Source organism: Taurulus bubalis (assembly GCF_910589615.1).
Source record: "Taurulus bubalis genome assembly, chromosome: 19".
Lineage (NCBI taxonomy): Eukaryota > Metazoa > Chordata > Actinopteri > Perciformes > Cottidae > Taurulus > Taurulus bubalis.
The window spans coordinates 19,523,848-19,668,026 of NC_136607.1; the positions used below are offsets into that span (position 1 = coordinate 19,523,848).

Sequence of the window (144,179 nt, forward strand, 5' to 3'; positions counted from 1 at the left end):
AACAGAACTGTAACGAGGCAGACGAGACACAACACAACGCTACCTGATAGGGAAACATGGATCGAAGTGGCAAAGGGAACACCTGACTCACCGGAGAGAGGGAGACGACAACAGCAGAGCTCAGGCTGCGATCCATCCGAGAAATGCGGTTAGCTAAGAACATAATCGTACTCGGTAGCTTGGAGACGGTAATAAAGACAGTAAAATACAAATAAAAAAAGAGGCTATGCGCTGGTCATAAAGCGTTTGAAACACCCACCATATTTCCAAGCTCATCATCATTACAATCACTTTTGTGATCATCATCAGCACCACCACTTATGGAATTTCATCTCCCGGAATTACGTCTAATTGCCCTCATTAGTAAATGTCGCCCCTCCGGGTGTGCGACCAGACTCCCGGTGTGTTCGCTGCACCCTCGATGCTCAGGAGTGTGCGTGTGATGAGGCGGCTTTGCCCCACACGGGGTTAACCGAAAAAAAGGGACGAGGGCCAAGCGAAGAGCCCCGCAAAGAATGCGATGTATCAGTAACCTCCATCACGTCCCTAACCTCGGGCTAAGTTGGGGAATTAACAGCGGCCAGGGAGACGTGCAACATTGCATTTGACTTGGCACTTCAGAGGTGTGAGTCCTTTGCCCCCCTTGAGAAAGACCCATCAGTATGCATTAATACCACCAGAGACTTCTCCCTCAGTCGGCACAGCCTGTTTGAGTCACACATTGATTTTTGTTACTGAATTCTTTTGATGAGAGTAGAGGGACTGCCACTTTGATTACGTTTACAGTTATTCAGGTGTGTATTTTTGTTGTGCACGTTGTGTGTGTGTAACTCTGTGCATACATTGTAACTTCTTCTAGATTTAAACAGATTCCTATGCTTGCTCCCTAAAACCTCTCCGGCTTTGTGTTAGCATAACCAGAGTTCTTACTCCGATACTTTCCCACACTTTCTTCCTTTTTGTTTCTCTCGTCTTTTCATTTCTCTCTGTTTCTTGCTTATTATTTTTTGGATTTTTTTTTTGCAACTCTGTCGTTTTGCAAATTATAGGCTTGGCATTTTGGGAAGGGCAGTTCAGTCTGTTGGTTCTTCACAGTTCTGTGCATTTGTACTTCTGCCAATCCATGTGTGAAAAATCCTCCCAAAAACACACACAGCCAAGGGGAAAAAAGTTGTCAGACAGCAACATTAAACCAAGAGCAGAGCTTGAGCAAAGCAGCACACACACACACACACACACACACACACACACACACACACACACACACACACACACACACACACACACACACACACACACACATATACATGCTAGTTTGGATATTGTACACGTCAAACAGAAAAGCCGATGAAAGGCTGTGTTGTCTGGCTAATTGTAGAGATAAACAGCTCTTCCTGAGAGACTTCTTCTTTTTCTCTGGATGTCTTTGGCCGATCAGGTTTCAGTGACATTCAAACATGGAGCCAGAACTGAACACACACACACGCACACACACACACACACACACACACACACACACACACACACACACACACACACATTATTATACAAAGACATGACCACCAGCTGGTCTGACCGAGGTTTACAATGGTTTGCCCCGCCGTGTATCTGGCAGTCCTCCTTTATACCTTCTCATTTGATATTAAAGTCATGGCTCATTCATCGTGTTTTATTACAATATTTGCCAAAAAGCCGAGAAGGAAATAGACTAAATTCAATACCCCTGCAGTTTGTCAGCAAATGTGCAATGTTTGCACATTACTCCTTTTCTATTAAATAGGAGCCGCGACCTTAGGGCGTTAAGACATTTGGTGTTAACTGCCTTTTTGTTCCAGAAGTACAAGTCAATGCGTCTATTTGTACTTTATGATGGATGCCGTGTCACCTCACTCTGATTCACAACAAATACAATCCGTGCAATATTGAAATCACTTACAGCTGTGATATATGCAAACATGTCAAGCGAGACCAAACAATATGTGGAAAGAAAAGTGTGTATATGTAAATACACATATAACATGTAGACTAAATAAATACTATGTTCAGGGTTAAAATAATGAATTTATCAATATTCTGTATTTCTATTTCTATCCGTGTGATATAATGCACTTCCCCATTCCAATGTATGTTCTTATATGCATATGTAGAATGTGTGTATATTATGTTTCATGGACTGTTTAACTTGGCTGCAATAAAGAGTAAGTTGACAGTTGACAGGGTTGTTCACTTATGTTGCCACTTATGTTGCCACTTATGTTGCCACTTATGTTGCCTTATGTTGCCACTCTCACATTCTTGATGACATAAATTGCTCAGTACAACAGGGTCCTGTGTGCTGGCTGTGTATCAAAGCTGCAGTTATTTATGGAATCTTCATTCCAAAAAAATGATATAAAAATCACAGAATGTGAAAACGTTTCTACTTTTCATGTCATAACATTTTTAAATGTGTATTCCTAGATGGGGTGTCTGGATGTCAGACCTGCTGATGACGCACACTCTGCAGCACTGACCCGATTCTGCATCCTCCCCTCTGGTGGATGCAGGTCCATCGGTCCCTGCTCCCATGATTAGACCTCTAATCATCTGCCCGTCAAGCCACCTCAACTGAGCAAAAACATGGCCGCTCTTGTGGACCAGTTTATTGACAGTAATGCCTGTGTGTGGGTCTTTGTGTGCGCTGCATGTCAGCGGGAACAGAAAACTGTCAAGAATTGATTTCTGAATAGGATTGTTGATTAACTTGTCTGTGCCTGGAGTTCAGACATCAGAGCATGTATGTGTGTACCCAGTTGAGTTATTTAAGCGCTATAATAAACCTTTATAATAGTAAATAGACTGATATAGCGACTCCTGTTTGGAAATCCTACTTCTGAGACACACACCTCGAAAAACGTCACTCAGCCCGGTGCATTTTCTTCCATTATTATATCTCATTATTTTCAGCAAATTGCTGTCTGAGCTGAGCCTTGCTTAGATGCAGCTATATGTTTCCACTCAGGTGTTTTTAAATTAGATTCCTATGCAATACATGATAAACTGTGGATACATAATAAATATGTGTATTATTCTTTTTCATCTTTTCTTTATTTCCTTCTACTAGAGTGAGGTCTCCCAAAACAAGCAGCTCGAGGCTATACTTCCAGAGGCTGCCACTCAGATGAGCGGTGCTGGGTGACGTCACAGCCACGCCATTAAGACTTTGAGATAATCACCAAACCTCAGCAGGTCTCCGGGTATCATAACGCACACACACACACACACACACTGCTGTGAGACGATCTTCACAAAGCAACCTGTGACGTTGCGTTAACCCGTTAGACAGTGTGCAGTCTGCGCGCCGCGCAATCTGCTGCTGTTTGGGTTGCAGCGCGTGGAGCAGGAGGGTCCGCGGCGCGGTTGGAAGTGAAGCAGCAGTCTCTGGCAGCGCTGCACAGGGAAGGATCTGCCTTGGAGCGCGGCGCGCGCACCGGAGGGACGCACTGAGTGACAGGCGGAGGCACGGAGCGCACTTGGAGAGCAGCGTGGCGCAAAGAGAGGAGCTCTATCCGTGTTTGGAGACTTCTGCTCAGTCATAAGTGGGACACAGTCCGGACTAACCAACCTGGCGGCTCCAAGTGTCCAGGAAACGGGAGCGGATGCGCAGAAAGGTCACGCTGCACTTTGTCCAGGAAGATTTTGTCGCTTCCTTTTTGTGGAGTAAAAAGACTGCGACTTGCGTTCGGGATCATTTTGGGGTTTTTGTGTTTTTTGTGTGTGTGTGTGTTCAATCCAACATCATTGCGATGCGTGTGTAAGTCAAGTTGCAAACCCCGGAGCCTGCCGACGCTCCTCTGCGCTCCTTTTAACTGGAATAACGGAAAGATATCCGGGAGACTCTCGAGGGGAGGATTCTGGTGCGTAATTTGTGTTTGCGGTGGCTGAGCCCGCAGAAGTAGTTGTGCCTCCCTTCTTTTTCTTCTTTTTTAACGTGAAATAGCCCGTTCTCCCCCCATCCATATGGAGTAGGCTGAATCACAGGTAAAGACTTCACAAGAGCGGGTTTATATTCTCGGATGCGCAGATTCTCCGTGGTATGGTACATGACCAATGGGGAATCATGAACAGCTCTTCTGAACTCGAAGATGGGACTCGGCATAAAAACCAGGTATGTCCACTCCGTGTGTGTGTGTGTGTGTGTGTGTGTGTGTGTGTGTGTGTGTGTGTGTGTGTGTGTGTGTGTGAGGAGGAGTGGTGGTGCGTCTGCTTTTGGCGCAGTGTTACAGCGCCGAGTTATTGAGACAGTCAGCTGCACATGACTCTCCGCCGGGCTCGGGCGCTTCTCGCTCCTTGTCATCATGTCTGAACCCACCCGCGGATCACGCAGTACCCCGTGGCTGCGTGTGTGTTTCGCGTGACTCGACGCTCCGGAGTGTGTTACCTGACACACACTGTGGGGATGTGAGTGGAACTGAACGATGAGGGGGAATCACGGCAGGAGATCTGCGAGTGTGGAGAGGATATAGATGTGTGCGCATCTCAGCCTGCGTCTTTCTTCCACTGAATATTCTTTTAATTGTCATTCCGGGCTGAAATGTCTGCGCATCCAAATGTGGCACGCAGACAGACGTCCGCTCGGATGAATTGAGACAGGAGCGGACGTGCGCGAGCTCACTTTGGGGAATTGTCAATGTTCCACAAGGTCAGTGGAGGGCTATTGACGGGCCGGGCAGGAGGGAGAGGGGATCCCCTGGAGCCCGGAATCGGATTTCGGTGGCATCGAGAAAGCCTGGCGCCTCTGGAAAGCTTTGAGTCACCTTTCCTCTCCTCCTGCCTCCTCGGGAGGAGAGGATTAGTTATTGTGTGGCGTCACAGGGAAGAAGGGAAAACTTCCTCTGGTGGCATTGCAACATGTTCGACACAGAAGAGAAGTAGTAGTGTTGTCATGTTTGGTGTATAAGTACCTTGCACAAGAAAACACAAAACTGGGCAACTTAGTTTCCTGCCATAAAAAAGGGCAGTAAATATGAATCGCCTAATATCTTATACTTGTACATATTTAAAAAAGAGTAGTTTGCTTCCTCGGTACTTTCTGCTCAATACTCACCCAAACAACCACATCATTTTTCTCGCAGCTTCCTGTCACGTGCTCAGTGGAGTTCGTAGAGCAGTCGGAGTTATTTACATGCGGCAGCGCTCTGAACTGGGCCTGTGATGGAGCTCTAGTCCCATCAGCATCCTCCAATACGAGGCTGTAGAGTTAACGCCTCATATATTACAGTTTACTGAGCTCCACCTTTGCATTCTGAGGTGGAGCTGATCTGTGACTAAGTGGCTGTGACCGCCGCCGCGCCGCCTATAAGCTGCTTTGCCTCCTTTAAATGAGCTCAAAGGTCACGCGAGCAGCGAACACGCCCGGCCCGACCGCGTGTCCTGGAATGCCCACGCATCTGCCTCGCATCAGTGCGCTTGGCAGAGGGGGAAACGGGAAATACCCGATGTGATTTTGATTCTCATTAATTGCCGTGTTGTTGAAGCAAATCAAAAACAAATCCGATTGACTGAGCGGAGCGCGAACAAGCTGAAACGGTGACCGGAGAGGGGATGCAAGAAGCAAGAAGCAAAAAGCAAAAGGCAAAAAGCGTGTCCCGCGACCCGGGCACTCTGGGAACGTTGGATGAGATGAGAGGTTGTGGGAGACGGGGACGGCTAATGCGGCTATCTGTCCCTCTCCTCCCTCCATCTATGGCGCTCCATCTTCGCCACTTGTTATTTCCCACACAGACACACATAAATACTCACCGTGTGTCAGCCTCTCTCTCTGTAATCTAAAGCAGGAACACCAAACCTTCATCTCTTAGCCTTGGTGCTATCGACAAAGCCGTTTCAGAGCCAGCGGGGAGGGAACAGCGTAATGGAGATCTCTTGTGGTCTCTGTTGTGTTGATATCACAGAACATGGCTGAGGATTAGTGCGGTAACGCTGCATATTGTATTTGTTGCTGTAGGTTTGCTGTCTCATGTGACCTTTTAACAACAGATGGAGGCCAGTTAGAGTAAAATGGAGATTAGAGCGCTACTTATCATGAGCCTTGAAGTCTAATTCACTGGATAACAAGCAACAGTGACCAAGGCTACGCGGTCAGATACACAACATTAACCTGTGTATGAGACTTGAGAGAAACAAAATGGCTACCATGATTTACAGCATAATACGTGGATGCACCAGCGACACTTCCATATCACTTTTTATTGTAATACAATGCAGAGAAAGCTGAGATAAATCAAGGCTTCTGCTTTGCAATATGGCCGAATGACTGTGAGGAACATGCCGCTTTTTCCATTTTTCAAGATTGCTCTGAAAAAGAAATGCAATTCCACAACAACAAGGGATGCAATATCGCTCTGTAAAAACAACAATATTGATTTTTTTTTCTTTTTTCGGGAGAGAACGCAAGCTAGATTATTTTTTATAGGGCTGTTTACATCTGTTTCCGTGACATCATTCTTAAATCACACATTAGATAAGTTTGAGCAACTTGTCTTTGATCTCAATTAAAGATCTTAAGGGACACACACACACACACACACACACCCTATACAGTCTTTCTTTTACCACATGGCCCATGCATGCACACACAAAGTATAGCTGACGTCTATGAGGCCCGATGGGGTTGCCTAGTCGGCTTGTAGGCAATCAATAGCACTGTGAGAGCTCCAAACCTCCCAAAGCACTGACAGCACTGTTTGTATATGAGTAGAATACCATAAAGTACAGCTGTGCCTTTCAGGCTCACACACACACACACACACAGACACACACACACACACACACACACACACACACAAACACACACATTGCACTAAAGAGGTATATATTTTACAGACGATATGCTGGATTTTTTATAGCCCGAGCTCCATTTCTGTGCCATGAACAAACACAATCGGATCCAAACCACCACATCAATAAGTTAGCAAATCACTGAACGGTTAGGATGTTTATGAATCTCCAACGCATCCAAACACTGAGCTGTGAAAAAGAGGTGGAAGGTTTGCCGTGACAGCTCACCCACTGCAGGCCCACATCCATCAGAAACACACTCGGCAGAGACCCAGCTCAGATATTATATCAGGCTGGCATGACAGCCATGGCACAGACACACACACACACACACACACACACACACACACACACACACACACACACACACACACACACACACACAAACATGTCTGCCAGGATTTATCACTAACTCGCTTTAATACTCCTTGCTCCCATACGCGGTAACTGTGGCACATCAGGCAGAACCGAGAGGACCGTCCATCTTTCTATATCTTGTAAAATATGCCTGAACAGTATATGGAGACTATCTAATTGCACAATAAGCATAATCACAATTCTACAATTCTACATTAACAGATTTTAAACCAGTCAGAGAAGTAAACCTGCATCATTTCTAGAAGAAAAAATACCAAATCAAGCTGTAATTACGTAATATTACATGTGGTAAATTGTGTGGCATTATGGTTTTATGGATTGCTCAATAGTATTAAAATCTACTGTAACCATGATGTTCAAAGTGGCTTTTTATGTGCATAGTTTGCCACTCATGACTGAAGACATGCAACATATTGCAGCAGTGAACTTTGCAAGTTAATGTTGGCAACTGGTCTGAATCCTGGAGCTCCTCATTTATAGATGTTTATGTTTTTAACCTAAAAAAATGAATGTTAATTAAGTATAACTCAGTAAGTTTGCATGTTGTCAGTACAGCCAATCAAATCAACAGCTGTCTGCTCAAACTGAAGTGTCTGAACAATGGGAGCTCTTTGCAACTGGAAAATTACAACCTTTCAAATTGCAGTTCTTATTAATTACACCGCGCTGTATTTATTTCAAGTATCGGCAGATACGTGTGAAGCGTAGACGTCACATGTTCTTATACAGCAAGGTATGAGATGACCTGGCGGTCTCATGGAACAGTTGGTAAAGAGGTGAAGACTGTGTATGTGTGTGTGTGTGTGTGTGTGTGTGTGAGACGATGGGCTGGCTGCTTTTAAGGGTATCCTTGTTGAATCTAATGAACCTGCTGAGCTGGCTGCAGGGATAGGAGGCGGTGTGGACTGGAGCAGAGCAAAGCAGAGAGACTTCCCTGGTTCAGTGGGCCTGTGATTTCCCTGTGGGGGGGGATGTGTGTGTGTGTGTGTGTGTGTGGGTGGGTGGGGGTGGGTGGGGGTCCTCCTATGGCAGCAGTGCAACTCTAACAACCTCCGCTTCTGCTCGGGGTGGCCTCGAGGAAACACCAAGCCAGCCAAAGTTCAAGCCCCCGAAGTAGCTCGTCCATTTGTCAGATCGCTTACCGCAGCACACAGCTGGCAGACGCATTTAAACGTACGAATCCTGCACTCAGACAAGTTCAGCATGTGCAAAATTGTCTGTACTGTGTGTCTCTCACTGTCACTTTTACACACACGCGTCTTCGTCTTCGTACAAGAAGTCTTGGAGTGTGTTTTTCAACACGTGTGATGTGACGGCTTGACAGCAGCGCCAGGATTCGGGTGCATACGTTGCTTCATTTGCACATCCAGCTGTACGTACAGTAGGCTGCTGTTGAAGGAAGTTCACTTTCTCAGAGGGAGAGATTGATCAAATTAGGTCATGTCAGTCTGTGTGCGTTGTGAATACAGAAAAGACAGTTTGATGCGTGTGTGTGAGTCTGTGCATCAATCCATTGTTCTTCTTAAAGAAGAGTATGAGGGGGGGAAGACAGGGAGAGTTATTCAGTTCATCAAGAGAAAAAAACTATCCAGTTTGGTACCGCTCTTTATACAAACACCGCCTTTCTATTGGCATGTATGACGAATGGCAAAGCCTCAGTGTTGCAGTGTGTTGTTCATGCCTGTTGTCCTCACACACACACACACACACACACGCACACGCACACGGGTCCTTTTCTAATCGCCTCTCTTTTTTCCACACTGCAACATTATCTTCCATTTTCTTTTAGCGTTGGACACATCTATATCGTAGAGTTGAATCCCATTGCTGGTTTGTGGTATCAAAGCCTAAGTGGTTTGCAGGAGTGGAGCCCTATTGTTAGAATGGAGGTATGAATGTGTGAGAGGCGCGTGTGTGTGTGTGTTGGTGGATCAAAGCGGTAACGAGCCATTACGTAAGTGAAGAGTGCTTCTTTTTTTTTGCATAGGGAGGGATTTAGTGCCTTAATGGAGCGGCGTGTTCACTGGTTTAGTTCCTGCTGCAGACAGATGGAGCCTTTTTGGGTCTAACATGCGTGTGCAGTGGCCCTGCATGTGAAACCAGGGGCTTTGCTGGTGTGAAGGTTACAAAATGACGGAAGCCGTCCCACGAGCTTTGGGCCTTCGCTCTGCCTCCGTCCGCCTTTTGTTATCTGACCCTCGATGTCCTTTTTTCCTCATTTTCTCCCCTTTCGATATCTCTTGCTGACGCGGAGGGACGGGACGTTTACAATATCAGATTCCTTGTGCTGCAAGGTGGCCAGGAGGCCTTGGGAGAGAGAGAGAGATAGAGAGAGAGAGAGAGAAAAGAAAGGCGAGGCAAGAACGAGAATGAAAACAGGACTCGATGAAAGCAGAAGAATAAAAATAAGTCGAGAGAGGAGCAGAGAAACACAAGAGTATAGAGATGAAAGGACGCGGCAGGCTTAGTAACTATGAATCACACAGTCGGTCCCGGATCAGTGTGGAGCAGGCAGCAGGCGAGCTGGGGGCACATGTACCTTTTCCAAGATGACGCAGATGCATTCCAGCTGCTCAAACATACCCACATACCTACAACAAAGGATTGTTCTCAGATATACCACACGCTGCTGTTTGGAGGGAAGAGAGTCTTTTTCCAGGCTCATCACGGAAGCCCCAAAGCATCACCGAGGGCTCGCCCGCATCCGGCACAGCAGCTGCCATAGACTGTGATTGTACCTAATTCATTGGTGACTTTTTGGGTAATTGCGTTGATTTAATGCACTGCACACAAAGCTTTGCGTGTGGGTCGATTGTGCGCGCGTATTGTACACGGTCACTGTTGGATTCTTTTTCTTTGTGCCTTTTGAAGGGGAAGCGAAGAAAGCAATGCTGAGTAGGAAAACATTATGGACGGCACCGCGGGGCAAGGTTATACTCTACCTCCCAGAGAATGTATTGACAGATGTGTCAGCAGGCCGACCCCGATGGGCAGGGTTTCACAGCCGAGGAGCTAAAAGTGTGAGAGAGAGTGAGGCGGAGAGGGAGATGAGGCAGGCGGAGGCATTAGATTTCCATCTGCAGGATTTGGCCCCTTGTGCATGTTTGTGTGTGTGTGTGTGTGTGTGTGTGCCAAGAAGGGTCATTAAAGTCGGACTGGAAAGAAAAAACACTTCAAAGGAAAGATAAATGTGTATACTCACCCCATTATTTTACTTCGGAAGACCGTAATATCGCCATTCTGAAATTTATCATTCACTCACCCGCTGAATCATCATTAAAAATGCATTGGAAATGTGAGAGAAGTGCAGGTGGATGGAGATGAGAGAGGTGCAGTGTGTGTGTGTGTGTGTGTGTGTGTGTGTGTGTGTGCACGCGTTACAGACTTCAGTCATGGTGATGGACAACCGGCCGTGCAGCTCCCACCGACAGACTCGGCTCTATCTCCACATTTGCAGAGACAAGCGTCCAATTTTCCTCCCGCCGATCTCAATCCGAGAGCTAAACAGCTGCGCACATGTGGCGCTGCAGTCTTGATCAAATAGAGATTGGAGATTAGAGGTTTGCTTTTTAAAGCGGTCACACTTTCCCCACAACATTAAGGCCCCTTTTTGTCCTTCTGTTGAATCGGGCTCGTCGTTAATCAGCAGACGACACGCACACCGGAGCGCAGTTCCCTTCATGCGACGGGTAACGGGACAGTAAATAATAAGGGAATTAATTTAGACAAAATTCCAGTGAATAATTTATGATGAATGGAGAAGTTTAATCAAGCAATCAATCTGCTCCGGCCACCGCATCTGGAGCAGAAGAGTTTTACCCGGAGAGGATGAGGATGCAGTTTTAACATAAACAGGGTTCTTACGCTCATGGAAAAACTGGACAAGTTTTAAAATGATTATTTCCAGGCCTGGAAAAATTCTTGAAAAAATTAAAATCCCCAAAGTGTTGTTAAAGTCATGTAAATGTTTTATATTCATGTGTTCATGACGTTCATTTACGCTGAGTTTGAAATAATGAATATGCTTTTAAAAGAAAGACTCAGAATATAAGCAGGCATACATACAGGCATCTATATAAATGTTTATTCTTTTAATCAAAATATTGTCTCATTCATTTGAGTCATTTAAGGTTTACTGTATGCTTTGTATTCTCATTGTTAGTTTAAATACTACATTTACTCACTTTTTACTGTTTACACGGCGATGCTATAGTGCGATGCTATAGGCGATGCTATAGGCGATGCTATAGTGTGATGCTATTGGCAATGCTATATGCAATGTTATAGGTGATGCTATAGGTGATGCTATAGTGTGATGCTATAGGCGATGCAATAGGCGATGCTATAGGCTGATGCTATAGTGTGATGCTACAGGAGATGCTATAGTGTGATGCTATAGGCGATGCTATAGTGTGATGCTATAGGCGATGCTATAGGTGATGCTATAGGTGATGCTATAGTGTGATGCTATAGGTGATGCTATAGTGTGATGCTATAGGAGATGCTATAGGTGATGCTATAGGTGGGGCTATAGTGTGATGCTATAGGTGATGCTATAGTGTGATGCTATAGGCGATGCTATAGTGTGATGCTATAGGCGGTGCTATAGGCGGTGCTATAGGCGATGCTATAGGCGATGCTATAGGCGGTGCTATAGGCGATGCTATAGGCGATGCTATAGGCGATGTTATAGGTGATGCTATAGGTGATGCTATAGTGTGATGCTATAGGTGATGCTATATTGTGATGCTATAGGCGATGCTATAGGCGATGCTATAGGCGGTGCTATAGGCGATGCTATATTGTGATGCTATAGGCGATGCTATAGGTGATGCTATAGGCGATGTTATAGGCGATGTTATAGGCGATGCTATAGGTGATGCTATAGTGTGATGCTATAGGTGATGCTATATTGTGATGCTATAGGCGATGCTATAGGCGATGCTATAGGCGGTGCTATAGGCGATGTTATAGGTGATGCTATAGGTGATGCTATATTGTGATGCTATAGGCGATGCTATAGGCAATGCTATAGATGATGCTATATTGTGATGCTATAGGCGATGCTATAGGTGATGCTATAGGTGATGCTATAGGTGATGCTATAGTGTGACACCTGCTTCCCCGCGAGCATCCAGAGGATCTTTTCATCTCGGGTGAGATGTCGCCCTTGTATACTTACCCTCTCGTATACTTACCCTCTCGTATACTTACCCTCTCGTACTTGGTAGCCTCTCCAAAAAAATCACATCATTGGTTCTCCTCTGAGCCAAATGGAGTAATTTCCGCGAGCAAACTGACTTCAGATAATTTACCTGCTAACGACTTGCTTAAGTTAACGTTGAAACATAATGGCATCATTACGGGCCGGGCGCCATCAAGTGTCGCGAGCATTAATTGACTGGAAGGATGAAGGCTGAGAAATCCTTGTTGCTCCTATTAAGTCGTTTCCTTGATCTGTGGATGCAGGAAGAAAGAAAGAGAGATTGCCTCATTACCCGACGCCAGAAAGACCTCAACAACCGCATCATTATCACAGGTGTAGTTTTATCTTCAGGGGCAGGTGCTTTGTTTTAACAAGCCACATATAAAATGTGTTGATGAGGTCTTAACGCAAAAATTAAACATTAACCAATCACAGCCAAGTAATAATCAGCGAGGTCAGGCTTCACATGGAGATGTGTGTAAAATATTAACGCATATTTGCCGTCCCGTTGTCGCAGGCGAGGTTATATTTATTAACTTTTGTACTATAATTTCACTTGAAACTGTAATGCTAAAGTTGAGCTGAGACAATTCAGCTCAACCTTTAATTGTGAAGTATTTAATTAACACATGAATACTATAACAAGATCCAGTTTGTCCACTTAAATGTTTTATTTAAAATGTGTGATAAACGGAGTGAGAGGGGTTAGGAGCTAAATGAGGAAGCGAGGACAGTTTTAGGAGAGACAATTGAATGATGCCTCACAAAATATACAGAACAAGACAGACAGGGAGGCACAAAGAGACGCAGAGATGTATTTATTGCAGCTATCCTATTAAACAGTTATGACAAACTCATGGCTAAAATATTAACTGACTTACCCACCAACATCCATTATTTATTCATCATCAAAAATTTAATCTGGCAGACTGTGTGCCATTATTCAGATGGGCTGCGGGAAAGTGGCACATTTGAATAAACGAGGAATTGTAGGACTCACTCCCATGGCTTGTTTTTGTCCCAAAACCCTCTCTTTCAATTATTCAAACGCTAAATCAATCAAATAAAATTCAGGAGATGGTTTTATACTCAACACACACAACCCCTTTTTTCGCTCATACACTTATTATATCGTTGGGAAAACGATTTAAAAAAAGAATCAGACTCATCAAACTGCTGGAAGTGGCTCCGTCGCACACCATCTGCCTTTTGTTTTTCATGAGCAGGGGATGAAAACATTGTGTTTCAGCTCTGCATCTCATTTCAGGGCTGCAGCCGACAAGCTCATATTTACAACATTTAGTTTGCCTTGTTTCCTCCGGTGAAATTCTGCACCTCTCGGCAGTACCTACGTCTGAATGGGATTGGATATGGAAATGTGGAGTACTGCAGACCAGTGGTTTCTGCTGACGTCGTGGAACTCGGCGGCAGCCTGGAGAACGGGACGCGTTCCTCTGAGAAAGGAACAGACGGCACCGTGCCACCAGACACATGAAACCTGACACACATGCACGGCCGTGCTCTTCATTTAATGGAGTGCACTACGGAGAAAAGCAACCACAGTGAAATGGCACACTATATATATATATATATATATATATATATATATATATATATATATATATATATATATATATATATATATATATATATATATATATAGTGTGTCTTGTGTCATCTGGGGGAGTTTAACTAAGTAGATATATCGTATATTGTATGCATGTATTATATATTGCACCTCTTCACTGCAGAGGATGCTCGTTCTTTCTCCAATCTCCATAATGCATACTGTATATATGTGATGACACTTGTGCATTACTATTCAATCTACTACCCCAGACAGTGTCAACAGTTATCAGGCTTTTGATGAGAAGGTTTACCGTAAAAGTCGGGTTACAAGCCGCTCCTACCTCCGGTCAGTGTCCCGCTGTAGCAAGCTAGGAGCAGTGCTAGCTAGCACTGCTACTAGCTCCCCGCTCCTGCTGCTAGCTCCCCGCTGCTGCGGCTAGTGGCCGCTGCCGCTACTAGCTCCCCGCTCCTGCTGCTAGCGCTGCTGCTAGCTGCCCGCTGCTGCTAGCTGCCCGCTGCTGCTAGCTGCCCGCTGCTGCTAGCTGCCCGCTGCTGCTGCTACTGCCCGCCCTTCTGCCCAAGTCGGGTGTCAAGCCGGGGCTGGTCCCGCTACCTTTGGTGGTTGTCGGGGAGCTAGCGGAAGTTAGCGGGGGAACTAGCATGAGCGCCAGCTGGCTACAGCGGGGCGCAAACGCGGACACTGACCGAAGGTAGTAGCGACGTGTAACCCGACTTTTACGGTAGTTGAGAACATGTCGGCCGGGTGCTCATAACACTCCATAGCATGCCAACACATTTCCCAAACACTGCAGTGTTCAGCCATTTGGTAAAGTCAGTTGGATCTGTGCAATATGTGGCATCCAATACATTACAACTGGTCCAAAACAGAGAATGAGATAAATTGGCCAATGATGGTGTCTCGTCGTCGACTATTCCAAAAACATCCTGTCCAATTTCCTCGCTATCCATCATAAGGGGTTAAAATAAAGGCGACAATATCAAGTGCAATGTCTGTATATTTGATCAAAAGGAATAAATAGCCAGACCGCTTCCAGTATTTCCTGTTCACTTGTATACTAACATTGAGTTATGAGAATAGATTTGAAGAAAGTCTAGAAATGTACGCATGTCATTAAAACTTATGAAACCAAGTCTACCTACAGGGTACAAATAAAGTTGCCGAATATGTCATCATGTATGAAGTTTCACCTCAATCACGGGAGGACTATTAAATCATAGCATGTCATTTCAAGAGGAGCTCCCATTCAGTATTCACTCATGCTGCTGCGACCAGAGTCATTATTTTTTTTCCTCCATCTGTGCCTCCTTGTGTTTTTGGAATATTTTTCAGTTGATGAGATATTATGTAAAATCCTGTGGATGCACACTGAGAGCAACAGTTAGAATGCAGCATAAAACGTGATTTTCCTTCTACATGATGAACTACCTCGCTTTCATCTTCACTCACCGTCAGACATATCAAATGGAAATCCTCCGGCCACGGCGTCAGATGATCAGATACGTGTACTCGCAGGCTAAGTTGGTCTGGTATTGTAAAAAAAACAGTGGAGCCTGTGAGCACAGCACAGCCTCAGCCATTTGTCTGCCACCTTTTAGTCAAATCTCCCTCACAGATGCGATGACTAATAGATGGGGTCTGCAAGAGATGGGGCCGGACTACAGAGTGTGAGAACTCGTTTTGGAAAATGTGATGTCCGGAGTCGAGCTCGGAGAAACCTTGGAGTGAAAAGTTAAAAATAAAACTGAGCTTTTTTTCTCCAACATTAAATTTGTGACCAGACTATCGCCAACAAATCTTAAAAACTGTTGTTTTGGTTCATGCAGTGTGTGCATGTTAAACCTCTCTCTCTCTCTGAGCCTCTCTCACATGGGCGATGCAGTCTGGCAGGCTCTTCTTCTGTGATGTGCAAACATGAGAAATCAATCAGACTCACAGTATTTCTACAGGCCCTCAGCTCATATTGATTTATCGCAAATGTGTTGGTGATGAAGAGAGAAGCTCTTTAGCACTGTGGGGCAGGCTGGTCAAGGGGAGTGGATGCAAGGGGAGAAGGATGAGGGGTGGGAGGATGACAGGGGAAGGGGGAGGAGCAGGGAAAGAGGAGGGATCACGGTCTGCTGACCTTTGTTTTGATAGGCTGACACTGTTCACCTCAGGGTCATGTCAGCGTCTGTCACCGGCCGGCAGCGGGCAGAGAAAACGATGATAATGTGTTTTTTTTATTGTTATTTTTGTAGATGGCTGTGATGTGTTTGCTGTGTGCTGTGTTTTTCCAGTATGTGGAGCGTGACAGCTGCTGTCAGCCCTGTAGCGAGAGGGGTCAGGAGTCACGGAGACGGCGGCGGCTTGGATTCCCATTCGACGCCATCAGTAAACTCACCTGACAAACAGAGACACAACTCTCTCTGTGTATTTTGCATTGCAACTTTTTCATCTTGCTTTGAGACACAGGTTTAATGCAACAGAGTTTATCATAGGACGCTTTGATGCGTGTTCATCACAGTCATACATGAAGAGGGCTGGACGGGCACGCTATTCCTTCTGAGGCGGTTCGAGGCGCATTAGAAACCATCGACTCGAGCACGGCGGTCTGCTCTGCGACTCGATTCTGTACAGAAGAGCGAGGTGAAGTCCTCAGAAACCTTTACTCTTTCTGGGTACAGATCTCAAAGAGGACTTCATGCTGTTGCTTATCTCAGTGCTGGAGAGACAAGTACATTCCTCGCAGGCTCCTTTTTGAATAAAGTCTCTAGATGACAAAGAATTCATGCAAAAATGCGAAGAAAAAAGAAATGCTGAACAAATGTTCTCCAGAATCTCGGAGGCTCTTGATCATCCAGAAAACAAAGACGGAGAGAGAGAAGAAAAGATCACAAATGTTTTCCAAAAACAACTGCAGACTTACAACCTCAATAAATACGAAAGAGACACACAAAGTACTCAATGAAGTCAAGTTGTATAACTTAAATAGGACATAGACATTCACACCACTAGACTACTAGACCTCTAGACCACTAGAGGGATACCACAGAGAGAAGAAAGAAAAAAGAGAATCTCACAGCTTTGGTTGTTTCGAGACGGTAATCCTCAATATGCAAAACTCTCTCTGGACTGTTGACGTCAGGCTTTGGCCTTGACTGGTTACAGTTAGGATCGGTTGTCGGGCAGATGGCAGATCTAGGGTTACCAATCTAGACATGAACAGACGGCAATAAATATATTTGGACAATAGCTCAACTTTCTGACTGATTAACACACACCTGATGTTGAAAGGTTAATCTAGTAATGTGTGTTATTGTGTACTTATTGTGTACTTTGCACCAAATCCCGGAAGGCTTGAGTGATACGAGACGTGAAGTCTGAAGTTTGGCATTTCGGCCGTCGCCATCGTCTGAATCAGAATCGCTTTATTTGTCCGAGTGTGCATGCACATGCAAGGAGCTAGATTTTTTTTTGACATCTCTTAAAATGTACGTAGAAATAAATATAAATAACAGCGGGGGACAAGGACAATAGAGCTGGACAGATGGAAGTAAAGAATAGACGGGTTGTGGAAGATTAATTTTTTACTTTACTGAAAATGTTGTGTGTTGTCGTGCAGTATCGAGGAAGCCCATACATTCATGTTTATACTACTGGGCTTCTATTTCCGATCAGAGGAGTCGCCCCCTGCTGGCCATAACAAAGAATGCAAGGTAAAGGTACTTCTGCATTGGCTTCACTCTCCAGATTAAAGGAGGTTGCAACCTGGTTACTCTACACTTTTTCTCACATTATTCTTTTTCATAATTCACTTAAAACTTTTGCCGTTGTCTTTTGGGCCGTGATTCATGGGTATCACCGTTGAAATGTGGCATCTTTTAAAAAACGTCTGCTGTTTTCTGAACTAATTTATTACCATATTAGAGTGTTCATTTGTACCGAATACATTTTGTAATGGCTTTTTGACTGTTGTTATTTATTTTGAGTCACTTTCAATCTTAACATTTTTTTGAACTCAAAACAAATCATCTCGCCGTTGCCACTCAATTATGACTCAGAGCCATTTGGTATTTCACGCTCACGCCGCTCAGAGGGGATATCTGGAGGGATGTCTCGACAGTACATTTAGTTTGCTATATTATATATCTCAAGAGTGAAAGGCTTGCTTATCCATTTTGTAGAAGATGACTGTCGGAGTAAATAAGAGCTCAATAGTAGCTCTGTGTATTTATATCATAGGCATACACTAAGAGACACTGAAGGCGGCTGATGGAGACGAGGATTGAAGAGGATTACCCGAGATAGGGCCACGCTACACAGTGAGAAGCAAATCTTATTTATATTAGGCTTTCATAAAACACACAAACAGTCAAACATGCGGCTTTCCGTGACCATATGCGGCTCAGCGGAGTGGCTCATTGAAGCGGTTGAAGAGGAGATTAAAGTGATAATGTACATCTCTAATCCCCAGCACTTTTAAGAGGGTCAAAGAGGGAGGGAAAAAACCACAGAGCTGGACATGAAGAGAGTGCGTCGCTTGGCCATCAGGGTCAGCCATCGCCACGGCAAAAGATTATTCAGAATAATTGTCTGCCATATGCGCCTTGTCACAATTAGAAGTTGGCTGTGAGCCGGTGTCACGGGGGTCAAACGCTGATCCATGACCCAGAGTATCGGGGGACGGACGTATACGCGGTTGATTAGAAGACAGATCTGCTCGTCGCATGTGTCACATGACACTAGGGGTGGGAATCACCAGAGGTCCCACGATTCGATACTATCACGATACTGCGATATATTGAGTTTTGCGATATGTTGAGTATTGCAATTTATTCCCTTTTTTCCAACTGCAAATTGTCCCGGATCCGGGACCTCTGCTGACCTCACCAGAAAATAACACAGCACCATCGAGTGGACTGAAAAAGCGATTGATTTTGGACCAAAAAGTTCAGAATTTATATAATAAAAGATCGATACTTGGCTTCCGTGTATCGATACAATATCGCCACGCAAAGTATCGCGATGCTACGCTGAATACATTTTTTCCCGCACCCCTACATGACACCGTGCGTCACATGACACCGTCGGTCATGCACTCCGCTTTCGAGCAGACGTCCTCAATAGATCTGATGCCGCCGGCTACATCGCTTTGTTGCAGTGACTTCCTCAATAGCCGCTTTCTTCTCCAACAGATCTTACAAAATGGGAAATCTGGAAACGACTAAAAATGGATTCATGATTTCAATCAGAATGCTTAAGCTTCTTGAATCGACGTTTTCGGGCTGAGTGGCGAGGAAAGGAAACGTGTGAAGGGGCTGAAGAAAAAAGGCTCGGCGGAGAAAAAAATACAAGATAAAAAATTGAAAAACCTTTGTGGTTTGTTCTCACGACCGAGCCTTCCATTAGGAGTCCGGGCGTTTCAACTCATCGCTGCAGCTCTCCCGCAGGAGTTATAGAGAGGATGTTTCATTTCCCATAAAGCCGTGTTCACACTAGTACCCTGGGAAAAGCAGCAACAAGGTGCAAAGTGGTTTGTCCATTATAGTGGATAATCTATTCTGTCACCTTTGCCCATGTGAGAAAAGTCATTTTGAGCGAGATACCTTTCTTCACTATTTACCATCTCGGAAAGAAAAGAAAGAAAATGCCAAAACCATCTTTCAAAATCACCGTTGATTGATTTGAATTGATTGAATAATGTCAAGTAATCATCTACGGGTTTCTCATTTTGCACTCATTCTCATAGTTTTGTAAGCTATTATATTAGTACTAAACAGCTCTCCAGGAAGCAGGGTTCTGGTGTATGTTTCTGGGGCTTTTATTGTGAAGGGAAAAACGGACAGAGAAGAGGATAGGAAACGTTCTAGTGATTCAAGATAAAACATTCAAGATTCTAGATATTTTTATTGTCATATGGACAGATAACAGTTACTCTGTACAATGAAAAGCTTATTTTGATAGGTCCTCCGTACACACAGAATTACAATAAAATTAAATCTGCCACGAGAAACCTCCTCTAGTCACTCGTGGCTGTCTCCATTCCGATTGAGCGTCTTTGTGTGTTTTGAGGATTCCAGCGGAAGTGCGAAACGTGACAGTTTTAAAAGACTCGCCATACCTCAGGCTTATCGCCGCAAGCTGTCAGATTGTGTGATCTTTTTGATCACATGTGTCACATCACGCCAGGCGGGAACCACCGAGAAGAGAGGCACCGCCGACACGTTTAGGGGAGAGCCGGGATGTGTTCAGACAAGCTGCGTTTAAACACCAATTATGCCCCATGCACTACTTACATCTATGTTCTATTAGATTGTCACCCATCACTATTAGGAGACACTCGGAGGCCTCTAGGCATTCTGGGAAAAATAATTACATTCTTTCGGCGTCATAATTATTGCCTGGAAAGCGTCTCTTTCGAACACTAACAAAGCCGCCTCTTACTCTTTCGCTTCCTCATCTCGTGTCTGTTGTCTCTCCAGACACTAATGAAGCGGTTTAATCTCCTAACTCCACAGAGGACTGCATTAATTAAGTTCTCGCGCGTATTTCCATTTGAAAATGTTCCACATTTCCCGGGTCACACGGTTGCTTCGTGGCTCGTGTAAGAGCAGTTGGTGTCCGGATTTGCATGCGTTTTTTTTAGGGGGGGGGGGAGGGGAAACGTGTCGATTCTGAACATTTGCATCATCCCACATGCAACTGTGTGAGTCCGCCGGCATCAAATCCGTCAACATCTTTAATCTATTATCGTGTAATCTCTCTGAGCTCCCGCTAAGACTCGCTTTGCTCAGCTGCTGTTGTTTTAAAAGCAGAAAAAAAAGAGAGGACACCCCCGTAAACTGTGAACCGGCATATTGTGGCGAGTCGGAATGGAAACCTGCGAGTTTGAGTTATTATATATTTCCAGTTGGGTAAACATAGTGAGTTTTGTCTCTTACTTCCACAATGCGACTGATGTTTAGCACCGGCTAACCACACTCAACCGGTCTATTTATATATTATATTTCCAATTATATTTCCAATTTCCACAGAAAACCTTTACTCATACTGAGACTGGAACTATCCAATCTTTTGAACAAGCTACACAATTCCATGAGCGTATCCCTGTTGGTGATACCGGCTCTTGGAGAGGCAGTGCTCAAACCCCCGCTCTCCGCATCAAGAGGCCTCTCCACAACGCAATCATTCCCCCATTCTACGGGACGCTCTGCACTCACTGAACATCCGGTTATTTTGTACAGAAATGTAGAACGCTCCCATTATTATAAGGCCCTGTTGAGAACATTGTATTTACGAGTAGTGGCACTACGGGTTGTTGCACTGCACTCTCAGCATGCTGTAGCTTTGTAACTGCCAGCTAGACTCCAACCAGATGCAATGCTTTCACATTCACTTTTAAGGATAGGAAGTTAAGAGGAAATAATGCCTTCCCACTGACCTTCATGAACGAGACCATGTGAGAGCCTTCCTGAGCGAGTACAAATCTGTGTTTTCATTTCTTTATTTTTCTAATCCCTGCTCCATCTTCCTCAGACAGGAGAGCTATTGCACGGATGTGTTTGTCTGTTTGTGATCCCATAACATGGGTGCATGATATGAAAGTTGATTTCATATAGAAACCCATGACCTACGAAGACCAACATCCACTGCAGCACGACCTCCCCTCGGGGGGAGGACCAACACGTAGCACTTACCACCCGATGGCACTCAACCAACATATCTTTTAGTCACGCAGTGCCACACACACGGATACACACACACACACACCAAGAAAAATACCTGCAGTTTTTTAAATAAATAAAGTACTTACAGACACACAACCCCTGTGAGTAAAGGAGAAAACTCCACGTTTCACTCGCACCATTAGCATCAAATTCTGATCTGTCCGGTTTGAGGGTCTCTCCTACCTACAAAAAAACACACACACCAAGAGATAGATCTACACAAAGACACACACACACACAGTGTAAGGCCGGCCTTTTGTGCTACTTGATCCACAGCCATAAGTCATTCTGCAAAGTAGCTGTACCATGAAGTGTAGGAGCCAGTATCCATAACACGCATGTGTTATTTATGAGCGCCTGTACGGTTGGCACATAGCGATGTATGCTAATGTGTACATTAAGGAGAGGAGCTCTTGATACCTGTCTGTTGGAAGAAGTGTCTTCCTTCTTCCTCCTTATCACCACTTCTATTAAAACAGCACGGCTGTGGGGCGGAGATCCATCTTGTCTTTTAATGGCATGTCTGTGTGTGTAAGTGTGTGTGTGTGTGTGTGTGTGTGTGTGTGTGTGCGACGCAAAAAGGTGTGCGTATGTGTTTTCGTGTGGATTTTTGTGCATGCGTGATTGTGCCGGTGCACTTAACTGTGCTTGCAACTGCAATCAAGACATGTAAGTGGCCAGCGTTTTCAAAAAGAGAAATTGAAGTGTGGACTGGAAAGGAGGTAGAAAGTGATGCAAGCCTGTGAAGTTGAAATGTGAGGCATCCTTGATGGGCATCATTTTGATTATTCCCGACAAAGGTAGAGCGAATAGCGGCATAATTACCTCCCCGCTATGTTCTGTAAGAATGAGTGAGTTCCTTTGAATGAAGATTCCTCTGTGTTGGTGTGTTGGAGCAGTATTATCATGGCCAGTCTGTGGCTAAGACCCTTGCAGTGCAATAAGAATATTCTTTACTGCCACAGAAATGCTGCTTTTGCATTCATTAAGATTACATGCAAAGTCAATGCACAGACGCGATAGGTTGTGAAAAAGCACAACAACAACAAAATCAGCAACGGCAGAAGTAGCGCTGTTAGCGGCCGTCATTCAGACGCTGTTGTGGGACTACGGATAATATTATGAACCCAGACACCATGGAGTTTGATGTTCCGACGTATGTGGAGTTTACACAACAAGTATAAAGCAGAACTAGTGGTTATTTCCATGGTGGATGGCGGAAACGGCAACTGTTTTTACGGAGATAAGCCACGGAGACCGCAGTTCCTGGAGGAGTCGGTAAAATTCACCGAGCTGTGTGCGGCTACGGGTGGTGTTATGAACCCAAATGTTCCGACATTTTTGGGACTTCCACAACAAGTATAAAGCAGAACTAGTGGTTATTTATTCCATAGTCAAGTCGATAGCAGAAATGATAGCTCTTTTTCATGGAGAGAAGCAATGGAGATAAGCCACGCCCCCTTTGATGCTGCACGAAAATTCGCGCTGCGTTTGGTGTGAACACAGCGTTAGCCTGAATCAAGGCACGAGATGTTAACTTTATTAGCACGGCCTGATCTAACATTCAATGTCTCAATGAGCCATACAAGCCCACTGAAACAGCAGTTCAAGCCTATACGCTCTCTATGAAGAACATCTACAGGACAGGAAATTAAAAGAGAGATCCTCTGTCTGCAGATGACTGTGGATGGCAGGGCCAAAAGTTGCAACAATTACTAAAAATGTGTAGATGTTGGACTAGTTGAGCTTCTACATGTTTGGAGACCTGTCCAAGCATGTATTTAGGTTCTTAGTAAACGAATAAGCGGATTAAGGAGCGTAAGCAAGAGCAGTTTCGGATCCTCCTGTTCGTGATAGAAGAGAAGTAACAATTTTCAGCCATTAACGCCCATACGAAATCCAAAGCCCTCATTCAATCTCGCCGTTTCACTTCACGCTCACGAAGCAGCCGTCCTGACCTCTCGGTGATTGTGTGCTTTATAATAGCGGCTGCAGTGATATGTTTTTGCATTCCAGTGTGTGCGTGCGCCTCAGGGACAGTGGGTGACAGACTCACTCCCTGTGTTGGGGGCCGATTGCAGTGCCAGCGCCAAGGACACGCAGCGGAGGGTAGAGCGGGTGATTTGTCTCTTAGGATTGAAGTCATCTTGCCCCGGTCTCCGCAGGCCTCTCCTCCCTCTCCTCAGCCTGCATGCTGTCTTATTTCCAAGGTGAAGAGCATTTCTCTCTGTGTTTTGCATGCATCCGTTTAGGCTGATGCAGTTGATTGGGTTTTCACGATGTAAACAGTACATGATCCATGGGCTTTTACATTTTGCTATTTCACCCCAATGGAGCTTCATAGAAATACAGAGGAACTTCCTGTTTAGAGTGCTGCAGGAACGAGCTATAAAACCCCAAAATGTGGTACTTCTTCTTAAAGTCAATGTTGTTTAAAAAAACAAACAATATGTCATTAAAATATCCCTCTCGTGAATTTGGAAGTTTCCACGTATCTTCCACGAGCCAGTTGTGTAGTTAGCTTTATACTTTAGCCAATTGTGTAGTTAGCTTTTTACTTTAGCCAATTGTGTAGATAGCTTTTTACTTTATCCAATTGTGTAGTTAGCTTTTTACTTTAGTCAATTGTGTAGTTAGCTTTTTACTTTAGCCAATTGTGTAGTTAGCTTTTTAACCTTTGCCAGTTGTGTAGTTAGCTTTTTGACCTTAGCCAATTGTGTAGTTAGCTTTTTACTTTAGCCAATTATGAAGTTAGCTTTTTACTTTAGCCAATTGTGTAGTTAGCTTTTTACTTTATCCAATTGTGTAGTTAGCTTTTTACTTTAGCCAATTGTGTAGTTAGCTTTTTACTTTAGCCAATTGTGTAGTTAGCTTTTTACTTTAGCTAATTATGAAGTTAGCTTTTAACTTTAGCCAATTGTGTAGTTAGCTTTTTACTTTAGCCAGTTGTGTAGTTAGCTTTTCGACCTTAGCCAATTGTGTAGTTAGCTTTTTACTTTAGCTAATTGTGTAGTTAGCTTTTTACTTTAGCTAATTGTGTAGTTAGCTTTTTGACCGTAGCCAATTGTGTAGTTAGCTTTTCGACCTTAGCCAATTGTGTAGTTAGCTTTTCGACCTTAGCCAATTGTGTAGTTAGCTTTTTACTTTAGCTAATTGTGTAGTTAGCTTTTTGACCGTAGCCAATTGTGTAGTTAGCTTTTTACTTTAGCCAATTATGAAGTTAGCTTTTTACTTTAGCCAATTGTGTAGTTAGCTTTTTACTTTAGCCAATTGTGTAGTTAGCTTTTTACTTTAGCTAATTATGAAGTTAGCTTTTTACTTTAGCCAATTGTGTAGTTAGCTTTTTACTTTAGCTAATTGTGTAGTTAGCTTTTTACTTTAGCCAATTGTGTAGTTAGCTTTTTGACCTTAGCCAATTGTGTAGTTAGCTTTTTGACCTTAGCCAATTGTGTAGTTAGCTTAGTATCATACACCTGTGTTCTGCAGTAATCCCAAATCAAATGGAAAAAAAACATTTTTTTTTTTTTTTGTTAACCAGTGCAATGCTAAGTTCCGAGCTTAGCTTTAAAAGATAATGTCATCCCTGTGGCAAACTCTCTCTCTCTCTCTCTCTCTCTCTCTCTCTCTCTATATATATATATATATATATATATATATATATATATCTTTTGGGATTTTAGAATGATTTAACAACGCCAACAGTGCTGCAGAGCGCACAGGGTTTGGCGTCATGCTTCCGCGACAACATTGTGGGTCGTGACGGTGTTGATAGCGTTAGCCGCTGTATGGACGCAGTGCAGATTAGCTAGCCATTCGGGACTGCAAGCACTAATGTATAAACCGGTCTGGCAACGCAAACGAAGCACAGAGAAACTCAGATTACAGCACTCACAGAGGGGGAATTCATTTTCTTTGCTCTGCTCGGGTAGACATCTCTCCACTATGTCGTTACATAGCAAATAGTTGCTTGCTGCTGTATTAACGCTCTGAATTTTGAATGTTTTCAGCTCACTTAAGAAATGTCTCTCCAATGTAGGTTTCTTAATAGACTCTCTGTTCCCACTGTGGCTGGTTCAGTTTGTGCGTTTCCTTTTGGCCAGTCTTGATAACGTGTTCTTGAAGGAATATTTTCTTTACACCTCAGAAATAGCTTATCTCCGAGCAGATGCAGCCAATAAGCAAAGACGAAGAAATCCACCGAATGTAGAAACAAAACAGCCTCCTAGTTATTCACTCTGTCAGATGAAAAAGAAGTATGCGTATACTTTTGACGGAGGACATGAAAAATAAACCAATGATTTATCTTCCATTATAACGTCTGATGTATCATATTGCCTCATATACAGTACTTAGTATTGCGACCAAATCACAGCAGTGTCCCTCCTGGCACCATATAACACTATTATTTATGTTCCAGTGGCAAAGTAATCCAGAAAAAAGTGTGCAGCCCTGTCATCAGCCATCAGTTGTGCAGGAGCCCTTTGAAGTCTGTGAGAGCCGGCAGGCCGGCCATCACATCCACAGTGTCCTCTAAAATATCCACACCCAAATCTCTGTAGTCTGCAGAATAGAATATAGGCTCTGGCAAGGTAAACACCTCGCTCATCATATCCGGCCGTCCATGCGACAATCTTCTGTTTGCCACCCGATTCCATTTTGTTTTATGAAAGCGGAGGTAAAGAAAATATTTGATCTGAACCGTGTGGTCCTGAATGTCTGACTAGATCAGTTTAATAAAGAAGAAGAAGAAAAAACGTCTGCTTTTACTTTTTTTTTTAATGGTACAGATTAGGAACATATTGTTCTCATGGGTAGATTAAAGAAATGTTAATTGTGAGCAGCGCTAAAAACAATCTCATCCACCACTCAACCTCCACACCTGACTGTAACCGCTCCATTGCAACACAGTTTGAAATTAAGAATATAATACTTGTGGAAAAAAAGATCAAAACTGCTATTTCAGTGCTTGAGACGGTGAGGTCGCCCCACCAATTGTACGTCAGAAATCGGAAAGAAAAAAAGATCAGATTTGCAGCAAAGGATTAATTTTTTTTCTTCTCACAGGTTTTGGAAATGTGCTGAGATGAAAAGATTAGATCGGATGCCATGAAAGTCTCCAAGATCTGTTATCCTCCTTCCTCTTTCGGAAGTGTGTGTGAGAGTGTGAGTGAGTGTGTGTGAGAGTGTGAGTGTAAGACAAGGAATAAATCACTCCAACGTGCTCTGGGTTTTCCTCATAACTTTAGTGACGTTCCAACACCGGTCAAGATCACGCTCTCCTCAACGCCCTCCTTCTTCTCTCGCCCCTCAACCCGCACATTTAAACACATGGATTGTGTGTTTTGCAAAAGGTTATCGAGACCCAACCGAAGGTCACACCAAAAGAGCATAGAGTACCATATTTTTTGTTTCAACCAATTTGTCTGATTGATGGAAAGTGATCTGGGAGGACTGAATTACACTATGAAGCTCATGCTGGTCTTGTTGAATGTGCCTTGTGGTCATGAAAACACTTCCCGCTGGGTTGCAACTCCAAATCAACCTCTCCTCATCATTTTGCCACAACAATATCAGCAATGTTAGCGTGGTTCAAGGGAACATGCAAATGAAGATGCATGTATTAGTCACTTGCTTTGACATAACCACCATCGTAAAGTAGAGCGTGTTTAAAAAGTGGTGGTAACATTATTACTTTGGCAAAAACGTGCACAATTTGAGTCGTAGTGTCAGAGTGTTCACATATTGGCAATATAAGTGCAGAGTGGGAAGCACATCAGATCTCCAGAAATACAGAGTTATTTTTTTCATGTATAAATTGTTTAGCAGAAACTTTTTTAATGAAGTACACAAAATCCGATAATTATTAAATAAGAAGCACATCAGGGGCTAAGTGCTTATCAATAAGTAGCTCTTGAATAACGGATAATTTTTGATAATGATAATGAGATTATGCCAATGATGCAGTATTTAATGAGTTTCTGGATGTATTAACTATCAGTTGCTTAATAGCACATAACCGATAACTAATTATGACTTCCTGATTACATGCATTTCATATTAGTTACTTTCCTTGTGCGCCCTCAAGTGAAAAAGCAAAGCATCTGACTCAGCTTTCCAGTGGCCACTGACTTTTTTTATTGGGACTGTGTCATTAGTTTAGGATTTATTAGGTCATTATATGGTAGTTCATTAGTTCCTGAATAATGTACCATAGAGAGAATCCTCAAGAAAAAATGATTTTTCAATGAACGTCTACATTAACTCCGCCTGTAAAAAAGCCACAAATTATGGAACAACGCTAACATATATATATATATATATATATATATATATATATATATATATATATATATATATATATATATATATATATATATATTTTTTAGTTTTCTTAACTTTTTCTTTCTTCTTTATATTGAATTAATTATCTGATTTAATTGACAAGAATTTAGGATAGGAATATATAAGCATTATGCTTTTACCTATACCTTCTCAGTCTTTCTTTTTTTGTATATTAGATTATGGTTTTACTTATTGTATTGTCATCATTGACTGAATAAAACATACTACTACTACTACTACTACTACTACTACTACTACTACTACTACTACCACTACTACTACTACTACTACTACTACTACCACTACTACTACTACTACTACTACTACTACTACTACTACTACTACCACTATTACTACTACTACTACTACCACTATTACTACTACTACTACTACTACTACTACTACTACTACTACTACTACTACTACTACTACCACTACTACTACTACTACTACTACTACTACTACTACTACTACTACTACTACTACTACTACTACTACTTCTTCTTTATAGTCCTCGATTGGAGTCATTCAAGAACTCAGACTCATTGTGATGGTTGGAGGTTTTTTCCCATCTCTGTGTTGAGTAATCTCAGGTTGTTGACGCTTTGTTGTGTTTAAAGATGGCTTCTTACTTTAATGGCAGGCAAAGAATATTCATGCTCTTCATTCAGCCATTCATTCATGTATAGCGGCTTTGAGAAGGCATATAGCTGCTGACAATACATACTCAGCAAGATAATCTCCTATATGTTCCGCTGCTGAACTGTGCACACCTGTGCTTGTTATGGTCCACACACACACACACACACACACACACACACACACACACACACACACACACACACACACGCGTCATTCTGTCAGTCTCAGTCCCTTCATTTAGCAGTCTGCAAGTCCCGTTAAATGATTAGTAAGCCCACAAGTGAATATATGCAAATCCTCTTCCACTCCACGGGCTTAGTGAGCAGCAAGGTTTAAACACACCTTGCTAAAGTCCCTGTCACACACACACACACACACACACACACACAACAACACGTTAAGGTATTCAGCGAGGTGAGCCGCTATATTCCGAGAGCGACTTCGAAACAATCCAAACATTTCTCCGGTATAGTTGCCGGGATCCTCACACACTGTGGTGGGAACACGTAGGCGCCTCATTCTCAAAGAGCGCACGTCCACGTTCAGTCACACCCGGGGTAAGTCTGAGCCGCCTGTCTTCTGAGGCCTGGTCCATCAGATAGGATTCTACCGTGCACGGTCCAACCAATAATATATAAAGAAAAGCCCAAATATTCTATTAAGTGCAAATCCTGTCTGCTGGTGGAGTTTGTGGAGTCAGATTAGGACTCAACAAACACACCGGGACCACTGCCAACAAGAAGCCCCGCAGATATTACCGTGTCACTGTGTGTGCGTGTTTTTTTTGGGGTTGTTTTTTTTGTGCACGGGCTGCACAGAACCCCAATGTGAGCATTAGCAGGCAGCGGGTGGGACACGGTAAAGCTCTGGTACGTGCTGCTCAGTGCAACGGGAAGCCTGTGAGGGATCCGGCGGCTGCAGCTGCAACACACAGCCTGCTGTTCCGTGTGGACGTGCTCATACGTGCTCATACGTGCACGCATGTTTGTCCCCGTCTCCTGCAGCGAAGTACCCCTCCGCGTCCATATCATGACAATGTATTGGTGCACATGCACACCTGTGGACTTGTGCAAAAGCTTATTATGCACATTCTTATTTTCCTTTTGGGGGTTTTTTAAACACACAAATCCATTCAAATGGTCTTCGCTCTGAAGCCGACTTGTTAGCGTTCACTGTGGGGTCTGTGTTTACTTAGTAATGGTAGCTCTGTAGCTCCTCTGTGCACCGCGAGCTCCGACAGCTGCGATGTTTTAGACAGAACAGACAGATTTTTATCGCTTACCCTAAGGCTGCTCATTAGAATTCAGCACACCTTTTCCCAAATATCCCTCCATCACTTTCTCTATCGCAGCCTCTGCCTCCCACCCTCCTTCTCTTGCTGTCGTATACATTGGAAGGGAATGCTTCGAGCGAAGGGGTGAACTATTGGTCAGCCATCATAACAATGCCTGTGTGAGCGGCATACACACACAGCAATGTTTTATAGCCGCTCTTCAACTCACACAGAGAATATCACGCTGCGAAAACTGGAACTGAAAATGTTGATGGAAAATATATATTCACCGGCGAGTAATTTAAAAGTTCATTTTTGTGTATTCGTCACGATCCCAGTGGGTAAAATGGCGGCTCGATACCCAAAGCCAATGCTGAGCATACAAAGCCAGATATTTTCCTCAAGTGATGCAGAAATAGACACACATGGCGGTAAAAGGAGAATAAATATTGAACTTATTGGTTTGAACCAAACGAATATTTAGTGTTCTCCAAACTGGGCTTGTTCTGATCGTGTTTTGCCCCCTAGTGGTTGAAAATGGATTAAAGCGGCTTAAAAATAATTGCGTTACACTCCTGTTAATGTTATTAAAACACACACAGTGTCATAACAAGTGTGAAGAGCACATTTAGTCTCAGTCACGTATACATTCTCACACGCAGGCTTAGAACCCCATGCTCAGATAGATAACACATTCTCATACATTAATTGCTAATGTTTCCTGCATTTTTTTAAGGAGGCACTTTTGTGTGCATGCGTTCCCACGATCGTGTGTGTGTGTGTGTGTGTGTGTGTGTGTGTTGACGTCGTGGTCCCAGGCTAATTAAGCAGTTCCACAGTGGGAGCAGCGGGGTCATGGAACAGAAAGCCCACTTTCATAATTACTCTGTTATTATCTGCAGCAACTAGAAGTCCTCCCAGACTGACACGAGCAGGAGAAGCACACATGAAGCACGTTATGCTCAGACCTTGTATACAAACACCCACAATGCAACTGCATACGTGACCGCCTGCTTCTATGCACACGCTGTGCCCACTCACATTTGATGAAATTGTCCTTTTTTTTATTGCTTTTCTCTTGTATTTGGAGTAGGAGGAAACTGTGTACTGAGGATCCTGCATCTCCGGGAAAGACGCATTGAGCCTGTCATCATCTATTGAATTCAGGGATACCTCTGAGATGTACAGATGCCTGTTCAGATCCGTCTATGTCAGCGTGCAGTTATGTGTGTAGGTGGTTGTAGTTTATCAGCGCCAGCGCCATTTATCTCCAAACAATAATTTCATATTGTATTTGAGGGCCGAGAGAATGTGCTCAGCCCACTTATTAGATGTCTTCTGTTATTCAAATACAGATCCAAAACCTGCTGTCTCCCTGTGCGTATTTGTGCATGCATGTGTGTGTGTGTGTGTGTGTGTGTGTGTGTGTGTGTGTGTGTGTTTGTGCGCATGTGCTTGCATGCCTGATTGCACATGACTTGAACAAACGCCAACACTGGTGGCCCTGTGTGTTTGTCCCATGCAGACATTCTGTGAGTGTGTGCCCAGCTCCTCCCAGCTCAAACATCGCTGGTCAGACTCAGAAACTGCCAGGGAGACTCCTGCCAAGGTAAGGCCCTGTCGTCACTGAGCACTGTGCACGCACACACACACACACACACACACACACACACACACACACACACACAAACACACACACACACACACACACACACACACACACATGTGCTCATGTGTCCTGGGTTACATCAGAAGGACATAATTAGTCGCTAAATTAGAGGCTTTTGTGTAATGAATGGGTCATCCTGATTTTTTTTCCCATCAATTATATTGTGTTGTCGTTTTTTATTCAGACCAACTTATTCGCTGTTCCTAATCAGAGAGAAGGTTTAGAACTAACAATTATTTTAATTGTCAATTAATCTGATGATCATGTTCTAAATTAATGGCATGGTCTCTAACATGACAGAAAATAGAGAGAAGATATTCATATTCCAAGGTGACATCTTCACATTGCTGACAGTCAAAAACCCAAATATATTCAACGTAATATCAAAGTAGACGAAGAAACCTGGAACTTCAGAACAGTATAGTCGATTAGTTTCTGTCTATCATCTAATAAATTAATGGACTAATTGTTTCAGCAATTGTTTTGCTTTTCCTGGAACAGCTGATACCTCAGGTCCCTGTTAGCATTGAACCGGATACAAGATTCAAACTAATAATAAGCAGTGTCCTTTGTCCAACATCAGTGTATTGTTTCATGTATATCGTCTCAGTCCTCCTGTATATATATATATATATATATATATATATATATATATATATATATATATATATATATATATATATATAGCGGATGGGATTAGTCATTGATGATGATTTTCCTCCCAAACTACTTCCTCCCTGCTCTGGTGATGGCAGTGCGAAGGATTGCAGCGACACAACCCTTAACTCCAAAGTACCAAAACACACGAGTTCTAGACGGATTAGACGCTGCAGATTCCTTTTAACTCAGCGGAGTCGTTGTGGGAAGATTTCATGGCAGAAGGTTTGGAGGTAGCTGCAGTTATGCATTGGATACCGATGGGAAAATCTTATTCAAGCTGCAGGGGAAGGAAATAAAAGTGGGAGCTTTAGTTTTTTTCATCAGGCATGCATACAATATAATTCTGCATTTAAATATATGTGTGCCTTTCTGTGTGTTCTAGTTGGGTTGCATCAATTTGAAATTGAGAAAGTGAGTGTGTGAGAGAGAGAGACAGAGAGAGAGACTCCAGTTTGTTTCCCTCTCATCTAATGAGCAGACAAAGCCTCTCCTCCACCAACGCTCCTGTGTGGGTGGACAACATCGTTTTCATATAGAATCATTCTCTGTCCTTCTCTGCCTCTCCTTTTTCAATCCACCCATCAGAAGAATTCCCCTGTTGTCCCAAAAATCCCACGCCGTGGCACGAGTAGAGACGCGAGAGGATCTGAAAGTCAGCCAGTAATTACAGAGCGGCTCCTGCTGCGAGGTTGAAAGACTCTCAACAAAAAAATACAACAGAGTTTAGAGGCTGCGAGTGTCATTAGCTAGTCTTGTTTTTTTTATTCCGTTGGGACATTAAACAGATTTGTATTGACCATCAAAAGGCAGACGCAAAACCTCCCCTCGCCATTGTCATGCTGACTCGTTCCCTCTGACCTCAAAATAAGTAGAATTATATAAAGCGTGCCCCTGTGTCAAGTCCATGCACGCATCCTGTGAACTGTGTTTTAGCTGTGTGCTTTTCCCCTGCCGAGGTGCTTGATTTTTACTTTATTTTCTGGCTGTAAATTCGTACCTTAAACTACCAGAAGCTGCTTTATACAACGTTAACGTCTGAGGACCATTATGTGCCGGTTACAGTCTATCTGAGGAGGTTTTTTTTGACATGCCCGGCTGCTCCAGGGATTTTTCTTGCGTGCGCATCGGGGTCACCACATATCTTCTCTGTGTTAAGTCAACAATCAGTATGCTGGCAATGAATATTTAGCTCAGTGCCAATGATGGTTTCCACTGATGTCTCGGCCCGCTGGCGGTTGAGCTCAGTGAAACTGTTCTAATGTTGCACTGCAGCCATTCTGCAGCGAGAGGCCATTATGGACATTATGCACACCACACACACACACACACACACACACACACACACACACACACACACACACACACACAGCCGAGGCCTCGTCATAATCACTCAGCTGCACCTGCACTCAAACACACAAGCTTAAAGAAAACCACTGTTTGACTTGCAAAGAGAGATTTCATCACGCCGTCACGGTTTGCATCTTAAGTTAGAGCAAGGAGACCAAAAAGAAAATGTGAAAATGTTACGTGCGGCAATACTTCCCTGGAGCTGTTTGCTGTGATGATGTATTTGGGTGGAAAAAAGGGAAACTTCTGACAAAGTAATCCTTTTATTTTTCATGTGCAATATCTACATGTTCTTGCCTGTCTGTTACAAGTATTTGGCAGAAATGTGGCAGTGTGTGCGTGTGTGTGTGTGTGTGTGTGTGTGTGTGTGTGTGTGTGTGTGTGTGTGTGTGTGTGTGTGTGCATGTGTGTGCGTGTATGTGTGTGTGTGTGTGTGTACGCGGTTTCCAACCCATTCGGACAAGCAGAGCCCCGGGCCGGTTTGCAGTGACAGTGCTGATAGGTCAGCGGCGTTCAGGAAGCAGCGGTAACAGAAGTTGGCCCCTGCAGAAAAAACAATAATGCATTTATTTATGCAACGTACTTAGTGGATTCTACCAAATAGAAAGGGTATTATATGTTAAAAATGATCAATAAATGTGCTGAAAGGAGTCATTTTCCAATTACCTTCTGAAAAATGATTGTTTCTTGAGGTATTCTTAGAACAGCTGGTCTTTCTTGCAATGCAAATAATCTACCAAATACATATACTGTGTTGCTTGTTGTTTATTTTGTGGGTTAGGTTTTTTAAATCAGAGCTAAAAAAATGTTTCTTTTTTCTTCTTCTCTTCTGTGAATCATAGAGAGACACATGAGATTTTTGCAGCAGGGACTCACCAGGCCGAGCAACATGTGCTCCCTGGCTGCGGGCCCCATATGTGTCCGCCCATGTGAGTTGTGAACGCAGCCAGGGGGTTGCAAATGGGACCCACGTGAGAACCAACACCCTCAGGCTCCACATGGAGGCCCTTTGTGTGCATGTGCTTCGGCTCAGGATTAAAGTACGGAGGGCTGCAATTGAGGCCGCGCATATCACCATTTTTATTTGTGCGCCATCACTATGCGGGCTAATATTTTGGGAGCTCACCTGCGTATGCCGTATATTTCACAAGGATAAGTTGCAGGGGCGAAGTTACAACTTTTTTCTTTATCGTGGGTAAACACGGTGGATCGGAGTATTTCCTGGACAACACGATTGATTTTCTTCACATTAAGGAAACCATAAACCTCCCTCGTAAAACAGACCATTAGCAGTCTATTAATGTGCTTCTCTGTGCTTGTGCAGCCAATTTACATATTAATGAGCTCGCACTCACTCACACTTCCACATACAAACACACACACACACACACACACACACAACTGCCCAAATAAACAGATACAGTCTCACAGAGAACAGCCTTCAGAAAATAAAATCAGTAAGAGATGACTTGCTGATTCATTTGGAGGAAGATCTGGGGGAGCCGGGCATTTTTAATCACGCATTGGTGCTCTTTCCTACCTTTTGCTAGTTCTCTGGACCTGAGTGGGAAAATGGATCATAAAAAAGCCATCATACAGGCCTTTATAGTCCAGTTAATGGAGACCACGTTACCCGTAGAGGTCTGCCTTTGTCCTCTAAGAGGATTCTACTTTCTGCTCATTCATTTAAATCATATTGGCTGTCAGAGTCTTTTGTTTTACTTCCTCTTCCTGGCTGCTGTTGTTTCAGGGTTTTATTATTTTCCTTCCTGTCTCTGAAATGTAGATGTGGAACATCTGTGCGTTGACCAGAGGTTTCCTCCGCCGCACCACTTGCTATACTTTAATGACATATAGGGAGTTTTACAGAGTTTTGATTCCCAAGACGACTGGCAGTTGTTATGTTGCCACATAAATCATTCACAACTACATTCTCGCAAATTGGAATATGTTCACATTGCTGAGTACTGAGCATCTGGCATTCAAGCTATCCCCAGTGATGGATGAACGCCATTTCTTTTCTCACTTTTTTTTCCCTTCTAACTTTTTATTTTCGAGCAACTGTGATTCTGACAGCACCTTTTTCTCTTCCTTCCTCCCTCCTTTTCCCTTCTTCTTCCTTCTCTCTCTCCTTCCTGCTTCCAGAGGATGAGCTGCAGCTATCTGCTCTGCACTATCCTGCTCTTCGTGGCCGTGCTGTTGGCCGTCACCGTAACCGGCACCATCCTTTTTATGAATCACTACCAGGCCCCGCCCATGTCCGACGGCCTCCCCCACATCTCCACCAATCAGGACGAAGCCAACGCCCTGGTCACCGTCGAGAGAGGCGACGGCTCTCGCATCAACATCTTCATCGACCCCAACTGCCCCGACTACAACAGTAACTTTTTGCGCCTGGAGGGCGTGCAGACGTCCCTGCTCCACTCGCTCACCGACCACGACTCCGACCTGAAGTCGGTGAAAGGCCAGGACCGGGCTCTGCTCGTCAGCCTGGCGGAGGAGGTGGCCAAGCTGTCGGCCCATGCGGGGCAACTGAAAATGGACTATGAGTCTTTACGCAGGGGGCAGGGCAGCCTGGGGCAAGACCTCAACACCCTGCAGACGGAGCAGGGCCGCCTCATACAGGTGAGACACGCCCACACTAACGTATGAACGTATGAATGCTAAGGATGCAGAGAACATGCATACAATAGATAATGTCTGTCTCTGATGCATTTAATAGAAACATTACCCAGACGAAGTACCCAAAGCAAACATATAGGGCTGTAATGGTGATCATTGAATACATTAAAGGGGGTATTTAAGTGTAACAGGATTTGTTACCTCCCCGAGTCTCCTCCAGCCCAAATGACACACGCAGACCTTGATGCTGTTTTGCAATGTCTTTATTGGGACCTGCGTTTCCTCGCCCCTATAGCTCCTCTGTCCATCCTATGGCTTATATAACCAACACGCACAACACGCACAATCTGCTCCAGCTGAGGCCAATCAGGTCTCATCCCGACACCTGTTCCCTGAGTCGCTTTTCCCCTCCCCCCTCTCCAGCTGAGCTAACCACACCCCTGCCACCACATTTTATTATTTTATGGATTTGCAGGAGCCATAGCATCCTTCTCATTATGTCATATAAAGTAGTGTATTGTAATGCTGTGATCACAGATATACAAGGGTTTGACATCCCATGCCCTGTGAGTTATCTGGAGTGGAGGAATCCATGTTTGTTCCATGGCACGCGGTCATGTGGTCGAGTGGTGCTCATCATGTTTCTAGTGGTTTAGATGCTGAACTCTTGCAGCCAACTTTTTTTTTCATAACTAGATTTGTGAAGAATTACTGCATCATATTTATTAGTTTCTTTTTGGTGTTGTTGTTGTAATGATTGAACATAAAAATGATTGGTTGAGCAGTAAAAACAGATGAACTGAATCCGGTACACTCAAGTAATAACTGTAAGTACAGAGGCGTTCAAGGACTGGATTATTAAAAACCCTATCAATGTATTGATTGTGAAACCACCTTAGAATGCGTGGCGGCTCATTGGACTTGAAGTCGGTCTCATTTAGCGCCTTCCTTTTTCCTCACTGCAAAATCCAAACCCCATCATTCACTAAGCCGGTGCCAACTTTCTCTTTGCATTTCACCAACCCAACAGCGACTAGATTGAAGTGCTCACGTTCCGCTGAGTAGAACTCAGTCTAGTGTTTGAAGATGAGGTCACAGGGGAAGAAATGTCCATCAAGATTCAAGAAACGGATCAACTCGCGCATTAATTCAATAAGATAACATAATGCGTCCCTTTAGTGTGAGACAGCCTCCACATTGGATGAAAACATGATTAGACCCCCTTTAGTTTCGCACTGTCTACATTGATTTATTGACGATGCATTTCCTGAATGCATGTCCGTGGAACATCTTCACACCATATGCTCTTTTAATTTTGGCCCATCAGGCTCATTCTCTTTATTCTGAAGTAAATAGATGTCACAGCTGCCAGCCATACAGCTCAGACAACAAAACGCTTTCTGCCAGTCCTTTCTCTTTAGCTCATGGTTCAGCATTGTTTTAAAATCACTCAAAAAAAACCTCAGCGAATTGGTTTGCACGGCCTCGCAGGGCTTAGCCCTAGAACACTAACGTCTTTAACCCTAGAACACTAATGCCTTTAACCCTAGAACACTAACATCTTTAACCCTAGAACACTAACCTTTAACCCTAGAACACTATCATCTTTAACCCTAGAACACTAGCGTCTTTAACCATAGAACACTAACATATTTAACCCTAGAACACTATCATCTTTAACCCTAGAACACTAACGTCTTTAACCATAGAACACTAGCATATTTAACCCTAGAACACTAACGTCTTTAACCCTAGAACACTAACGTCTTTAACCATAGAACACTAGCATATTTAACCCTAGAACACTAACGTCTTTAACCATAGAACACTAACATATTTAACCCTAGAACACTAACGTCTTTAACCATAGAACACTAACATCTTTAACCCTAGTACACTAACCTTTAACCCTAGAACACTAACGTCTTTAACCCTAGAACACTAACATCTTTAACCCTAGAACACTAATGTCTTTAACTATAGGACACTAACATATTTAACCCTAGAACACTAACGTCTTTAACCATAGAACACTAGCATATTTAACCCTAGAACACTAACGTCTTTAACCCTAGAACACTATCCTTTAACCCTAGAACACTAACGTCTTTAACCATAGAACACTAACATATTTAACCCTAGAACACTAATGTCTTTAACTATAGGACACTAACATATTTAACCCTAGAACACTAACGTCTTTAACCATAGAACACTAGCATATTTAACCCTAGAACACTAACGTCTTTAACCATAGAACACTAGCATATTTAACCCTAGAACACTAACGTCTTTAACCATAGAACACTAGCATATTTAACCCTAGAACACTAACGTCTTTAACCATAGAACACTAACATATTTAACCCTAGAACACTAATGTCTTTAACTATAGGACACTAACATATTTAGCCCTAGAACACTAACGTAAGCGTGTCTTATTGAAGGTAGGCGTGTCTTATCAAAGGTAGGCGTGTCTTATCGGAGGGAGTTGTGTCTTATTGAAGGTAGGTGTGTCTTATTGAAGGTGGGTGTGTCTTACTGAAGGTAGGTGTGTCATATTGAAGGTAGGTGTGTCTTATTGAAGGTGGGTGTGTCTTACTGAAGGCGGGCGTGTCTTATTGAAGGTAGGCGTGTCTTATTGAAGGTAGGTGTGTCTTATTGAAGGTAGTTGTGTCTTTTTGAAGGTGGGCGTATCTTATTGAAGGTGGGTGTGTCTTATTGAAGGTGGGCGTGTCTTACTGAAGGTAGGTGTGTCTTATTGAAGGTAGGCCGATCTGATTGAAGGTGGGCGTGTCTTATTAAAGGTGGGTGTGTCTTATTGAAGGTGGGTGTGTCTTATTGAAGGTAGGTGTGTCTTATTGAAGGTAGGTGTGTCTTATTGAAGGTAGGTGTGTCTTATTGAAGGTGGGCTTGTCTCTCTGCTCCGATCCTTTTTTTTCAACAGCCACGTATTCGGGTGATTTTCACCCGACGTTAGTGATAGAGGGTGAAAACATTTCCGATGGGTTTTAACATTGAAGGAGACTTTTCCTTCACAGGACAAGACTCACAGGAACATGTGGACCAAAGAACAAGTGCATAGCTCATTATTTGTATTTTTATAATGAGGTTTCCCTAATTTTTCACCCGATTTTGAATCTTTAGGGTCTCCCCATGATACCTGTTTTTCATCTTATGAGATGTTCTATAGGGTAAAATGAGAGAAGAGTACTTCAATTTGCCTTGTATTGTTGTATTATAATATATTTAGATGAGAAGTATATTTTCTCAGGTACAATATATCGGGTGAAATATACCCGACGTTAGTGATGGTGTTACTATTTGTAACAATAGAGTTCTAGGGTTTAGAAACCACAGGTGCTGATTGGCTGTCCTCTGGAGGCAGAAAGTGGTGTAGGTGGCATCACAGTGGGCACCGGGGCTAAGTGGAGGTGGTCACTCCAGGTGATTGATTTCCTCTTTGGAGGCGAGGCATGTGGTGCGCACATCCACTGTTTTTTTGGGGCCTGACACCACGGTGCGACTGCGTGATCTACGAGCCACATGTGGCCCGGATTTCTGATTTATACGACGACACAGAGCCGACTGTGCCGGTGTTAGTAACGGCTCCATGTGTCGCCACAGCCCCCCGAAGAACCGTTCTCACCCCGCCGTACGGCGACAAACCCCTTTCACGCGCCCCCCAGGAGCTGAGCAGGAGGACCCGATTGCGGCCGTTTTTTTAGGAGTGATGTGTTTTGATTTTTCACAAACCGACGTATTCATCTTTCACCGCGAGCGCTTTGCAGCCTCAAATAAAAAGGGAAGGCGTTTGCATTGGCATAAACAACATTGATGGGCCCGGTGACTGCAGGGGAAGGTAGCAATACATTTAACTGATAGTTAGGCTGCGTGCTGCTAGTGTTTGCTCTCAGTCAAAACTCATAACACTGGGAGTGTTTCTCCTCCTCCTCCTTCAGTTACCTCCTGCATATTCCAGGCCCGGGAATTGAGCCCTGGGGGGCTCTTCATGGCTTAATGTCCTCACTACATCGCCCATGATTCCTAGATACAACCTGAACTGACGTAGGACCGAACCCAGATGAAAAAGGGCATAATTTTTTGCCCGAATCAGCATTATTTAGTACCTTCATTAGTGCTGTCTCTGTGCTATTATTTTGTCATGAGCCTGATTGAATATTGTCAGTAAATCTATTTACATTTAGAAAGTAATTAGCGGAATTACCACACACACACACACACACACACACACACACACACACACACACACACACACACACACACACACACACACACACACACACACTGTCATCCTGACACTTCTCTGTAATTACCACCTGTGGATGACTAATGAAGCAGAAGCAGACATTAGCCTCCTTCCACCACTTAACAAAGCTACTCCCTGACATGCGTCTTGCCTCACTAACAGTTGCATGTCAAATTCTTAAAATAGAATGACGTACAAACTTTTAGCAGTGGTAATTAAACTAAATATGTGCTAAAGCTGGTGTACATAACCTGAAGGGTAAGATCCCCACAGCAGAAGTCCAGCAGACATCACGTGTATAGTTCACATATTCATCTGACTTGACATTCAGGTTTTGCACAATGTCTGACTGATAAAAAAAAACAGCAGACTGCAAGGGCCGCGAGGAAGAGCACGACTTACTGATTTCCTTGAACCACAGGTCACAGTTTAAACTGGATGTTGTGCCAGTGGAATGTGAATTTGTTTGACTTGTGACACCCACAACCTCTGCTGCGCATCTAGAGGCCGACCTGCGCTGCCGTGGATAAGAAAACCATGTTGCCTCAAGGTGTTCACTCTGGTGGACACGCGGTCCTTTGAGGACTTGGAAAAGGAAGAAGAAGAAGAAGAAGAAGAAGAAGAAGAAGAAGAAGAAGAAGAAGAAGAAGAAGAAGAAGAAGAAGAAGAGTGTGTTGCAGCCAGGGAGGTGATAGAAATAACTTCAAACCTCCAATAAGAGTAAACTAAATCCAATTAAGCAAATGGTAGCTTCAAAGTAAAACCTCCAATTATGGAAATTACAGAAAATATATATTGAAGCCATTTGTTTGCAACATATATCCTTTAGAGAGTTATTGTGATTCAGTGCAATATGAATTACTGGAATGAGGTTTTTATGAAATATAATGATATTATGGAAAAGCAAAATAAAGATGTGTAATATCAAGTTGTACAAATATACAAATATGTCAAAACTGTGACAGCAAATTGTGAGACATGAATGTAATACAGTTTTGAGGTGTCGCTCAAGAGAAGCGCTCCGTACGGCCAATAGGAGCGCAGAAACATTAAAGGGTCACATCTGCACTTTATTAATAAATAATGATTTAATTGAACAGCTGGACTCTTTGCGCCACTCAACCCCGACATCAGACTACACACGGACAGTATCAGACGCCTGATCAAAGACCAGAGGACTCCGTATGATACGCATCAGATTTTCTATGAAAACATTCCCTTTATGTGGCGGAGGTTCTGTCAATCATCGGGGGAATGTTTTATTCATTGTTCCTCTGCTTCAGAAGCCTCGTATGTGTCTGGGATTCATGTTTAGTCAGAAGGATACAGTAAGTGAGGCAGAGGTTGCGGCGCCTTCATACAGCAGATCAAGTACATACTCATGTTCAATTAGCATAAGCAAGGGAGGAACCTCACGCATGTGGATGGAGGGCATACATTAAAACGCTGTCCTGTCAATCCAGAATGGTATGTGTACAAAAAAAAGCTCCAGCTGTATCTTATTGGTATCAGAGAAACAACCCACATGGAACACAATCAGCCACTCAGATGCTCTTGAGCTCAAAGTGTCGTCGGATGAACAAAGCTTCCAGTCGATGCTAAAGATGGACAGTTCTCTAAAACGCAGGATGTGGGAACATCTGAGCGGAGACACAATAAGGGGTTAACGATCCGAACACCGTGGATATCTGATGTTCTTAATATGTACAGAATTCATGTTTTGCTTTTTAGCTCTGCATTTGGCAGAATTCATTTTGGAGATGCAGGGCTGCAAGTTATGAATTTAAACAATTAATCTGCTGGATTTATCAATGAATTGTGAAATTGTGAGAAACAAAAAGAAGAATATATATATATATATATATATGTATATATATATATATATATAAAAAAATATGTATACATACAAATATATATATATATATATATATATATATATATCAAAATATATATAAAAAATGTATATACTTAAAAATATATATATATACAAATATATATATATATATAAAATATATATATAAAAATATATATATATACTTTAAAAAAAGTGCATAAAAATATATATATAAAAAATACATATATATATATATATATATATATATATAAATATATATACATACAAAAAATATATATAAAAAAAGTACATATATATATAAACATAAACAAGTTATTAGGTATTAATTACATTGCATGATTGGCGAGGTCCTCTTCATCCTCGACCTCAACCAGTTGCTGAGACTAAGAAGTGAACGGCTCAAATGTGCTCGAGCCTTTTAAATAATGTTCAACTTGCAAAAGCTCCACCAGTCAAGAAGAGAGCGGGCGACTCCTCGATGGCTCCGCCCACTCCTTGATGGCTCCGCCCACTTCCCCTCCAAGCTCCAGTCGACTGCACAGCCACTGCCTGGGAGGTGAAGGTGTCGTTAGGCTGAATTACTTTATTTAACCCGCCAGTTCCAGCCGTGCTCCTCCTCTCTGTTCTGAAGCGTCTGCGCCATGTGCAGCAGCTGATTAAGGAGCAGCAGGGAAACCCTTTTGTCATGTGTTTTAAAATGATCCAATCACGTTTAATTCACTTAGGGTTACACTCATCACACAGACTTTAAACCAAACCAGATTTGAATTAAGAGTAACAACCAAAGAGCTGGATTCTGATTGCAGGTGCAGGTGCACCACATGTTCTTGTGCGAGTCGTGTTGACATTTTTAAAAACATTTTAATTTAGCCCCTTTTCCCGAGCCACAGATGTGAAAACAAGAAATAAACTCTAGCGTGTGAACCCGTTCTTACGGAAGCTGCTGCGGTGTGACTGATGGTGTGAGCCAATGGAAAGGCTGCTAATGAGAGCTAATTACAGCGTGATGCTAATTGATGCGTCAGCCCAGGCTTGACTTATCGGCCCTACACAGTCCCCTGCTTTTGTTTCTGCCTCTCAACAAACACAGCAACAAAACACACAATGCACTGCGTTCTATAATTACATCACAACGCTAATAGAACTCATTGATCAAATAATGTTCACCTTTAAACAACAACTTTACTTTACACCGCCACACACATGCAGAAACAAAAACACATAACCCAGGTTTTCTTTCCATGCATCCCGCCTATAGCTGCTGGGCACAGTGGGTCATTTCTGTATAGTACGCATGCATGCGGTTTCCTAAATGTGCTGTTGTTGTTTATGAGTGTGTGTGTGGGTTAAAGCCCCAGTGCCCATGTAATATGATTGCTGTGCAGCTCTCTGGGCCTCAGAGGTACGTTGCATAGTTATTGAGGCCAGAGAAAGGCCACCGGGGTTTCTGTCTAATGCAGTTTTAACACCTGAATATAGCTGCACAGACACACCTTAGATAGGACACTCTGAACCCCTTTATAAATGACTTTCAACAATGCATGTCTCCAAGTGTGTGTGTGGGTGATAAAGTGGAGGAAACAGTGAAGAAAGGTAGTGAGAGAGACGCTGGAACATTCCGCACAGCAGTAAAAAGTAAAGTGTGTGTGTGTGTGTGTGTACAGCCTGCCCAACACCTGGCTGTGCATCGTTGTTGGCCAACTAGGGCAATATATTGAGAACGACCTTTCGGCAACGAGCAGCACATAAAGGGCTGCAGGTACGAGTGTGACCACGGTAGATCAGAGAGGTTGTCCTGCTCTCTGCGAGGCCGAGCACATGCATTCATCACCGGGCTTCCCACAGGGCGCTTTGTATTGCACAGCAGTCACCGGGGTGCAATGTGAGATACGGCACCATGTGGAGACTCTGCTACACTTTGCACTTTGGTGTTCCTTAAGATCCGATAAGGACTATGCTGTACTTACAAATGAAATATACTACACATTACTGCCATTTCCTCAAGAATACAAACACTTTTTACATAGATTGTCATCTCATGGCATGAGTTGCCACTGTATTTGACATATTTTCTTATACTATTACTATTTATAGCAAGGTTTTGTTGTATTCTTTACCTTGAGTTTATTGTAATTCTGGGTGTAAGGAGGACCCAGCAAAAGGAGCTTTTCATTGTACGGAGTAGCTGTCTGTTATCTGTGCATATGTCAATAAAGATATCTTGAATCTTGAAGTTGAAACGACTGTTAAAACTGTCCCTGCTGGTGTGTTTACTGGTGCACCGACATCTGAGCGCTGCATCCCCGAGCTATTATTATCAAATCCAGAAAACATATATTACGCAGTCCGATCAAGGGGAGCTTTTTCTAAATTCCCTCCCGCAGTTGCATTACTCTGCCAATGTGATGTAACTCTGACAAAATCAGAGGCAAAAAAAACAAATTGTTTTGGGATTGCTTATCTTAAAAGTTATAATCCGTAAGCTTTCCGTTCTGGTCGATTTGGCGACACCTGTGCTTCCTGGCGATAACGCTGAGAAGTTCTCCACAATGCTAGTCCTAGACGTTCCAAATGACTCGGGGCAAGAAACGCACCTCGTGCAACGATGTGAGAAACACAACTGAGGAAGACGAGCAACTCATGTGTCTCCTTCTTCGTTCAGCCATGATGAAAATGATTCCTCTTAAATTTGTTACGTCAAGGATGCTCATGCATTGTTTTCTGTGAATCTAACACTATTCAAATCCAGTGTGGGAGCGATGGAATATGGTTTTAATGGCAATAGTATTGCAAATTGGGTTTGATATGATATGAATCTTAAGGATTATAACTCTGAGAAAGTTTTACTCGTCTTTTTATTTATTTATAATGTAGTACCGTAAAAGCCGGGTTACAAGCCGCTCCTACCTCCGGTCAGTGTCCCCGCTAGCGCTAGCTAGGAGCAACGTTGCTGCTAGCTAGCGCTGCTGCTACTGCCCGCAGTCCCCTCTGCCCAAGTCGGGTGTCGAGCCTGGTCCCGCTACCTTCGGTGGTTTTCGGGGAGCTAGCGGACGTTAGCGGAGAGCTAGCGGAAGTTAGCAGGGAAGTAACGGAGCGCTAGCAGGAGCCCTAGCTGGCTACAGCGGGGAGCTAACGGGGACACTGACCGAAGGTAGTAGCGGCTCGTAACCCGACTTTTAAGGTAGAATAAATGGAATTCACTAACTGCCTGGAAGGTTGTAAATAGTCAGAAGCAATATGAGGTTTATGCAGCTTGTAGCGCCATCTATAGTCATATATTTAATACATCTAATGTGTATATATGTGTGTGTGTGTGTGTGTTTTGCAGCTGCTGTCAGACAGCCAGATCAACATGGTGAAGGTAGTGAACTCTGTGAGTGATGCTCTTAACGCCATGCAGAAGGAGAACGTGGGCCTGAAGGCGCGCGTCAAGGCCGACCTGCAGAGGGCGCCGGTCAGAGGGTCCCGCTTCAAGGGCTGCGCCAACGGTAAGAGAAAGGAGGCCTCTGTGTATGTTATTCACACATCACCGGCCACATATATGTTTGACCTTCTTCCACTTTATTCCGCTCTGTGTCGTGATCCCAGCCTCTGTCAGCCCGAGTATTCCAGCGTGGTCTGTCGTCCATCTTACCACATATTCATTCAACTCAACATCTCCCGGTGATATCAGTATGTTCCCCTGGGCTGCATCTCATCCACATTATCCAGTGGCCTTGGTAGAGATGTGGATTTTTTGTTTTGTTTTTTGCTGTACTTGAGAAATGACTTGCACGTCCACTGGGCTGAGAGGCTGAGAGGCAGAGAAAAGCCCGAGGCAGCATCCCATTGGAAGGCTTTTAACCAGGCACAGTATACACCCAATGGCCTTCCCCTGTTGGATTTTCCTTTTGGGTGAGAGCTGCGTGGGGGAGATATCTCATGAATCTGCAAACATGAGGATAAAGGACTTTTTATTTTGCGCTAAGGAGCTGAAGTGCTTCACATGACTCATCGGGTGATTTATTAATAAAATACAAACAGTTTTGGCCTGTGACATCATCATACTCTTTCGGCGCTGAATGGGCTCACCGGTCTGCTATCTATCAGCAATTAATAGTTCATCTTAAAGCACTTTTTTGGAGTTCTAAATGTCAGTGGACCTTCTGGTTATGTGGGACAAAATATTTTCAAAACAAACTTTAGATGTATTTTCATCAGGATAACAGCCTTCTTGTTTAATGCTCTCATAAATAATTACAATGTCCTGATTATAGGTGATTTGTGTTTGTTTTATTAAAATACATCTGTTGGGGATTCAAATTTTCATGTGATCAAACTTAATGTTTAAACTTAATGTGTACAGTAATGCATCATTTTATCATAAGTCTACCTAATAGCTGATCAAGACCAAACAAATTTAACATTTCAGTCATTGAGCATTGAAAATGCATTGAAAAATCTCTTTTAAGCAATATAAACTTCTCAAAAATCATACTGGACAATCAGAAAAAGCCGAAAAACAGGCCTGTTATTGATATTTCATTGACCAGTGTGAATGAACTAGTCTATGGTGCTGAACTTATGTTATGCCTTCCAGATGTGTCTTGATTTAACCAGGTTATCTGAAGTAAACGACTTAAAACCCACCAGAATCCAGGGTGGCAATACGATGTTAGCAGAATGTTATCTCACAACATTATTGAGTCACCGCATTAGCTGCTTGAGAAGCGCAAGAACAACTCACAACATGATGCAACAGGAATGTGAAGTATCATCACTGCTCCAAAAAGAAACCTCAAAAGCGAGAACAGACTTAATGAGGTAGCGTGTATTGCAAGGCTGACATTTTGCATTGCATTTGATTAAACATGTTTTACAGTATGTCAAATAGGGAAATGTCTGGTGCAGCGTTCATGACCAGGGATGATTATGTATCAGCTGTCCGACACGTCGACGTCAGCATCCGGGACAAGGTTGTAATGACGGTTACGTCAGCCGTGTTGTTGCTGCCGGAGTGTGTGTCTCATAGGCGGTTCCTGTTGTCATCGTTTCAGACCGACCAGAGCAGTGCAGTTCACTCAGCGCCTCGTTATTATTAATATTCTACCCATATGAGGACTTGCTCCATTTGCAGCAAAGTAATAAGGGAAAGAAGTGTGTACTAAAACCAATGCATATTTTAAAAGCCTTTTTTTCAGTTTTAATCTTTGAAGTTTTTAAACAAAATGAAAATGTCCATAAATGATCTATCTTTATTTGGGTTTACTGAAATATGCAGACCTTTTCACACAAAGCAGACTCAGCAGAGGCACACTGGACTTAATGCTGAAGGCTTGGATTTGCTATTCTTTGTGACATTAACACAAGAGATATCGGGAGGATAAATGTCATATTTTCTAAAGAATTACATGTATTTCTGTATGTTGTCCACAAGGGAAGACAGCAAACAGAAAGACATCTCACAGCAGAAATACCTAACCTGACATTAATCTGTCCTGGGCTCTATAAAGGCAGGAGAGGAGGAAATAGCATCCTAATATTAAGCAAAAACAGCTATTATTAGTCGCTTGATTTGCAGATTGTTCCTTCAATATTGAGCCTGGAGTTAATCTTGTGCCCTTGTAAACTATATTGACTCTGCTTTGACGATACCAACACGGTTTAAGGGACTCTTTCTCTGTTTTTGTGTTTGTAATTGATCCCCGCCACATGTGTCATGTACTGTAAAAGTCCGCACAGTGCTTAACATTGAGCTATTTCAAACATAGATATCCTAAAGCTGCGTGAATGTCAGGAGCAAAGCTGTGCAGCGTCCACAGTAATCCACCAAGCTGCACCAAAGATCAGCACCACGGACAGCGCCTCACGTCTTCTCTGCTCAAGGCTCTCAGTGCAGGATTGAAAAGCACTTTTACATACAATACATCAAATACTTGTACATAATTGTAGATTAAGTTTCTGTTGCACATGTTTTGAGTCCACCACATCGCTCTTGAAATGCAGGTTTCCACTACACAGCAGCCAGCGGCAAGTGGAGCACAGCCTTGACCTTTCATCAAGAACATCCACACTGAACAGCTAAAACAATCACAGAAACAGCAGTGCTGTTTAAAATGTATAAACATAAAAAACATAAAACATTATTATATTGTATTTATCATGCAATGCATCCTTGTTCGTACTGTCGTGACATTGAGTGGGTTAGCTCTCTCTATAGCTGTAGCTGTAAGAAATTACAGCTCTTACGTTTTTTTGTTGTGTTATGATGTGAGTTCTGACTGGTGTGTACATGTACCAGGCACTGACCATCTGATATATAACATGGTCGTACTGAGGTGCAATAGGTGAAACAATAAAACAGATGCACATACACTCAACAGCACATTTTGAATACGTTATGGCTGCTTCTTTGCGGCTGTGTGCACACGTGTTTAAGTTCGGGCCACATCCACACATTTCTTTGGCTGCCTGTCTGCCCCACTGTGCCTGTGGATATTTGAAGTATTCATCTCTGTGCTGTTTGCATTGGATTCCCATAAGAGCATATTAGATTTTCAAAGTTACACGAATCCAAACCTGACAGCAGTGGAGCCCGTCTCCGCTCTGACGGTAGCAGGGTTTCGGAGTTTTTACGAAACCACTGCAAGAGTCCTACTTTTTACCCGACTTTACCGCTGATTTACAAGCGAGAGCCCAGTTGTGTTATTGTTCCTGTTGCTGCCACATTCATTATTCAGCTTTACAAGTAGTGGGCATTGCAAAATGAAAGAGAGAAAGACAAAAGCATGTATAAAAAGGTTAGATGTGGGCCATTGTGCATGGTTGGAAACAACCCACAGTGGCTGCCACAGATGAGCCGTGTTAGCAGGAGATGCCGGTGCGGGGTGCATTTAAATGAGTTCAGTTCCTGCTGTGCGGTGCCTGTGATGTCAGAGCGACTTACTTTGAAGGGTTTATGCAACTCGGGAGTTTGTGACCAAGCAGATGAGATTCACGACAGATACTCTCCTCGTCTGACAACCCATTTGGCAGAATATTTAATTTGTTTTGCCGTTGTACGGTTTGGAAAACCAGGCGATAGGTCGAGTGTCAACGTTTCTCAACCCAAAATAGTCATAAATATGTTTCGTATCAGCCTTGCATCACGTTTGCCGGAAAACACAATGCATTTGTGAAATGGCTGGTTGGGTTTAGGCAAAAAAACTTCTTGTTTAAGGTAAAAAAAAAAAGATAATTATGAAATGGTTTATTTGATAAGGGGACAGTGCACATTAATAAAAACATTTCTCTTAAATTAAGTTTAGTTAAAGCCAAGAAATTTTTTTCATCTGTAGTCCAGAGAGGCAGATGTTAAAAAAACAACAACCTAAAAACAGAAATAAGATTAAATATACAAGGATTAACCCCAGCGCCCCCAAAAATGGGGGCAGCATTCTTCATCAGGAGGTCTTCCTCACTCTCCAAGTCCTCGTACTCCCATGAACCGATACCAGAGCCACTGATGTGACGTAGCAAAACAAAACTGCACAGGCTGGCCTTACAAGAGCGTATAAGTCCAATTGACATGTTTATAACACAATCCAACCATAAATATGACTCGAGAGGACACAAAAGTGACTCAATAGAGATCCCCAAGTTATGGAAATATCAATTGTCAAGTACTAACAAGATTGTTTATATTCTATATGTTTCTAACAGTCAACACATCCTCCAGTATGATCCTGCTAAGAAGTCTTGTCCGTGCATCTGAAGCCTGGTTTACTGTGGCTCATTACTCCGTGCCGTAGACCTCCATTGTTGTCCAAATAAAACACAGCAGTGAGCCGCGCCTTTCCACTGACATTTTGCTTTATTGCCAACAGGAGCACTCTCTTGAGTCGATCCCACATCCGGCTGCCATCACTGCTCAACAGTGTACCAAATCCACAGCTGAAAATAGATCGAAAAAAAAACTCTCCTGTTGTGAGTCTTGTTTGCTACAAAACTACTGTGTTGGGCTGTCAGAAAGTATTGCGAGACAGACACATCGTTGGCTTTGGTCTTTTCTTTGGATTTGTTAACAGTAAGAACATATACACAGTATACAGTTAACAGAGTGTATATATATATATCTATATATATATATATATAGATATATATATATATATATATACAGGAAGCAACGGGCGAGTGGACACACAGGATGTGACACATCCAGTTTGATAGCTAAGTATATAAAAGTATGCAATGTGAAACTCATCGGCACACAGTGGAAGACCCAACATGTTCATTTGTGTTAAATTGTGTCGGCGCACAAAGTCGTGGAGTTAAAGTGAACCTGGAGTATCCGTGCGATCATGGGGGTGTTTCTCAGGAAAGAAAAAGAAAATCTCCGCCGTAACGGATCATTAAAACTGAGAAACTTTGAAAGCTCTTGTTACAGCCGGCCACATTCTTAAATAATGATGACAGCCTCTCTTTTTTGTTTTCATGTTCCACGGAACCCAGGCAGCTTCGGTTTCCTGTAATGAAGAGAAGAACTGGGGAATTGTTACCATTTATGTGTGATGATGATGATGAAAGCCGCAGCGCAGCAGTCGAGGCGTAACACGGAGGATCGGAGACCAAACATTCTCCATCGTGTAGTGACGGTTAATAAAATGAGAAGAATCTTGTCTGGCTTTTTCCAAGAAGTCTCTCCGGCTGTTTTAAACTTGGGGGTTTGACCCTGCGAAGGCTGGCGTGCATAATCTATGACCCTGTGCCTCCTGGGGAATAGATTATGTCTCCCTTGTGTGGAAATGGTTTCTCAGTTGCAGTTCTTCTCTGCACTAACTTCTCCTCTTTCTGCCGGTCTCTCACATGCTCTGTTCACTCTCCCCGTCTCTTGGTATGTGCGGCATCGCTCAAATCCATAGGTCTCACTGAGCCGCGCTTCATCCTCCTCCTCACAACTCGTTACCTCAAATCTCCGCCTCCGTGCAATACATCTGCGGCTCCTTTCTGTCCTCATTTCGAGCGACTCGCGTTCTGTCTTTTTCCACGTTTTCCTTTTTTAAATCTTCATCGCACTTAGAATCTATCACCCTCATCTCGCCAAATAGCTTTTTTCTCTCCCTCCTCATTGCTCGTTGTATCCTCTTCAACAGCAGGTGGAGCTTGCCATCCTAAGCCAACGCTTTGAGCTTCCATTTTGAAAAGGAAGAACTCCATACTCATGTAGACAGAGGACAAAGTGTGACAAGTCTGATCTCATGTGTTCCTCATTTCCTCTTTTACTACTGATTACACTTTCCCCGCTCCAAGCAATCATTCCCTTTGCCCAGCCGTATTGGATCTAATTTATTTCATGTCCCCGCTACTTTTCACCTCTCCCTAGGCTCGCGTCCCCGTGACTGCGGTGATCTGTACTCCAGTGGTCAGAGAGAGGACGGCATCTACTCAGTGTTCCCCGTTCACCACCCTGCAGGCTTCCAGGTCTACTGCGACATGACCACAGACGGAGGAGGCTGGACGGTGAGTCAGAGGGAAACGCACACATGCTACAGTTAACACACACACACACACACACACAGGCTCAAAAGCTGTATATCGTCACCTTCCTAAAATAATTGCCTAAGTCATTTTTTCAGGTTTTTCAGAAATCACAAAAAACGAATCCCGATGTAATAAGGGTGCACAAGCTGTAATACCGGTCAAATTATGTTTTGATTACTAATATTATGTTCGAGTGAGATTTTCATTGACAAAAATGCTAACTGAATTGCTAGCTTACATGCTAGCTTCAAAATGCCATATTAAAAAGCTTGTAAAAATGGCCGAAGTCACATTGTCTTTTGACTTTGGCAAAATAAAATGGCCGAAGTCACACTCTTGACATAAGCAAGACAATATTTTTTTGTCAAAAATGGCCATTATTTTAGGAAGGTGACGATATGTATCTCCCTTAATCAGAAACATTCACTCAGTCTCTACATTCTCATCAACGCCTGTTTGTACAAATCTGCTATTCTCCACTTTATAACCGCGACATAGAAAAGATTCACTGAGCGTGAATCTTTCAAACTGCACAAGATAACATATGCAGTGTTTGTTTGGTTTGTTTATTTCTTTGCGGCCTGCTGTGATGATACTTGTACTGCGTTAGGAATCTCATCCATCAATCCCAGAAGGTCTCATCAAAGTTTCTTCTCAGAACAGCGAGGAGATCTGAAGCACACGTTTCACGTGGACCCCGTTTGAAAGCAGCGCATTTATGTTCATGTTTTACTTCTGTTGTTGTTTTTTAGAAAACAGGAGAGAAATTAGTCACATCTAAGTGAGAATGTCACGAGGAACAGTGAAGGCAGGAGGAGCGAAGGAAACGAGACAAACCAAAGAGCGTCCGATGAATCATCGCGTGTTCAGCAGGACGAGTAAATGATGTCAGTATAAGAGCTTTTAGTGTGACGGTCCCGTCACAAAGTAAATCGTGAAAAGTGTCTACTTTATAATAAGTACACACTTTTTAGCATTAGTAAAGCATGAATAAACAATGAATTCATCATTTGTTAAGCATTATTCCAACATGAATACTCATTAGTAACTATTGATTAATAACTAATACTTAACTAACCAGTAGTAACTACTGAATTCATTTTTTGTAATGCTTTGTAAGGCATAAATAGTCCACACTTTATATTAAGCCACAGAACATGCTTAACTAATACTTAACTAACGAGTAGTAACTACTGAATTAATGAGTACCGTAAAAGTCGGGGGTTTACGAGCCGCTAATACCTTCGGTCAGTGTCCCCGTTAGCTCCCCGCTCTAGCCAGCTGGGGCTCCTGCTAGCGCTCCGTTACTTCCCCGCTAACTTCCGCTAACTTCCGCTAGCTCCCGTAGCAGCAGCAGTGGCAGCAGCGGCTACAGCTAGCTAGCAGCAGCGCTAGCTAGCAGCAGCGCTAGCTAGCAGCAGCACTAGCTAGCGCTTCTCCTAGCTTGCTACAGCGGGCACACTGACCGGAGGTAGGAGCGGCTTGTAACCCGACCTTTACAGTAGTAACGACCTGATTTCATCATAAATTGCAGCATTTTTTGTATCATTTACTAGCACTTTACAAATGATCTTATTAATCATCTATTAGTCATGATTACTTCATTTCCAAATGGGGAATTCATCATTTATAAAGTATGAAACCATAGCGTATTAATCAAGAATGAAACATTTATAACTGTGTTTATGGATGAGTTACTAATGAGTGTTCATGTTGGGATAATGCTTTTGAATTCATTGTTTATTCATGCTCTACTAATACTAAAAAGTGTCTACTTATTATAAAGTGCTACCAAAAAAATCAAACATGTGCTGCAGCTGAGACGTGAGAGCCAGCTTGACAGCTTCCATTTTGAATGTGCAGCCACAGCCGTCATTGAGCCTCAAACACCATTAGAGCCGTCTGACCTGTTTATGTTTCGCTTTTCTCGCATCCTCGCATTTGGGATTCTTAAAAAGGTGAAACACGGAGAGAAAAAAGATGCGTAGAGTTTCTTTACGTTTTTTCTTTTCTCGATCAAACCTCTGTCAGTTGTCTGGCCTCGCTAAAGTAAACATCGCTGTTAAAGAGAGACTGTATACTGGAAGCGCTGTCTGTTGAGAATGACAGACAGCGAGGTGAACAAACATTGACACTGAGCTGTTTGAAGTTATATTTGGAAGTGTGGTTTAGATGTATTTTACTGTGCGCACAAACACACACACACACACACACACACACCGTCCTACTGGTTAGAGACATTTATTTCCCTTTGTTCTGACGTATACTGTAGCAGTCCTCTGGGAAAGAAGAGCAGTTCTTAATAGAGAACTGAGGCCTTGTAACACTTAAACAGTTTGAAATTTCAGCTCCATGAATCCATCACATCCATTTTTGTATCTTTTTCCCTGATTGTGATGCATTTATTGAGGCTGTGGATTCTGTTCATTCAGGGTTTGATTTGCAGGATCTGTACAATGAACTGCTCTAGAAATTATTCCTGTTCCTTTCACGTCATGCAAAGTGATGCAAGCTGCGTGAGAAATGCTTTTAGGCAATGAATGCATTCCGCAGTTAGTTATTAGAGTCCAATCGGCTATCTTCTTCCAGCTTGTTGACATCGCTTTCAGGGATATTTTAAAGCTATTTAAGATGGCCGTTGTGATGCTTCCTCCCTTCAACGTTTGAATATGTTATCAAGGTGTAACACTGTCTCCATATTTTCAATTTGGATAGTTTCCTCTTCACAGTTTTGCCAGCGATATCTGGCTGCAAATGCATGCGCATGTATTTGTCTGTTCCTTCTATACTCTTATGATCTGTTAACACACATGCGGAATGCTTTTACAAAAATGAATGTCCAGTATAATAATAATAATGCATTTAATTTATACTAGTACTCAAAGTCACTTTACACAACATTTTTGAAATATCCTAAAAGCTATGCAATAGAACAAAGAACACACTAAAGCAGTTCTGAAGAGGTGGGTTTTGATTTGTGATTTGAATGATAATAACTTATACTTAGAAGGAGCTTAGAGAAGCTAAATGTATTCCCATCCCACTCTCCTCCACTTGTTATTGCACTCTAGCTGCAAACACATAGCGCACGTGTCAAACTCCGACTCAAAACCATGACGGCGAATCGCATGTGTTCGTTTGTGAACCGGTGACTAACTGTGCGAGAGCGGCAAGGTCGTCCCCGACTATCATCAAATAAAACAAGACTGACAGACCGACACAGTGCTTAGCACAGCATGATGGAACAGAGCTACATGCAACACTGTCGGCGGGTAAACGCTCGTGTGCGTGTGTGTGTGTGTGTGTGTGCGTTTGCATGCATTAACTGTGCCAAACTGTGTGCGTCAGGAATAGCTTGTGAGCGCGGTCATGCTTTCAGCTTTGCTTCCTTTTCACGCAATGCTAATAAGTAGGTGTTAACCCTTTAAAAACTGTGTGCGAAAATCCCCCTGCGCCTATTATCAGACAAAAAACAACCACATATTATCTCCGGAACCACATCGTTGATTAACTTCATTTAAATTGCTACAATAACGCAACCCTTGTGAGAAGAAACATCTGGTGTGAAACATCATTAAAGTAACCGTAAAGTTGAATTTTTTAACCGAACGACACAGTTTTTTGACTGAAACTCCCTTGAACACCCACATGCTATGTTCTATTATGATTATTGTTGCAGAGTCCGATTCTTTAGGTCATAATCTTTTCAAAAAGGTGTGTTATTAGTTTGTGGGCTGTTGTCAGGGCGCCATAATACAGTTTGAAAAACTCGGTGACCGCTCAAGGATGCATTTTTGGGAAAATATTTTTCAAAATATCTTTTAAAAGTGATTTTTTTTGCAGATATACATTTTTTTCCCAAGACTTTGCTGAACAAATGCATACAATAAACACAAATATTGGAATTAATTTGGGGTTCCTAAGACGACGAAGAAAAAAAGTATAGAGCCAAAACTGGTTCCACCGAGCCCAAAGGGAAGTAACGGCTCTTTGCACGTTGCTCCGTACACACAACAGAGGATTTCAGGTTGAAGCGATGCTGATGCAGTTCACTGATCGTGCCGTTGTGCGTCGAGCTGATTGCAATCACACTTTGAGCCTCATTAAGAGATCAGCGAGGTGTGAGGCGACGGGGGGGCAGGTAAGGAGACGGGACGGTGCGTTCAGGGACTTACTGTCTGTCTGACGGCTGAGCTTAAATAAGGGATGAGCCGTATGCCGCCACCTCGTTAGCATACTTTGACACAACGTAGCAGCGGTGCAGACAGTCTGAGAGACGCGCAGGTTACTGAGATGAAGAAGGCGAGGAGGGAGCGCGGCGCAGAGGAGACGAAGAAGAGAGGGCTCGATGAAAACATCCGAATCTGATGTGGAGAGAGAGAGAAGGAGACGTATGGAGGAAAAATATATGAAGCACAATGCAACAGCAATTAATTTTGTTTTCTCCATACTCTAAAGTGCATTCATTCAGATGTGGCCTTCAATAAAATATCTTTCTTCGATTGTTTTGGCAGTAAAAAGGTATCTCTTAGGGAGCCTCGGGGACTAAGCTTAGACGTGACGGTGACAGGAAGAAGCCAGGACTGCTGTCAGTGATTCATATTATTATGAATAATATGTCTGTTTGGATATCTACATCTTTCAGTATCCTAATTCACCTTAACACACGTAATACCTGTTTTGCATGTAAGGTTTTGTTATGTGTGGGTACACATGCTGGCTGTGTGGCCTATGGTCATGATGCCCAACCAGGTGTTCTTTAGTTTGATGGAAACAGCTCGTGGCTCTCAGCTATTTCAAAAGGCTTTTTGTGATAAAAAAAAACTATTAAATATAATACGCTGCATGAGGGCAATCAGAGAGTCCAAACCCACCAGGCCACCCACAAATGTTTCTAACTTTATAAATGAGAAAACTAGCTTTTAAAAACGAGGCGGTTTGGGTAGAAAACTACAGACTGAATAACAAAGTCTAAGTAGCTCAATGCATATTTCTACAGAGCTGATAGCTCTGCTTCATCAGCACTTCGTGATACATGATTGAACTGATTTCCCCAAGGGTTCACAAAGAAAGAGACGGTCATGTACCACGCCTGTCAAGTATTTCTAGAGAGAGAATACAAGGAAAAGAATATGAGGAGAATGTGTGGTTGAAGAAGTGTCTTTTGTTAGCTACAGCGACTTCAAACCCAGAGCCAGGTGTTTATTAGAGAGCCAAGACAAGCGTGTCGGATCATGTGTTTTGCTTAATGTATAGTGTTTTCATTATGGATCTGGCATTTGTATCAACACAGAGAAGATAAATACCGTATAGGATGTACTAAAATATGGAGATTGAGTTTGAGTTAACATCATTTTTTGGGGGGCAAAACGAAGTAGCGCTGGAGGGTCGGTATCAACTGCCAATCAAGGCAGACATGACCTTAATCAAAACCAAACAAAAGGCATATTTTAATCTAAATGTGCTTTACTCAAATGTAATGCAGTCACACATAACAAAACAGAAGGTGAAACGCAAATAAAAGATCCTAGAATGAAATCCTCTTTTCAGGACCATGGATAGCTCCACTAGGCTCGCTGTCCCAAAACACCTTGTAAACTTCAATATTTAATAGAAATAATCACGCAGTGCGGTCAACATATACATAAATAAGCTAAAGAACAAACTAGTCGTCAAACTAAGAAAGTGTTGTCCGGTGGAGGGGTCCTTTCCTGTGGAGACGTCCATGATGTCATCTCTATAATCTCACTGAAAGTCCATTTATGATGTTATTGTTGTTTGGCACGAAGGACTGATTTTTATTTTTGGTATTTAAATGTTTCTATTGGTGAAGTAACATTCATCACAAAGAGGGGGGATGCATTGTATCTCCACCAGGGATGGAAATATTTAGACCAAAATGAGGGGATAAGGGGGGTGTTTCCATTGTAATACAGTCTAGGTCACTATACAACTATGTCCTTTAGTGTCCACTAAGAACTCAAATGAAGAGAGGAGACTAGTCCGGGTTGATGTGGATGGTTATCAGAAGAAATTGGTCAGTATTTCACCACGGCCATAACTCAGACTCTGGAGACTGTTTGACCACAGAGGTAGGAGGGATGATGGCAGATAGGACGTAAAAAAGAAGAAGAAACTGTCATTACGAGGCCCCAAGCCCCCTCAAAACACACACACACACACACACACACACACACACACACACACACACGGTAGAGTATTTTGGAGCATATGAAAGAAACATCTACACAATCAAAGAAGCGTACACATGCCATGTCTATAGAGTAAATATGTGGTCATATGTGCTTACAGACACACGCTTCCACACACACATATACTAAAATATGTATACACACAAGCCCTCACTCAGATGAAGTAATCCTTTGGGCTTGTGGTCTACGTGTTTCGGCAAAGGGAGATTCCAAATGCCATTTAAACACAGCCTCGCGGCTTAGGGTAATGTCTTCTGTTATTACTATTTTATTTGTTAAAAGGAAGGGACTAAAAATGACCACGGCATTAATCATGAATGAGAGTAGATATATGGGAGTGCCGTGTGCGGCTGCATTATCAAATGGTGCTTTTATCAGAAGGACTGCAATCACTCTCAAATATACAATTCAGCTAAGAACCGAAAAGTAAAAGTTTGAGATTGAATGTATGATTGTGCATGTTGCATTGCTCCGTTAGAGGCTGGGAGTGCCTTTGAGCCTCTCAGAGTGTACGGTATGGGCTTTTCAGTGTCTCTATCTGGCTCACAAGCTCTTCAATATTTCATCTGTTAGTTTATTGGTTTGGAAGAAAAAAAGAAAATCCAGGATGGATGTTTCTGCAGTTGTGTCTTATCTGCAAATGTTGTGTAAGGCAGGGAAATTGAAAACTTCAGAGTACAATCTAACTTTTGTCCCGAACGTAATTGTTTCCACGAGGTTTAGATCCAGTATCACCGTATTCAGATGTTGAGGTTTTAATTTGCTTTCCTGGACAAGCATGCAGTGGTGTCCTCGTTAGCGGGCATGAGGATGGAGCTGAGAGGCAGCGAGGAGATGTCTAACAGCAGCAGCATCACAGGTAGTGTCAGACATATCCAATATTTTGGGAAATATTTGGGAACATTGACAGATGTATATATTTCCTCTCAGTTACATGTGCAGGCACCCAGTTCCCAGTTATGCTGTTGCTGCTGGACCTACTGTATGTATGTTTGCATGTTTTATACATAATTATAATAACTACCCCATAAAAGTTAAACCGGTGTAATTCACTGCATTCACATGCAAAAGAAACACAGTGAAAACGAGGACTCTTCTATCCCAAATATCGGTAATTTCATCGCTCAATAACGATATCACAATATAGCATGTTTTCTGGTAGTTCATATCATGAATAGTGTAAATTAAATAACCACCTCCTCACAAATGACATGCTGTCAGTTATGTCGAGTGAATTATTTTGTGGTTAAGATCTTTTTATTTTCATTTGAGGTTTTGAGTGATTTGTGGATACTCTCATGCATATCATATTGTTGTGATCTTCTTTTTTTACTTCCTCCCCTGCACCGAGTCTTTGTCATGCATAGAACATTAAATAAATAAAATAAGTTTAAAAAAGCCTTAGCAGAAATCTACCTGTGTTAATCTGGCTTCTCTTAATCCTTTAACCCAATCACGAGAACCCGGTTTCTTGTTTATGTGGTGTTTGAAGAATCAGATTACCGCTGAAAGCCAGGAATAATCTTTTTCCCCTGCAGTAAGTACATGTAAATGCAGAAAGAAAACTGTGCTCAGGCCTACCCGAGAGAGAGGGAGTGGGAGAAAGAGTTTCTGTGGATGCCTGTGTTCCTCCTCCTGTCCCCGCTCACTGCTGCTGTGTTCACAACACATCTGTCTTTCTGATAGGATTATAAAACATTCACCAACAGATGTTTGCAGTCCCCCTTTGAAGATAGCATTTGTGCAGACTGCTGTGGATTTATGAGCGCTTTCGTCAGACGGTGTGGAATTTATAACCATATCATCAATATTCCTAACAATGTAATCAAATTGTTTGCAATTCCTCTGTCTGTTTTGATCCATCTTAAATCTATGACGGGAGGCAGCTTCTGCAGCTCATTCTATTCCTCCCCTGCTTTGTATTTCTGTATTTCTCATTGTTTTCTCTGTACTGTAATTGCCGATGCATTAATCACTCTCTGGAGATGTTACACATTATCTTCAGTTAGTTAGTACAGAGCAGCGGCACCAAGTGACATCTGCTGCCAAAGCAGCGAACATATAAACATAGTGTGCTCGCAGCGTGTACACGCCAGGAGCTAACAAGCTATTGGCACATTTCCTGTTTTCCACCCGGTCACACGCCAGATTGTAAATCTCCCCCAATCAGCTTCAGAGCGCTCGTGTTGATTCTTCCCCCGTGTTCTGATCTGTCAGTCAGGGTGTCCGTCTGTGCACGCTGAGGCCTCCCAGTAGGTGACGGAAAGCCTGCTGAAGAGCTTAAGGCACCTTGTTAAGGAGCCTTCATCCACTGCGGAGATTACAAACAGCTTAATGTGATCATGCCAAGGCAGCAAGTGCAAGGTGACACGGTTAAGGATCAGAGATTTTCTCGTTAACGCCGCTTGACTTAACGGGTTTGATAATAGTTTACCTGTAACTCAAACTCACTTTTTAATTGTTTTCTACGTTTCATATTACTTCAGGGTTCTTACGGTCATGGAAAACCCGGAAAAATCATGGAATTTTTAAAATGGTTATTTCCAGGCCTGGAATAGTCCTTGAAAAAAATAAAATCCCAAAAGTTTTGTAAAAGTCATGTAAATGTGTTATATTCATGTGTTCATGAAGTTCATTTAACTTGAATTGAATTGAAAAATTGAATTGAATTTACGCTTAGTTTGAAATAATTACCGTAAAAGTCGGGTTATACGCCGCTACTACCTCCGGTCAGTGTCCCGCTGTAGCAAGCTAGGAGCTAGCTAGCGCTGCTCCTGCTGCTAGCTCCCCGCTGCTGCTGCTACTGTCCGAGTCCCCTCTACCAAGTCGGGTGTAGTAGAGCCGGGGCTGGTCCCTACCTTTGGTGGTTGTCGGGGAGCTAGCGGAGAGCTAGCGGAAAGCTAGCGGAAGTTAGCGCGGAACTAGCATGAGCGCCAGCTGGCTACAGCGGGCTGCAAATGGGGACAATGACCGAAGGTAGTAGCGGCGTATAACCCGACTTTTACGGTAATATGCTTTTAAAAGAAAGACTCAAAATATAAGCAGGCATACATACAGGCATCTATATAAATGTTTATTCTTTTAATCAAACTATTGTCTCATTCATTTGTGTCATTTAAGGTTTACTGTATGCTTTGTGTTCTCATTGTTAGTTTAAATACTACATTTACTCACTTTTTACTGTTTACACCCAGATTTCACTAAATGTTTGCTCATGGAAATTTGGTTTAAAGTCATGGAAATCCAATGGTCAACATGTGTATGAACCCTGCTGTTGCAGTCCTGGAAGACTGGTCTCACTTTCACAGAGTTCCCTTGACTGGGGAGGAAGTGCATGAGACTTTCATCTGTCAATACTTTGTTTATGGCGACTTGCTGACACAGACACTGACAAAACATGTCACAGCAGCCATTCCTCCACTTCCCTTCTTCATCAGCACGGCCTGTCTGCCTGTGTGCCGAACATGTGCAAAGTATAAGTCATTAAAAAGTGTTATATTTCTATGACGGATAATTGGTGCATCCATTTAACATCGTCAGACAACGAAAACAAGTGTTCACCAAGTATAAAGTGTGTGGATATTCATGAATGATAATGAACTGAAAGTCGGCGAGACTATCGTATAGTTTGTAATTACTGGTTTTCCAGCAACTTCTTCAAGGCTGATTTCTTTACTAACTTGTAAACTGGAGGTAATTCTAAAAAAAAAAAAAGAGTTGCCTTCCAGAGAAGGGTCTGTTTAGGCTTTGTGGGGCATGTAGAACAGCATGTATAAAGAATTAATTACCTTCGAGCTGCAAAGAGCTGCAAAAAGAAAAGGGATAAAGTTAAAAAAAAACCTGCAATATGGAAAAAGACTGATGGGGAGTGCCAGAGCTACAAGATGAGAGGAAGCTGAAAGTACAACTGTCCCAGAACCATCCTTTATTTTTACCGTACAGATGGTACACACACACGCGCGCACACACACACACACACACACAAAGAAACAACAATACAGACCTTTACGAAGCAGCAGATGCTGCATGTTTGTTCAGATTGTGTCCGAGGCCTTTTCTATTGATACTGACAGTATATTTACTTTCCTGTCGATTAATCTGACGCACTGAAAGGATCAGCAGTAGTCTGCTTCATCTCACATGCCTTCTTTTATGAGCTATACCTGAACCAAATACTGAAGCGCCTGGCTCCAAACTATTACATTTATGAGCTTAAATTATTAACTTGATATGAATGAAAATGTAACTGGGAGAATGCACCTCCTGTGATTGATGTAACGCAAGCCGCTGGAGAGCGGACGTCCGCTGCATTTGCCGGAACTGCAGAAACACTCAGTCCGCTTGGTTTTCTGTGCCCAGAAGTTACTCAAGAGGGTTAAGAACAACCGACAGCTGGAGGATTTTAGTGGGTGACTGAAATGTTACAATTACCTCATCGTGAACTGAAAACACGCCGTGAAAGGGTGAAAGTCGAAAGAAGAAAAGTCAAAGATGAAAATAAAGGACGGTCAATTTTCACTGAGCAGTGCAATGCAGATATAACCTCCACAATGAAGGAGTACAAGCATGTTTAAAAAAAATGTTTCTCTAGAGCCCAATACAAGTGACAGCATAGAGTTCCTATTTATTTTTTAGTATAATGTGAATACAGGCTGTAGTCATTATTGATCTTGTAGGTCTGTATTGCGACGGTTCTGTTCTGTATGACGTGAAATACCGTAAAAGTCGGGTAATAAGCCGCTACTACCTTCGGTGGTTGTCCCCGCTAGCTCCCCGCTGTAGCCATATAGCGCTTCTGCTAGCTCCCTGCTGCTGCTAGCTCCCTGCTGCTGCTCGCGTCCCCGCTGCCCGAGTCTGACGTCGGGGCTGGTCCCGCTACCTTTGGTGGTTGTCGGGGAGCTAGCAGCAGCGCTAGCTGGCTACAGCGGGGAGTTAGCGGGGAGCCAGCAGCAGCGCTAGCTGGCTACAGCGGGGAGCTAGCGTGTTGCTACCAGCAGCGCTAGCTGGCTACAGCGGGGAGCTAGCGGGTCGCTACCAGCAGCGCTAGCTGGCTGCAGCGAGGAGCTAGCAGCAGCGCTAGCGGGGACAACAGCCGACGGTAGGAGCGGCTTATAACCCGCCTTTTTACGGTACTGATACCTTGGTTCAACGTTTCTCTTTCTTTGGACAGTAGCGTAGGTCACAAAGTATACATTCGTACCAGCATATATGGCGTCCACAGTTTTCTAAAGTTGGGTAACCTTGTACAATTTGGGAGAGTGCACGCATAAGCATACGCATCGGTTCAACCTTTTAATAAAATGTCTGCTGTGTCACAAACGCAGTTCTCTGGCTGCGTATGGCTTGAACATCCCCTCTCCCTCTCCACAATACAACAATTCTGTCAGCTTCTGACCTTGACGGAAACCACTCTGAAGTCGGGCTCTGCCCACGAGCCAGACATTGTGTGTAAGGATTTGTCATCGTGGACGTTCGGCTGCGTCACACGGGGACTGTGGCTGTGGCTATGAGGTGACATAGTCGGTAGCTCTATAAAACACAAGCATTTGAGCATTTGAGTGCAACCGCTCCAGCTGCACTCGTGCACTTGTTTACACTCTGAAATGGTCCGCTGGCTTTTGTTTCTTTAAAAGGTGGAATTGAAAAGCTGATGTTTTGTGGCGCTAATGGTCTTATAAATTCCTCCTTGCCCTTTTCCCTCTGCGACTGTGTTGACCAGCGTTGTGAGCGAGCGCTTGATGAGCCAACTGTAGTGTAAGAGCCGGAGACATTGTGCTGTCTGCTTATCTGCCTCTCGGCTGCATATTCCTGCGTGTTCTTCACTCGCATGTTATCAGTAATAAAACAGGCCAGAAGCAACAAAACTTTTTCACGGTGCCCACAAACTTCAACATTAATATTAACACCCACAAGCTTATACAACCATGAATACGATTACGGAGACACACGCACACACACACTCACACACACACACACAGACAAAAGCAACGGTGCATGCACTAGCATGTAGGCTCTAAAACACATTTATTGAACAGCTTTTGAAACCTACACATACATAAATCCCATTGAATATGACCCTTTTGGCTCTCTCTATGCAAAACATGCAGACTTATGCACACATGCAGCATCAGTACACGCATGTGGGTGGTTGCTACATGGACGCACATACATACAAACGATGTGCAGACATGCACGTATCACACGCGTTGTGTCTCGTTTCCGTTTGCATTGTGATCCACTCCCAAAATCACATGTTGCCCTCTACCCTGCAATTCTGACCACAGCTTTTCCCTCTTGAAACATGTGAAAGAAAAGGATTGGAGATCCCTGTGAGCTGCATGTCTCCAGGGAACACACACACACACACACACACACTGACACACACAGACACAGATACTGGCCTTCAGGGTCAACAATGCAATTAAACCTCAAAGGGGCTCTCCAGTCTTACAAGGATGCTAGACATGGAAGGAGGCCGGGCCAGAAAGACAAGAGCGTTAACCCTTATCTGAACCGGGCAGTGTGCTGGTTAAGCTGCACGCTGCAGAGTGTTGCGTCATGTGACCACTGGTCAACTCCTCACCGCCCCAGTGGTTCATTGTAGAGGATGCCGTCGGTAGTCTGGTGTCTCGGCTGAGGCACGAACGCCATCTTCAGTAACTGTTCACCTCAAATGCCACAGCTATACCAACACACCAGACCTGCATGCAGACTGGCTTGCTGTGATAACGTGATAATAAGACCACAGAGGATTTGATTAGAAGACTGACGGTAGTCTGGCACGTCTGTTTGACTTTCTTGTGTGTAAATTTGTAAAAACAAAACAAAAACAAAGCAGATTTTTCCGGGATTTATTGAGTTGAGGGGACACTTTTTTTGCAGTTCTCTTGCCTTCACAAACTGCTGATTTTTTACAGTGAGTGCTAGGGGAGAGTGAAGAAACACGAGGGATGCATGAAAAGGAAAACCTCATTTTTAACATATAGCATTATCAATTTGAGGGCTTTTCTATTGAGCTCATTTGAATGTAGGGACGAGGAAGGAGGGAGTAAGATAAGGAGGCTGGGGGGAGGGTCGTTATTTCAAGGAGACTTTACTGACATGAATGTTGTCATTTTTCATTTTTCAGTGCCTTTACCAGAGAGGTTGACATAAATCTCACCAGTAGAAACTGCTGACACGTCAGTAACACGATGATGGTGCATTGTTTGCACGGTCAAAACGCCAAAGTCTTTTTGATTTGTCTAATCTTTGCAGGAACAGCGATATTAACGGGTTATTAGCCCCCTGTGAATCAAACATATCATTTATTATCACCGTTAAATCATCTTTTTTACAGAGCAACATGTTGCTTATTATAAGATAGTGTATCAGCTCTGGGATGGACCTGCACGATGATATTAATTTATCTCTGTTATGATTTAGATTTTATTGTTTTAACTGTGCAAAAATAAATACATTATTACAATATTTTCAATCCCAATGCATATGCATTCCTGAGATTGTGTTTCATTCAGACTATGCCATGTTTAATAATTACACTCTGACACACACCGTACGTATGTGTGCACAACACAACACTCGGGCTGTTTTATTGAAATCTCTCCATCTGTGCATTAATAAGCTGTGAAATGAACTTCCCTCGTGTCTGTGTGGATGTTTGATGACATTTCTTACAATATATCCACTGTGTACCATGCATTCATGTTGAAATCATCAGCAATAAAACACCATCCAGTGGATAGATCCAGGAAAACTAAACACAATACTGCAGTGTGAAATCTGAAGCCACACAATGGTTTCTTATTATTAAAGAAAATCATTTGTAAATGAGTAACACTGCACTGCAGTAAATTACTCATGCCGATAACAGTTAGTAGTTTGACTTTATATTCAGATTTAATATAAGAGGTCAAATTCTGTAGACGTGTAGAAGTTGGATTTGCGTGTCAGCTTACGGCCGTTAAGAAGTATAATCGCTGACATCGCTAAAGATAACTGGCAGTGGTGTGATCTCTAATGCTGCGGGTCAAAGCCTGCCAGAGGCTTGAGCAACAGCTGATGCAAATCCCTTTGTTTTTTTTATGTTTGGCAGGCGGCTTCATGCGAACTGTGACCTCACTGAACCTCAAAGGTCACGGGGTCACAGGGTAAGCATGCGGGGAAGAAGATGCAATTGACTTTTGTACGTTTCAGTTGCATTAAAAATAAACTGTCAAAGGTTACAAAGATTTACCAATAAGTGGTGATATTATATGCGTATTCATTGCCAGCAAATCAAATGAAAAGACAATTAAAATGGATATTTTGTCACATCATTGAAGCCGAGTTATGATCTGTTATTATTACCACAAACACTTGAGTGACTCTTTATCATTTACTGTTACATAAACACTCATCTAAGTAATTATGTGTTAAAATCTACCGAGCTGAGCTGCACAGTTACTTACTGGTTCCTTTCTCTTTCCATTGGTAGAGATTCGTATTGATGCAATGGACAATATTAGTTTATTGCAGCTATATTGCTATCTGTGTATGTGTTGTTCTCTTTTTCACTGTAAAATGCTCAACATATATCTGTAATGTTTGCTTATGTCATGTGTTTATTTTAAAAGGATAATACGAGCCAATACATCATTTTAGATCTTTTGAACTTCTCAAATGCTAAAATGTGTTAGCTGAAATTATGAAATAGCACTTTCTTTGAGTGGAAAATGGATTGGGTCAGAATTATAGGATTAGAGGAACATGTTATGACTTTAGAGTCTGAATTATGATCCTAAGTCAAATGTAGTAGTTTGTATAAGTATGAGATTTGATAGTCAAAATGTTTAAAAAAAAATAACATATGTAAAAAAACAATAATATTTGCATAATAATGATTCTAAATCAAAATGATGGCTTATTGTCAAAATATGCATTAGCCTCTAAAATGTGTCTGTCTGTGGTTCACAGTCTGAAATACATAGAAGAGCAGACTCAAGCCATCTTTGGAGACTTTTACATTTAAAATGCCAGAAAGTTGAGGTTCCTTTAACAAGATGGCTGAACTAAGGAGAGGAATGAGCTTCAATCTGACAACAGAATCTCGGTTTGAAGACGATCATATCTCTGGAATAACGGAGTGAATTATGTCGCAGGAATTTCAGAGAGCTCTGAATGTGGAGATGAGGAAGTTAGCTTCTCAGAGAATCCCTAATACTCCCCAAGATGGTGGAGATAACTGATGATGACACAGTCATGAAGATTAAGATGAAGACAATTGCGAGGATTTTTGCCGTTTCTCTGCAGGGTTTAGCCTTTTGTCTGCGCTGATGTTAAAAGCAAATGTGTCTGCTGGTGCCATCTGGTACCTCCGTGGTAAATTACGGGATTAGTCACGCTGAACATGAACTGTCTCAAGGAATTTCCTTTGTCATTCCAACATTAACGCAGCCTTCCAACTGCGAGGCCTCGGCTATTTCCATCTGCATGCGTTTCCTCTTCAGGAGCAGATTTCCAATTCCCCTTCATCCTCAACCTGGCACTTTGAGCGTCAGCACTTTTTAATGCACAGAAAATAGTCATCGGGGGCGATATGGATGCTGCACACCATCACCACACACACACACACACACACACACATGCACACATGCACTAGAGCTAAATGGCTAAATATCTGCTAATGCATCCTTTGTTTTGCGTACAGAAAGGGTTGCTTTATAAATGAAAAAGAAAGAAAAGAAACTACCTCCCATTTTCTTCACACACCATTGCGCCATAGTGTTCACGACTCACAGAAGAAGAAAAGAGCCGTCCTTCTCCGTGTATTTAGGATTATTGTTTTATGAGTTCCATCTCTTTCCTGGGACTTCAATTACGGACGCAGAATCCATAGCGATTTCATTCAAAGTCAGTCAGAGATTTAATGGATTCCTTTTATTAGCTTCCGACAAATTGCCTTTTTAGAGGGAAGAACATTTGCATTATTCATTTGCCAAAGAGCAAGTTCATTTAGTTTAGTTCTAGATGAGCTCAGCGACCAAACAGTGGGACTTTGAATGCCTCTCCACCGAGCAGGATGAGACACACACTCTGTGAGAGGGACCTCGTCTGACCCCTGACCTCTGACCTCTCTGTCCCTTGCCTTGGCCGTGCAGGTGATCCAGCGCCGGGAGGACGGCTCGGTCAACTTCTTCAGAGCGTGGGAGTCGTACCGCGAGGGATTCGGCAAGATCACCGGCGAACACTGGCTGGGTAAGTGTCTCAGCTGTGTGTGTGTGTGTGTGTGTGTGTTTGGCGATGTATGACCGTGTGTGTGTGTCATGTGACCTGCCAGGCCTGGCCAAACCCTGGAAAGTACACAGTGTGTGTCAACTTTGGTCTATTCGCTCTATATATATATTAATATAATAATATATATATCGCTTGACTGCACTTGATTTATATACCAGATGTGATGCAATATATGATTTATAATACTAACTATTTCATATAACTTGAACTATTGATATGACTGAATTATAGCATTACTCATAATTATGACACATTATTAGTTATCACTTATAACAATAACTGTTAACTGAAGTTTAATTGGCCATTTGTTAATGATGGTCATTATAAAGTTTTACCCATAATGCACTTGTGAGATGAAGTACAGCCTTCAAAGTGCAAACAGAAGGAAGAAAGAAACTCCCTCTCAGAGGGAAGTAGCTCCGTGAGAATGATGGAGAGAAATAAAAGACTTCGGATGACTTTGGCTCTTCATATGATGAAGAGTCCAGTAATGAAAACCACTCCGGTGACATGGACAAAGATCAGCAATTCAAAATGTGTGTGTAAAGTGCACTTCTTGAGAGGAGTCTGTTCAGCAGCATAATATCACAACACACGCCAAAAAACAAACAATTAAAATATGTGTTGATGTTCACATGACAAACAGAACAGCAGTATAATTCATTTTCTGTTTTTTCCAAACCTCACAGCTTCTCAATGGTTGCCTTCTGCTTATAATTTGCATTTCTCAGAGTGTGCGTGTCCAAATCCTTTTATTTCTGGCTGGCAGCGTGACACATTAGTCCAGGCCTCCGCTCAAATTTGACAGGAAAAGAATGCCAACAAAGAATGAATTTGAGTGTGAAATTATCAACTTTTTCCCAAAGCCAAATTCCTCTTCTCACTCAAATACGTCTCACTATCATTGTGGCTCAACATGTGATCTGCTCAGACCTCCGTGCCAGATGTTGCATTTGTGTTTTTATCTATTTTACATTCATAATCAACTGTGTTTCCCCGGTACTGTATGGAAATAGACAACCAGTTATTTCCATCACAAACTGGCCTTTGCAGCTTCTTTTTAATTGGCCTGACATTTGTTCAAGGATGAGACGAGGCCTAAAAACATGCTTTCTCACATCAGGTGTTAAGTATGGAAATTGACTACCAATGAAGCTCGTATGCGGTTAAGGAAAACAAGACATGTGACCCTGTGGGAACGTCTCATCACACCAGCAGCATCTCTCTGGGTCTGACCGTAATCTCAGTCATTATCCACACACATACCCAGTGGTGTGACTGGGAAAAACTGGGAAAAACCAGCGAGAACCTGGTACTTTGGATGCCGCGTTTCTGAACCACGAGCCACTCTTTTAGTCCTGATCCCAGAAGCCTTTGGGGCAGCCGCTCTCCCACCCAACACACGGCCGCGACCGCACTGTGACTCACGCCGGAGAACAGTGGATTTGTGACTGTGTCGACACTCGGGAGGCCGGCCAGAAGCCCGTCGGGGATTCATCACATGGCGCGAAGTTGCTGTGAAAACAACTCGGCGTTAAACGAGACGTTGCCCAATCAGCACCAACGTGGAGAGGGGGAAAACTCTGGCATAGTGAGCTGCTTCCCAATTCTTCTGAGTGCATTACTGATTTCCAAATCTGGTCCGCTTACACAAAAATCGCCGGTCCCAAAAGCGCTAAAGCATTTGCAGAAATGTATTTTCCTGAGGAGATGTGGGTTGAGCGGCCGTGTTAATGAGATGCCACCGTGTCTTTAGAAAGCCTTTCATCGCAGTGAGCACGGGCTCAGACTGGCGGAGGAAGTGGAGCTTGAAGAAGTCTATTTCTGTGAAAAGCACGAGCTCGGCGTGGTCAAGGTTATGGACCGCGGCTGAGAAACTCTCCCCATCAGCACTCCTGATTATAGCGCGCCAGGCAGCGGTGTGTCACTTTTGTAAATGATGTCTGACCGTAGTGCAGCGGTTACACAAACATTGCATTAAATCACATGAAAAGGAATCAGAAAACAGACTGAATTCCTCCCCGAATTCAGTCCAATAGCATATAGATCATGTAATATATTGAATTAAACGTATATATAGACACTATTTCTATTATTTCCCATCATCTATCATTATCTCCTTCATCATCATCATCATCATCATCATCATCAATGATTAACACAGTTTCATCTGGTTACTCTCCATGTATTGTAAATTAATGATGACACGTGTTAAATCATTTTTATAATTCTGTTTCATTTCTGTTCTGACTTTCATCAGGGCCGTGCACTCACTCACCCACACACACACACACACACACACACACACACACACACACACACACACACACGGACTAATCTGCAGAAGCGAATGCTAACAGGTGCTGCAACTGTAACATGTGTGCCACCTGGAGGCAAAGGGTGGTACAGCAGTAGTTATACGCCGCTGCTTATTAATGAGTCTGTTATTAGGATTCTACTTATATTTCACACTTGAAACAAATGGAAGTAATTGATGCAACAGAACGTAAACATTAATCTATTGCAGGCGCTTGTCCATCAGACGTGAGCGTAAAGTAATTCATAATTGGCAATATGTAAATTGTCTGCAGGAGCAGAGCAGCAGGAAACATCCGGGCCTGCAATGCTCTGTAATTGTATAATATTAGCTTTGCCTGCACAGGTTCTCCACCACCTTCACCACTCTGCTTCACCTTGCTCGATATAGGAATGCTTGCATGTACTGTATAGAGGTTATGTGAATTAATGGACATCTAGGTTTCTCTTTGCTGACCCGAGGCCATTGCAGAGTGCACCCATAATAAAAGATGTGGTTGGAGTGCCGGCTAGCTCTCCCCATGGTGCGCTGTGGGGAAATGCTGTGAATATGGAAAGCTCCGGATTTAGCAGACGGAATTTCAATGAGCCGGCGGGCGACTTTGAACCTTTCAGAGCACCCTTTGCTCATTCAGGGGGTGCCGTTGTCTCGTCACCCCCATCATCGATTACCCTCAGGGCAAAAAATGAGAAATGGATCCATGCTTGCCTGCAGCCTACAGAGAGAAATCCATTGCCAGACAAATATTGCTCACTAACGCCACCTCTGAAGATCTTTACCTATCTCTTTATCTTTATATGCAGCTGGATTTTTTTTATCGACACGTCTTGAACTTCTAACAATGTGACGATCGTGACAATTGATGATATAAATATCGTTATATTCTGTAGATGTTCTTCATTTCATTATTCTTATGTCTGAGAGTTCAGGTTGTGCAAGGTCAGTTAAACCGATACTGTACTGGAGAAACGTTCCTCAAGGTTCCTCAAGGTTCCACGCTTTGCACTGCAACACTCACACATGTTTATCAGTGTATTGACATTAGGGAAGCAGGCTGGTCGTTGCACGTTCCAGCCTTGTGAGGAAGGACGAGGACACGATTCTCCTCCTCTTGGACGAGTTAGAGCCAATTAAATGTTTGATGTTCATGACGGAAAACTGTGTATTAAAGAGCCGAGCCTCCGGATGTTCGGGGTGTTTTTTTGACGGTCTCCCTGCGCGTTGACTGGGCGACTCCCTGCTATCAAGATTGCAGCGAAGAAAAGCCGTGGTGAGAAGATGCAGGTGGCCTCCTTCACTGCATGTATTAGTTTGCGTTTGCTTTGCAGGACGACACAATCACACGTGTGAGAAGAGTCTAGCACATCCGGCACCACGTGCAACAGGCAAATAATATGAACTCAATTTAGCTTCCTCTCTTGTTCCCTGTGAAAACTCAACCGGATATCTGTTCCTAAGCGGTCTGGCAGCTCAGCTGTTAGTTAGTCAGAATGCTGGAAGATTTCACTGGCTTGAAGTTGTTGTTTCATAGTGAAGGTGTAGCTTTAGAGTGAGTCCAGGATAATGATCCGGTCTGCTTGTGGATTGCTTGCAAAGAGTCTTTGATATTTTTTAATTTGACATCCATGACATCATGGATCTGCAGTTGTTTGTCAGCCGATATAATGTGGGTCCTCCAGGGCTCAGATATAACTCACCATGCTGTGTCTACACCTGTAAACACTAACATATTGCTGAATAATCTATCCCCAAGGACTCTGTATAAAGAGCATAAAACTGGGTCAAGGCAATTCCATCGCTGCCATCAAATCTGTTTGACACCTGCTCTCGGAGGCCGGTGTTGCCGGGTCGACCTGTAATGTGGGTCCTGAAACAGTTTAATGGCGTCCCAAAGAGACTAACCTAGTTCCCCAAACCTATTGCAATAACATGCTTCTGTATGGTGTTGAAAGCGGCGTAATTATGCCCTCTCTCCCGGCTCTGAGTCCATGAACTGCAGCAGTAATTTCTACTTGCGTACACACGTAGAATTACTGAATATAATATAAAGTTGACACTGTGACATTTTGTCCTTTTCTTTTTGTGAAACCTGTCGTCAGGGGAGTGACATTCAGGAGAAAGGTTTCCAAAGTGATCTGGAGGCCATTCGTCAAACAAAATGTGGTTGTTAGTTTAGTTGTCATCTGTCAGAGAATGAATGAATGAATATGTACTGTATTAATACCCAAGGGGGAATTTGGTGTTGAAGTATTAAACTTAAACAATAGAAGTGCAAAAATGCAAAGTATGTATGTGTATATGAAGTGTGTGAAGTGTAAATAAACATAAACACATTATATTTGTATATATATATATATATATATATATATATATATATATATATAAATAAACATATTTTATTTGTGTACATATATATATATATTTTTAATTTTTATTATTTGTATATGTCTTTCATCCCTGTTGCTTTTTTATTTGTATTTGTAAGCTGTAAATTGTAAGGCGCTACTACGATAACAAATTTCCCCTTTGGGATTAATAAAGTATATATCAATCAAATCATCAAATCATGTACAGTGATTAATCAGTCAACAGAGGATCTGGCAAGAGGTGACTTATTGTAAAGTCTTAATGCTTTATAATAGTGGGAAAACAACCCAAAAAAAGTAGCGTCTTTGAAATTATACTTACATATTCCAACATCTATATGCAAGTGATTCAGTGCTCTAAAACAAAAAGGTTTCCAGTCAGTATTATCTCATCATATTCATCCTGAGTCAAAGATTTGTTTTACTTTTTCCATATAAAAGACAAACAGAAACACTCGACATTCTTGAGCGCGACTCAATTGTGTTCGTCAGTGGAGCATTAACAGCTTAATCAATACCTGTAAATGGAATTCTAGTTGTTTTGTTACCTGAAATAAATAATTCGTTGTCATACCAACTGCCGAATTGGAATCCTCTCATCCGTTTATTTATTTACAATAGAGGGGGAAATGCCATCCTCCATTTTTTTAACATCTTTGTCATACTGCAGTCTTTTTTTTCTTCTTTGATCAATACAAAAAGACAATAACGAACGACGGAGAAAACCTTAAACGTAGAGGTAAAGAGGTAAAAGTCCACACACAGATACTGCACTTGAAGCATTTTGGCGGAGGAAAAAACTGCTGATCCCTTATCATGCTGACACTATATTCCTCACACACAGGGATTTATTTTTTTGCAGATGGTATAGTTTGAGGAACAGCTCGCCAGTACCGCTTAAGCTCCGCCCGTTGGGTTTTCAGTGTGCGCCTGATGGATCTTCGCTCTCTGGGCGATAAGATAGACTAACTGTTACTCTTACTGTTGCTCTTTGAGTCACGTAAACCTGGCGAGGTGAATCCACCCGGGACATTGCATTATATCTGCCCGGTTTGCTCCTCAAAAAGGAGCGGACCGCCTATTTAGAGCCGGCGGATCAGGGAAATTAGGGGAGGCAGAATCTGCTTTGATATCAGTGGAGGTTGGCGTGTCGATGCCACGGTGGTGCAGACGATCTGTTGCCGTCGCCTTCAAGCTCTTTTCATCAATGCTCACCATTTGTATTCACCGCAGGAGTTCTCTTCCTCAAGCCTGTGTGTGAACGCTGCGCTCAGATAACCAGATAACCAGCGTGGAGCGAGACGCCCAACTCACGACTCGTTATTCTGGGGAATTGTGAGCAAGCCTCAGGCGTGAGGGACACAAATACAGGTATCCCACAGGGAGCGGGAACAGGATGCTGACTGGTGGGCCCTCACAGCTCATCTTCTCTCAATTTACACAAATATGAATCCAGAAAGCCTTTTGTAAGAATGGTAAGAGAATATGCAGCGTTGGAAAGAGTTGTGGAGTCAGACGGCTTCAACCGGCCAACGAACGAGGTCCACAGCAGAGGAGGAAGAGGAGGAGGAAGAGGAGGAGGAGGAAGAGGAGGAGAAGAAGAAGAAGAAGAAGAGGAAGAAGAAGAAGAAGAAGAAGAAGAAGAAGAAGAAGAAGAAGAAGAAGGAGGAGAAGGGGGAGGAGGAAAAGAAGAAGAAGGAGGAAGAGGAGAAGAAGAAGAAGAAGAAGAAGAAGAAGAAGAAACAATAACGGTGAAAAGCCCCAACGAACGAGGTCCACACCAGAGGAGAAGAAGAAGTAGAAGGAGAAGAAGAAGAAGAAGAAGAAAAAGGAGGAGGAAGAGGAAGAGGAGGAGGAGTAGAAGAAGAAGAAGAAGAAGAAGAAGAAGAAGGAGAGAAAGGTGAAAAGCCTCAAAATAAATAATTTTCAACTCACTCCCAACACAGCCCACAATTCCAAATGATTTCCCATCATGCACCACTCCCGGCAGTCAACCTGCACGCCGCATCAGTGTCTTGCGTCTCTTCCAGAGACGAGCCCAGGAAGCCCCGGGCCCAGGTGGCACGTCTCACTGCTGTCTGAAGGCCTGTGGTGACTAACTGGCTCCTGTCTTCACACAGATCTGGAAGCAGTTGATCTCTTCTTTCAAAATGCTCCATAACCGCAGTGTTACCCCGTGAAGCTCAGGAGCAATGGCGGCAGACAGGCATGTTTCCTTCGCGTCGGCGGTCCCGAAGTCCTTTGAAAGACTGGTGTCGGCCCACCCAAAGCACATCGCAGCTGGATCCCCTGCGGTTTGTCTACGAGCAAACACGTTGGTTAATGAAGCAGTCATTATGGCGCCGCACGTATCCTGCAGAGTCTTTAGTGGACAGTACCGTATGCACGGATCTGGTTTATTGTCCTGGAACTCACAGCAAAGTATCCTCACACAACGTATATGCGTATAGGATATCTTCCCAAAAAGTTATTACTCATTATTTTGTGCGTTTTCCTACTAAAGTCCAGCAAACACACGTCAATTTCCACTCCACGTCTTTTCAAAGTAACCTTCCATCTTCATAGAAAACAACTCAGTTTAGGCAACACAACGACTTTAAGAGGTTTCAGGAAAGATTGTGGGTTTGGGTTAGTGTGTTGGAAACATCCCGTCTGTTGTCCCTTTGTAACACTTTCCTTTGATTGTTATTCGAAGAATGAAAAGCGGGACATCTGCTGCATGAAACTACGAGTCACATATGGCGAGCTTTGATAGTCTACGCTATTTACTTAAATGAGAATATAAAATACTCCTAAGAATATAAAATGTCCCATTACACAGCATAATTAATTGCGTGGGATCTCTACAAATTCTACACATTCATTTCCGTAGGTATAGTCAAGAACACGTCATGCATCAGCCTCCATACAGGTGATCCACTTGTATGCCGGAGGTTCAATCTCCAACTCCCTGCCAGACAGAAAGCAACAGGAGAGGCTGATGAGACTTCCTGTTGTGGCGTTCCTCAGGGATGTGTGTTCGTCTCACTTCTCTTTCTCCTCTACACAAATGACTGTGCCCCTCGACCACTCAACATATTGGAATGTGCAGGTTTACACAAAAGCGTCATAAAAAGGCCGAGCAGAGGTTGCTCTTCTTGTGCCAGTCGAGGTTATTGAGACGGGAGCTGTTACTTCAATTGAACACGGCGACTGTAGGTTGTGTGTTTGTCGGTTGTTTGCTTTGCTTTGGCCACAACATGGGAAAAGAGCAGATGGTCCAAAGTGATGAAAAGATCATTGGCACCGACCTGCCTGCTCCCACAGAGTCATCAAACATGTTTTGCAGACCTCCTTCAACTTTAACTCACCACCCTTATGCCAGGTTTTCTGATTCGATCTGTTGGGGGGAAAAAAAAAAATTGGTCTGGAACATTCCTCGGGGAAACTAGGACACGTGTAGCCTCGTTGGGTTATTTTAATCAAAAACAACAAAAAATGCTTATACAGTCATTCAACTGTTTAATAAGCCATCTGTAGAAGATGTGAACTGAAAATAAGCTTAATTAAAACAACTTCATCCGGAGGCGGTAGGGACTAAAAACGAATGAAAATGTTGTGTATCGTGTCCTCGTTTGGCAGTTTGTCATTTCCTGTTGCAAGAGATGCAACCAGATGCTGCAATGCCAGACTTCAGTGGTGACTTTGATTCAGATCTCACCAAAAGTAAAGTAGTAGTATATTTGAAGGCTCTACCAGCTTCATGCATGGGGCTTCATCCCATGGTCTAAACAGATCAACGTGCAACAAAACGATCGGGCGCAGAAACAATTTCTCTCCGTGCGCCTTTACAGTAATGAACCGATAACTCAGCCACATGATGCCTCAAAACAATATCTGCCCAATGGCTGTGCAGTGGCATCTCCCCTGTGCATAACATCCAACTTGCTGTGCAGCTGTGAGCCATTGTTCTAAGCCTACAGCTGCATACAACACACCAAAACACCATCATTTTATTGATTACACATACTTATTTATTTAGACCCCTTTTGCACTGTGTACATACAGCAGCGAGACCAGAACCAGGGATGCACAATGCACTGTGATATAGTACATGTTTGCTCTTCATACTGTGTATTTGTTGATGTGTTGACCGTATTTTGCACATGGAGAGGCGCTGATAACCGGAGCCAAATTCCTTTTTATGCCCGAGCATGAAAGCACACTTCCCCAATAAACTTTCTTACTGATTCTTGTTGGTCGTTAAGTATGTGAATTTCATAATGGGAAAAAATTATCGCCCACAAGGCAAAATAACTGACATTATTTCTCTATTATTCATTCCAGCGCCACTAAAGTCATTTTCCAGTCTAAGTATTTAGTGATTCTCTTTCTAGTGAGGACGCACAGAGCGCGTCACGCCATGGCATGTTTGTGACGGTCCCCAGCAGTTCGAGAAGAGCAACCATGTAATAAGACCCGTGTGCCTGGAAGACGTCCTCTATCTGACGAGAGCCTCGCTGTGATCTTACATTCCTCGGCCGACTGCCTCATTAAAGACACACTTACAGCTGCCACTGAGAGGAGAGAGAAAAGCAAACCCTTGTTTTCCTCCTCCACAGTCTTTCCTCCCCGTCTGTCATGGAAATTGCCCCGACTTCTGCAGAAATTGCACTTAAAATACAGCTCACCTTTAAGCGAGTGGGACGTACGCGAGGGCTATAATTGAGCTCCTTGCCCGGCCTGAGTAGTGTAAGCTTGTGTGATTACAGGGGGAATAAGGCGTTTTACGTGTTTTGTGCGTGTTCTGTGTGCGTTTGTGCAGAAGCGAGGGTTGCAGACCGGAGTCAGGCAGGAGGATGATTATCAGTTTGCCGATGGCCGTTTGACAGGCTTGGCTGTATGTATGTTGCAGTCCAGGTCAAGTGAGGGCCACTTCACATCAAAAAGAGCAGCTGGAAAAGAATGGAGGGCGAGGGGGGAGAAGAAAAAAAACACATGGCGAAATGTTAAAGCAAAGTGTTCAATAAAACGATGATTGAAGAGACACTTAAGAAATGCAGTGGCAGAGACGACTACACGTGGTAAACCTGTAGGTATACCGTAAAAGTCGGGTTACAAGCCGCTCCTACCTCTGGTCAGTGTCCCCGCTGTAGCAAGCTAGGAGCAGTGCTAGCTAGCTGCTGTTAGCTGCTGCTGCTAGCTGCTGCTGCTAGCGCTGCTGCTAGTGCTGCTGCTCGCTGCTGCTGCTACTGCTAGCTGCTGTTGTTAGCGCTGCTGCTAGTTGCTGCTGCTAGCTGCTACTGCTAGCTGCTGCTGTTAGCGCTGCTGCAAGTTGCTGCTGCTAGTGCTGCTGCCAGCGCTGCTGCTAGCTGCTGCTAGCTCCCCGCTGCTAGCTCCCCGCTGCTAGATCCCCGCTGCTAGCTCCCCGCTGCTGCTGCTATCGCCCGCGTCCCCTCTGCCCAAGTCGGGTGTCGAACCGGGGCTGGTCCCGCTACCTTCGGTGGTTGTCGGGGCGCTAGCTGGCTACAGCGGGGAGCTAACGGGGACACTGACCGAAGGTAGTAGCGGCTTGTAACCCGGCTTTTACAGTATTGTGACATTGCCGACAATGTCGGTTGTCTTTCTTTTTGCCCCTTTAATTTCCTTCACCTCTCTCCTATCCTTGAGTCTCTTTTTCTGTGTAAGGAATCCTGTATCTCAGATCAATGTGGCAACAAATAAAAGCACAGAGTCTGTGGCAATTAACTTCCAGCCTGTATAACTATCCGGAGCTTAGAGAAGCAGAGAAGCCACACACAGCAGGGAAGCCCATTCAACCTCAGTCTGGAGAGAACATTGTGTCTGTGCTCACACCCACATGAGGACACGCGCCTAATGGGACTGATGGAATGGCTTGGCAGGATGCTTTAAGAGAGTGTTTATTCACTGCAATCAAATAATGCTCTCTGTGTGAAGGCGATATGTAGACTGTCTCTTTTTGGTTCGCATGTTATCCTGTTAAATAGCTGCTACAGCTTATTGTTGTTGAACCGCGGAGAAATAGAGCAGAATAATGCTTTGATATAATGCTTTTGATTTAAGCCACCAGTCTCAAGGTTTTTGACTGTCACACAACCACATTGTTAAAGAGTAACTTTGGTATTTTTGCAGCCGCTAATTTGCCATGTTTGTGCGTCAAATTGATTCAAAGGGTTTAGCAGTTTCTGAAAATGGTTCCAGTATTGAGTGCTGACGCCGTCATCTACGTTCACTGAAATTGCTCCTTTTTTTTTTGGCGACTGAAATGCTCTGATTGTTGACAAGTGTGCGTCATCATTAGGAGAAGAACATGAGAGCAGCCTCGCTCTGAAATCTCTCGAGTTTGTTGTGTCGGACGACAAAAAGCGTAGCTTAGTTTTATCTCAAATATGTTCTGTCGTGTCTGTATGTGTGTAACACAGAGGATTTCGACAAGGCGGACGAGGTCTTTAAATTCGATGGTCGCCCGTATTTATTTGTGTATAAGAGCTCCGTTGTTTGGTGCTATATTTATGTTTCGAATGTTAAATACAGCTCCTTTAATAAGCCACCATATTGCACAGAGTTACTCCGCACATTAACTTTTGCAACCATTTTCTTTCCTGCTTTTCTTCTCTTAAATCATTCCATTCCTCCTAATCTTTTCTTTCCCAGGGACCAGCATAAATACATCCTTACACACATTCATCCTCCACAGCTTGCCTCCGCCACAATGCAGCATCCTGAGGCTTGTATTTGTATTCTTGTCATGCAGTGGAAAATCTAAGGAGGACTGTATCTACAAAAGAGAGCACAAATCAAAGAACATCACAATTCCTGTGAGGACGACGGCCCATTTTGCCTTTCTTTGTGTATCTTCTTTTTCAATTATTCTGTTTGTGGATACTTAAGGGTGAATTCACAAAAGGATTGTGTGGCTTTCGCTGCACAAATAAGACAAAACCAAACCCATGTAATTCTCAAAACACCCGCAAGGGGTGAAACCGCTAAATGGCTTGTTAAGCAAACTCTTTTATTCTATTCGCACATATTTAGAATAGGTAGCAGGGGCCTTTTCACGCAATTATTGCAAAAACTAATGACGTGTTAATAGACACATGCAGTTACAGTGAAGCTTCCTCAAAGAGACATTTATACCCACAGACTGGGATACTACATCCCAGATACGGTTTCTTGCGGTCTGAAAATATAATTCCTCTTTTTCTCTTTGCAGTTGTTCTGCCTACTCTGTGCAACATTTATACTTTAGCCACATGGATAATTGCAATCGCAGGCGGAAAAGAAAAGGGCAAATTGTACTCAGCTGCAAAACTTTCTGGCCGTGTTTGCATTTTAATACCATGATACCTTCTGTGAATCGGACCTCAAAGGTGGTTGCAAATGATCTCGTCACAGACCTTCAACAGCCCGATGGTGTGTTGCTGCGTCTTCTTTCGGGCTTGGCAGCAGTAGCGCTGACAGCAGCCAGGTCAAAGGTCAGTAGCGCTCTCACCACTCACAGGTCAGGGAAGAGAGGGGCATGGAGCGCTGATCGATTGTTCTCAGGGAGATTTATTACTCCCGTCTCGGTGATGTTTCTGTTTTATTCAAAAGCAGCTGCACAGCTTGCCAATGTCCAGCCCGTAGAGTTCGTGAAAATGCATTATGAATTAATACATTAAGGAGAATTTGACAGACAGGGAGAGATGATGTGTGCAGAAAATTGGCGAGGTCGCAGGAAGGATAGCAAGGATTTGTTCATTTTAGGAAGCGAAGTGGAGAAACAGTGTTCAGTAGGAGGGAAAGATCCAGTAGGTTGTTATGACGGAAGAGAAACACAAATCGATGCATAAAGGGAAAAAGGGGCTGAAGCAAAACATTTGTAAAAAGGTATATTTGACATTTTTTGATTATTTTTTTTATTAGCAAGCTATTTTCAATTTGCTTTTCAGTTCCTTATAAAGAGCATTTTGCAATTCCACCGTATTCCTGCCAGGAGTATTTTAGTAGCTGCACATGCATAAATGAACAGAGAGTATGCACAAGCTCATATCCATGCACAGCCACACTGTGCATAAGAGGCTGATTTGAAGCTGGTGTAGAGGTGTCAATAAAGGCTGCTGGCTTGCAGGAAGGTCACAGCTTAGAGAACCTCTCCACAGTCTCCACCTGAACCCTCTCTGTTCCCGTTTGAGGCAATAAATAGCCTCATTATTCCTCCAGGTGCTCGCCATTGTTTCTCCTCCTATCATGTTGCTATCTAAACTATTCATTCATTATCACAATAGACCCCATAACCATACGTGTACGAATTATCGTACATTATTCTCACAGTATAATGTGCAGTCTATCCATGGTGTAATTCAGAATCAGTCGTTATGGTGCTTTGTTCTGCTTGAGGAAGCAAATACTTTGTGAGGTGTTTAGAGCAGATTTCTTTGCAGAAACAAGTTGTCTGTTTACATATCCGACAACACTTCAGTTTGCTCTTTCAACACGATGGGGTGGTGGCGAGTTGGTACTCTTCTTTACGACTCATTAGGCGCTCACGTTTTCATGTCACCGCTGGATCCACGAAGCGTTGACAGAATTACTCCTGATGTTCACGGGAAGCCAGCTGCGGCTCGTCATGTGGTTTGCAGACAGGAGGCCGAGACTCTGCAGAGCCGCCAATGGATTCAACCATCTCATACTGGATTACACTTTTTTGTACCTGTATTTGCATCCAATCCAGAAGAGTAAATGTTATTTTGCATGTTTTGCCTCTATTTGAGCATTTCTGCTGTTTTAAATGCAGCAGGTAAATATGGAAGCTTGTTTCCGCAACAAAAAATTAATAAAATAATCAGTCTTAAATATGAGATGACTTTTTATCTCATAATTTCGACTTTATTATCGCATATTTATGACTTTATTATCTCATAATTATGACTTCTTTTTTTTGGCAGAAACGGGCTTCCACAGATAAACAATGATAAGCATGGTGCTATTTAATTATAGAGCATCATCTAGTAGACAATATGCCGCCTGATGTTTCCACCTGTAATGTCATCCAAACAATACAACAACACTGATCGAATAATAAACAATTAACAAGAAATAGTTCCAAAACATACACTGTTTGACTCGAAATTTCCTTTTTAGTAGACCGGTAAATTAGTATTTGTCTGAATAATGTAAGAAGATAACAAGTCCACAGCTTGACAAATAATCATCCAAGCTCTGCAGGACCATGATGTGTTCATTGTAGTTTCCCTGAAATGATAACACAACTTACAGCAGCTGCGAATAATATCCACTTTAAGTGATACTATAATTCCATATGTGTCGAACCGACCACAACTAAATTACAACATCAAGCGATGCTTATTGTGATAACCTCGAGATGACCCCAACACCAGGAGAATAATAGTTATTTAATGCCGCGTGCAGCGCTTTACAGTCGCCGTCGGCCCACGCACTGCGCCCATGTGGCTCATCCTGCCCGTTGGCTTCCTACCCGGCCGACTTCCCTCCAGCCGTACCCGCTGATAATTATAATCCAGAAAACCATTTTATGGGTTAGCACGACCACAGCACTTTGCTAACGCTCTGTTTAAATCCCCCACTACGACACAGTGTAGAATTCTATGAGAGTGTTCTGTACAATTGCCGCCATAATAAGTGGCTCCACATGAAAATGGCTTTTTTATGCATTTCATTATGGTTCCTGACTATTCAGTTAATGCTCGGAGAGAAGAGTAAAAATCCTCTGAAAGGAACAATAGCAATACTACTGCACTATAACTGCATATATAAATGATGTGTCTCTGCGGTCACTGACAAGTGGCTCTCATTGTGGGTGCTGTGCTTTGTCAAATATAGCCTCTTGTGTGCTCATTGAAGGGACTTGCAATAACATTTCTGAGACCATATTTTTCATTCCGGAATATTTTTTCTCGACCGACATCAAAAGCGTTATGTCTCACTTAAGTTTACCCTTTATACTTAAAAAAAACACTACTGCTGCAGATTGATATTTAACAGACAAATGAATAATACTTATAATTCAAATATCATTCAAATATGTACTCTTCTCCACCATAACTGTGTCTCAGATCTTTTATTCTACAAGGACACTACTACTTGTGAGTGCACATTACATGTACTTGTTATGTTGATTAAAGCACAAGCTGCAGAGTGCAAATCCAAACATATCAAGGGAGCTGACAGATGTGTTGAACCCAGCTGTCAGACAACGCAAGAATATATGACATGATACCATATCCTGCATAACAAAGACAAATATAAACTACAATATCTCCCAGGACTTGAATCCCCGGCAATCTATTATTTAGAGCACACGTAAGTGTTTTCAGTTAAAGCTCCTCCAATACTGCATTCATATCCTATCAATTATTCAACAGTGTGATTCCTCCTCAGTCAGTCTGACACACTGATGCCGGCTGTTCAGGGATCCAGTCAGCCGGCCAGCTGAGGTCTTGCCAATCAGACTTGATGCTGCTACAATCCAGCTCTGCCTCAGCTTCCTTCAGGAGGGTACGCTGCCTCTGATTGGTGTGGCCGTACCCTGGCAGACACTCCATCTGCACTAGATTGCACTGCTGGAGTGGAGATAGCTGCAATTTGCAGCAATTCTGCCAGTAATTGCGATATGTATGAGAACCAGAGCAATTCGTGGCCCTCTCCACAAGGCCCGGGGAGGTACTTTATGTGATGCCTCTCATCACCGGCCCACAGGTATATTCCAACACCTCTCCACTTGTGCCGACACCAAAGTCTGGTTTGCTCATGCTGCAGAGAAAGGCTCTTTAAAAAAAGGGGAAGGGGGTTTTATTTTCCTGAAGCCTGTAAAAATGTATGAGCAGAATCTTCTCTCAATGGAATTCTGAACGAGCCCAGATTGGGTGATTGAAAATTACATAGAGGAATGACTGAGTGATCTCCTAATGACGCTGTCAGAAATATCTCTGACGCAGCTTCTAGCCACATAATTCCATTTCTGTTTTGCTTCACGTAATGATTAATTTCATCATTCATCATGGTTAATGTAAGGCCTTCAAGTAAAAAAACGTTTTCAGTACTTTCTACATACATACCAGTGCACATTGGCTTTTTGAGTAGCTAGCTAAACATCCACAACACACTGTTGTTGCTTCGATCAAATGGGTCACAGGTTGATGACTGTCCCGTCACATCGGAGCTGGATTAACTCGTTTTAAACAAAGTGTTCACAACCAGCAAATACCCAAGCACCGGACTGACAACCCTTCTGTGTTAGCATTAGCTCTGGGGTCAGTGTAATGTAGCTTAACGTCTCATGGCAGTACACAACACCGGTACACATAATATACTTATAATTATCCTAAAAATCTAAAGATATCGCTGTAAAATCACACCAGGCATTCGGAGGTTAGTCCAGCAAGTAGTCGCAGCCCGTATAACTGCTTTCGCTAGCTAAGCTAGTTTAGCTGCGTTAACGCCAACTCCATTAAATGTATATGTTGTGTGCAACGGCATTGTGAATGTCAAAAGAGACATGTGTGTGTCCATAAACTTTTGAAGGCCATGTCAACAGGATTTAATTGGTTTAATTTTAATTTAATCTGGGAATTTGTGATTCCGATTTTAAATTAGAGCTGTCCAATGAATGCAAAAACCACAAACGTGTCGAACAAATACAAAAATCCCAACAGAAATATAACATCCACAATGCAAATGCAAAAGCCAACGGATGTTACCAATAAAACAAGCCTATTATTGCCGGTGGACTCACTCTAGATGAGCTAGAACTCTGCAGAATCGATCACCGGTGATCGACGCCCAATGCATGCTGGTTAAATTCGTGTCCGACATGCTCTGACGTCACACACACACTGGGCAACGATGACCTCACGATATCGAGGCGTGTTTTGCACTTACATTGTGGCTTTCGCAGTCGGTCAACACTTCTCGTGTCGTAACAAAAAACAAAACAAAAATGTAATTCTAAGGATGCTTGTTGCTTAATTAGTGCCAAACTCTTAGCAGCCTCATTACAGGCACACAGCGCTGAAGGGTCTGAAGATGTGTATCCCTTCAGACACTCTCTCTCTCAAGACCCTCATTACTTGGACCCTGGAAGAGGAGGTGGGGCTTAGCAAGACACTGCCCTCACCCAGCTTCCATGGTGCTATGTGCCCATGATCAAAGATCTCCTCCATGCTCATCATGCATCGCTCCAGGTCCACTCTCTGCCCTTACTTTCCTTCTCTGTCAGAGTCTTTCCTTCTCAACCAACACATCCTCTCTGCTCAGCTGGATTTTCTGCTCAGCAATCCTTTTAATGCATTCCACATTTCCACCAGTCCCTCCCCAAGGACTCAACCCTTCAGGGCAAGATCAAGAATTGACAGCATAGGTCTTTACAGGTTCTCTAGATCAAGACTCGACCCAGCACCACATTCCATTTGTCAGGTCCAGTTGTGTTGACGTGGGTCTGGGGTATAGTTGCCTAATATCCGAGTGGATCGAATTGGATTTCCCGTCTGCTCTGTTGCAAGAGACGAATGGGATATTTTTCAATATTCATTTTCACCATGAAGTTTGGCTCAATGCTGATGTTTTTGTAATGAAAAGCTGATAGTATCGATGCAGACAGGAAATGAGCGGTATGACATCCCCAACTGATATCCACCTGAAGTAGCTACCAGGACCCACTGGTGCTGTTTACCATGGTCACCGTCTTAGTTTAGCATGTTAGCCTGCTAACATTCAGGAGTTGGCGCAAAACCAATTGCAGCTTTGTGCTGATAAGAAAGTTGTTGGTTTTGTAAGTATTTGATTGTAAACTAAAGTTTTGGAGCTGGAACAAAAAGTAAATCGCCAACATTGTACTTCATCCTGAGAGGAACATGAGTTTGTGCATCACATTTCATGGCAATCCACTCAAATACTTGTCAACCTCAAGTCATGGGATCGCCATCCACTCACATCATAAATGTATCTGCACAGTCATGCCAATCCATGCAGATGTATCGACGACCATCTCATAAAAAGAACGTGCATTGATACTTTTTTCAACCACAGCAGCTTGGTGATTCATGGTGAATCGAGCTGCTACCATTGTTGGTGTTCTCAATCATATTTTGGGTTATCTATTGGCCCGTTTTGGATCGGTTTTGACTGTTTTGGGGGTTTTATTTAGCTCGGTTTCAGGTAGGTTTCCCGTGGGCTTGGTTCAGATCAGGTTTGAAACTGTATAACCGCGAAGACCTCCTGTGGATTTACCTGTTCCCGTCTTGATCTATGAGACGTGGCCTTGTATTGTTAAGTTAACATTCTTTTAAGCAAATTTACTATACCGAAGAAAAGTGTGTCTTCTCCCGCTAAACCCTGAAGCTTTGAGCCTGCGTGGCTGCGGCATTCCAGCTGGAGCTCATTTTGTTTTACCTGAGAGCACCTCTCAATATTAATGTGGTCTTCTCCCTGAGTTACAGCCTAACAGGCCTGCCAACTCTCAGCATTTGTCTACCTGCCTCTCTTTCTCTCCTTCCACTCTCCCTCTGTATCTCCCTTCAACACTCTTGGCTCAGTCTTTCCACCCCGAAGGTTAATTTCGGATGATATCAGATGTGATGGGTTGTTGGCTCTCATTCTTCTCTCTCACGGTTTTATGGCTCACATCCTGCCACTTGAGCAAAATCGCCTCCTTTATTTTGCCCGGTGGATGGCATTTGGAAGCATTTAGTTTCACAAAGGCGAGAGGTTGAATGCAAACCTGCAATCTAATACTGACATCAATCTGAGCTATCTAGCATCACAGAGATTAATCCTATGTGACATTAAACAACATTAAAATCTGCGTGAACTCAGAGATTTAAATGTGTGGTGTCACCCGTGTCTTACCTGCTCCTCTCATCACTAACAAATGAATCCATTTCGCATGGAATAAACAAGGTGGCTGGCTCGGCTCTCTCTGCCTGGGACTTTAGCAGCAGTTGATTTCTGCCTTTGGCACAGTGGACATATAGGATGACGCCTAGCTCACTCACACACACACACACACACACACACACACACACACACACACACACACACACACACACACACACACACACACACACACACACACACACACACACACACTCACACGTATATAATCCCAAAAAGACACGTGCGTGGAGTTGCACCGGTGAAGTGCGAGGAGAAATCAAAATGTCTTGACAACAGTCTCAGTTTGTAAACTATCAACAGAAAAGCGAGAACCTCATACATATGAAATATAGATAAATTGGAAGCTGTTATTGCGATACTTTCTTTATTTTCCTTCTTCAAAGGCACTATTCAATCTTTTTTCACCAAACATTCCTCAACATGTGAACCAAAACTGCATGTGCGGGTATTGAACAGTTTTTTTGTGGTCTTTTTTCTCTTCTTTTTCCCCCTCCTTTTTTTCGGCATTTTCCACACAAAATGTTAGTTTTTTTTTTACCCCCAGAACTATTTTTCGGACTATTTTTCCTTTTTTTTATTTCCTCTTCTTTTCTTTCTTCTTACCGGCCGCTCATGCCACTTACATACACTTTAACTTAAACACGCGTCACTTTAACATACACTTACATTAATGTTATCTGAGCACTTTATCTTAAACTTGATTTAATATCATTGCACTGTTGTTGTCGTTGATTGTTGTTTGTCTCGTCTAACATCTCATGTCTAATGTATGCACCTTCCGCCTCAAAAAAATTCCTCCTTTGTGTAAACATTCCTGGCAAATAAACAGTCCTTGACATTTAAATAAACAAAATAAAATAAATAATAAGTAATTTTAGTATCAATAGTTTAGCTAGTAGCGAGTATGCTAACCTTTACATACATGCATATCTACACCGACAAATACACATACATATATATCTACATATACAAACCACATTTGGAGGTCATTTTGACGAAGAAAAAAGTGATCGTTGTTATGGTTATGTTGAGGTGACGGGTCACACTGAGCAAGCTAGCGGCCAGCTTTCCACTAATTAGCTAGTTAGCTTTCTTATTCTTATTTGCAAATGTCACCTTGTGAGTCCCCAACTTGCTGTAAGTCGGTTCACTTTAATTGGAAGGTTCAGTGGCAGCAGGACACATAAAAATGGCCGCCGCTCTGGCCATCTTGCTGCGAGTCGAATGGGAATATCCATCCTACCCCGATTCCATTTCTATGATTAGAACCATCTGTAATCACTGTCAACTGCATAGTCACAGCAGACATTTTGATATCCTCTTCTGTGCTCAATTATGTGTGTATGAATTATTCTCGGAGCAAAGGCAATGTTTTATGCATAATATATCATAACAGTCCCACGAGGAAATTCCACGTGGATCTTACCGGTGAGATGCTGAGATGATGAGAAGGAAATGAACATAAAGGGAGTCAGCGGCGGAGTGAAGTGTGCGTGTGTGTGTGTGTGTGTGTGTGTGTGTGTGTGTGTGTGTGTATGTGTGTGTGTGTGTGTGTGTGTGTGTGTTATTGGTTGCTATAGTACTTTGGTAGAAATGTTAGTTAGAGGGGTAGTTTCATCCATTTTAATCAAGCCTCATCGCTACTATTCATCATTGTAAACTGACAATTAGCTTTGCATCTTGCTGTTACAATAACATCTGCCTGTCCCCATCTATTAAAATAATATACCCGCTCATCAATTATTGTCATGACAGAGAAATGCAAGATCTTGTCTGAAGGATGAAGAGTTTTTTTCTTGGAAGCAAGCTCACTGGCAGTTGAACCGCGCAGTACAAACATGACAACAAACGGCTCAAACTACATCACAAGCAACACGAGCAAACTCGTCACCTCCTTCATGTCTTACTGCGAGCGCACACTGGCAGCAGCAACACGAGACAAAGTGACCGCCGCTCATTCATTTCCAATGAGCGCCGGGGGACGCCGTGTGACAGAGAGGACTGACAGCCGGCCGGGAGGCTTCAGCGACAGGAGGAAGTTAAGCAGAGAGTTCAATTTTAAATGAGCAGAGCCGAGTTGGAGTCAAAGACAGCTCATTATTTGTATAGATCATTGAGAATAACATTGACACGTACATGGATTATTTATTTAACAGGCTTTCGGGATGTGGACTTCCCCAAATGTTACATTGACCAGTCAGGTCACAACCACATTATCACTGCTGGTCTCAGTCCATATTTCTGGAGGATGCATGGAAGTATTGTGCCGTGGCTTAACTACAAAATGAATAAGATTTGACTGAGCAATATAAATCAACATGCAAATAGAGAAGAGATATGATCAGGGTTCTTACGCTCATGGAACAATGGACAAGTCATGAAGTTTTAAAATGGTTATTTCCAGGCCTGGAAAAGTCCTTGAAAAAAATAAAATCCCAAAAGTGTAGTAAAAGTCATGTATATGTGTTATATTCATGTGTTCATGTCGTTCATTTACGCTGAGTTTGAAATAATGAATATGCTTTTAAAAGAAAGACTCAGAATATAAGCAGGCATACATACAGGCATCTATATAAATGTTTATTCTTTTAATCAAACTATTGTCTCATTCATTTGTGTCATTTAAGGTTTACTGTATGCTTTGTGTTCTCTTGTTAGTTTAAATACTACATTTACTCACTTTTGTTTGGTCATGGAAATTTGGTTTAAAGTCATGGAAATCCATTGGTCAAAATGTGCATGAACCCTGTATAAAAGTAATGCATTGAAAGCTTGGTAATAGCTAACATGAATGTATAAATTGATGAAAAAGATTTCTGGATTGATCAACAGAAGATAATAAGTATTACATAAATGTGTAGCAAACAGGGATGGATAAGCAGTTGATGAAGTTGTTCACATTGAGTCATTACCTTCAACCTAACTGATGCATGTCTAGCTTTAGTCGGCTAAAAGTAATTTATAAACAGATGAAAAATTAAGGAATGGAAACATTCATTACATTGCACAACGTGCACGGGCCGAGTTCAGTTCATATTTAAAAAGAATGAAATCTTAAGTTATCGTGGAGCAATTTATATTGCTCACTACCTTTTCCACAGCTCTGTTGATTTGTACTGCCTTCACTTTATTTAGGGACGTAGCTAAAATATTGTATTTTGTTGCTCTAAGCAGATAAAAAATACATAAAGAAAAATCTTCCTGCCACTTAGAATAATTGTACTGCAGTTGGAGCCGTCCCTGATGGAGAAAGATCATTTTAAAGCGCAGTGAACACGTGTTTTGTGGTCGATTAACATTTAATTATACCTTGCATTAGAACGCCAACATAATAACCGTCTCTCTGACGTCACTTAAAAGCTCATCAGGACTGTCGCAAAAGCAGCTTTGCTTTCAGGAGCTGTCTGCTTTTGTGGTCCTGTATAGATTTGTGTCCACACGCTGCCCACTTAAATATGGCCCCTTGGCCTTGAATATGAAAAGTAATGAACGGAAGGACAAAACGGAAATATGTCATATTTCTGTCATGGTTATTGGATAAAGAATATCTTTCTGGTTGCAGAATGAATCGTATAATTCCTTCTTCTTACCGTCACCCCTTTACACACATGTGTGCACATCTTCAGACCTGCATCGACGCCACAGTGAGACAACTCCCGTTAAAGCTGCCGGATTTAATTCAGTGGAAATGCTGCAGGTCTGAAAACCGCGGCTCGGCGAGCTTTAGTCTCCTCAGAAGCCCATAAGGATTCAAAGGAAACAATGTGTATTAATAATATATCGCTAAATGTATCTATCTTCAAAGATGAAGCGAGTGACTCCTGAAAGCAGTAATGAGGGTGCTGTGGGCAAAGTGAACAAACATTCCCAAGATCATTATTCCCAAATTAGACTCAGCCTGGGGAACGGCACCGTGTGTTCGCTGCTGAACAAATAGTGCCGCCAAAATGTTCTTTCAGATGGAGGATATATTTTGTATCTCAATGCTTTTGAATATAGAGGAATCACCTCGTATGCACTTCTTCTATCAGTCGCATGCAGGCCGCTGGAGTGCAAACCCAGCAAGCAAAAAGAAATGCGGCCGCCACACGCTAACAAGAATTTGGATCTTGTTAGCGCCCATAACGGGCCATATAAATACACACATATATATATATATATATATATATACATAAAGCCATATCTCCATTGATGTACAGACAGGCTGAGCATTCACCATTACAACTTTTGAAAAACTCAAAAGACATTTTTGACACTTTTATGATACAGAAATAAAAAGCAGAAGGTAATGAAGTGATTGAAGTTTGCCTACAAACAAACCCCCTCAAAGCTGGTCTCCAAACTGTACAGTAGTTTACAAAAACGAAACGGAAGAAACACACTGTATGTAGAACTGAACATTAAACTGTTGAAGAGGGATCGGCAAGCCGTTTGTAGAACGCAACAAACTTCCACTAGTTCTAGAAGATGGAGGGAATTTGGTTGGAAGAACTGAATCCGCTTTTTCACTGCACCCCACACAAAATATGAACAATTAGGTAAAGAGCGGCCATGCTGGAGGGAGTGTGGGCAGATTAATGCCAACCACTCACACATGTTTTGAAAAATTCAAACATTCTGGGACAGTTATTCAGACTCTGGAGGAGATCTTATGCTATAAGATCCCTAGGGACCCACGGACTGTTTATCTGATACCATTCAGAAGAAGGACATCTGCCTCTTTAAAATCCTGACACTCATGGAAAAAGGCCATCACAAGGAGCTGGTGGAAAGTGATCCTCCAAGCACAGCTCAGTGGCTGGACATTGTAGAGGAGATATACTGCTCACCAGGAACTTGAGGAACATGAAGAAGCTCACCAGGAACATGAGGAACATGAGGACGCTCACGAGGAACACGGGGAACATGAAGAAGCTCACCAGTAACATGAGGAACATGAAGAAGCTCACCAGGAACATGAGGAACATGAAGAAGCTCACGAGGAACATGAAGAAGCTCACCAGGAACTTGAGGAACATGAAGAAGCTCACCAGGAACATGAGGAACATGAAGAAGCTCACCAGGAACATGAGGAACATGAAGAAGCTCACGAGGAACACGGGGAACATGAAGAAGCTCACCAGGAACATGAGGAACATGAAGAAGCTCACCAGGAACATGAGGAACATGAAGAAGCTCACCAGGAACATGAGGAACATGAAGAAGCTCACCAGGAACATGAGGAACATGAAGAAGCTCACCAGGAACATGAGGAACATGAAGAAGCTCACCAGGAACATGAGGAACATGAAGAAGCTCACGAGGAACATGAGAAACATGAAGAAGCTCACGAGGAACATGAGGAACATGAAGAAGCTCACGAGGAACACGGGGAACATGAAGAAGCTCACCAGGAACATGAAGAACATGAAGAAGCTCACCAGGAACATGAGGAACATGAAGAAGCTCACCAGGAACATGAGGAACATAAAGAAGCTCACCAGTAACATGAGGAACATGAAGAAGCTCACCAGGAACATGAGGAACATGAAGAAGCTCACGAGGAACATGAAGAAGCTCACCAGGAACTTGAGGAACATGAAGAAGCTCACCAGGAACATGAGGAACATGAAGAAGCTCACGAGGAACACGGGGAACATGAAGAAGCTCACCAGGAACATGAGGAACATGAAGAAGCTCACCAGGAACATGAGGAACATGAAGAAGCTCACCAGGAACATGAGGAACATGAAGAAGCTCACGAGGAACATGAAGAAGCTCACCAGGAACTTGAGGAACATGAAGAAGCTCACCAGGAACATGAGGAACATGAAGAAGCTCACGAGGAACACGGGGAACATGAAGAAGCTCACCAGGAACTTGAGGAACATGAAGAAGCTCACCAGGAACATGAGGAACATGAAGAAGCTCACGAGGAACACGGGGAACATGAAGAAGCTCACCAGGAACATGAGGAACATGAAGAAGCTCACCAGGAACATGAGGAACATGAAGAAGCTCACCAGGAACATGAGGAACATGAAGAAGCTCACCAGGAACATGAGGAACATGAAGAAGCTCACGAGGAACATGAGAAACATGAAGAAGCTCACGAGGAACATGAGGAACATGAAGAAGCTCACGAGGAACACGGGGAACATGAAGAAGCTCACCAGGAACATGAAGAACATGAAGAAGCTCACCAGGAACATGAGGAACATGAAGAAGCTCACCAGGAACATGAGGAACATGAAGAAGCTCACCAGGAACATGAGGAACATGAAGAAGCTCACCAGGAACATGAGGAACATGAAGAAGCTCACCAGGAACATGAGGAACATGAAGAAGCTCACGAGGAACATGAGAAACATGAAGAAGCTCACCAGGAACATGAAGAACATGAAGAAGCTCACGAGGAACACGATGAACATGAAGAAGCTCACCAGGAACATGAAGAACATGAAGAAGCTCACGAGGAACACGATGAACATGAAGAAGCTCACCAGGAACATGAGGAGCATGAAGAAGCTCACGAGGAACATGAAGAAGCTCACCAGGAACATGAGGAACATGAAGAAGCTCACCAGGAACATGAGGAACATGAGGAACATGAAGAAGCTCACCAGGAACATGAGGAACATGAAGAAGCTCACCAGGAACATGAAGAAGCTCACCAGGAACACGATGAACATGAAGAAGCTCACCAGGAACATGAGGAACATGAAGAAGCTCACCAGGAACATGAGGAACATGAAGAAGCTCACCAGGAACAGGAGGAACATGAAGAAGCTCACCAGGAACAGGAGGAACATGAAGAAGCTCACCAGGAACATGAGGAACATGAAGAAGCTCACCAGGAACAGGAGGAACATGAAGAAGCTCACCAGGAACATGAGGAACATGAAGAAGCTCACAAGGAACACGGGGAACATGAAGAAGCTCACCAGGAACATGAGGAACATGAAGAAGCTCACGAGGAACATGAAGAAGCTCACCAGGAACATGAAGAAGCTCACCAGGAACACGATGAACATGAAGAAGCTCACCAGGAACATGAGGAACATGAAGAAGCTCACCAGGAACATGAGGAACATGAAGAAGCTCACCAGGAACAGGAGGAACATGAAGAAGCTCACCAGGAACAGGAGGAACATGAAGAAGCTCACCAGGAACATGAGGAACATGAAGAAGCTCACCAGGAACAGGAGGAACATGAAGAAGCTCACCAGGAACATGAGGAACATGAAGAAGCTCACAAGGAACACGGGGAACATGAAGAAGCTCACCAGGAACAGGAGGAACATGAAGAAGCTCACCAGGAACATGAGGAACATGAAGAAGCTCACCAGGAACATGAAGAAGCTCACCAGGAACACGATGAACATGAAGAAGCTCACCAGGAACATGAGGAACATGAAGAAGCTCACCAGGAACATGAGGAACATGAAGAAGCTCACCAGGAACAGGAGGAACATGAAGAAGCTCACCAGGAACAGGAGGAACATGAAGAAGCTCACCAGGAACATGAGGAACATGAAGAAGCTCACCAGGAACAGGAGGAACATGAAGAAGCTCACCAGGAACAGGAGGAACATGAAGAAGCTCACCAGGAACATGAGGAACATGAAGAAGCTCACCAGGAACACGGGGAACATGAAGAAGCTCACCAGGAACATGAGGAACATGAAGAAGCTCACCAGGAACATGAGGAGCATGAAGAAGCTCACCAGGAACATGAGGAACATGAAGAAGCTCACCAGGAACAGGAGGAACATGAAGAAGCTCACCAGGAACATGAGGAACATGAAGAAGCCCCTGTGTTCTTGGGTAAGACACTTAACCCCACATTGCTCAGGTAGCTGTGCCTCCATGGTGTATGAATGGTTAGCTAGTCCTGATGAGCAGGTGGAACCGTAGCCCCTCCCATCAGTGTATGAATGGGTGAATGACGACAAGTAGTGTGAAAGTGCTTTAAGTGGTCGGAAGACTAGAAAAGCGCTCTACAAGTACAGTACAAACTACATTAGAAATAAAAGTCTTAACCGATGATGTTTTCCTCTTTATGATAAACCTCAAAGGTTTCCAAAAGGAAAATAGGACTTGGCAAAAAAAAGGAAAGACAGGATAGAGGTGAGACAGTTAATCTTAAAATGCTTTGACTTTTTGTCCCACCAAAATGTCATCGCTGGCTCCGGGGGAGCAGCAAGGGTTCAGCACACACCTGTCCCTGTTTTTCTCCCCTCGCGCTCCCGTCTCCTCATGACAAGGGGAGCGCCGGCGAAACAAGCAGAGCTTATTCTATTCCCTGAGAGTCCGGCGACAGCGAGCCCTTCAGCAGGACGCGTGTTCGCGGCCCTGCGATGGCAAAGGGCACATCAGCTCCTTGTGGCTGTGGAAACAGTGACTCCTCCCCCATCACCAATCTGTGAGTAAAACAGCTTGACAGGAAGATTAAGCAAGAGGGGGAGATGGAGGAAGAAAAGAAAGGAAGACAAAACGAGGGAGGGGTTGAGTTATGGTCGAGGGGATAGCGGGGAGGAGGAGGAGGAGGAGGAAGAGTGCTGCTCCTTTTCTCCTTTCCAGCTGAAACAGTCTCAGGAGCTGCCCCCCAGCAACAGAGGGAGAAAAGCATGATGAATAATTAACTTTGAGAAATGTCACAAGCGGCAGAGAGAAGTGTAATCATTTCTCTGTTGGGTTTAGAGATCTGTTTTTTTATTCTTTTCCTTCATGCCCTGTAGTGCTGCGCTACGCTGAGACTGTAACCCGTCATCTAAAAGCATCCAATGCATCCCCTCCCACTCCACTACATACTTTTCAAATAAAAGCAAATAAATCATTAATATTAGGGCCTTTTAGCAGAATCACAGACATCTCACAGAGAGGTCTTCTCCATATTTAATCAAGTCATTGATGTCAGTCTCATTAACTGTAAAATCACGTTTAAGGAGCAGGCATCTCTGGTGGTAATGGCTTAATCAATGGAAGGCTTGAGCTTTCATTTCTGTTTTGCAGAACACAGCATGCCCTCTTAGAATGAATGCGAGATAAAAATGACAAATTGCCGTCTGTGTTCTAAACAGGCTAAATTTGTCCCCTTTCCCGTGAACCCCAGAGCAGTGAAAATGAGTTATGGATTACCATGGCCTAGTTTAATGAGGTAATTGCAGATATATATCTTTTTTTTTTTACTGCAATTGTGAGATCGGCCTGCTTTTCATGTGTCGCAAAGAGGTCGCTCTTTGTATTGGTGCCACCTGCAGGGCTTCATCTTCATCACAGCGGACGTGGTGAAGATGATGTCGTGCTTTAATGGACGGCACAGCACTATCAGCCCTGTCCATATCTATATACACACATTGTAAAGGAGGCTGTAATGACACGGATGATTTAATGCCAAAGAACGCTTAAAGATTTTTGTCTCATCTACGCATTTGTTAATCAGGCGCACTCTAAATGAGATTCCTTATCAGTAAACACATTGATTGTTCAAAATGAGATGCTGATTTTCCCAGCGTTATTAATCTTCTTTTTAGATGACATTGAGTAATTATTCCTGTATGGCGCTGTGCCGCATGTGTAATATGGAGATTTATCCAGAAGGAACTTCAGAGAAGATTACCAGCCTTTCATTATTTGAAGTGCTGGTTAGCATGGGCCCAGTCGGGTAACTTTTCCCATGGCTTTTCATCCAGCACCATCAGGATGTTTTAATCCGTCCAATATTTTGGTTTTAGAGCGATATAGGTGCAAAACTAGTGGGCTGTATGTTGTGTTTATGCTAATTAACAAAAGTTAGACCAGTGGTTCTCAAACTTTTTCTGTCGAGCCCCACTTTGGAGGTAGAAAAATGTTTGGCCCCACCGCCTTTTTGTGACTCCTCCATCCGTGCTTTTTCAAATAATAGAATAAAGACAATTTAAATCCCTTTCAAGTAAACCAGATTGCTCCATCAGACAAAAACTAATAACATGTGCAATCACTTTATAAAGTTCTATCTGTGCAAAAAATAACTAATATTTGGCAAAGAAAATTACCACAAGGTAGCCAGTTCGATCCCTGGCCTCCCCATAGTTTGCATGTTGAAGTGTCCTTGAGCAAGACACTGAAGCCCCAGTGCTTTTTTTTTAAAGAATCTGCATCTTCCCCCGCGCCCCACCTGTAATACCTCCGCGTCCCACAGTTTGAGAACCACTGGCGTAGACGGTGGTGATAATAATGTTTACCATTATCACCGTTAGCACCTGTGTGTTAGCGTGCTAAAGGCAGTATTTATTTATGTATTTATGAAGCGCTGCCTCACCGGGCCGCTTGCACGGTTGTAGACTCTCGGCCGTGTTAAATGTGCAGGAAACGGACCCCAACGTTAGCAAAATGCTAAACTTTTTCCACACGCATTCAGAGAAACAATAAATGCTAAAATATTGTTTTGTGTCCCGCCCTTCTGAGAAAAAGTACAAACACCAAACGGAAAAGCAAATACTGATAATACAGGGTTTTAAAATGGTTATTTCCAGGCCTGGAAAAGTCCTTGAAAAAAATAAAATCCCAAAGGTTTTGTAAAAGTCATGTAAATGTGTTATATTCATGTGTTCATGACGTTCATTTACGCAGAGTTTGAAATAATTAATATGCTTTTAAAAGAAAGACGCTCAAAATATAAGCAGGCATACATACAGGCATCTATATAAATGTTTATTCTTTTAATCAAACTATTGTATGCTTTGTATTCTCATTGTTAGTTTAAATACTACATTTACTCGCTTTTTACTGTTTACACAAAATGTTTGGTCATGGAAATTTGGTTAAAAGTTATGGAAACCCATTGGTCAGAATGTGTATGAACCCTGTAATAGTACAAAATAATAACATCAATATGATCATCATTAAAGTTGGTAGTGGTATTATTATGACTATTATTCATATTATCATTATTCTGAATGTGTCCTGCAGAGTTAAAGACTAAGTAGACGGTACGATCAAAGCAAACGGCAATTCAAAGTGATCTGCCTTAATGTGGCCGAGATGTAAAACCAGTCAGAATAGAGGAAATAAAGGCGGCGCGGCCTAATTACCCGCCTAGAGCGCAGGAGGACAGAAGTTTTTGGACTCTGTTAATTCCCATAAACGGCAAATCGTCGAGAAGAGAGCGGAGTCTCTCCCCAGCGGAGCAATCAGCATTTTAATTCTGAAGCAAAACACCTCAAAACTCTCCCTTGTATTCGAAACCCATATTAAATAAGCTAACAATAGCATTTAATTAACAGGGAGTTACACCTGAGCATTTAGATTTTAACCAAAGAAGTTTCCGTTGTTATTTCACTTGTCTTCCGCTTTAATTATTCCGAATTAGAGTCTCGCTGAGATTCTCTGGGGCTTTAATTAGCGACTGAATAAGAGTTATGTAAATACAGTTGGAAGCTGTTGGAAGTCTTTAAATAGAGTTGTGTTGCAGCTGGTATTTTTTATTTTTTTTCCCTGAAAGAGAAAACATCCTAAATCTTTTCTTTTGAAGTTTGTCAAATCACTGCAGGGTACTTTTCCCTGTCGGTGTTTGAATGGATTGATTCTTTTTCTCTAAGGGGTTGGGCGACAAAACATATTCCTGCAATGAGCACATTTTGAGGGTTTTCTGCGAGTGCGCGTGAAAACTTAGTCGACTTTCCGTCCGTGTCCGTGTCTCACGTGTTTACACGCTCGTGTGAGAACGAAGCGCAAAGCTGACGCGCGTGAAGTTAGCTGCCCGCCAACGTATGAATGACTGATCCTCCGCCTCCAATTGTTCTGATCCGCTGTGAAAATGAAAAGAGCGGGATCAACCTCCCATTGGGCGAGATTAAACCCAAACTAAGTGCCGGGGCCCAGACTGCGACGCTTCTGTCTCTGAATAATAACGGGGTTCTTTCAGCGCTGTTTGTCATCAAATTAGCCCTCCACTTCAGACGAGGCGCTCGCAGAGTGCAGTTCTCCACGACGGCGGAATTCAAATTAGGCGATGTCAGTCTCGAGGATTGTAAGCTCTTGAAAAAAAAAGGAGAAGGAGTTTCATTCGTGAAGGTGATGCTTGCAGTCGGATGTAAAATGACGGTGTTTCGGATTCATGGAGTGCCAGTCCAACAACCCTGAAGCCAACAATTGCGCCTATAGCTTCCTCTCCATGCTCTAAATCCAACCGCCGGTCCTCCATGAAGCCTTTGAAGCCCCTCCATCAGTGCATTGCTTCTTCTTTTTTTTGTTTCGTGTCTGCCAAATAAACACTGCAAACTCATTTACAAGCATGGAGGAAGGCTGTTTAACGGAGTCTGGAGGCTGAGTTCACGTTTGTTTGTCTTCCTGTCTGCAACTCTGTGTTCACGGCACCCAGGTTGAGTTCCTCTCCCGCTCCTCTCCGCCCGACACCTCATCCCCCTTGTGCCTTTGATCAACTCGGAAGAGTGAAACTTGCCTTGGGACGCACCATCAGTCCAACGCAGCGGGGGTGAAACATAGAGCGGCAGGGGGGCGAGGAAGAAGGGATGGAAACGACTTCTTTTTTCCTCGAGGCACTTTTCTGTCGAACACGTTCTCTCCAAAGGATCGAGCAACAATTAAAAAAAGATCCGTCCGGGGCATCCGATGAAGCGATCGGCAAACTTGGATCAGAAATAGCTGAGACAGGTGGATGTGAACTAGATGTTTGTCTTCTGGCTTATTTATAAGAGATTTTACTCAGAGCATAGACCCACAATCGAGGATTCATGAAAACATACTTTTCCTGCACCAAAAATAAATGAATTTAGGATCAAGAGACAATGATATAACATATATGTTCATACAGGGTTCATACGGTCAACCTGGAAAAGTCATGGAATTTTAAAATGGTTATTTCCAGGCCTGGAAAAATCCCCAAAGTTTTGTAAAAGTCATGTAAATGTGTTATATTCATGTGTTCATGACGCTCATTTACGCTGAGTTTGAAATAATGAATATGCTTTTAAAAGAAAGACGCTCAAAATATAAGCAGGCATACATACAGGCATCTATATAAATGTTTATTATTTTAATCAAACTATTGTCTCATTCATTTGTGTCATTTAAGGTTTACTGTATGCTTTGTATTCTCATTGTTAGTTTAAATACTACATTTACTCACTTTTTACTGTTTACACCCAGATTTCACTAAATGTTTGTTCATGGAAACACATTGGTTAGAATGTGTATGAACCCTGTAATATGAACATCAGTTCAAGGGTGTTTTTTCCATTCATGGCGAATGATGAGCATGAATTATCTCGGCCCTAATGCCTCATCATATATGTGCAATCAAAAGTTAATGATGATGTGTATACTCATATACTTATACTATAATTAGTGCCTTAAAAACTAGGAAACCCTTGAGCACAATCAGACCTTTACCTATTCCTGCTATTTCCTGTCTCCTGCTGCAGTCCTTCACATTAGCCTGATAGGCCTTCATGTCATTGCTTTAATAAATACACACATCGTGAGCACTCATCTTTTTATTTATTCATTTCTTCAAGATGACCTGAAGGGAACTGAAATGATCGCATGATTAGTTCTGTATTAAGAGCTGGAATACTCACCTCTCATCAGTGTGTTCTCTGTAAAGAAGCTGGAGTCCATTTAAAGCGCCTAGCTAACGGGATTCACAGACGACGCTCGACTTCAAAATACTGTGCATGTTTCATTACCAAGAGGCCACAGATGCTGTTGACCTCCCCAGTAAGTTAGTAATATAGTGTTCGGGGACCGGCTTTGATGCTGCAGGAGATGACGTTGGTTTTACATTTGAATTATGAATACCTTTTCATTCGAATGAATACGAATCGGTTGGTTCAAAAAGCTAATTCACCTTCCTGGATAAGTCTGTGAAGCTCCAATGCTCTCCTTTTGATGAAGAAATACTTTTTTTTAGTGTAGTCAGAAATGTGGGACTTTACCTAAACAACACATACGATTTAAAGCACCTTTTTGCTCCACCATTTCATGGAGAGTTCAGAGCAATTACAGACACATTCACAGTCTTTCACAGGCCATGATGAGCTTTAACCCGGCAGCCCTGAGAAAATGAGGTTATTCCCACGAGATCGAGATACTAATCGATACTAATGTCTTAATACTCATATGTTGAGTTGTAATGTGAAGGAGTTGGGTGTCACAACTTCATTTACGTAGTGTTCGGCGGTTCAGCCGGTCTCTCTGTCCTCGAGTCAAACCGATCTGTGAGCAGCAGACACGTTGGAAAGGAAACTCTAATCTTGTTTTGGAAAAGAAAGACTCCAAATGGACCAAAAACCACGTTACATCTCATTTCCAGAACATTTACGGCGTTGAGAGGCTGCTGAGATGGCTTTGAAAGCTGTTTGCTGAGAACAATGGTAGTACTTTGTAATGGATTGTTTTGGTCTGTGACTCAATCTTTTCCCCTGCAGGGCTGAAGCAGATCCATGCCCTGTCCATCCAGGGGAACTATGAGCTGCGTATCGACCTGGAGGACTTTGAAAACAGCACCGCTTACGCCCAGTATGGAACCTTTGGAGTGGGCCTCTTCTCAGTAGACCCTGATGATGATGGATATCCTTTGACTGTGGGAGACTACTCTGGCAATGCAGGTGTGTACGCTCTATGAGCTTGTACTCTGATTGTAATTGTATGGGGGGGTTTTGTAGCATTTTATAAGAACTACACACTATTTAGCATTAGCAAAGCATGAATACACGCTAGCAAGCTAGCCTACTGGCAGACTAGGTCAATAATCAATAATGTGTAAGTACAAACTATTAAACATGCTCAATACTCGGGCCACTGACGGGCATCACCATCATATTAATGTTCTTTATAGTGTTGTGTCTATTTCCCTTTTCTGTTGAGAAGATAACTGAGACTTCTGCTAGCTTTGAGAAACCGCTTATAAATGCTTTGTTAAGCAGATAGTCTTCACTTTTAATGAGGTCACAGAACATACTTAACTAATACTTAACTAAGGAGTAGTAACTACTGAATTAATCATGACATTTATAAATGCTTTGTAAGGCATAGTCATCACTTTAGATGAGGTCACAGATCATACTTAACTAACGAGTAGTAACTACCTGAATGAATCATGAATTGCAGTAATAAAACACATTTATAAAGTGTCTATCTAAATCATAATATGTATAAATGCATGAATAAATTACATTTCAATCGTTTTTTTTTATCATTTACTAAATAAATTATCATATTAATCATCTTTAAGTCCTTAATACTTAATTTACAAATGAGGATTCCATCCTTTATAAAATATTTATAATAGTCAAGTCAAGAATAAAACATGTTAAAACATATTAGTGAGTTACTAATGAGTGTTCATGTTGGAACAATGCTTTATAAATGATGAATTAGGTGTTCATTCATGCTTTACTAATGTTAAATAGTGTGTACTTATAATTAAGTGCTTTTCTTTCTATTGACCTTACTGTAAACACACAGGCTGAAGCCTGCAGTCCTTCCAGGCACGCGGCCTCGCCGTGAAGTCATAATGTTATTTTTACAGTGCAGTGGATGAGCCCACTTGTTAAGCCGTGCAGGCAGCTGCACGAGGAAGAGGGACCGCTGGTGTCTGCGTCTCTGCTCCCCGACCATCAGATCCCAGCCAGCTACCTGTCACCTTGATTAAATTACTGCCAATTAATTGCACTGCTTGACCTGCAGCGTAAACAAAAACCAGCCGCTGAAATGAGGAAGCAATTTAAAGAACCTTTGGGGAGCGCTGCTGTGAGAACAAAGAGAGAGAATGGGGACAGATATGAGAGATGGAGCGAGGAAAAGAAGTGGACGGGAGGGAGGGACTGGAGGTACGAAAAGGAGAGGACAGAAACAGAAGAGAGGTAAATAAAAAGGAGGATACAGGTATTTAAGCGACAGAGGAGTAGGGGAAAAGAGAAAGTGTCTCACAGCTTTCCCCCCAGATACAGAGTCCCGTAATGCCCCTGGTCCCCTGTCCTCAGCGTGGCCTGACCTTGACCTCATCTGCCTGTTGGACATTTGAATCCAGTCAAATTAAGGGCACTCAAACCCTCTCAGGATGCTCACGCTCTCACCTTGGCCTCCCTCCAGGCAGACGGCTGTTATTATTAGTAGTAGTTCTCTCCGCTGCGGCTGCTTTCCGACGAGCCGACAGGTGCTCATGTGGGGCTGAGAGCAGCTGGATCTTAATGGCCCTCCAGCCACCAAGGTCACAACCAGTGTGTTGCAAATGAGCCTTTAAGTGCATCTCTTTTTGTTGTTGTTGTTTTGTTGTTGTCCCCCCACCCCCATCTCCTCTCCTCTGCACCCCCTGGACATCAACCCATTGTCGCTCTCTCCCCCACTGCCGACTGTGCGACTGTAATGCTGCAGCACACACAACGTTAATATCGGGCACGGCTGTCAGATTACTTATCCGGCTCGACTTGTTACCATGGCAATGCCAAATGGAGAGCAGCGCACGGGGCAGAGTGAGAGGGTAAGAAGCCGGGCGGCCACATCCCGAGCAATTAAGGGTTGTTTGATGCCTCGACGAGCCGTTAGCCATCACCTGATTGCCGGCGAGCCGTCTTTCATTCGGCTCTCGGCTTTGTCCTTCCATCCACTTCTGGTCACAGTGTGAGGCCGGCTTTGGAGAGAAAGGAAAGGACAGAGGGAGCAGTGGAGGTATGAGGAGTTCAATGAGCATTAGGAGCTGTTTGAACATCCATTTGCTTGAGAACTTTAGATCTACCGCAGTGTCTGCGAGGGCGTTGCATTCATTTTACTAATTTTTCCTCTCAGAAGCAATGGCTTGTGAAGCACTTATCGATTCAGAGAATTTGCCAGAGAGAAATCTTTATATGGTGAGTAGATCTTTTCAGCTCTGCAATTTGGATTGTGGGGATCAGACTTCCCATGCAGGCGGCGATTAGGGGGCACCTCGGTGGTTCGACTTGGTCTTACGTCACGATCACATTGACGATCAAAGGTTGTAGGAACGAGTGCCACAATGTCACAGGTAGCTTTTCAAGATGTCCGTACCCGAAAAGATTAACATATACCGACATCGTGAACTACGTCGTTTCTCCTCTCTTGCAACATTTCTATCCGTCAGCTGACAGACATCCAGATGAAGTCCTTGGGTATGTGTCATTAAAGAGCGGAAGATAAAAAGGTCACCACTGAACCTTTGATAAATGTGCTACGAAGCCGCCCGACCTCCTGCTTTAGATAATGAGAAGCAACACTCTGGAGAACTGCAGAGCTTCATTTTTTAGTATATCATCGCCCTCTGTTTATAGAAATGATTAATTGAAATGTCCTATACTATTTGTGAAGTGGATTTATCCAATTACTGGTTGCAGAGCCAAGAATGTGTTGGCGAAAGACACAAATAGATGTCTTCATTATTGATTTCAGGCCAATATACATTTCAAATTCAAAAGACACTAAAGAGGTGCAAAATCGGTGCCATCTCCTCGCTTGTAGCATTCATACACAAGCGTCCATCTTGATCCTATTTCTTCATACATGTACTGACTCATTACATCTTTTCCCGCCCACCAGGTGACTCCCTGCTGAAGCACAACGGGATGAAGTTCACCACCAAAGACCGGGACAACGACCACTCGGAGAACAACTGCGCCTCCTTCTACCACGGCGCCTGGTGGTACCGCAACTGCCACACCTGCAACCTCAACGGCCAGTACCTGCGCGGCCAGCACACCTCCTACGCCGACGGCATCGAGTGGTCCTCCTGGACCGGCTGGCAGTACTCCCTCAAGTTCTCCGAGATGAAAATACGGCCCACCCGCGACCAGGAGAACAAATGAGAAAGACAAAAAGGAAGAAAGGAAAAGGGAGATACAAGTTTTTTTCATTACAAAACCACAATATTTCTGACAGCCGGGCGGAGTTACTTGTCTTGATATTGTTTATTCACTCAAACATTCCTCCTTTGAGTTGAGTTGCTTCTGCTGTTTGCCTCCTGATGTCTCGCTCCCTTTTTGCTCCTCTTCCTCCATCACTCAGCTACTTGTGTCATGCCGGCTACCATTAGCCTCACACCCCTGGTCCCTTTGTTATAAAACGTAAGCATCATGCATATTGTTTCCTCATTCAGTTCACGGAGGCAGCGCACCAGAGCCGTGAGGCCACAGTCCACTGCGCTAGCTTTACTCCCGTCTGACATGGCGGTCCAAGCATCGCCTGCAGGACCACACACCAGTAGTTCGCTCCTGACATGTAACTCTGACCTCCCGTCTGTGCTGCCACGGCGCTTCGATCGCGGTTCAGTCTCACTGCCCATTGCTGTATAATCTGTGAGTGGAGAGGGTTGCTCCAAGTGTAGTAGAAACAAACCCCCGTTTAAAAAAATATACAAAAAAGGAGACACAAATCCTCCTATTTCCTCCTCTGCAAGGAAGTCCAGAGTTCCACCAGTGAGAAGGGACAGCGCTGTGTCACATTTACATCCTTGATCTGTGTTGACAGACCCACAGGGTAGTGAGGGGGCCTCAGATAATTAGTGGGAGACAGAGACGGCGGGAACTAGGAAACAATCTGACAAGAGTTGAATTAGTCAAAGGAAAAAGGAGGCGGGGCAGAGGGCAGAGGGAATCAGAGGGGAGTGAGGAAGAGGAAGAAGACGAGGTGCAGAAAGGATGAAAAAGAAAAAATTAGAAAGAGAAAGCAAAGGATCTCATTCATCTGACTTGGGCCATTAGGAAGCATATTGGGCACTTTGTCTGATCTGCCTGCCAGCTGAGTACTGGCCAACTGATGCAGCATCCACAGATGGTAACCCAGCACTCTGCACGTGTGTGTGTGTGTGTGTGTGTGTGTGTGTGTGTGTGTGTGTCTGTGTGTGTGTGTGTGTCTTCGACAAGAGAGAGACAGACAGAGTTCTCTAACATTATCAATTTCCTGCCATGAGTTCAGTAGAGCGTCCCGACTGACTACAATGTTTAGCACAGACAGACTAACCGTGATGCAGGCTGGCACACCTTCACTCTGCATTTAGACACAGTAGTTACATGACACAACAGCAACTGGGATGCACATACGTGTTAAAGGAAGGGGAGGACATTGACAACAATTTGAAGGAGACCAATGGGATCACAGAATGAAAGAGGAATCAAAAAACGTGTCATATTTGCCCCCTTATTTTCGAGGAAACACCGCCCCATCCTCACCTCTTTGGTTTCTTTTGTTTCTCCATCCCGGGTGATTCTTCTGGTTTTTATTTGCGTGACACAGTTTCTCTTGTCACGCAAACGGGGAGGAAGTTGCTGTAAAATAAGATTTGACGCTCTCAACCACTGTTTGTTTTTTTCTTCCGAGTATGAATTCTACAATGTGTTTATGGCAAAAACAAAATTGCCGAAAGCAAAAAGATTAAAAAAAAAAGAACAGAAAAATGAATAAAAATGTGATGAGGAAAAAGCACAAAGGCAAACTGTGGGCAAAAACAGTGCATTCCTGATTTTCCGTCTCTCTTAATAATTATTTTTGAAGTCGGTGAATTGAATTTCTTTCTTTCATCGAGTTTATTTGGATGTACTAAAAAGCTTTAAAAAAATATATATCTGTAGATTTTATTGTACAGTGTGTATGACTTTTAGAGCATGTGAAGCTGTTTTCTTACTATGCTAAAACACAAAGAATACTCAAGCACATGGACTTCACAAAACTCCCTCGGTTGAAGAAAAAAATAAAGTGAACCCCCCGCCCCTCTTTTTGTCTACCTGAACAACAGAAGGCCGGACACAGGTGAAGAGGAGGATGGCGGTCATCCCTTAAGCACACGCCCGTTCAAACCTGCAGCACAAAAAAAACAAATCTTTTTACGGCGGCACACCGTGAGACGGATCTGAAACCCTCCCTCGGACATATGGGACCTTTCTGACTATCTCGGCTCTGTGAAATCCAGCCGCACTGGGAGCCAATTTTTCAAAGTGTGCTGAAAGGGTGTCGCCCCGGCTGACAGTGAGTTGCCGAGCAAAACGTGGCACAGAATACCCCTGACGCCGGAACAGCTGCGAGTCTGTCTGTCATCACCCGGTGCTCGGAAGGATCTCCCATTGCTGCGTATGTGTGTGTTGTGTGTGTGTGTGTGTGTGTGTGTGTGTGTGTGTGTGTGTGTGCACCTCGGCCTGTGTGCACACGGCTACATGTCTCGGTGGACCGCTGCCACCTCTCTTCAACGTCAAAAAGCACAGGCGCATGTTGCAAATACTTGCAGGTGTGTGATTATTACGGCACAGAGGGATTTAGCAAAATGTATGAGGTCGTGTGTGAACGTATGCAAATGTGTGTGTGTGCTAGACAGAGTGTGTGTATGTGTGTGAGAGAGAGAGAGTGTGCACACATATATGCACACGCTCCGGTGTGCATGAGCCGGACGACGGAGCGGAAGGCCGAGTGCATCTCTCTGTGGAGTTTTGGAGTAACGTGACGCTTCTTGTAAAACCTTGCTATTTGTGTTGATACCAGAGAGATTGACATCATTATAATGAACTATTACTTATTGTGATCGTGAACCCATAAGAGTGGACACCGCCCCCTCTGGTACCGTGTTGAACTGCGCTCTCAAACCCTCTCTTCGGTCACCCCTTCCACACGACGTTGTGCTTCACTGTATATGTTGATGCTCCCTTGTTATTTCAATGTAAAAGTATTCTTTGCCATGGCGCCCGTCTGTGTTTATGTTGAGTGGATGCTTTTGTAGTCTCTCTCTCTCTCTCTCTCTCTCTCTCTCTCTCTCTCTCTCTCTCTCGCTTAAGTCTCCAACGGAAGAGATGAAACCAGAGTGAACTCAGAGGCTGTGATCATTCCCGGTTATCCCGCTCATTACGGCGCATCAGCACCCGGATCGATCCCCCAGGTCCCCAAACCTTCTCTTTCTCTTACTCTGTTCCTCCTTTAATTGCCTCTGCTGCCAATCCCCCCATCACTCCATAGCTCCTACATTCCCCTCTCCTCTTTATTGCTCTGCTGATTTATTTATTTTACACCACTCTCCTCTCGGTTCCTCCCTTTCCTTTGGTCCCAGCGCAGAACTAACTCCGTTTTTCTGTTTCTTTTCTTTTCGGTGACGTACTATAGATTGTTTTGCTGAATCTTGATACTGTGTTTTAATGTTCTTGTCGACATTTAATAAACATTCACATTTTATAAATGGGGAACACCCTGAAGTGTGTGGGGTTTTCTCAGCGCTGCTCACAGCAGTGTGGGTTGTTTTCTGACTTTATTAGATTCAATTATTGTCATAGCACATACTTTCACATACATACAATGTATTCTCTGCATTTGACCCATCCTTAGTATTAAGGAGCAGTGGGCAGCCCTGATCGGCGCCTGGGGAGCAATTTAGGGTTGGGTGTCTTGCTCAGGGACACTTCGACATGTGGCCCATGGGGAGGCTGGGGATCGAGCCGGCGACCCTGTGGACGACCACTCATCCCCATGAGCTACAGCCGCCTCGAGCTGATCGAGCTGAATTAAAAACAAGGCAGCGGACATTTGGTAACCTTTCACCTTTCAAAAGAAAACTCTGTTAATGTTTGGAACCTGACAAGAGAACATATATATATACATATATATATATATATATATATATATATATATATATATATATATATACATATATATATATATATATATATATATATATATATATATATATATATATATATATATATATATATATACATATATATATATATATATATATATATATATATATATATGTATATATATATATATATATATATATATATATATATATACATATATACATACGCCTTATACTTATATATTTGTGTAAAAAAGTAGCCTGTGCATATTCAATGGGAAACATTTTAAAATGGGATGATTGGCAGCATAATGTGAAGGTGGCAAATGAGCAAATCATATTTATGAAAGCTGCACTTTTTGTCATTTGATTATTGATCAATGCCAACAAGCTGACAGTGAAATGCATCTGTACGTTCCATGATGAACTCAGCTGGCTCACTGTTGGAGCCAATACGGGCGATTTTTGGTTTTCTTAGTTTATATTTCCGTGGGTTAATTAGCGTTCCGCGCCACAAGGAGGCCGTTAGCATGAAGGTGGAGTTACAGGTGTGGAGCCTCAGTGTGATTGGAGAAACCCAATGAAAGGATACAGAACAACAAGCTGCATTATAAATATTGCCACAGCAAAATAAACTACAGTCTGCCATCAACAGCAAAAGGTATGCGCGTCACAAACCTGCACATTGGGCCAATAAGTGCTCTGATCAAAAATAATGATAATAAAAAAGGTATCTGTGGCTGTAATATGACGAGCTGCCTACTTATCTGCCAACCTCATGTCTCAGGTAGTTAAACATAATATTTAACTACAACGCCGACAGGCTACAGATATTTATCCATTAGTTTGTTGTGTTATGAATGCTTCGTAATAAACGCTGTAATTCCACATGCAGCTTCTTAGCCTTCAAGTCCTGCTTGACTGACCCTAAACTTTGTGTTACTTTTCATAGTTTGATTGTGTTGTTACATTCCAGCTAGCTTTCATACATGTTACTCCAACATCACCAACAACATTTCATCCTTCTTCATCTGAAGTAGACTTCCGTCTGTCGGTTGGACCCTCCAGCTCCGTGCATGCTGATAAATGAGCTCCAGGACCACAGGTGTGCTCTCCAGCAGTGTGACTCAAATGATTCCTCATGCTGAACATCCCACCTAAGACGCTGTTTTGAAACAATGCAACTCATCACTCATCACACGTTGAAGCGTCTGCAGGTGGCGAGAAGCCAAAGCCGGCACGGTGCACTCCCTAATTGCCTGGAAGTGGTGCGACATCGTGTGGGTGCGAGTTTGCAGGAGTAACACCGAGGAGCGACGCCAGGCGTGTGATCGCGCTCTTCCATTCCTAGTTCAGAAGAGAGCAAAATGGTGTCGGTGACTGAGCCACGAGGCGCCGCCCGTGTGTGCCGGCCGTGCCGTCGACTCCACGCCTTCAAAGTGCAGAATTGGCAGCAAACGTGTGTTTGCTTCTTTGAGGTTGAGGTTGTTTTAAGTGCCATTCCAAACGCTCACGCAGAGATCCGTCGAGGAAGGATGGCGCCGCATCAGTGGAGGATGCTGGGCTGTTTGTTAACAAGTTACTGAGTTAGAAAGTCTTGGATTCATTTTAACGAGGTCACAAGAGCCGATGTTGGAGATAGATCACGTGGCCCAAGTAAAACATTATTTATTATTATTATTATTACGGAGTTGGGTAATGGGGCTAATAAGCAGAGAGAGAATTGTTTTCCCATATTCTCTTGAGATTATAAAAATCACAATAACCTGCAAGAGTCTCTGAATACAATCACAGATGTCCTCACCACAAGCATCATTGAAGATGAGGACTTCCCCTCACAATTTAGTGGTATTTTCATGTTAATTCATAAGGAACACGGTAACATGTTCTATAATTATTGTGAATTAAATCCAATCAATGTGATGTATGTGTGTGTACCCTTTGTTAACACCTTACCTCACGTTCCTTTCTCTAAAGATGTGGATTCTTGACAAAAAATGAAAGAAATTGTACATACATTGATGCGCGTGATTTGCCAAAAAAGCCAGTACACAATGATTCAAAATGTAAAATACAATATATTTTTATATATATCACAAACTCCTCCAATGGTTCTTCATATGTTCAGATTGGTCCAGTAAAGGTTTGTAAAGTCTAGAGGAGTCAAAGTATTTATGCCATCTGTGTGTCTTCGAGAGCTCAAGTCCGTCAGAGGAAATGTTTAACGCTTCGACTTCATGGGTCCAACTCCCTGTGATGCTAAGCTAATCAGCTGCTACAGTTCCATGCACAGGTATGCAACCTGCTTCTCCTCATACAGCTCTTAGCAAGGTTGTGAATAACAGAATTTCAGACTTTATTTGTGCATTTAAGTGGCAAAAAAAAACAGTTGCATGGGTGAACTAAAAGATAAAGGGTCTAAATCAACATACGTGTGCAGCCCTGAAGGTAGGTAGGTCTGCATGTTGCCTTCTTTGCCGTGAGCTCTGAAGGCTTGCTGGTCGCTCACAGAGCATCATCTGCTCCACTGCATGCGTCACACAGTTCTGGGTCTGGACGCATTAGCATTCCTTGCCTGCATCTCTTCTCTTCAGCATGCCAGCAGGGTAAAGCGTTCAGATTACTGCGGCGCCGTGAAAACCAGCTAAGCACGCGGACGCCTGACTGAAAGAGAGCGTTGTATTAGTTCAGGCCGAGCACAAATGTCACGCCTTGCTAATCTATCAGCTCACACCGATCTCCATCAGCCTGTTTAGACTTGCTGTACTCTGATTGTTGCTGTATGAACTGCTGTCACCCCATTTTGCTGCGAGGTAAAGCCCCCGCCTCCCCGAGGAGGCTTTATCTGATACAGTCCATCCAGTGGCTCTGACACCGATAACACAGCGCTGTTGTTGGCCTGGCTTTACTCTGTGAACACCCATGGGGGGATTCAAATTACAGCCTGGCTCGATCCTCGGCATGCTGGCTGGGAAAGCAGAGGGCGGCCTGCTGCAGAGACAGGAGTCTACAAAACATGGAGCTGTGTGGCTGCTTGTTGCTTTGTGTCGTCACAGTCAATCATTCAGTCAATTTCTCACAGTGGAAGAAGCACTTTGATTTAATCACGACCTAAATTCATCATGCTGCAGTCTGCAAATGGCATGCGTGTTAAAAAAGAGTAAAACATAGATACACAACTCTTCACATGCAAACGATGTAGCGCCGCCGGACCATCAGACCTCGTGTCATGTGTCTAACAGAAGACTCACAGTGAGGCTGGACGTCTGCTCCAGTAAAATCAGATCAGACTTGTGAAAAGAAATTGCAGGCTTTGGTTCACACTTGGTTCATTATTGCTTGGGAACCGGCCAATGATGTCACGTGATTGGTTGAAGCTCACATATGTTCTGTTTACTTGCACAGACTTATTATGGCAGTTGTAGTAGTTTCTTCCTTGTTCATTTCTTGTTTTATGTCGTGTTTTCTTTATGTAGCTGGCCTTGAACCAAATATATATATATATATATATATATACACACACACACACACACAAAATAAGATGCAAATAATGTATATTTCTGAATAGTAAAGTGGACATTACTTAGTACTCTGAGGTAGGCCTACGTTCAGTTATTGTTTGCTAATATGACTATTTCAGCAATTAGAATTAGACTTGTGATTGCTGTTCACTGTCTGGTGAACTAGAAGTGTTGTGCAGTTATGATTTAACACAATGTAGACAGACAGGTATGCCAGGTGTCCTTATTTCCTTCATGTGTGATGAGTAACTGCATTGCCTTCACACTGAGTGATGCCCACTGAATGTCTGCTTTAGTGTCAGATTTTTATATTTTTTGACAAATGACAATTAATAGGCTGTGCAGCACTTCCGACTTCAGAGGGGCGTGTGTGTGTGTGTGTGTGTGTGTGTGTGTGTGTGTGTTTGTGTGTGTTTGTGTGTTTCCGCTTTCCCTGCAGTTTCTTTTTTTTCTTCTTTCTTTAATGTAACTTTGAGCTGACATTAATTAAATTGGGTGATTTGATCACGCTCTCCTTTGTGCATGACAATAATCCCCTCCAACCTGCATCGGCGTGTCCTTCAAGTCGGTGACGGCAGAACAGTTATGTTCAAGTAGAGATAACGGATGCTCCCCCGTCCCTTTAGAGTCACATCCATGTTGCACATAGCTTGAATTACTAAATGCATAAGAACATTATTTTGTGTTTAATGCAACTGCCCATGCATCCTGTTGTCGCTTCTCTCCTTTGGATAAAATGTTAGCAAACACAGGTGCAAGCGACCATCACTGTCTGCAGTTTACCACGCGAGCTACATCTGAGAAAAGAAGGTTCATCTGGCCATACTTTAGCAGGAGTGGAACATATTGACTGCACAGATGGAGAACGAAGAGGTGGATTATGCTGCGGGAGTGGTTTAAGTTTCTATCTGTATTTTACACTTCTCCCTCAGTGAAACCTTATTACCTTTGGGTTTTATTTCTCACACCAGGAATTCAAGCTAACGTCAAAATTAGCACTTTGTTTTTGAGCCTGCTGCTTCATTAAATGTGCTGCTTTCTAGGATACTAAACTGAATATTTAGTTTCTGGACTTCTGCAACATGGGATGGGCATTTCATTCATGAACTAAGCAGTAATTGATTGATCCTTAATAAACTAATTGTCACTAATAGACAGCACGATAGATTAAGTACAACATATGTTCAAGACGTACATCAATACTTTATGCCGTTCTGTACTGGCTGTGTAGTGTTGCAATAAATCCAGCGTATAATGAAAAGGGTTTACCTGACTTCCTCTGTGATAACATCAACAACAACAAATGCTCCGCTTCCCTAATCTTCCATTTCTCTTTCATTTGCAAATCGATCCGTGAACATCATATTTTTCTCCTTCTTGTCCTCCTGAGAATCTGTTTGGCCCGTTCCTCAGAGAACACACTTCACACGCTAAACTTTTACATCCCTGATCCTATCCACAGGGCATCAGTGTGAAATTGCTTCGAAAACCGCCATCTATGTTAAAATATGCATAAATATATGCAGCATATATATATATATATATATATATATATATATATATATATATATATATATATATATATATATATATATATATATATATATATATATATCCTGTTGACTTAAACATGTCCTTGTTCTTTTAATATTACATCTCTACACGGAATTACAGTTGTTGTTTTTGTGAGTTCAAGCCACAGAGACCTCTCTTTAATATTATTTCATGTAAGCATCACCTTCGTTTCCACGTTGCTTGGACAGCTGGTGGGATCCGTCGATAATTAGTCTTGTCTGTCAAGACATATCTCGTCTCCCACAAAAACACCATCCAATTTCCATGTGAAGCATCTCGTCATAAATAATTTCTGGGATTTATCAGTTTTTTGCCCGTTTGTTTAATCGGAGCAAAATTGACATCTCAGAACACATGTAATGCAAGTTGGGCAGTTTAAGTTATTTCATCATTTCATCCTCTTAAATTTATGAATCTGGATGTAAAAACAATAAAACAAATCAAGCTGTCAACATGTTTTTCCAATCTGTTTTCTCAAATTCCCACATATACGAGCGAGACATTAGCTTTCTTCGTGAGTGATACTCAGATATTGCATCACACCAGAGTCGGTGTCTTTGAGTCTGTTATTACCAGATGAAGCGATGATCAGCCGTCACTCTCGGCCTCTCCACACAGCGTCCGTGTTCCTGTGGTCGGCTCTGAGGAGCGTTCAGGTGTTCGGGTTTGTGAATTTCTCTTTTTGCACAATTCACCAAGGCTTTTATTCTTCAAATAGCTCTTTTCTCCTCTCAACCTCAGCAGGGGCGTCGTATGAAACTAGCAGTGTCAGGGTGAAAGCACACACACGGGTATTGTGGTGGACCGTGGCGGCGGCCGGCTCTTGACATGCCGGGACCCTAATTGGAATAATAATCTAAAGGAGGGAACTGGAATGGATGAGGAAATACCGAGGCAATAGTTTTACTCACCTGGCCGTCATCTTTCTTTAGAAATCTCTTGAAAAGCATGAACCCTGGAATCATCCTCCAGCAGCATTTTTAAAAGTACTAGAGTTGTTGCGAGGAAATTGGAACTTCAGAAAATTCCAGCAGGCCACCCTGACCCCGGCGCTGAACATCCAACTAAACCTTTCAGGACTGATTCAGAGTCAGCTTGTCCGGACGCGTGCTGATTTCAGCAGATAGCCGACATCCAACCGCAGTCGGGAACCTTTTCGAAGGTCCAGCTTTTTCTAGGCACATTTGACAACCTGCCTAACCGAACACTCGCACCGAGAGAAAGACTGAGCATCTGAGTTATTCACTTCAAATGAGCGCCCGGACAGGAGGAGCGACAGAGAAGAGCTGGGCTGGGAGAGGGAGATGTCAGGGGGTTTGAAAACAGGAGAAAGTAACTGGATGCATGTGAGAAGAGATTTGTTTTCGTGACAGTGAAGAACAGAAATATACTCGCTATGAAACTACTATCAGCAGCACCGCTTGCCTCTGTCAAGCTTACAGGTATATCATTTGAAAAGAGTGATGATGTAAAAATGATTTGATGTGGAATCTGAGGCATTATTTTTTGTACGGACTCAATCAAAAGAGAAGTTGATTGTCAACAAGACTTTTTTAAATTCAATGCATGTTGTTGCAACATTCTGTTTTCCCTTTGTTCTCCGTCATTAAAAAATAATCAAAGAGTATTCTTAGGGCTTTTTTTTCGAACCACAGTTTTGAAATATTTCCATCTATTCATTATCCGAACCGCTTATCCTATTTGGAGTCACGGGACTCTGGAGCCGATCCCAGCTGACAGTGGGCGAAGGCAGGGTTCACCCCGGACAGGTCGCCAGTCTACCGCAGGGCACATAAGACAGACATTCACATCCACACCTACCTACGGGCAATTTGGGGTCCAATTAACCTGAGCTGCATGTCTTTGGACTGTGGGAGGAAGCCGGAGAACCAGGAGGGAACCCACGCTCTTGCTGTGAGGCGACGGTGCTCGCCACTACACCACCCTGCAGGAAATACTTCATTACCTTCTTATTGTCCTTGTATATGCTTGCATGCTTCCACCCGTGCTCCAGTATATATGCACCTGCGTGCACAGATTATATTATGCAGCTCTTCTTTGGTTATGGAGGCACAGTATTTGTGAAATCTCCACAGGGCAGCCGGGTCTCCGAGCTCCCACCCAGGGGCGCCTCTCCCTGTGGCCTGTTATTGTACGTTGAGCTAATGGACGGAGCTGGCAGGTAGAAGGTCCCCGTGGGGCCTTCTGGGAGATGTGAATTAAATATTCTGCCTGACAGACACTGGCAGAGGTACGCTGGTACCTGCTTATTACTGATGACACCTCATAAATATGAAGCAGTGGCTGATAACTAACTAAGCTGATAACTACCCCGAGAGCCTTTAATGTAAAGATGTTGGCGGTGAGGAAAGGAAAGGTTTTGGCTGACAGGCCGGCTATTAAAACGCCAAAAATTATTCTTGTTAAGGCTTTGGGATACAAGGGAAGAGGTGGTGATGTACTGCCAATGTGTTTGTGTGGTGCCAGCAGGACAAAGGAGGGCACATTGTAATACGAGTCATACCAGCATCATAAGAGCCGGGGCTCGACATTAACAAGTGAACTCTATGTTCGCTCAAATGGAAAGCCTCACGCAGTTATCCGATTGGGCACATTTTAAATATACGTGATATGTATTAGGGGTCGATATTCAGTAAGGATGTGTAATTTAGAGATCGGCATTCACGTCCTTCTAGTCGCCAATCTTAAATAAATGCCCAAATATCTCAACATCCGCGACATGAACAGATACTCATGGTTCCATCATGTATTGGGATGATTTTGGTGGTTCCCATGACTTTTTCTTCAGTGCCACCATGACAGCAACATTATATTCTGTGTGATACTTTCCGAATGGTTAATATACCCGTACTAAATTCCGATTATCTCCTCAACCACAAGGCCTATTTGAATAATTTTAAAAGGTATAACATACAGAAAACCCTTTGGAACATATGTAATGAGTTCATATATGTGTTACTGATATATTAGTTTATGGTAGTGCACAGAAAAGGAAAATAATATATATTTTGCAAAACAATTATAATTAAAAGTTGTATTTTCTTATCGTAACTATATTTGCTATATTTTAATTTAGTATATAACACAGCTCTATATGTTAAGAGTATCTGTGCGAAGTTTGGCTTTGATTGAGTGAAGTTAAGTATTTTTTATAATGAATACATTGGCATCACGTGTGATGTAGTGAACTGTGTGATGTTAACTGAAAAAAACTCACTCAAAAGTGCCAAACCGTCGCAGTTTTTGTGTGAACAAGAATGTGTTGCTTTTGTCGTCACAGTACAAAGGTGGAAAGCTAATGCAGTGTCACATGCAGGACGGTGAAGAAATGCAGCTGGAGCTGAGCGCTGCAGTACTATTGACCCAATTGACTCACAGCTTGATATTATCCAGTTATTATTATTACAGCACAGTGCATCTGTAAGCTGGTTCTGTAAACTAGAATATGTGTCGTGACCATGCATTCCAATAATGAATAATAATTCTTACATTGGGAAAAGAAAGTAGCAGTCATCCATCGCTAAGCTCGCAATCATACATCTAACGATATATGGCGACATTTGCATGTAGGGGCTATGGCCACAAGGTACACAGAAGGGATGTTCAAACTACGGCCCATGTGCATGTGCATGGCCTGTGAGCTATAGTTTAGAAATTAGACTAATATATCAGTGGCCATCTGACGCTGAACAACACCTTGCAAGGAAAAAAACGGGCTTGTGTGGCAAATGTGTGCACACGTGAAACCATTCCTTGTGAAGCTTCAACTTTCCAACTTAATAGAACAATTTACTCGACACCTAGTGGTAAAATCATTCAATAAGGACATTTATTCTTTGCAAAGAAGGAGCAGAGAAGAATTACACAACATGAATCAATGAATGAGCAAAGAGTTACCTCTTAAATGCATTAATGACACAATCACAGAAGCTCTCATGACGTCTTTAGATGACCTTGCATCGGCATGGTCATATGATAACAAGGAACACCACGTTCTTCAAACAGAGACATCCTCAGTCTCATGATTGTCAGAAGGTCACTTGAAAAGCATACGTATGTTTTAACAGGAAAGTAGGTCAAACACGTCCGCGACTTGTTGAGAAACTTGTGATTTACGTCGCCGATCACAGAACTTCACCAGCGATTTCCGCTGCCCTCGAGAAGGACCGTTCTCAAGTTCTCTCTCGATACGGAAGGATTATTAGAGGACGTGCTTATTGAAATACAACGTGATAGAATAAAAAACTGCAGCTTCCACCTTCAGAGATCTACATGTGTTTAGAAAAGTCCAGACTGCCCCAGATGAGGCGCCTTGAATGCTCAGTTTCATTGTCTCTCCATAGATATGAGAGCAAACACAAAAAATCATCCGACTGCACAGCTTAAAGTGATCAAAACATTCTTTGAAATGGCCAATATCCTATTTTTGTTCCTCCATTGTGGCCCCTGGCATGAAAGTGTGTAGTCCCCTGGTACACAGCCTGATGGCGGGTCATTAGTGGACAGAATAAGACAGACCCGGTGCTGGGTCTTAACACCGGGCAGCTTTACAAGCCTCACAAAAGCCTTTACAGTCTGTGCAGCTTGTAACGCTGGACTCACTCTGGAGAGCTTTAACAACAAGGAGTTCCTCTCATCCTATCATATGGAAAATATGAGCCGCACGGCACGTTAAGTGGAAAGTTATGTGTGTACATTTACTCTGGATCCACCAGATACTCCAAACAAAACCCTTTTGTCTACTTCTTCCTCACTTTGTGTCGGCCTTCTTCTCTTTCACACTTAAAAACTTGAAATGAACGTGATTTATTTTTTGTTTGCTAACACTAGATGTGATATGTTGGTGTCTTGGTGTGATTTCCTAACTATAGTAATCTAACAGATGGTCCAATGGTGCAAGTCGGTTGCTTAAGCTAAACTAAAGAAAAATGCACCAAGCTACCTTTCTGCTCAAATAAAAAAAGCTTTTTACACGGTAAATGACAGATTTAGCCTTTAGTTTACTTTCATTCCTCTGGAGGCTCTTGAGATTTTTTTCCAGTGTGTGATTTTCTCAGCCGTCTGAGTACTTAAATGAAGTAATTTGTTTGGTACGTAAAATGTCTCTTCGCTCAGCATGGCTGGTCTTATTTATGCTCACAAGAATAATTAGTTCGCTCCTTTATAAAACAATGAATTAGAGATTTAGCACTGCAGATTAGCCTTGTGCCTAATTGATAATGAGTAACATTATAGTGTTACAGCTCGCAGCAAATGGGACTTTAATGCCTTCTCCTTTGTCCGTCTCCCCCTTCTTTTCTCATGCAAACGTTTGCTTTGTATCTGTTTGTCGAGGATGCGTTGCTCCACCATATTTCCCTCTGTATTCAATTCTGTTTGCGGTACCGGCTTCAACCTCCGGGCCTTTCTTGGAGCGCGAAGGTTGAAGCTTGAGATTTACCCGCTGATCTATGCTCCAACTCTCACCTTTGTTCACAAGCTTTGGGTCGTGACCAAACAGATGAAACTGCAGATACAAGTATCTGAAATTACCTTCTTTCTTTTTTTTTGCAGGGATAGGCTGCGGGGCTCAGATTCTCTGATACTTTATCTAAGCTCCTAAAGTACTCTTGCAACAGTTGCTCCTTTATGTTTAACGGAGCATGCGGAGGTGGTGGGGGCATCTGATTAAGATTCCTCCCTGAAGCCTCCCCGTGGAGGTATTCTGGGCACGTCTGACTGGGAGGAAGCCCAGAAGACTCAGGGAGGGATTAAATATTCCAACTGGTCTGGGAATGCCTCCGGATCCCCTGGAAGGAGCTTGGAGGACATGGCTTGGGAAAAAAGAATGGCTGAGCTGCCCTTATTAGTTTGTGCCACTAGAGCCAGGACTCTGGAAACGGGATGGATGGATGAAAGGATGATTTTCTTTCTTTTTTTCATGGCTTAAATGTTAGAAATGAATATTGCAAGAGCTCCTATTACAATGGAATAAAGCAGCGGCTTCAAATGTTATCAGCCCATTGAATGGGAGTTATCGGCGGTTATCAGCCTCATAGATACGGCTCAGAAGGGGACCTGCTGCATCGACAAGTATGGGTTCAGAAGGCCATTATCATACGAATACAAGAGGGTGACGCGGACTTCAAGTGGACATTGTGAGAGCGACCACAGGAATGTTAAGGTGTTCGTGTCCTGTGGAAACGAAAAGGTCCAAGTTGACTTATTTTAGCTCGTTTTTGTTCCGTAAACAAAAAGTTACAAGCATATTTTAACCCAAAGCACGGTCTTTTCCTGAACCGAACCAAGTAGCTTTGTTCTAGTTCACAAAGCCTCACTAAATATTGGAAACATGATGGTATCAATTGCTAGTAAATCTTCTTCAAAACAGCATGACGTTCATTTTGGTTTAAGTCCCATTGAAAGTAAATTAAATGATGAAGCGTTGACGCTTTACTACCACTGCGTTGGGACTTTTTATCTTTGAACTTCTAACCTTTCATTGTTTTTTCAGTTCATGACAATTAATTGTACTGTCTTCGCTAAAGGTTGTTGTAAGAAACGTATTATTCTGCTTTACAGCCAGCTTGACAATATATTTTCCAGCACCATATTCTCCAAGGAACAGACAGTTATTGTGGTTGGAAGAATTTTATGTTGGAAAATATGTAATTCTTTTGTAAAACTGAAAAAGAGCACAAAACACATGCCTTTAGGTAAGTACCGTAAAAGCCGGGTTACAAGCCGCTACTACCTTTGGTGGTTGTCCCCGCTGTAGCAAGCTAGCGCTGCTGCTAGCTCCCTGCTGTAGTAAGCTAGTGCTGCTGCTAGTTTTCCGCAGTAGCAAGCTAGCGCTGCTGCTAGCTCCCCGCTGTAGTAAGCTAGTGCTGCTGCTAGTTTTCCGCAGTAGCAAGCTAGCGCTGCTGCTAGCTCCCCGCTGCTGCTGCTACTGCCCGGGGCTGGTCCCGCTACCTTCGGTGGTTGTCGGGGAACTAGCGAGAGCGAGCGGAGAGCTAGCGGAAGTTAGCGGGGAACTAGCAGCAGCGCTAGCTGGCTACAGCGGGGAACTAGCGGGAACACCCACCGAATGTAGTAGCGGCTTGTAACCCAACTTTTACGGTACTAAACAATAATGCATCCATATGTAGTTGACATCATCAACAATATTGAATTCAACCGAAGACATATTAAGATAAACATGTTAATATAACTGTAAATAATAGATGACTTGCGGATGAAGCCGATTTTGTGGAAGGCAAGTATTGCGAGGATTGTAAACTGAGATTCTCACTCTGTGAACTCATGGGCAGACGGGAACTTCCTGCACATCACTTCCTGTTACTCCGTATATTTACGATTACCTCACTTCCTGTTCAGAGCGGCTGTTCACAATCGCCACTAGGTGTTGCTAAAGGACACATAAGTTAAATCAATACACGTTTGTGGCCCGTCTGACGCTTCAGAATGGAAGTGGCCATTGATGGCAACCATTTCATTGGCTGATAACATTCAAAAATAAAGCTGTAATTACATGTACGGTATAGCAAAGGACAATACAGTTTCAAGAAACTCCTCTCCACAACATCTTTGGCATGATGTCCCACAACTCTGTCGGAGTATTATAGGATCCAACATCTTGCAATTGTGTGTAAATTATACAAATTAAGCAATAAGCAACAACTGAGTGATTCTGCAGCAATCATTTTCAAAGTTATGTAACTCCGTGTTTTATTTGTCATGTTATTATGCTTGTTTTGTAAAGCGTTTCACAAATTCCACTTCAGATCTGTTAAGTACTTGAAATTGAAAATCCTGCTGATAGAAAAACAGATAAAGTGGCCCCGAAAAAAACCTGCATTTACTCCACTAAGAGCAATGGCTGCTCTTTGTACTGTCAGTGCAATGTGTGTGTGTGTGTGTCTGTGTGAGTGGATGTGAGGTAAAAGAGACAGTTGCGTAAATCAGTCAAAGACGTTTTTAGGAAGCTTTAAATATGCAATCAAAGGCTGTGTGACCTTGCCATATTGCTGCTTTAATCTTATTTAGATGGGACAATATCATTCTGCTGATTAGCCCAGTAACTGAGCGTAAGGAATTCAAAACCGATGTTTAAGATATGGATTCAAACAGTTTAAGGACCCGTCTCAGAATCACACGCTCTCTTTGTGTGCGGTGGGTCGACTCCTTGATCAAAGCCCTCACAGGCACGGCGGCAGCATTTGCATCCGTCAGCGGCTTCTCGGTGCGAGACTCCTTCTCCTGCATTGTTTGAAATCTCTCATCATTATAGCGGATGCCAGAGTGTCCGTGTGTGTCGTCGGTGTCCTGATTGTGTGCCATCTTTCACTAGAGCAGAAGGTACCCTGGGCTGGGGGAAAGAAAATAAGTGTAATTCCTCCAGCTTGGGTTTCAGAGGCAGGCACGTGCACAAGTGCATCTTTGAGCCATCAAGGCTCTGTCGCGTCCGATCAGATCAAAAGCTGCTCGAGGTGATCTTCACTCGCGGATACAGCAGCGTGCATGGACCTGACTTTCAACGTCTACGGAGTCTACAGGTAGAGCATAACGGCAACTTCACGAAGAAAATGAAATAATTCGACATCCATGTGAAAAAGGTAAACGATTGTAGTGTGTTGAGGGACCTTTCGGCATTATAGACATTGTTAGATCCTATTGCTCATGTGTGCATTTCATCCTCTCCATGCTCCCTGGTGGGAGTGACTAAGACACAAGGAAAGGACGCAAGTGAGGGAAACAGGGATGCAATTTAGAGACTTGGGATGCATCCAGAGTATATGACTGTTTTGAACTAATTTGTTTAACAGAATATGCTATGACTATGCTATTATCTGACAAAGGATAGACTCGTATTAAAACCCAATTCCCACACCGGGAGTTGAACCCGGGCCACCTGGGTGAAAACCAGGAATCCTAACCGCTAGACCATATGGGACTTTTTCACATGTTTCTAATGACTTTTTTTGATAATATTTACTATGATTTTTATGATTTTTTAAAGATTTTTTTTAACATAATGCCACTTTTTTCAGTATTCTATATTACGACAATTTGTTAACATAGCATATGACTGTTTTGCATTACTTTTTTTAACAGAATTTGCTATGACAATGTTTTGACATGACAATGCTATTATTTGACAAAGGATAGACTTGTATTAAAGCCTAGTTCCCATACCGGGAGTTGAACCCGGGCCACCTGGGTGAAAACCAGGAATCCTAACCGCTAGACCATATGGGACATATTTGCAAATTCCTAATAGGACATTTTTCGATATACTATACTATGATTTTCATGATGTTTTACAACTGCTTTGAGACATAATACTACAACTTTTATTTATTGACTGTTTTCAAGATGCTTTTTTTAAATGCTATAGGATGGAGAAATCATGGGTTAGAATTGTTTTAAACAATAATTCCCATACCGGGAGTTGAACCCGGGCCACCTGGGTGAAAACCAGGAATCCTAACCGCTAGACCATATGGGACATTTTCACATGTTTCTATTGTCTTTTTTCGACAATATTTACTATGATTTTTATGATCTTTTTTTAACATAATAATACCACTTTTTTCAGTATTCTATACTACGACAATTTGTTGACATAGCATACGACTGTTTTGGACTACTTTTTTGAACAGAATATGCTATATTATATACAATAGCATTGACTCCTAGTAAATCCCATACAAGGAGTGGAACCCAGGCCACCTGGGTGAAAACCATGAATCCTAACCGCTAGACCATATGGGACATATTTACTAAACCCTAATAGGACATGTTTTGATATACTATACTATGATTGTCATGCTCTTTTACAACTGCTTTGAGACATAATAACACTACTATGATCTAAAGGCCTGTGCCTTTTAATTTGTTTTTAGCACCAGTAATGTCGATGGCCTCAGTCTGGAGTTACATAGGAATCTGTGAGCGAGGATAACTCGATACCGCTTAAATAAACATCAAATTATGGAAAAGAACATCTACATTCCCTTCCCCTTGCATGTAACTGTGGGGAGTTATTAGGAGATGAGGAGAACACATTGCGACTCCATCTGCCCACACTAACGCCACCGAAAAAAAGATTATTATAGTTTTGAATCAACATCTCTGATACACACATTGAAACTGTGTCCCTCATAAAGGTCGTATTGGATTGCATCAAATTGAACTTAACAGAGAGCGACCGCTCCATTTCATGGACCGTATACGATGCATCATTTACACAACAAAACAAAATGCACCAAATTAACGAAAACAAGCAGCATGAAAAGCCCAGCGGAGAATGTGCAGTCATTGTTAGCTCTCATCTTTACTGGTGCAGCTTTGTAAATAAATAAATATCATAACCCCGACTGCAGACAGACAGTCAGATTGATGTATTTTAATTATAAACAAATAACAAGAATACCCAATAAAATGACCAGGAGAGAGACAAGGCCCCTCCCCCATCCCCGTCCCTTTCAAAATAATGTATTAAATATATCCGCAAAATATCCAATGTTTATGTCCGACAAACAACACAGTTCAGTAGATGAAGCCGACAGGGATCCACCATAAATACATATTTTAAAGTTGTCCCTTCTGCTGGTTAGTCTTCTTCAGCCCAGCAGCATTTGTTGACCTTCTTATTTTAACTCACAGTGGACAATTCTTCCCCCGAGTGTGAGTGTTGAACAACTCTCGAGTAAATAAATACTCGAATAAATAGAAGCTTGACAACACACTTTAGATAAATTACAAAAAAAGGCAGTTTTTTTTCATTTAATCACGTTTCTTACACATCATGGTCCAGTAATTCTTTTTAACCAATCTGTACACATTTTTATCAGTGTTCAGTGTCCATGTAATTCAAATAAACGCTCTGTCGTTCACGTTGGCTCCATGTGAGCTTTTTGATGACGGTGACGTCACCGGTATCGTCCTTTTCTGAAAAAATACATGAGATAGCATTATGAAGGATATGCTTGATGTGTTCTTTGAACTGGCAAAGGGACAACATGGGGGAACCTGTGTTCATAAAGGCCGCTCCTGGACTTCATAGGACGACTTTGTGAAGATGAAGGATGTGCGGTTGCGTCATATTTTTGCGTATTTCATCTTCTCGTCCATGCGTGACCCTGAATGCGATCAAGCTCTGTCATCATTACCCTCTCTTAATGTGGTTCAGAGGAGCGAGGAGGCCTCCGGAGGAGCTGGGGGTCAGTTTCACACGAGCATGGAGGGTCCTTTCATTAAAAACCTGTTAGATCCTCCAGCCCATCGGACGAGATGAGACTGATGAAGCGAGCTGCGGTGGAGACTGGACATCACGTCTGCAAGGCCAGCACACAATCACATGTAGTGTATATGTGGTCATTTTATAGGTGTGGGTCTTAATGTGGAGAACGTTGGTCAGAATCGTGCAGTTGTGATGATGCATCCTCTGGATGATCGGAGAATGAACAGTAATAAGAATAATGTGTGCAGATTTAAAGACACTGCTGTAAACTAACCCTCTAAAAGTTAAATGTTATCCATGTAACTTTGCGTTCCAGTGATTATAATTGTCATGAGCGATGCTTTTGCTCAATAATTAATGTATAAACTCACCTAAAATTACCTAACAAAGTGACTATTGTGACTAGTAATGTGTTTGAATAATGAAATCTTAAAGTCACGGAGTTGAAATCACAATTAGTCATCACTTTTCATGGACACAAATAATGTGTTTTTAAATGTTTTGTGAATAGGAAGAAGCAAATATCAGAAAAGCTTCTTTTTGCCTCGCCGTGCCTCTGTTTGATTGACAGCCGCCGCCAGGCTGCCGGTGTGTTGCCGTTGCGCTTCAGGGAGGAAAAAAAAAAAAAAAAAAACAGTAAAAAGTAGTGAAGTGGAAATATAACGCTGAATAAATTGGAAATACCTCATTACTTTACTTTATATAGCTACTTTCTACTAATGAAAATACTTAATGGTTGGCCAACGAGCTAAAAGACATACAAATAATAAAACAAATCTCATTTCTATTTAATGAATGAAGCTTCTAACGATTCGGTCCGGCCCTTTTGACTCTTTTAAAATGCTGAGTTGCATGTTGTGTTTTAGATGGGAGGATATCCAGCGTACTATTAGTCGCTAGCTGTTGATGAAGAGCGCTGCATTAATGTTGCAGTGACATATTGGGAAGGGGGGCGGGCCTTAAAAACATCTGTGGGCCCAAAGGCACGTCTGGACATATTGTCGCCTATAACTTATCCGTCTGTTATTGTTTGCTCACGCCTGTTGGCTAGTATTGGAAATGTGTGGTCAATCAGACTTTTATGGTGGTGTTTCACGGGTAACGTAAGTGCAAAAATCAATCTCTCTCTCTATCTCCTGCTAGCTAGCCTAGACGGAGGGTGGCCTGTACGTACTATGAATTATAATTCTGCAAGAGGATGCAACAAAAATGGCCGACAAAAAATATAGCGAGGCGAAAGACCAGGCGGACAAAGGGAATCTGTGGTTTAATATAGAACGTAAAACACTTTCTCATGTTGTGAGGGTTGCTGTATGTGAGAGATGTTTGAAGTTCATTGTACAAAAAGCTAAAAAAGGGATTAAAAGAAGTATTTCTATTGGAGGAGTTTAGTTATGGAACAACGCTAAAATGGATGTAAGAATGGTTTTCAAAAGGATTATTTATAAAACAATGTTTGAGGGTTACAAGTGTGAATGAAATGTATGTATATGGAAGATTTATTTTTCTTTATTTCGAATGAATTATCGGATTTAATTGATAATAATAATTTAGGATAGGAATATATAAGCATTTTTGCTTCTACCTATACCTTTTCAGTCGTTCTGTTTTGTATGGCATATAGACTGAATAAAAAAACACACATATTGTATTTGAAGTGAAAGCGTCTGGAATCGGTGTTAAAGTAATTGAATGGAACCAATTCATTCATTCACTGAAGGAAACTCACAGCCGATGTGACGTAGCAGCGTGGGAGACACGGCTCAATCAAACAATCGCCGAGCGCAGAAAGATATCCGTGCCTTTGCTGATGATGCACCGTTTTATTGCTCTTTCTTAAAGTCCCAGGAGGCTGACGGGACCCGGCCGGCGCCACAGAGCTGGGACGGCTCTCTGCGCCGCATGGAGATCAGGGCCAGCAGAGAATAATGGAGCCGACAGCGCTTCAAAAGCAGCCGCGTCTTGTTTCCCTTCTCAGCGCGTGACTTTGCAGTTTTCTGGCAAATACCTCCGTTCTTTTCTACGTTTCCAGAGAGCACTTATCTCTACTTAATTTGCCACCGAACCGTCTTCCGTCTCTTTCATGCGGCGTCCTTTTGTCCCTTCAGCTTTCTGCATATCGTGCCATGCAGAGTTCAGCCGGCGCTCTGCTTGATGTGGCTCTGTGTTTTAAAAGGAAGATGCAAATGACGGAAAACAATAATGGATTTCCATGTTCGCCCGTCCCAGCGTTCTCTTGAGTTCACTCAGGTACATGTTCAGCACATGGGCTTCAAACAGAACAAACGCAATGCAGACGATTCCTCTTCTGAAAGCGACACGCAGAACCCAATCTGACAAGTCGTGTTGGTTCCAGTAATGTGGTTGAAGATGCTGCAAATCTTCCGTCATGGATCAGCTCACATGTGATGTGAAAGAAGAGAAAAAAGGAGTTCAGTATATGCATTCGCATCAAGAAGATTAAAGTCTCCAGCACATGCTGAGCCATGTCACACATGCATAATGAAGGATGAGCGATACGCTGTGTGTGTGTTCATGCTTTCCTCATTTGTTTCAAGGCATCACCTCTAAGCCCTCTTCTTCCTCTGTTGAATGTCAGGAGTTCAGACCGTATTCGCTGAATGACTGCGATGCGGCGCTGAAGGTTATCTGCGTGAGGAGTTAAAGTGAGTGCATGATGAGCGCGCTTCATCCCGCTGAGTCCCACATTGTGTTTGTGTGAAGGGAGGCTTTCTTGAAAAGATTTAAACACAGCACTGTGAGATTTGTTGGCCTTTTCTTTCACCTCCAGAGGTTCATTCATCATACTAATCTATGGTAACGGCATGAGCGATATCAGTGTTTGGGGAAGTCAAACTTATATTTCTGGGCATGTGCGCGTGTGTGTGTGTGTGTGTGTCTGCAGCTGTGTTGCACTTCATTAGTCATTCGCGTGTCGGCAGATAGAGAAGTACTAAAGGAGAGATGGAGATGAAGTGATTTTTGAATGACATGTTGCTCTTGTCCTTTTATTCATATGCATTTTCTTTTATTCAAACCACTGAGATCTCATCAGTCTCAGTTGCAGATTACATCTCCACTCCTTCCCCATTTGCATAGCCTTCATCCAGCCCATGACCGAAAAAAATGTATATATATAAAAAAAAAGGAGGTGAAGGAAGAAACACACCCCTCATCATTTAACCAATAAAAGAGCAGCGATGCGGCTGCTGATGCAGCTCCCTATGAAGATGAATCCTCTCGGTCTCTGAGGACCGGCGCCTGTTGGAAGAGGATATACCCACATGTATTACGGAAGTTAATCATTCTAATATTGACATGTTTGCTCTTAACGCTGTTTGAATTGAATTAACCTGAGGTGGATCTTAAGAGGTTAGCCGGCCGATATTAAAGCTTTGGCCTTGGATCAACATATCTGGGAGGATTCGATGATATCGGAGTAATGTGCCGTCGCCCGTATACAGCAAAGTGACCTGAGGCGAGAGAGTTTGGCTGAGGCAATAAGGCAGAAAATCTAATATGGTGGCATGGGCTGTCCCGCTGGGCTGAGCTCCCTCAAACAGCGAAGGGAGGCGTCTCACTCGGTGTGTCATATTCCCCTCGCTCTTTCCTCCCTTCTCTCCCCTACACCAGGCTTACACACTCTTCAATGCGTACTCGCAGTTACACATACATAAAGTGATAAGCTGTGAGCCCTGTCTCGCTGCGACCTTAACCAAATTGCAGAGTTTATTGGGCAGCTTTGCCAGAGAAGTAACCTTATTTTTGCCTGGAGGAATACAGAGTCAGCTATTTGTTTGGCTGCCCGTATACTCGTCTGCCTGCTCCCACTGTCCACCCCCACCTCTGTTCACCCATTTGTTTTCCCAATATATCAACCCACCACCCACCCTGGAGTATGTGCACACACACACACACACACCTCCAGACGGATGCGGCTCAATAGCTCTCAGCAAAAAAGAACAACATTGTCAACTTTCTGCTGAATCGCAGACGTAATGTCCGTTCAGTGCACGGATGGAGACGTTGATGCTGTGGAATCGGCTGCACTCGTTAACTGGTAAAGGCCCAATTGGACTGTGACCGAGCACAAAGGAGAGAGGAAAGAAACAACACTCCTTTATTATTCGTATTGTTTAATAGTCAAAGCCCAAACTTATGCCATGTTCACTTTAATTCTGTTTTTTTTATTTGATCCCCTTGTTTCACTTGTTGTTATTTCCCTCCTTCCTCCGAGCTCCCAGTGCAGTGCGCGTGAGTGCAAGGACGGGTCCCATGACAGATTATCCGTGGCGGGTCATGTGCATGCTCTCCTGCAGACGGAGAATTACAGGCTTACAGTTCTCAACATCGCCTTAACATCCTCTCTCATCCTGTGCAGCTGACTGCACAGTGAACCTCAGGGTCCTCCAGGGGCTCAAGTCCACCACCTCCTCCGCCTGGCGTCTCCGGCACTCGGCTGCCTGAGCACACACCTGCAACACAGCGTACGCCGATCACATGTGACGTGAGGACAGAGCCGGGATGCTGAGTACCGAGACCTTCTGGGCAATGTGCACCACAAAGAGAAGCCACGTCTCGATGCGCATCCGCAACGAGCGACCGAGTGCTAGCGTCTCTTCGTTAGCCTTCGTTAGCCTGCATGTTGTCTGTTCATCACTTCCTTCGTAAGACACTGGCAATAATTTTTAGGAAGGCCGCGCCAAGCAAGCTATTTATGTGGAGTTTGGAGGACTAGCTGTTGGTTCATTAGTCACTTCTCTGCCTAACCGTTTTGTCTATTTTCTTTTCCGTGGCCTTAAGCGCTCTTCGAAAAATCGACATTCTATCAAATGGAACCATCAAGTCGGGAGTGCAAGTTGTTTGTGCTCATTAGTGTCAACAGCTCAAGCGGGTAATTTAAAAAAAAGTCAAAGAAACAACTCCAAACTGCACAAAATTACTGATTATGTTTTCATCCAGAGTTTGGGCGGTAGCGGGACGGGGTACAAGAGTGACTTTACAAAGTACCCATTGAGGCGCACAATAGCCTCATCCGTCTTCTTTGCTTTCCTTTCAGCTCTGATTAAATGAGTGTGATGGATCTCGCCATCATTAGGGAGACTGAGGGCTGGCGGATTGGAGCCGTCACAAATCAGCTTTATGTGGGAAGAGCGTGGAGTGGCAGTGACAGCTTTACAGCTCCTGTGATATTAATGGGGTGGAGCGCTTTTACATCTGCACGGGCAGCGCAGCCCTCTTCACATCAGATGTATGGTAACCCGGGGTCATTAAAGAGCTCAAGGCTCAACGTTATGTCTATTTCCGTTGGTGGTCTTTACCTTCGTCAGCACATTGCTGGTCGTCTGAAAGGGGGTGAAGTTACTATTCATTCTCACGCTGAATTCTTTACGTTAATGCTGACCCAGAGACTCAAGACATGAATCACGCCTAAGGGTGGTGGGCTTAACAAATCAAAAAGAAAAAGCATGTTTCTTTGAGCAAGTCTGGAAAGTCATGGTATGCCACAATGTGCTGCGGTGTAATTAATAACCGGAGGCCATGTTTTCTGCAAACAGTCAGCCAGAGTCTCACCACAGACGGGTCTTCCTCACCTCAATTGATGCATTCGTTGTTTAATAATCCAAATCTGGATTCTCTCGTGTTTAACTCACAGTGGGGAAAAAAATGTCTTTGTTCTAAAGTGTAAGAAAGAGGTCAGTCAAGTCGCTCATTCTGAGAATCACATTCTGCTCAAGCTTTTCCGTCTCTCTGTGTTTACTTTAGCAACAGACTCGGCAGGTTGCCTCTCCATCTATCTGAGCCGTGACGTGTGTGGTACTCTCGCTGCAGTGATGTGGGTTGATTTGGGTGAAATAAATATCATCTTTTACTCAGAGGCTTTTATCTCCCAGCTTTGTCACAGCTCCATACTCTTAAGCTATACTGCAATATATATTTATTGCTTTTGTCTTCGTCTCATTTTGACATATGGTTACTTCAGGAAAAAGGCAATTAGTCTGTGCTTTCAACTTTTCTATGTGTGCTGTATTGTTTCTTCCTCTGGAATTCTGACTTTATTCTCAGAATTCTTTCATTTTGGGGGCCGTTCACATGTTGCATCTAACCTCACACCTGCAGCCACTCAGCAAACACAACCTGCACGCTGCGATGATGACGATGATGAAGTTGCAGTCATTTATCAGTGAGCCTCACTCACACTGCAAAACAAAGGTAATTGATTTTCCAGCCCTGTGAATCCCTCAAAGTAGATTGCTTTCAGTTAGTAATAATAATAATATTTCAATCTTATGTAGCGCTCTTCTAAATACCCAAAGACGCTGTCGGGTTGACCCTTCAACCTGATGTTGTGACGTCTTTTGACAGAGAATGTGGAGCGACTAAAATAGTCGTAAAAGCTGCGCATATACCTCAACAACAAAGGATTTAAATCTCAGAATTCTGACTGGGGATTTTATCAATAAAATCTGACTTTACGCTTATAATTCTAACTTAAAATACATTTTTCACATGTGTCCCTAATCTTCTGTGCAGAAGATCATGTGAAAAGCCTATATTCACAATTAAATACAATACATCGCATGTAAAAACATATTTTCCCATAGCACACGTGAAAAAAAAGGAGTGGGGGCAAAAGCTAATGGAAAGAAAAGAAGATGTGTATTTGTGTGTTTGAAGAGTATATGATGTAATATATATGTATACCCACAGCAAATAAACAGCAATTTATTTCAGACATTATTAAACTTTAACTCAAAATATCCCTTTTTGATGCTTTTAATGCTTTTATGTGAAGCACTTTGCATCGCCTTGTTGTTGAAATGTGCTCTACAAATAAACTTGCCTTGCATCTGTTGCAAAAAGCCATGAAAAAACAAGAAGACACTCGTCGCCGTCGTTAGCAGCAGCAGGAGTAGACGCTGACAGACTGCTCACAACCTGGGGTGGAGGTCACCTTAACTTGGGGGGGAAACGACATTACAGCTGCAGTAAATTCAGGCAGATTGTTCTCAAGTGAGCGAGCCGTGGAAAGCAATATGAGAGCAGCGGAAAAACAAAAACAAAAGTAAGCCAACAGGAGACGCAGTGGGGTGTCAGGCTTTAGCTTTCAGAAATGAGTTATATCCAAACCATCGGCAGCCAGCGAACACAGAATGGGAGACACACAGCGCCTCATGCCTGCAGTAGGCGACTTCCAACGATGTGTTCCCGAAATCTGTGTTTATTCCTGTGTGTGTGCGTGAGTGTTTATTTGATATGTGTGAATCATTAAACAATGTCTCTGTGTGAAACCTCTCTGGCAGAATTTGCCTGGTGTGAAAATCCATCCGCCCAACATGGGCTAACATTTTACTCATTAATGTCTTGAGAGGTTTGCACCAGAAATACCAAACAGCCTGCAGAATGTGTCTCTGTGTGAAGATGACGGCATTTGCGACGTTGTTTGTGTCTGTGTGCGTTTTTTTTTTGTGTTTGGTTTTGCCACGTGTGTTTCTTTCTGCTTTTTTTCATCCCTTTGTGTGTTTTGACATTCACAGTGCACACACTCAGTGGAGGGACGTAATCTCCCCCTCTATTGTCGATGAGTCATTCTCGTCAGTGCGGCAATTCATACATATTCAATGGTTTGTCACCAATGAAGTGGTGATTAAAAAGGAAGTCGCAGAATGGGATTCGACTATACAGAGCAAGAAAACTCTGGAAACTGACTATACTGACTGAACTGGATTAATGTGACAGTACAGAGCCAGACAATTACTGTAGGAACTCAAATACTTTAGTTAAATTAGTTATATCCATATAGAAAATACACACACTTACTTTTTTGTCAACAACTGCTCATTGGTAAATGATTCTACAGCCATGTCAGCGGCTGTGAGGCTGCACGCCAACATGTAAGTATTATAACTACACAGAAAAATAAGGATTTTCTACGAAAGAAGTGGTGTTTGTTGCCAAATCTAAGAGCCAATCAGCTCTCTGATGTGCCGACAGCCAGGCGTTTCCCATCAGTCAGTGGAAAGCAGCTCTAAAATCTATGGCCGCCTTGCTCTCGTGAGAGTAACGTTGACCACGTGTGCGTGACGTCAGAGCAAGTTGGGATCAAGTCGGACACAAATCTACCCAGCATGCATTGGGCGCCGATGTGATCGCCGGTGATCGATTCTGCGCCGAACTGGCTCATCTCCAACGAGCCTAACGTCAATGCAAACATGCTAACGCGATAGACCATGTTCACTGAGTTTAGTTTAGCAAGTGGCAGCACGCATGCATTTGCTAATTAGCTCTAAAGATCAAGAACAGCTGACACTGACGCTAATATCATTAGTTTTTGCAGGTATTTTTAAATCAACCACAGAGTGAACCAATTGGAGATTTGACCAGAAGATGGTGCCAGATAAAAAGTGAAGGCATCACCAAAGGTTATTGGAATTCATCCGGAGTGGGACATTTCTAAATAAAACTTTCAAGGGAAGACAACAACAAAACAACTTCATCTTCAGTCCTTGTTCCATGCAAAAAAAAATTGCATTCTGAAGATCAACCAAAGCTATTGTGAGGTTTCACAATATGTCAATGTTGTTGGGTCAAAACGGCAGCCGGTAAAGCTGCATGCAATAGCCTAAACAAATACCAACTAACAATGAGCATAACTTTCAAACTTACAGTAGACGTGGCATGTGAATGTTGTATTGACTGACCTGTCCTTTAAAACATATAACTCAAAGCAAACTGTTATTCTTGCCAGTTAACCTGGAACAAATGTGACTTATCCGCCTTCAAAACAGAGAGTTAGCACAGCACAGCCAACACATGCAGATCCAAGAAAAACGTCAACTCTGTATGCCTCCTGCACTATGAATCTCTCATGCCCACATGGTCTCCTCTGAGTCCTAAACCTGAACCCGTAGAGACCTGAGCATAACACCAGACAGTCGAGAATACATTTCCAGCCCCACACCCATCCTTCCTGCAAAGCAGAGTGTGGGAGGACAGCAAGCCAACAAAGGCAAATCTAGTCAATGCTGTACATATGTCCTCCTCCCGTTCCACTGATCTAGCCCGTTGATTCCAACAGGGACGGTCCTCGCTTGCCAAAGTGTAAGCTTGATATGCCATGGCAAGGTCTATGTTTAGACTGAGGGCTTAGCATGTGTTTGCACAGTGTCGTCCTCCCCTCTCTAGGTCGGACATTATATATACTGTTATAGTCACCTCAGTGCTATCACTGCTTTTAACAGCGCTTCATCTTTCTTTCAATGAGCAACAAATAAGAACTAAAGTAAAATAGCAATAGTAGAACACCTAATAATAGTAGAAAAGCTTCTTCATGTGAGGGAAAGTGAATCACTGCCCTGTTTGATAGCAAAGACCAGGCCACTGAGCAGCGTCTTTGTTGGGGGACCGGGGAGTAGGACTGGTGGGACTTCCACCATGGCAGAGGGTCTACTACTGTGTTGGAGCGGCGACCACATGGCCTCTCTGTCGTTGTGCCACAGGACATCGCTGGAAGTCATGCCACCTGCTGCTGGCATCCTGCCACCGCCAGACGGCTGGTATTGTTGTTTCTGATGAGTGAGACGAAACCCTGTGTGGGCCAACCTTCGATGGCCAGGCCGGGGCAGGAAGAGCGCAGGATTATCCTGATTGCCTCAGCGTGCAGATGGGAAATCATCAGCCTATAGCACCCCAAACATGCCCATCCACCTATTTTCCAATGCTGAGTCTTTTTGGATCACAGTTGAAGATGTCTTCATCTCCACCTACATACTCCACCCTTTTCTGAGATATCTCCAATACTGTCCAGAGAGGATTTGGTATCGCTCCAGGGCGGTTCCCAGAAATACCACATGGAGGAATTTGGTAGACATCCTGATCATCTTCTACATCTAGTTCCCTCTGAGTATCTCAGCTATACTCAAATAACTGTGTTGAATTTTCCCCCATAGATGTAGATTTACAGAAAAACTGCTTCTGTTCATAAACAAAACATTCAAAAGCTGCTGCTTCGATATGACCGTGACCTCTTATACAACCCTCCTGCATGCTGTTCCGGCTTTGATGCTTTCTTTGGCATTTTCTTTGTTCCCCTCAATGCAAACTCAATAAAAGAGTTTTTTCTAGCAAACTTGCAGAGCCACTAGAGTAGGACAACGCTTGGTATTTCTGCTGCTGCGGATTTCAAGTGCACTAAGACGAAGGCTGTCACCACTAAGGGTATTAGCAGAAATGTGATTTGGTATTTTCTGCTTTATGGGCCCCCTGCACCGTTATCTGGCAGTGGAACAGAGGACTTGGGGCTGTCATTTTGCATTGCATCAGCAAAGATACTGAGCAGATAGTGTCAGCGCAGGGAGATCACAGGTAGAAAGGGGTCTTTTCCTACGGGATGGAGAGATGGTATTAGAACAGCATTAGAGAGGCAGGAAAATACAGGCCGACAATCGGAGCTTATCTGCACTGTCAGCTCACTGTGTAGCTTTGACTATGCAACATAAAAGAAACTAGACACGTCTTGCAAACACATTTCTGTTGCTAAAGCCACATAACCAATATAGATTTTAACTTCCTGTCCATCCTCCTTAGGGACTGATCGCATCATGACGCAATGCTAAATGTGCAGCCGCTTCAAAAACCCCTCTCTCTCTAAGACAGTAGCCTATTACAACAGGAGATATGAATTGCCCCTCACAGTCTAGCAGCTAACTAGCTCTACTCAAGCGCCAGCTCCCGAGGCTAAAAGATGAAGCCAAGTGCCAAAAACTGCAGTTCATCAAAATATCCACTGGATGCTGACTCCAAAAGGAAATCAATCTCTATGAACTCTGTGCTGCTGGCATCAATTTTCAATGGAATAGAAGGAAATTTTATGTCCATGAAAGTTGGTTAAATCCAAGAATACCGGACAACGGCAGTTAACCGCATCGTTCTTTTTCTTTCTACTAATCTGACAGAAGGAGGTGTGTCAGCTATTTGGCGACTAGCGTTAAAGCTAATGCACAAATTGAAGGAGCTGATGCATTTCAATGGAGTTGCAACGTTACCATGTCAGGTTTCATTTGACAAACACATTGATTGATTGGATGAAGAAGTAATGTGCTGCAGGTTTTTTCGGTGAGTGAAATTCTAACGTTAGTTGTATTTGTATTTTAGCACCTGTAGCAACGTGCAACAAGACCGCAGGGTAAATGTTAGCCTGCTTAGCAACAGCCTAGCTTGTTAGCCTCAGCTGGTTTGGTAGCTTCCAGCTAGTTGCGCATGTTTTAGCAACCAAGCTTCAATCGGCATGCCTGGACCAAGATTTTGTGAAACTATACTCTTTTTTTTCCTGTGGATTTACATAAAAAACTGACCTTGGATTGTTGAGAACGTCATTAAAATACACACAAGTGTTCTGGAAATTTGAATGGAAAGCAACGTGAATTCAGCGAAGTAGAAGACGAGATCAGAATGCATCACAGCGAGGAAAGAAAAAGTGGAACCTGAAAAGAAACTTTGAATAAGAAGAAAGAAGTTTAGGACCTGCCCTTGAAAATGTGATAGAATGTGTGTGTCACAACATTCAGACATATTCTACGGTAACAATCAATGTTCATCTAGATTAGACTATTCCCTTTTCTCAGAATCCAGTCAGGTGGACTACCTCCACATGCTGTTTTTTTGGCATGATAGATTGGACCTCATTTGATTGACTGCAGAAATGTCAGAGAGAAAACATCCAAATGTCAGACTTCCAGCTAACAATCTATCTCTCCCTCTGTCTGTCCGTCTCGCCGTCTGAAGTCATCCCCAGACCGCTCTCTTGAGATGGCAAACGTGATTTTTAATCCACCTGCAGAAGAGAAATCAATAGGGTTTTGCTCACCCACGCTGGAAAAGATTGTGAGCGCCGTCTCATCTGTCCAGTTCACACAACTAAAATTGTTCTGTGGCATTAATCCAAATATCAGGTCTACTGGCAGACAGGAACCACACACACGAAGCAGCAGCTTACTAGTGAACCAGTGAGAAGAGTTTACCAAAATATGGGATTGACCCTTTAATCCAAATATCATGGTGGATATAGCAGACAAAAACAAGGCATTGGTGGAGCAATGTTTGTATTTTGTAAAGAAATCATCAAACAACAAAATAAGCATTGGGCAAATTCTCTGCACGTGCATCTTAGCACTTGACCCCATATGCCCTCAAATTTATGACGTTACAAAAATAAACTTTACTGCAGACAAAATGTGTACACCTGCCAAGTGTATGCCCTGGAGGATAATTTAAAAGGTGAGCAAAGTGGTCAAGCGCTCAGGTGATTGGGCTCTTCGGGCTTCGACAATAAGTGTTGCTGTCACACTCGAGCTTTTCTCTCACTATTTTTCTTCTCTCGTTTATGGCTGCCGCCGTGTGATATCCATCTTTTCTCGCGGCTGTCAGAGATGGAAATTATGTTCAAAGGTATATTTTATTGGTCTCCCTTTGCATCTGTGTATCACTCTCTCTCTCTCTCTCTCTCTCTCTCTCTCTCTCTCTGTGTGTCATGCTCAAGGTAGACAGCCATGAAAATGAAGAGGCATGAGCCTGGGATGATGCGCTGGCGCCGGTGATTCATTCTCGTGAGGACGTGTCATCCCATCAAAGTCGCGGAACGAAGGAACCCGGCCTCGCGCGGTTTCCCCATACATGACAGCGAGTGCCAGGGCCCAGGTGACGGGTATTGATATACTGCACCGTCAACATTATGTCTCACCATTTCAGTGAGAAAGACACAAACACAGCCAATGTGAGAAAGTCTGAAGCGTTACAACATTCCTCGAGGTTAAGTCGAGTCGTATTTTCCGACTGCTTCTCTTTTAAATACCAATGCATCTTGTGAAGTGCAGAAAGTCTTTTACTTTGGAGAGCACTGACTCTGACTTGTGATTTTTGTACGGCTATTTGTTTGTTTGGTGGCGCATTTACCACCAAAGCTGAGTCACGAGGCGCGTGGTCAAATGGATGCTGAAAGCCTCTCCCATGGTTATCATCTTTCAGTTTTCTCTTCTCGCAAATAAAAAAGAGGAGCATCTTTTTGTGCACGTCTTTTATGATGCTACCGCTATTAAATGAGGAACAGTGTTGGATTCTAGCAGCACTCAACTCAATTCCCCACAGTGTCCCTCTTCAGAAAAAAAAAAGACACAGAGAAAGTCACCAGCGACAGAAAGATCACCCGAGCCTCCCCGGGAATTATGTTTATAATAGACAATCCTGCAGTCACAGTCGATGCAGGAAGTGGTGTGCTTTTACTCAAGTTAGTTCCTATTTGGTGGTGAGGAACAAAAGGGGTCTCCAAGGGATTGGAATTGTATTTACCATGTAAGATCTAAAGATGTGGGACTTTGATCGCCATCATTAGCAGTAACAACAACAACAACAACAACAACAACAAAAAGCAGCAATGTATGCCACTACACCCACACTAAGGGACACAATCACACAACAGTATAGTGTTCTGGTTTAAAAGGTAAATATGTGACTTAAACATGTTTCCACGTCATTCAAAAGAACATATTAACGCCCTCTGAGTTCTCTAAAACCGTAAGAAATGAACAGTTGTGGTCGCATGTTTCAAAAGGAAAGGCTTTAGTAACCTGGACAAAGGCAGTCTCGACACGCTGGAGGCCGGCGAGTTCAGAATATTTGCCAAGACGAAATAAATAGTGACCATACGCACCATACGCACACTGTAGTTCTTTTGAATGTTCAGAATGTTCTCAATGGAGGTCTGGAGTAAGATGAGTAAGAGGAGAAGGACCTTGTGGCTCAAGAGCTTTTTTTATAATACAGGCAGAGATTTCTTTTCAAGCTGCATTCTTTGATTTAGTTTTCACCACTAGGGGGCAGTGGAACGCACAGTAAACCCAATAGGGATGTATTGTCACTTTAAGGGGGCAAATGTGTGTTAGCAGCTGGCCGTTATGATGGCAAACAAGTCGCTGATTTACACATACAACATAAAAATGTACTTACTAATATGCATTTTCCCTTTATCTCCAGTTTTGGTCTCCACCAACATCTCGTTCCTACTTGAATCCTGCTGTCATTTGGTGCTGAACAGGTATACAGTCAGTTTATCGGTGCTTCATCATTAAAAACAGCTGCCCGCTGTGGCCGGAAGAAGAGGTTGATGAGATTGACGAGGAGTCTGGGCCAAAACAGTAAAGTTGCAGGCCATAAAACCAGAGCAATCAGCTGAGAGATGCTAAAACGCTGTGTAGAGGTGAGTAAATTGCAGAATGGCAAAGTCAGGCGTTCATTTGCTGTGAGTTTATTATTCTGAACGACCTTACTCAATACGCAGTCATCCGATCCATAGTTACTAGATTAAGACACATTGTTCAGAGCAGCTTTGAGGAAACTGTTAATTTAAACTAATTAAGTGTGGATAATATAGGGCGGAAATGGAGAAGCCATCGGGGGTAGATCAACTTTAAACTGTCTTTTAATACTTAAAAAAAATGTTACATTTTAGTTTGCAAATAAGTTGCAAATTAATAATATTAAAACACCATTATACGGTAAATGGGAACCAGTGGAACTGCTCAAGAAAACTGGGCTGCAGTTCATTCAACATTCTTCAAAAAAAGTCCACAAAGAGTCAGAGAAGAGGATCTCAGTGATCTCAGTCGAGGGTCAGGGGATCGGGAGCTGCAAAGCCCCGGCTTTAGGATAAATCAGTTTATCTTCACTCCGAGTTTTTCCAATAAAAAAGCCTGAGTCATGTGTGGACCCCGACAGAAACAGGACCTCAACATATGAGACTGAATCAGAAAAAAACTAAAACAATGACAAGCAAAAAGGTCGCAAACATATATTCCAAAAAAAGGTCCTGCAATCAAAATAAGAAGTCTAAAAACACAATTATATTTAAGAGTTCAATAACAAATACCACATCCAAAAAGAAGAGGGACTATTTATATATAGTATATACTGCAAGCTACTCACTGAGTTTCCTTTTTGAGTTCCCTCTGGTTAACAGTGTTGCAGTGTACACGCCCTGAGCTTTTATTGTGAAAGGGAAGAAGGATCTTATTCGTTGATGCTTCCGTTCCCTCTTTCTTTCCATTCAACAGTAAAGCAGGTGTTAGAATACAAGTTTAGCGTAAACCTTTAAAATTAGTAAAATGGTTATTCATATAATTGTCTGAAAAATAAAAGCATACTTAACTAATACTTAACTAATGACTAGTAACTACCTATATTGATCATAACATGTATTAATGCTTTGTAAGGCATAGATAGTCTTCACTTTAGATGATGTCACAGAACATACTTAACTAACGAGTAGTAACTACTGAATTAATCATGAATTGCAGTAATAAAACAAATTCATAAAACACATGTTAACATACTCTATTAGTGCATATCTAAATCATTATATGTATAAATAAAAGCATGACTAAATTACATTTATTATTTTTTTATCATGTACTAACACTTTATAAAAGATCTTATTAATCATCTATAAATCCTTATAAAGTATGAAAACCCGATCATGAAATGCATAATAGTCAAGCTTATTAATCAAGAATAAAACATGTATAACTGTTTATGAATTGCATACTAATGAGTTACTAATGAGTGTTCATGTTGGAATAATGCTTTATAAATGATTAACTAAGTGTGTATGTATTCATGCTTTACTAATGCTAAACAGTGTGTAGTTATTATAAAGTGATACCCATTTTTTTTATCATTTACTAACACTTTATAAATTATCTTATTAATCATCTATAAGTCCTTAATACTTAATATACAAATGGGGAATCCATCATTTATAAAAAATGAAAACCCAATCATGCAGCGCATAATAGTCAAGCTTATTAATCAAGAATAAAACATGTAAAACTGTTTATGAATTGCATACTAATGAGTTACTAATGAGTGTTCATGTTGGACCAATGCTTTATAAATGATGAATTAAGTGTTTACTCATGCTTAACTAATGCTAAATAGCATGTACTTATTATAAGTGCTAACTCGCTATCTTTCTTCTATTTCCTCGTTTTCACATACAAGGAGTGTGTCATGGCGGGTGACGCATAAAATTAAACAATAAACAGAGTGCAAGAAAATTAAATCTACAATAGAATATAACATTTAAATAAAGGGCACTAACACACAGATAACAGTAGGTTAAGGTGAAATGTAAGTGTGAAAGTGAAAGTGTTATAGTAAAGTGAAGGTGTATTTAAATATGAGGTATGAAGGGATGAGGTATCCAGGACCGCAGACTTTTCAACTGTAAACTTTGACTTTGACTTTGGGTCAGTTATCCCAACCTTGGTTTGTCAACTTCTTCCATCCAAAGTGTGTTTCGGGACGTTTCCTGTTCCCACCCTCCATCTTCAAATGTCAGAGCGCCCGCCGCACGGCGCCGCCTCTCGGGTATCGTTTGTGTTTTTCATCTAAAACTAATAATAACGAGACAGGCCCTCCGAGGCGCTTTGTAATTTTTCCCTTCCTTTTTTCACAGATCACTACATTTCTTTTTACGCCGCTGCTCATAAAAAACCCTATTACAGCCCAGTCAGGGAGAGCTGCCATCTCTAATTTTTTTTTTCTTCATATTACAGTTTTATGTGATGATATTTGCACGTTTTTTTTTTTCTGTTCAAAAACCTGTGAGACTCACCGCTTCACGTGAAAAAAAGCAAGTTGACATCTTCAACACTTGTTAACTAGAAGAGTTTTTCTGTGCAGGTTTCTGAATTCTTTCCCGACCTTTTTTTCAAACTTTGCCTTTATTTTTTCTTTTCACTTCCATAATAAAATCATAAGAATTATTAAGGCACGCCATCAGACCTGTTGAATGTGTTCAGTAAACAGTGGTGAGTGGTTAAATCCAGTCAGGTGTCATAAAGGAGCGCCGATAAGTTTGACACCTGGTCAGATGCTTTGCTCTAAGCTTCCCAGAATGCACCAAGAGTAGGTTTTCATTATTAAAGATATTGATTTCCAATACCTGTGGAGCGGTTCTCAGGTCCACTTGATAATATTAACTGCCACCCCTCCCCCTGCATTGGTTATTACCCAGAGCGCTGCAGTCGGCAAAATATTTTGTGATGAAATTGAGCCGCTGATGGACAGACGTGGAAGAGCAGAAAGGGAATATGAAGAAGAAGAAAAAACACCGTTGATACAATCTGTTGAAAATTGTCTTTACTAGCAAAGGTTTCCCGGACTATTTTAAGGCTGGAGTGAAAAATCAATGAGCTCATTGTATATATCAGTGGTCCATATATCTAAAAGAGCGAAATTGGAAAAGCAATATTCTCTCTATGTTGCAAAGTCTCATGTGTGATGCAGTTAGCAATGACAACAGAACTAATGGTGCTCTGCAGTCGGTCCCAGTGGGTTTGCAGTAGGCCGAACGCATGAATCAAACGCTATACTTGGTGCCCGGCGATTTCCTTAGAGTGTGAAGTGCATCCTCACTTCATTACTCAAAGCCAGCGACTTACATTCATTCATTATGTAGCCGACATCACAGGTTGATTATCTGAGGCATTAATAACACATGGAGCTTGAGCTAAGTTAAATAAGATTGATCAAGCAAGCGGAGATCTTCCACATCCGTGTAGAAAAGTCACATATGATCATTATTGTAGTTTTTTAGACTCCTACAGCAGATGGACATGAGCTGATTACGGGCTACCGTAAAAGTCGGGTTACACGCTGCTACTACATTCGGTCAGTGTCCCCGTTTGTGTCCCCGCTGTAGCCAGATAGCGCTCATGCTAGTTCCCCGCTAACTTCCGGTAGCTCCCCGACAACCACCGAAGGTAGTGGGACTATCCCCGGCTCGACACCCGACTTGGGCAGAGGGCAATAGCAACAGCAGTGGGGAGCTAGCAGCAGGAGTGGGGAGCTAGCGGCAGGAGTGGGGAGCTAGCAGCAGGAGTGGGGAGCTAGCAGCAGGAGTGGGGAGCTAGCAGCAGGAGTGGGGAGCTAGCGGAAGGAGTGGGGAGCTAGCAGCAGGAGCGGGGAGCTAGCAGCAGAAGTGGGGAGCTAGCAACAGGAGTGGGGAGCTAGCGGCAGGAGTGGGGAGCTAGCAGCAGGAGTGGGGAGCTAGCAGCAGGAGTGGGGAGCTAGCGGAAGGAGTGGGGAGCTAGCAGCAGGAGTGGGGAGCTAGCGGAAGGAGTGGGGAGCTAGCAGCAGGAGCGGGGAGCTAGCAGCAGGAGCGGGGAGTTAGCAGCGCTGCTCCTAGCGCTGCTCCTAGCGCTGCTCCTAGCTTGCTACGCCTGGACACTGACCAGAGGTAGGAGCGGCTTGTAACCCGACTTTTACGGTAAGTTAAATAAGATTGATCAAGCAAGCGGAGATCTTCCACATCCGTGTAGAAAAGTCACATATGATCATTATATAAGTTTTTTAGACTCCCTCAACAGATGGACATGAGCTGATTACGGGTCCTAAGTATGTGCGCGCTAGCTTCACGTGTACATTTCTGTTCACGGTGACATATTTTCCCTTCACGTCCCGGTGTGCACATGCACGGTTGAATAAGATTGCACAGACACTGACATCTTTTATTTAATGGAGTCCATGCAGGTGCGTGACAGTCACAGGAAACCCGTAGAGAGAGAAGAAGAAGAAGAAGAAGAAGAAGAAGAAGGGAAAAAATAAGAAATCGGACAAAGCAGAGCACAGAGAGCACGTCTCACAGCGGCCCGTCTGTCTTCATTGTGTCAGATGGAAGAAGCAGCCCGCCGGGACACGGCACAAAGGCAAAGGTCATGTGGACAACGGTGGAAAAGAGTCATAACAACACCACCCAGTCTGGATGTTACCTCCAGCTCACTGTCTGGTTTCTTCTTGCTGTTAGTTTGTCTTTCTCTTGCCGGGCTGCTCTCACAAATATAACTCGTGCGATAGGAAAACCTTTTAAGGTTTTTTTTTCCTCCTCTCTGCCTCCCGTGCAGTTACACACTAATGGGTCTATTTTCCAGCTAAGAGCAACATAATGTCCTATACCGGATTAATAAACAATGTATGACTATGAGTCTTCAAAAGGACTGATAGGCAGGTTTTCATCCAGGACGTGAGTGCTTTCAACCTCTTCTCTTTTTTTCAAATGAAATGATAAAAGTCCATCAATGCCTGGTACGGGCTCTCATTAGAAAAAACTAAATCACAGACGAGCGTAGTAATATTTACCTTCAGGGATATGTTTCTTTATCTAAGGAGAGTCTGATTTGTATTCATATATATATATATATATATATATATATATATATATATATATATATATATATATATATATATATATATATATATATATATCGTATTACTCTGAGG

At 42.9% G+C, this 144,179-nt stretch overlaps 1 protein-coding gene across 1 annotated transcript; it reads left to right on the top strand.

Moving 5' to 3' along the window:
- Positions 1 to 4,075: 4,075 nt before the first annotated feature.
- Positions 4,076 to 104,763, top strand: fibcd1b (fibrinogen C domain containing 1b; the record flags this gene model as incomplete). Its single annotated transcript, XM_079235304.1, has 8 exons — positions 4,076 to 4,147; positions 31,483 to 31,566; positions 35,779 to 36,258; positions 45,709 to 45,868; positions 51,721 to 51,857; positions 68,230 to 68,326; positions 101,374 to 101,553; positions 104,498 to 104,763. The coding sequence occupies 8 exons, from the start codon at positions 4,076 to 4,078 to the stop codon at positions 104,761 to 104,763; spliced, it is 1,476 nt and encodes a 491-aa protein (XP_079091430.1).
- Positions 104,764 to 144,179: the final 39,416 nt, after the last annotated feature.